The following is a 144179-nucleotide window of genomic DNA, read 5'->3' on the forward strand; positions in this document are numbered from 1 at the left end:
TTCATGATTTGGGAGGAGGGGGTCTTAATTCCTGGTGTTTTTTTTTTATAGTTTTCATGGATTTTTTTTAATCTTTGAAATAATGCTTATTCTATAAAATTTGCATGAAGTTGATTTTACTATTAAACTTTTTCTTTAAATAGATGCATTTTTATTCTGTACATCGATCATTTCTGTAATCAGTATTGCATTACCGAGTTATGATATTTTCCTTTTATCCTGTATATGGTTTTTTCTCATTTTTCTCTATTCATTATTTATTTGCATTCTACAAACCCAATCCTTACCTATCATGATATGTCAAAAACGTGTAATGTAAGTCTATGATATAAATCAAAAGCTGAGATGTTCGGACAATAAAACAGCTTTACCTGTTATCGTTCAATGTTAAGTTTAAAGATATTATATCCATAAATAAATTCTTATTATGTTTTATTTATAGTTGTGATGAAAACTAACCTAAATCTTATGCTGAGGAGTTAGTCCATATACAACTTTTTTTACATACGTGTTTAACGCATTCTGGGCATAATTCTTCTTTATAATAACCGTAGAAGTTTGAGTGAAACTCGGTCCCGTTCTTTTATGAATTACTTGTTATAATTTTATCAATCTGTTTTTAAAATTCGAAAAAAAGACAAGACACCGTTGTTTTCTTATAATCATTAATGTGAAAAGAGAGACAACTCCCTATAAATTTCAGGAGCTAGTTAAAAGAAAAATATAACCTAGAATAAAGGCAAAGCCATGAATATGCGCGAAATATTTGCCATTAAAAGTTAAGCACCCAACAATCAAATGAACCAAACTATAAACTACGCCATTTTTTAAAGATCATGTCTTCAAGAAACTCAGTATGAGATGGCCTACACTATTTACTCAGTCCTCGTTGCATTTTGTATATATGAGCTTAAATATAAACTTTCATATACACTTAAACCAAGGTAAATATAGTAGCTATGAAACTGAGTCAAATTTTCTGACTACACATTCAATCATCCATCGACAGATGTCTTTCAGTTATTTTTTATTTGGGTTGCTGTCTCATAGGCATATGGACGTATATATACCTCATGTTTCATATTTGATTTATGATATTATTCATCGTATTTGATGAAACTTTGATCTACACTTAATAAAATAACTGACACTTGTCAAATAAAAGTTATACGCATTTCAAAGCGTACAAGTTTAATTAAGACATATTATATTTGCAAAATACCATGAAAAGGATTACACACAAAGTAAGTCAAACCTAGATCTTCTTCTCTTTAAAAAAAATAAAAAATGGGAAAATGTATAAAAAAATATGCATGTTTGTGTGTGTGGATTATTACACACAGGTTATACACATCAAGGATACTTTTGGTCTTTTCAATAAAGTCCAAAGTGGTTTCATTTTCAAAATTTTTCAAAATATTTTTTTTTTTTCAAAGTTAAAAAAACACATTTTCATTTTCAAAGTTAAAAAAACACATTTACCAGGAAAATACTTCATCAGTTACGATGCAGCCAGCTTTGAAAACTCCATACCAGTCGGAAATGTCCCATTTGGCGGGAATAGACAAAGCGTACAGAAGATTGGTCTCCAGGTAACAGTAAAGGGCAACTTCGACCAACCAAGACCCCCAAAGTACCCATTATAGTTTTAACTCCGGTTTGTGTACCAGAGAAATGTGTAGGAGGGTGAATATCACAGGTGTGATGTACTGAAATGTTCAGCGCCCAGAGTCCAAATCGAACCCGGGACTTGAGTACCATAAACTTTGGTCTGAACAACCTGAACAACGAACCCACACTTTGAGTTTTTAATACCCAAGAAATTCTTACACTATGGCACTAGTGGAGCAAACACTGCTTAGTTTTCTTCAGATGGGTGTTACTATAGTGGAACAAAAACTGCTTATTCTTTCTCCAGATGGGTGGCACTGAATGGAGCAAAAACTGATTATAAGCTTATGTCTGTCTCAAGTCAGGGTTCATTAATTCAGTGGTTTCTGTTTATAAACTCTTTTTTTCATTTTTATGGTAAAATATTCATTCTACTTTGTTTCGGAAGTCATAGTTGCATGATCAATGACCTTTCTGTGAATTTCTAAAAATTGGAAAACGAAATTTCCAAATTATTTTATGACGTGTTGTATTATGATATAAAACTCTGACATAATAAATCAAAAGTTGAGATGTTCGGACAATAAAACAGTTTTACCTGTTATCCTTCAATGTTAAGTTTAAAGATATTATATCCGTAAATAAACTCTTATACTGTTTTATTTATAGTTTTGATGAAAGCTAACCCAATTCTAACTCATAGAAAATAGCGGTTTTCTTGACACGCATTGTCATCGATTTTAGGGCAAAAATAAGGAGTTTTAATAAAAAAAAAATTCAGACTGATATTATGTAAATATTCACTACAAAAAACTAAGTTAATCTATTAGAAAATGCCTGTACCCAAGTCAGGAATATGACAGTTGTTTTCCATTCGTTTGATGTGTTTGGACTTTTGATTTTGCCTTTTGATTTTGGTCTTTCCTTTTTGAATTTTCCTCGGAGTTCAGTATTTTTGTGTTTTTACTTTTTAGTAAAATACCGAAAAAGCAAATGATCCCGCTAACATGTTTGACTTTGTCATATTCTGTATGTATGCGCCTGTCCCAAGTCAGGAGCCTATAATTCAGTGGTTGTCATTTGTCTATGTATGCGCCTGTCCCAAGTCAGGAGCCTGTAATTCAGTGGTTATCATTTGTCTATGTATGCGCCTGTCCCAAGTCAGGAGCCTGTAATTCAGTAGTTTTCATTTGTCTATGTATGTGCCTGTCCCAAGTCAGGAGCCTGTAATTCAGTAGTTTTCATTGGTCTATGTATGTGCCTGTCCCATGTCAGGAGCCTGTAATTCAGGGGTTGTCATTTGTCTATGCATGCGAATGTCCCATGGCAGTAGCCTGTAATTCAGTGGTTGTCATTTGTCTATGTATGTGCCTGTCCCAAGTCAGGAGCCTGTAATTCAGTAGTTTTCATTGGTCTATGTATGCGCCTGTTCCATACCAGGAGCCTATAATTCAGTGGTTGTCATTTGTCTATGTATGCGCATGTCCCATGTCAGGAGCCTGTAATTCAGTGGTTGTCATTTGTCTATGTATGCGCCTGTCCCAAGTCAGGAGCCTGTAATTCAGTGGTTATCATTTGTCTATGTATGTGCCTGTCCCATGTCAGGAGCCTGTAATTCAGTGGTTGTCATTTGTCTATGTATGCGCCTGTCCCAAGCCAGCCTGAGGAGCCTGTAATTCAGTGGTTGTCATTTGTCTATGTATGCGCCTGTCCCATGTCAGGAGCCTGTAATTCAGTGGTTTTCATTTGTCTATGTATGCGCCTGTCCCATGTCAGGAGCCTGTAATTCAGTGGTTGTCATTTGTTTATGTATATATGCGCCTGTCACATGTCAGGAGCCTGTAATTCATTGGTTGACATTTGTCTATGTATGCGCTTCTCCCATGTCAGGAGCCTGTAATTCAGGGGTTGTCATTTGTCTATGTATGCGCCTGTCCCATGTCAGTAGCCTGTAATTCAGTGGTTGTCATTTGTCTATGTATGTGCCTGTCCCATGTCAGGAGCCTGTAATTCAGTGGTTTTCATTTGTCTTTGTATGCGCCTGTCCCATGCCAGGAGCCTGTAATTCAGTGGTTTTCATTTGTCTATGTATGCGCCTGTTCCATACCAGGAGCCTGTAATTCAGTGGTTGTCATTTGTCTATGTATGCGCCTGTCCCATGTCAGGAGCCTGTAATTCAGTGGTTGTCATTTGTCTATGGATATATGCGCCTGTCCCATGTCAGGAGCCTGTAATTCAGTGGTTATCATTTGTCTATGTATGTGCCTGTCCCATGTCAGGAGCCTGTAATTCAGTGGTTGTCATTTGTCTATGTATGTGCCTGTCCGATGTCAGGAGCCTATAATTCAGTGGTTGTCATTTGTCTATGTAACAGTATGTGCCTGTCCCATGTCAGGAGCCTGTAATTCAGTGGTTGTCATTTGTCTATGTATGCGCCTGTCCCAAGTCAGGAGCCAAATTCAGTGGTTGTCATTTGTTGATGTGTTACAAAGTTGAGGAGGGTATAATGTTTTCGACCCTACAGTCTGTCCGTTTGTCTTTCCGTCCTTACGTCAGTCCTGTTTTTTTCATCGCATCTCCTCTGAAACCGCTCAACGGAATTTCTTAAATTTTTGTTCCTTATAAGGACATAATATGTAGATGTGCATATCAATTAATTTTTTTCTAGGAGTTATGCCCCTTTGAACTTAGAATGTTGGCCTTATAATGCTACTCCAACAGTTGAAACTTTGTAGAATTATCAGTCTTTGAACTTAATAGGAATCTGGTGAGATTTTGTTTTTCAAGTGACAATGTGGGGGTGTGGGGTATGTGAGCATGCTCAAAAAGATTCTTTAATTGTTTATATCTCGTTTTGTATAGTAGAGGAGCCTTATCTGTTTTGGTCTGTACATCCCATATCAGTTTACAAATCTTGGTAATGGAAGATAACAGTTATACTATAATGTTGGTATATTTAACATTGTAAATGTGCAATTTAAATCACAGCAGTACCACAGAACTATGTTCAATGTGGGTTTTGCTCATTGTTGAAGGCAAGCCGGTGACCTATAATATTTAGTATCTGATAGATAGTTGTCTCATTGCAACCATTATATTCTTATATTCGTATTTTACATATTATAAACTTCATCAAACTCTTTCATAACCAAAAGTTTGAAAATTCTTCAATCATATTGAAAGAAGATATTCGTTGTTCTAATGAGGTTTTGCCGTGTATATTTCAATTGAACTGTAAGACTAGATTATCATTCTTTTAGAAACTAGCCAGTTTAAAAACCTTTTCAGAAATAATGCAAAAAATTACATAATTAGATGCCCCCGCCATAGTTTACTTTTACCCTTGTTCATCTATCGGTACACCCTTCTGTTCCATAGGTGGTTTGCCTTCTCTATCTTTAGTTTGCCTCGCTCAAATGTTATAAAACTTATACACAATGCTTATTACCACAAAATAAAAATCAAGTTTGAATTTTGTGAGGTGTCACTTTTATTGTTCTAAAGTTATGCCCCATTACAAATGGAAAAATTTACGATTTTTTGGTTTCTGTTTTTTTTTTAACTGAAGTTAGCCTCAACCAAATTTTATAAAACATATACACAATGACAATGCTTATTACCACAAAATACAGATCAAGTTTGAATTTTGTTGGGGTGTCACTTTTTTTGTTCTAGAGTTATGCCCCATTACAAATGGAAAAATTTATGAATTTTTTGTTTGTTATTTTCTAACTGAAGTTAGCCTCAATCAAATGTAATAAAACTTATACACAATGCTTAATACCACAAAATACAGATCAAATTTTAATTTTGGGGGTATCAATTTTATTGTTCTAGAGTTATGCCCCTTTACCCATAAACAAAATTTCGGTTCTCTAAATTTGTCTTAACCAAATTTTATGAAACTTATACACAAAATTCAGTACCACAAAACTCAGATCAAGTCCAAATTTGGGTAGCGTCACTTTTATCGCTCATAAATTATGTCTCTTAATAATATTATATGATATACAAGTGGGGCATCATCTGTGTCCCATGGACACATTCCACATTTATTTGGACTCTGAAAGGACAATGAGCTACCATCAACAAAAATTGTAAGTCTACTGAAAAAGTTTACCGGAACTTCAGACATTTTACAGAGCTACGACATTAAGAAATATAATTCATACAAATATATCAACATACTAGTTGTTTGTTATCTTTTGTAGAAATCAGAAGAATCATCAGATAAAAAGAATAACGTAGACAGTTCTAAAAATAAAATCAAAGGTAAATCAAAAAGTGAAAGTGAAAATAGTAAAAAGTCCACCAAAGTGAAAGATATTGATAATAACAGAACAGGAAGGAAAAAGACAGAGTTATGAATTTGTTTGTAAATTTAAAGTTGTCTTCCAAAGAGGAAAAAAAGGATGATTTTTTATTTTTATTTTTGATAGAATTATTAATTCAGCTGGTTTCTGAAAACAAAAGCTGGGTTTTCTTGGGAGAGATCCGTTTGCTGCTGCATGGGTACTTCCCAATTTAATGTATGTAGTAGATTTTAACTTCTTTTTATTGTCCAAAAACACAAACATTAAAGGATGAAATCCATAAAATAGTTAATATTAGTTCATAATAATAAAAAAGTCCATACGCATGGTGGGAACAAAGCTCTGTGTCATCAACATATGTGGCTAAAACATAAAGAACAAACACTTCTATTTTCTATATTGGCATATCTTTGTTAAGCAAAGCAATACGTTTTATTCTCTCTCTGTACATTGACTATCCAGTGCTGCTTAAGTCATTTAATTCTCTTCAGAAACTCGTCTTTATGGTGAAATATCTCCTAACATGTGATATCTTTTGAGGCAAAAATAAGAATAAAGATATAGTAATCATTAATATTTATGATAGATATATGTACAGGTAAATTTGCGCAAATGAGTTCCGAATATTGGCGCAATTGATACATTTTGAAAATAAAATTTGGCGCAAATGATACCCCTGAAAAACAGTAATTGGCGCAAAAGGACTGCTGCCGTTTTCTGCTTCATTTTTATTTCTTGAGCCACCACATTATACAATATATAAGAAGAAGGATGTTTTATAAGACAAGTATATTAAGTAATAATTCATATTACTTGTCAATTCTGTAGCCATTGATTTTTTTCTAAACGTAAAATCAATAATTTACACAAAAGGCGATTTTTATAGTGCTGAACATTTAAAACAGAATTGATTATCAATCTTTTAAACATTATTTACTTATTAAAATGCAGTAATTTGGGATTTTAAAAAAAAAAGGAAATATGTTCATGTCTGAATGTCCTATAGCATGTTATCCTTAAATGACCCCTGTCAAAATGAGAAGGTTTTTTTTTGTCTTTTAAAAAGAAGGAAATTAGAAACTCCTCTATTTAGCAAATTGAATTTGATCATTTGAAGTCTCTTTTAAAAATAGACATTATGAGTATATCTAAGAAAAAAAGGCAGCAACAAAAAAATAATTCAAATTAGCTGACAATTGCTTATTAATTACATCAAGGATTTGTATAGTTAGTCTAACTATACATAATTATCCTTGATTATATTTATTAAGCCAAAGCATTGGCGGGGTGTTCCGGGTGTTGGAACCTCCACTTTTTTTAGCCGATCAATGCATTTGAATGGCAACATATAGTTGGAACCTCCCCTTTGTCAGGCCTGGGTTTGGACCCCCTTTTAGCTGTTAATGAGGTTTATATTTTAAACATTCCCGGGGGCACACGATATAATCCCTAGTTTTTAGTATGATTCGTGTTGATCTTTAGTGATCTTTAGTGGTCTATGTCGAGTTTTGTAAAAATGTGTTGGTCATTTACGTCGTTCTTCGACTTTTACCATGCGGTTTTGATATTTTGGTCGACTAATATTTTTGAATATCAGTGGCGGATCCAGGGGGGGGGGTTCCGGGGGTGCGCACCCCCCTTTATTTTTGCCGATCAATGCACTTGTATCGGGACATATGTTTTGCACCCCCCTTTGCCCTGGGTGCCCTGGGTTAGCACCCCCCCCTTTCGAAAATTCCTGCATCCGCCCCTGAATATATACCTTTGAAATTTGCGGCCTGTTTTAATTAGTCAGGGGTACATCGCTGTTCATTAAGTCGATCTGCATTGACTTAACATGCACGAGCGGAAGGTATCATATGAGATACGTGCACATTATACGATAGTGCGGGTGAGTGTACTTACATTGAGACATGATGGGACAATTGACAATTGAGAAGTTAAAGTTGGCCTCTAAAGTACAGATTTTGTTTGTCGTCGTCAATCTGTCTCAATATCAACGAACAGGTCAAGATATGAAGCAAACATTCTAGTTTCTGTAGTATCCTTTATCACAAGTTGACTGGGGAAATGTAAGTACTGACTTACAGATATGTAAGCAAAGGACATCTGAATTTAAATTCAAAGAACTAAGCAAAATGGTTTTCTTTAGATCTTTGAAAACAGGTTCTGCATTTCAAATTGCAGTGCGATTTAACCATAATAGATATCCATCTTTGAATAAACTAAAGTCACAATCACCCACGCATTGTCGGGTAAACATCATTACACCCAAAATACCTCGATTTACTGTAAGCGGTATAATAAATTAATTATTCTACTTCTGCATTTAAGAAAATAACAATATGTGAGGGATTTAAAAACTGAATGTTTGCTTACTTTGAATATTCAAGCCAAGTTTCAACGGACTTAATAGTTTTGTTATCTTTTGGGGGATTTTGTCGGATCCCTATTTCTTAAATAAACAGCTGAAACACTTATTTTGCCTCTTATATAGATAAAATCATATCAACATAACATTAAAAAAGAATAATGGACACCAAAATCATTCACCAAAACAACTAAACATGAACAGAAATAAGTTATATCATGTCCAAATTTTTACAGGAAAACTATGTATTCAGCCCAATCATGGACGAGACACAACTAACACAACTATATATATCCGGAATGTTCTTAAGTAAATGATTGAATAGTAGAGGTTGTTGAAAGTTTAAAAAATATCGTTTTAAACAATTTTACCTCATAAAAACATGTTTTATTACTTTATAGTAAATACGATATAATCCATTCACCAGCGATATATTGTATGATGTTGGAATCAGGTAAAACACTAAATGTCTCCTTTAACAGTAGTTTCAACCTTCATAATTTGTCATCAAAAGGCTGTTAGGATTATCTTTTTCGCCCAATGCATAGAGCATTATGTCTGGTGTCTAAATAAAACAGAAAAGAAAAATATTCGAGGGCAGCTTCTGAATAAAAAGCAAAACCGCATGCCACTAATGATCTGCATTTGAGGTCAAATTTGCTGATTAAAAGCTTAAATAAAAAAAAGCTGCACCATACGACTTGTTGACGACCAATCTTAAATTCAAGTAAAATCATTTTTCTAGGACTGTGCCAATTCTTAGCGGCATACCATGAAGTGATATTAAACTCTTTTAATAATCGACTTTTTCCTATTCTGTCACCGCATTATTAGGCCGTAGCACATATTTACATTTAAAAATGCATACTGAAGCTATAGGAAATAAAAAATTGTGTCTTTTTTTATCATTTCTATACTCAGGTTACATGATACAATAGATATGAGCACAGAAGGACTCTTAGAACTCAACTTTTTTGGCAGACAGTATAGCCAGATAAAAACATTTTTAATTTTAGTGAAAAACTTGCATGCACTTTTAGGCGCAATAGGTTTATACTTGAGCCACTAGCTATCCTACAGAAGAAAAGGAAGATATTATACGAAATGAAACAGGTACAAAAGACATTATAAAGTGCTTTTTATACAAATTTAGTGAAATCTTTATCATGGACTTTAACTTTTATGTACCAAGCTCCTCACATTTAACTTAATCCAAAAAGGACTGTAGACGAGGGTCATTTATTCAACACATTTTACACAAATTACCTGAGTTAATCATCTTTTCTGTAGATTCAAAGTTCACAAATGAGTTATACAACTGGATTAAATTATAGAAATACACAAATATTGACTCATGAAAACCTGTCAGATAGGAAGTCAGAATGCCACTTGTGCATCAAAATTGAAAAAGTTTTGAAATGATCATTTTGACCATGTAATGCCAAAATTGGTAATTTTTGCATAATTTCTATCAAATAAAAGTTTAAATCCTTTAGTTTATGCTACATATATTTGGCATATTGAAACCATTCAATCATTCAGGGAAGTTGCCAAAGTACAGATTCTATTTTTCATGATTTCACCTCTCTAAGGTCCGAGTACACAGTTATATCGTAGTGCGATGATTTCTTTTAGACAATAAATGGAAATTAAAAAAAACCCACCTGCGCTTTCTCAATAATATTTTTAGTGTTATGTACTACTTTTGGGACAAATTATATCCAAATTACAGAAAACTTCATCAGCTCTAACTCAAAATATGGACAATTTTATGTTAAGGGGGTCTTAAAATCTTTTGACAGCTTCCGAAGTGCTAATTTTTAACCTTTTTCAACTGGACCAAATACTTCTTTACTCTAAAATTCATTACCCAATTTTTTTTACAGTTTCATTTCATCCCTTGACTTACTATATGAGGCATAACACATGGAGAAATACATTTGGAAGGGGTATAAACAAAATTGGCAAGTAACATATATTGGCCACACTTCATTCGTGGACAACGAAAATCAAGGGAAGATAACTCTGTACTCTGACCAGTTGATAGATATTATTGATTATATAATTGGTCTAGTCAATGTACAAGGGAGACATTTTAAATATCATTTCAATTAGAGTTATCTTATTGTATTTCTACATGAACACTGGCCAAGTGGATTTCATACAGAGCTCCAGTTAAATGTAATTGAGTGAAATATTTTGTCCTTATGCGTTTATTATTTTCAAGTTCAACCCCTCAGACAAATGATTTAAAGATTCATATTAGGACTCGGTTCTACCATTTGTTATTTCTTGACCCATATTGTTTCGGTTACATTAACGTTACTCACTTTTAATGACGAAAGTATCTTTCTTAAAATTACAAATATAACAATAAATTAATGAATTACGCAAAAAAAAAAGGCACTGGCTACGGTTACATGGAAATGTAACAATAATAAAAATATTATTGTTACATGGAGACTAATTGCCGGAATGCAAAGTTGGTTATGGAACTGATTAATTACGAATGTAACAATAATTATTGAGGCTACGGTTACATTGCGTTATTGTTACATGAAAAACAGCAATATTATATATATAATATGTATGCTAGATTTATTTAACTTAAATCTTCTATAGTTTTGTTGCTTATTTTTTTCATATGTACTAAATAATACTTGTAATAATGATAAATAATAAATATTACTATTCAACAAATGGTGTAAACTTGGGATGCGTTTGAAAAAGAAACTGAAACAATATCAAGGCACACATTTCATACAAACGCAGTTCTAAAAATAATTGATACACCAAAAGCAAAGTCTGCTAACTGTGAACTTCTGTATACATGTATCCATGGAGGACGTAATATAAAAAAATAAAGAAATTGTATGAAATACCTGTACGCATTGTAAATATAGAATAAATGTCTTCAACTTTTATTATTTAGTTAGTCCCATCGTACATTGCTGATTTTCATGTAACAATAACGCAATGTAACCGTAGCCTCAATAATTATTGTTACATTCGTAAGTAATCAGGTCCTAACCCAACCATGCATTCCGGCATTTAGTCTCCAATGTAACAATAATATTTTTATTATTGTTACATTTCCATGTAACCGTAGCCAGTGCCAAAAAAAAATCATAAGATAGGGTAAATAACTTTCTTGGCAGTGGCTTATAGGGTTGGAAAGGCATAGTTTTAATAAATAATTGGGTTCTCCTTCGAATGAATTAGATTTTAAACACAAAGGAAAATTGAATTGGGTTTTCTTAATAACTGCATGTTTTAATTGCATAATAATGCAACAAACAAAGCTGATTAGGAGCTCTATAGATAGGTTTATCTTACCGGTAATCACAATAATAATTTGTTTTCATTTATCAGTGGCATTTTCTTCTTAACATTATGATCATTTCAAACTTTTTTTTATAACATATGTCTTTTTTACTTATCAATACAGTATAACAGTGTACTCATCGTGTAACAGGTAGCAACTTGCACTATTTGCATCAGATTTCAAGCATACATGTACAACAGAGCTAAAAATATTCTAAGCATAGTTTTACTAACTATCTAATTTTATTTTATATTCTCAACCAAAACACATGTTTGGCAAACTTAAGGGTGTACTAAGGTGATCTAAGGTCAAATCAAATAAATCAAGAATTCAAAATCTGGAAGAGTATTACATGTAGTTAAGAATCAAAATAGGCTAAAAATATTGATAGGTCATGGAGCTCCTTTTCCAGATATTTGATTTGACTTTTACCTTATAGTTCAATTGGTATTATTTGGGTTTCAAATCAAAAGAAAGAAAATCAAGAATCTGCTTAAATTTTGTCAAATAACCTTTTTATGATCTATTTATTCTTATTTTGAAAAAAAAATAGGTGTTATGGGGCAAAATATTTTACCTAAATCATTGTATTGTATGGGAAAAAACCAACGAGTCTGAACATTTGACACTTATTACAAAACTTCACCTGAGGACATCCTCAAATTAAAGAAAGGAAATCAATGTGAGACTGGCAGGACTGTCAAATTAGGTAACATGCAACACCTGATCAGTGACACGGGCATGAAACATAGCAGATACACAATAAATTGTAAATCAGAAACAAAGAAACAACACTTCATCAGCATCTCATAAGGAACATTTTTGACATGTTTGGTTTCATTCCAAGTAGTGGTTCTCTAAACAAAGAAATTTATATGTATTTCTCGTAGGGTCCTAATTGTTAAACTAAGTCCCCCACTTGTGGCCATCTTGGATAATGGATCAGCTACAAGGTAACAACACTTGGTAAGCACCTCATAGGAATATGTATGCTATGTTTGGTTTCATTCCATTCAGTGCTTCTCTAAAAGTAGACATTTGTATGCATTTCCCATAAGGTTCTATGTTAAACAAAGTCCTCCGCTGGCAGCCATCTTGGATGTTGGATAGACTACAATGTAACAGTACTTGGTCATCACCTCATTGGGAACATTCATGCCATGTTTGGTTCTATTCTATTCAGTGGTTCTCTTAAAGAAGACATTTGTATGTATTTCCTAGTTGAGTCCTATCTTTAACTTAGTCAACCGCTAATGACCATCTTGGATGTTGGATAGACTACAAAGTAACAACACATGATTATCACCTCAAAAGGTACATTCATACCATGTTTGGTTCCATTCCATTCAGTGGTTCTCAAGAACGCTGATAATGACGGTCAACTACAATGCCGGATGCTAAGTGATGAGAATAGCTCACTTTGTCGTGTGGGCCAGGTGAGCTTAAAAAGGAATAACTTTTAATCTAAAAGTCACTTAGTCAAAGTAACTAATCATGTCTTTTGTGGAAAAAAATAATATTGATTATTTAGGAAATTCTAAACACATGACTAGAGTAGCCCCCTTGAAGTGCATTCTTTACTGTTCTTATTATTTGGCCACTGATACAACTAATCAGGGGTCCACGGTAAGATACTCACAAACCATGTTTAACATGGTCAAGTTTTTTTCAATTGAAAGAAGGCATTTTGTGAATGAATGAATTTTATTCTCATCAACTAATGACATAGTTACAGAGACAATAAGTATATATGAATATGATCTACAAAACATTCATTCTGTTAAAGGTTTTAATAATATAACTGAAAACTAATTTGTTCAAACATGCTTTTAAATTCATAATTCTTAAAATATTTCTTTCTAATGGTAATTTCTAATTTTTGAATTTATATTTAAACATTTTTAATTAGTACAGTTTATTGTTTAACCCCATTTTTTTAAAACGACCAATGCATTAGAATGGGAACATATGGTTGGAATCCCCCTCCCCTCCGCTTTTGAAAATGGCTGGATCTGCACATGAGTTCACTACAGGTCTAGTTCTTTGCTTAAATCTGTAAATTTTAGCTCATACTCTAGTAATAAATCATTTTCAATCAACATTAAAAAAAAAACAATCAACTATATCTGCTGAGAATATAAAAACTACTAAGAAATACAATCTATTTGTTAGTCTTGTATTATTTTAATTTTAGTTTCTTGTGTACAATTTGGAAATTAGTATAGCGTTCATTATCACTGAACTAGTATACATTTGTTTAGGGGCCAGCTGAAGGACGCCTCCGGGTGCAGGAATTTCTTGCTACATTGAAGACCTGTTGGTGACCTTCTGGCTTCTGCTGTTGTTTTTTTATTTGGTCGGGTTGTTGTCTCTTTGACACATTCCCCATTTCCATTCTCAATTTTATTGAATACCTTTCTTTTTTCTAAAAGTAAAAAATAAAGCTTACTGAATATCTTTCTTTTTCCAATATTTTTTAACACAAAACTTCCATTTTTCTCCATGGAACAAAACTGAAGTAAAATAAAAATTCCAAATGTGAATCATACTTTATGTATAATAAGATTTCATATGTTTCAATTTTAATGTACATGTATCTTCAATAGAAAAGACCTTTGCAACATTTATCTGGTGATACGTTTAATGCTGAATTGATTTTTCAGGTCCTAATCATTTTAATTTTAGCAAGAAGAAACATGCAATTTTTATAAAAGATTTTTCACTGAAAGTTATTCGTCTTTACCATTGTTTTTAAACAAATTAAACTTGATCCTGAAAAGACCATATTCAATGGCTTCTCAAAGCTTTTTCTAATAGGCATTGCCAGCTTTCACTTCCAAAATATCAAATCTATGTTTTATAAAACACCACTGCCAATTTTTTTTATGCCTATATCAATGATGTTTCTGCCACCTGCTGCTTTTTCAGATATATTGGTCCATTTTTCATAATCTTAATATTGTCAATGAAAGCTATTGTTCTTTATTTTTAATTCCAAGACAAGTTAGCATAATCACAATTGCTTCAACTTTAGCCTTGGCTTGACTTATCATTCCCATGGTGTGCATTACTGTTTGGATAGTGATTGTAGCATAACACATATGCTTCATGTTTGCCCTACACTAACTAGCATAGTATAAAGAGCATGTCTTGACATTTTCATTGCCTCATGTGGATCTATGACCACTGCCTTACGCTTGCAACCTTTCATCTGTCTTTCTATTTCCATAAATCCTTTATCACCAGAAAGTATTGTGAAATGGACAGTTGGTGGTAATACCATGTCCATTTGACCAATCTAGAAAAAAAATAATCTTATAGTGAATAACCTTCTTATTCTCAATCTTTATAAAGTAACATACTTTCAATATGTTATTTTTCTTTTCAATAAAGAGTCATCTTGGGTTTTTTCCCAGATGGTCTGAAAAGTTAATGAACAACAATCTGAACTTGACATAATGTATCATTTTCACTGCTCAAACACCAATTTAATATGTCCAGCAAATATTTCTTAGAGAATTTTCTGACAATTTATAAACTGTCAATAAATGTAGTAAGAAAGTCAAAATAAAATGAGAATGGAATGAGGAATATTTAAAAGAAACAACAACTTGATCAAAGAGCAGACAACAGATGAAGGCCGCCAATGGGTCTTCAACGCAGCGAGAAAATCCAGCACTTAGAGATGGCCCTCAGCTGGCCCCTAAATACAATTGTGTACTAGTTCAGTGAAAATGAACGTCACACTAAACGTCAAAACATATAAATGAACTAAAATTAAAAATCATACAAGACTAACAAAGGCCAGAGGCTTCTTACTTTGGACAGGTGCAACAATGTGGTGGGGTTAAACATGTTAAGTGAAATCTCAACCCTCCCCCTAATAGGGGGCCCCTATACCTCTAGACAATGTAGAATAAAGAAACACATAGCAATATGCACAGTAAAACTCAGTTTAAAAGAAGTCAGAGTCAGATTTAAGAAAAGGTAATATAAAAAGAAACTATAAGCAAAATAACAATGATACATAAATTAACAAGGGACTACTAGCAGTTACTGACATGTCAGCCCTGGACCTAAAGTAGAATCCCTCCCGTTTGAGGTTTATTATCATACACTACAAAATAAAATATATGAGAAGAACATAACAGGAATCATGCCAACAACTGGTTTTAGAATTAATGTGATTATTTCCAATGCCAATGACCTGACAACAAGACCTATTTTACTTTCATACTTTTTACTGGAAATATACCACTCAAAGAAAGGTTTGCAACACTTTCATAGAGATTAATGGGGTCAAACTTTGAGGGCGCATATCTTTGAAGAAAATGCTCAAAATCAAATTTTAAAATAGTTACTTTCTTGTGTTCATAAAAAATCTACAATCAGATTCAACATCTTGACAATTTTGTGTGTAGAAACTAGGTCATGAGAAAAGAATAGTTAAAATGTGACAGTGTAGCTGTCTTAAAATTTGATCAACACAACTGTTGTATTTTTGAATACACAAATGATTGAATAGACCGACCGTGCAAGGGCTGTATAGCCAGTCAAGGTCGTTAAAAACTTCCATTTGTTGATTGAAGAGGGGGGATAGGACCTTTATCGGGACTCCGGGATCGGGTGTTTTTAAGCTCGGGATTTCGGGATATACCCCTTCGGGATCCGTGAATTCTTTTTTTCGAATTTCGGGATCCGGGATTTTTATTTATTTAAATTTGGGACCTCGGGATTTCGTGTTTTTAAGCCCGGGATTTTGGGATCATGACCCCTCCTATCCCTCATTGAAGATAAAGAGAAAGAAAACACAAACTATGAAGACAAATTGAGATTTTGTTTTACTTTGGTTTCATTCAGAAATTGTGCTGCTAAACCTGTTGTTAGTATTATATATGAAATACTAGTATATCAATTACCGTTAAACATATGGCAAAGTCTGCAGCGTCTCTTCTTGTTCCACAACGATCATGAAGATAGAAAAGATTTTCACGTACTTGATATTGATAAGCTGCACACCTGATAAATAAATAATATTTTTATACCATACATCTATTATAAACAATTCTATTTGGTAACACCTTATCATGTGACATGGAACAATTCAGTTATTTTTCATTTGATTGCAAGGAAGACAAATAACCCTTGAAATTTACACCAGTGGTGAATGACCCTATTATTCACTGCCGAATAACCTTTTGAGTTTCTAGATTTGCACTTAGAGTTATCTCCCATGAAAATAACGTCACAGACGTAAATAAACAAAATAGCAGCGTTCACATTACACTTGCCAGTTATAAGGCAAAAACTCGTACCCTATACAGATGAAAAAAAAAAACAGGGGTCCAAAACATTTGACAAAAAATCCTAACCTTCACCCAAATTCATCCTGAAATTGTACTTAACACTTTCAGTACAGATTTTTTTTTAGCACTTTCCTATAGCCAGAGATTTATTAGCACGAGTGGTTTCTACCAGGATTAATTTAACATTTGCACTTAAAAAAATTGCCTCGGAACTTCAAACCACAATTACTGCTATTTGTGTTGATTTTCCTAAAAACATTTTGAGGCTGAGTCGTACCCTATATGTTATGAGTTGTGATGTGGTTAGAGCAAAATGGAAAGAAAGCAATCTTTCAAATCAATAACATACTATGGTAACATATGCTTGACAGATTTACGTAATTGATCTGATATTAAAACTGACAGTAGTCTTGTGCATTTTTCATTGTCCATGATGCATTCAGGCATCATCACACCATACAGCGATACCAAGCTGATTCCATGAATTGGTTTTAAACAACAGAAAGTTATTATTTAAACCAGATGCTCCGCAGGGCGTAGCTTTATACGACCGCAGAGGTTGAACCCTGAACGGTTGGGGCAAGTATGGACACAACATTCAAGCTGGATTCAGCTCTAAATTTGGATTGTGATTAAATAGTTGACACAGCATAGGTTTCTGACACAGAATGAATGTGTTCTAATGAACTTAAAATTTTTGTTTTCTCTTAGAGCAATTCACTATGCTGTTGAATATTAATCCTCTCAAAACAAGAATGTGTCCTCAGTACACGAATGCCCCACTCGCACTATCATTTTCCATGTTCAGTGGACCGTGAAATTGGGGTAAAATCTCTAATTTGGCATTAAAATTAGAAAGATCATATCATAGGGGACATGTGTACTAAGTTTGAAGTCGATTGGACTTAAACTTCATCAAAAACTACCTTGACCAAAAACTTTAACCTGAAGCGGGACGGACGGACGGACGAACGAACGGACAGACGGACGGACGGACGCACAGACCAGAAAACATAATGCCCCTCTACTATCGTAGGTGGGGCATAAAAATGTTTGAAGAAATTTTCTTTTTTATTTATGAAATTTCAAATGAGAAAAATTGAACCCAATTTTTTTAATCACATCCCCCTTTCCCTTATTCCAAAACTAATCTCAATTAAAATTTCTAATGGAGTTTGCAACAATAACTACTCATTTAAATACATCATAAAATATTAAGATGTAAAAAAAACTGCTTGTTATCACTGAATGTTATTTATTATAATTTATCAGTTGGTAGTTAAAAGTGAATATACATTGTATATTGTATATAACAAAGATTTAAGTTGATTCTGGACACAGAAAGATAACTCCAATTAAAAAAAATTCTTGCTATTGCACAATATTTTGCAATTACATATTTCTTGCTTACTATTCTGGACAAAGAAAGATAACTCTAATTAAAAAAAAATTTGCTATTTCACAATATTGTGCAATTAGATATTTCTTGCCATTGCGCAATACTGTGCAATTGAAAAGACTTGCTATTGCACAATACTTATATAATAATTTTAGATCCTGATTTGGACCAACTTGAAAACTGGGCCCATAATAAAAAATCTAAGTACATTTTTGGATTCAGCATATCAAAGAACCCCAAGATTTCAATTTTTGTTGAAATCAGACTAAGTTTAATTTTGGACCCTTTGGACTTTAGTGTAGACCAATTTGAAAACAGGACCAAAAATGAAGAATCTACATACACAGTTAGATTTGGTATATCAAAGAACCCCATTTATTCAATTTTTGATGAAATCAAACAAAATTTAATTTTGGACCCCGATTTGGACCAACTTGAAAACTGGGCCAATAATCAAGAATCTAAGTACATTTTTAGATTCAGCATATCAAAGAACCTAACTGATTCATTTTTTGTCAAAATCAAACTAAGTTTAATTTTGGACCCTTTGGACCTTAATGTAGACCAATTTGAAAACGGGACCAAAAGTTAAGAATCTACATACACAGTCATGACAGTTAGATTCGGCATATCAAAGAACCCCAATTATTCAATTTGGATGAAATCAAACAAAGTTTAATTTTGGACCCTTTGGGCCCCTTATTCTGTTGGGACCAAAACTCCCAAAATCAATACCAACCTTCCTTTTATGGTCATAAACCTTGTGTTTAAATTTCATAGATTTCTATTTACTTATACTAACGTTATGGTGCGAAAACCAAGAAAAATGCTTATTTGGGTCCCTTTTTGGCCCCTAATTCCTAAACTGTTAAGACCTAAACTCCCAAAATCTATACCAACCTTCCTTTTGTAGTCATTAACATTGTGTTTAAATTTCATTGATTTCTATTTACTTAAACTAAAGTTATTGTGCGAAAACCAAGAATAATGCTTATTTGGGCCCTTTTTTGGCCCCTAATTCCTAAACTGTTGAAACCTAAACTCCCAAAATCAATCCCAACCGTTCTTTTGTGGTCATAAACCTTGTGTCAAAATTTCATAGATTTCTATTAACTTAAACTAAAGTTATAGTGCGAAAACCAAGAAAATGCTTATTTGGGCCCTTTTTGGCCCCTAATTCCTAAAATGTTGGGACCAAAACTCCCAAAATCAATACCAACCTTCCTTTTGTGGTCATAAACCTTGTGTTAAAATTTCATAGATTTCCATTCACTTTTACTAAAGTTAGAGTGCGAAAACTAAAAGTATTCGGACGCCGGACGACGACGACGACGACGACGTCGACGCCAACGTGATAGCAATATACGACGAAAAATTTTTCAAATTTTGCGGTCGTATAAAAAGCTAGAAGTGACAAACAAAATAGGATAACCAGTACACATTTATCAGAAAATTTATCATTGGATTTAACACAATCTTTTCAAAATCCAAACTTTTAATGTATACAGTAAATTAAGAAAGAAGTAAAGCATTTTATCTTTATGAAGCTTTGTTTACCTTTTTGTTGAAAAAAATCCAATAATTTGAGATCAAAAACAATGTATTTGCACCTATATATCACTTACTGATATGGCTCATTCCACCGTGTGTTACCTCCATAAAAAGCCCACACAAAGAATCGTTCAGGTAATCTGTATGGTAACTTTGGGAAAAAACCTCCCCAATTGTCTAAATCTAAAAATATGATATTGGTCATTGTTTTTAGGTAGGCAGGATCAATTATACTGCTGTAATCACTAAGAGCCAAATCCATTCTAAATGATGTCTCTGTTTCACCAGAATATTCCTTTTTCTTTATTCTTTTGGAATGCTTATTTGATTTATATTCATCTTCAATTTCATTATTTTTGGACTGATTTGTAAACTTGTCATCAGATTTTCGTTTAAAAGACTTTGAATTATTGGAGAGTCCAGGTTTTTCACATGAATAAGAAAGATTGTTAGAAGGTCCAGGGTTTACACATGAATATGCCACTTTATTAGATGGCATAACTTTTTCACATTTCTGCAACTTAGTCATGTTAGTTCTAACATTTTGAAGGTCCAATTCCATTGCTCTGTTTGATGCCTCACTTATTCTAATTTCATCTTCGGTGATATTATCCTGTTCTAACCTAACACAATGACCCAGCACCAAGGCTTTGAATGAGTTACAACCATCAGTTACAATTTTCCCTGCTATTTCTTTATTACAACTATGAAATCCACCATTTGTTTTGGGATTTTCCACAGCTGCATGACATGTTGAACATTTGTGAGTATATAAATAACCAGTAAAAATATCCATCTAAAAAATATTAGTTCATTCAATATTATTTAAATAATGAGGGTAATATTACACATTCTGTGAGTGAACCTTATATAAAGCAGAACTGACATAAATTATAAGTAATTTTAATCAAACATTATGTATGAATATTGTTTACTATCAATGTCAACTCTCTAAACAAAGGGTGAAGCCTCCAAATATATATAACAGATATATAGATTCCAACACTGTAACAAGTGTATTACGATATTTCTCCACTGGAGACAGTTAAATTTTATTATTTAAAGCGCAAGGCTTGCCGAGCTTTTTAAATAATTAAAATTTAACTGTCGACATTGGAGAAATATCATAATACACAAGTTATGGTGTTGAAATCCGTTTCTCTGATGATTTTTATCAGATTTTTAGAAACTTGTGTTCTTTATATATGCGACGTCATCAAGCAAGGCAACCTTTTTTCATGACGTCACAATTTAGGAAAATTCAGAAGAAAACAAAACATTTTGACGTCATAATCAAATTTCGTTTGACGTCATAATCAAATTTCGACTAATCATTTTCCGAGGACAGATGTTTCACTAGTGTGGATTTTTCTCACACTGGTCAGGAAATGTGAAAATAGCACAAAAGTTAGAGAAATGGAAATCTCCTTTACAAGACGTTAAATCAACCACTCTTCCAAAAAGTCTCTAAAATTTCTCGAATTTTTGTAGAAGATTGTAGATCAAGAAATTAACTAATGCTTATCAAAACATTGTTTGGTGGCTCATTATAAGCTGTGTGAAGTGATGCTTTGGTCAATCATTTGTACCTCTATGTATTTGAATGTTGCATGACTTAAAGAATTTTAACCATTAGAAATGTTATAACAAATAGTAAAATAAGAAAGCAAAACAACATAGTAAGCTCAATGGAAAACCTCCCACTACTTTTTTAACTAAGTTTTGAGAATAACATTTGGATAATTTACCAGTGTCATTTCAGTTAGTGCCATAAAACTGTGCCCAAGTCTAGTTTCATCCAAGTGCTGCTGCAGTTCTCTGTGTCCATTAATAGGTATTTCACAATCTAAACAAACTATATGGAAATCAGCCGACATACATTTTTTATAATAATCTTCTACAAATTTCTTTGAAACTGGTATTCCTTCAAGTCTAGTAAACATACCTTTCATGTCATCTATGAAAGAAAAGAAAATTATTTAAATTTTATAATGTGAAATAACTTTGAATAAACAAATGGTGTCTTGAACCTATGTGAACATTTAATAATAATATATTCAACCTATGCCTACAAACAAAATATAATAGGTGTTGTTATAACAACTAGATATCATTGAGATGGGAGCCATCTCTGTGGGCCCCGCTGTCAATAACGTGGAGTAAATAAGTTTTATGGATAATCTGATATGAAGCATTATTTGAAGTTATAACATAGTCTCACTGTGATTTTAATCTAAGATTTTAAGTTAAAACTGATAAATATTCTCAACTTACTTTCATAGTATAATATATATATAGTGATATGACTGCATGATGTGAACTCATTGTTGACTACCCTAAGGTGACTTCTGGATATATGGATTGATGTTTGAACAATATGTTTAAAGGTGCTGCCCAATTGATATTTGTCAAATATTTTTAGAGTTATGCCTTCAATATATTATGACCCATCAAGTATAAAGTATGAAATATTAACGGTTCTCGAGAGGTAGAGCGGACACAATTTGTTAAGAACAACGAACAGATGGACAGACCGACGGACTGACCTTTGACTTAGGATGCATACATTATGACACATTCTCTGGTGTTGGTTAATATATATGTTAAGTTGAAAATGTTTGTCAGGTATAAAGTATGAAATAATAACAGCTGTCCTCTCAAAATATAGTGTGGATCAAATTTGTTAGCGATGGACAGACCAACAGACAGACAGACCTTTGACCTAGGAAGTGGTACATACATCATGACACACCCTCTGGTGTTGGTTAAAATGGATGTCAAGTATAATATTTGAAATCATAACGGTTCTCAAGATAAAGAGAGGACACAATCTTCACAACAGGACACGGGGTTGTCAACTGAAACCAAAGTTTTTTTGACGTTGACCTTTGACCTAGGAAGTTGTACATACATCATGACACGCCCTCTGGTGGTGGTTAAAATGGATGTCAAGTATAAACTTTGAAATCATAACGGTTTTCTAGATATGGAGCGGACACGATCTTCACCACAGGACACGGGGTTGTCAACTGAAACCAGTTTTTGACCTTGACCTTTGACCTAGGAAGTTGTACATACATCATGACACACCCTCTGGTGTTGGTTAATAATCATGTTAAGTATTAAGTATACAATCATAACGGTTATCTAGATATGGAGCGGACACGATCTTCACCAAAGAACACAGGGTTGTCAACTGAAACCAAAGTTTTTGACCTTGACCTTTGACCTAGGAAGTTGTACATACATCATGACACACCCTCTGGTGTTGGTTAAAATGGATGTCAAGTATAAACTTTGAAATCATAATGGTTCTCAAGATATAGAGCGGACACGATCTTCACCACAGGATACAGGGTTGTCAACTGTAACCAAAGTTTTTTTACCTTGACCTTTGACCTAGGAAGTTGTACGTACATCATGACACGCCCTCTGGTGGTGGTTAATATACATGTAAAGTATAAAGTATGAAATCATAATGGTTCTCTAGATATGGAGCGGACACGAAAGTGTTACGGACGGACGGACGGACGGACAGACTGATCACTATAGGGCGACGCGCCTATGGCGGGGCCCTAATTATTAATTGATAAAAGGTAAAATTATGTTGTAGTTAAATTTGGAATTGTAAATAAACAAATTCTAAAAAGACAAAAATTGTAAAATAGAATCCTTGATAATAGCAAAATATAGTTGAAATAAATATTAAATTATTATAAAAATAAGATAAGACCAAATTTCTAAAATTAATCACATAATAAAATTGAGAATGGAAATGGGGAATGTGTCAAAGAGACAACAACCCGACCAAATGAAAAAACACAACAGCAGAAGGTCACCAACAGGTCTTCAATGTAGCGAGAAATTCCTGCACCCGGAGGCGTCCTTCAGCTGGCCCCTAAACAAATATATACTAGTTCAATGATAATGAACACCATACTTATTTCCAAATTGTACACAAGAAACTAAAATTAAAATAATACAAGACTAACAAAGGCCAGAGGCTCCTGACTTGGGACAGGCGCAAAAATGCCGCGGGGTTAAACATGTTTGTGAGATCTCAACCCTCCTCCTATAACTCTAACCAATGTAGAAAAGTAAACGCATAACAATACGCACATTAAAATTCATTTCAAGAGAAGTCCGAGTCTGATGTCAACAATACTTGAGAAAAAGAGACAAAAACAAGAACGGACGCACAGACCAGAAAACATAATGCCCCTCTACTATCGTAGGTGGGGCATAAAAATGTTTCAATTAATTGAGAAAAAAGAGACAAAAAAATGTTTCAATTGTGCAATTTTTTAAAATTTTAATTTTTCATTATTTTGTTGTATTAAATATGAAACATACTTTAACAAGCAAGAAAATATATACAAATATAACATACTTCAATAGAAACTTTTTTTTAAATCAAATTAATTTTGCAATATAAAATTTAAAATAAATTAGATTTTTTGGTTCATTTATAGGCAGCAACTTTCGAGTTGGACACTGAACTATTTATTTTCCTTGTTTTACAGGTAGTTTTAGAAAATTCAAGTACTCTGTGTTTGTTTTTATTCATTATAAATGGAGTTGTGAGCTTCTGTCCAAGTTTGGTACAAATCCATGATAGTATAAGAAAGTTGTTAAAATTTAAAAAACTTTAACAATAGAGTGAATTTATTGCATCCTGGCAGAAAAACTAAGTCCTTTTATAAGTAAAATTCAGTAAAAAATGGATTTTTTGTTTTACAAAATTTACTTCTGGATACTATCTAACGATCATAAACAAGCTTCTGTTCAAGTTTGGTACAAATCCAAGATATTTGAAGAAAGTTATTCATTTTTAAATCTTTAACCATAGAGCGAATGTTATGTTTCCCGATAAAAATCGCTCATAGATTTACTTAATAATAGTTTTTTCGAAAAATATCGATTTTAGTTGAAATGATAGGATATTTTTTGAGTGGGAACTCACTTTTGTCCTATGACTGTATAATGATAATACATATTAATAAGTTCTTAATGAGCTCTTTTAATTGGAATACAACATCATCTTATAAATGCTTTGTCGATAACCACTGTGCCTGAAGTGAAATATTTATAAATAGATATCATAACGCGGACGTGATAGAAAGCCTAAATTAGAACATTGTCTAGTCTAAAAAAAAGCCAGGAAGGAAATTAAGATGAGTAAAAAGTATACGTAAGTTCGCCAGTTCTTATAGGAACAACATCCCCCCTTTACTTTTAAGTATACTTAGCGCGGTAGCGCGTCTCAGTGTATCTGACATAATCTGAAAATAATATCCATTTCGTTTCAAATTTATCAAATGAAGAAAGACTTAGTGTGGTTCCAATATTAAGATTTGTCTTCGTCTTTTCACATTTGCAGCATCTTTATACTACAGTAGAGAATAATGAACGCTGCGTCATCTTAGATATAGTTTAATTCATATTCACGGACAATTTCAAACTACGAGCGATATACGACTGTATATATAGCATTGGAGTATAAAGTTATGCCAGGATTTACGTAATATTCACGATTATTAATTACGACGGCTTTGTGAAACGGCTGTAAAACCTACGATTTATTTACGATGGTTGTAGTTATAGATCTAATGACACGTAGACTTAGGAATGCTTTGTAAAACGGTGGCCAGGTTTATGAAAAAAAGATGACACTGCTTCCTTTACTAATTAAAAACGTTTAGAATTGTGTGGATATCGGAATATTGTCGATTAAAATTATTAGCTTGATTTTTTCAATCGACTAACAAATTAAGTCGATTTGGCGTTTTCACAATCCGATTCCAGTCAAAACGTCGAATGGAAATAGCGCACGTTTCGATTTCAAAACGACGTTTCGACTTGACATTCGACTTCAGATTTTAGTGTTCATACGGTACGATTTTAGTCAAAAGCAGGTGCACAGGTAAAAATCGAATGGAAATCGAATGGAAAATCGTATCGTGTGAATGCACCTTAAAAGACAGGCGTATAAAAATCATAAAGTCCTTTCCCTAGCCATTATTTCATTATACTAATTTTAAACTTATTCCTTTGTGAAATAGAGATCCTCAACACAAACAATTACCTATATTTTCACTAGTACTTGTAAAAGAAATTGTATATTGAGTAAACATTAACACTAGGGTTAAACTGGTTGTAGATTGATTAGCCCCTAATTAATTTATGTTTTTCTAACACTTAATCTGTAACAAATTATTCAACCTATGCCAACATTTTTTCAAAATGTTGGCATAGGTTGAACGAACCAAACAAAAGTCATGTTATCTATCTAATAGACAGCCTGGAGGCCTGGAGGCTTGTCATATGTTTTAATTGTTTCGAAGGATTTCATTTGCCTTTCAAATCTAAAAAAAAAATTTCAATGACAGTTGTTATCCGATTCAGATGCTCTTACCTTTATGTTGCTTCTTTTATTTTTCAATAGACCACTTTCGAGTTCATCCGTCACCAGAAAAACTCGTCAATTATACACGCCTTTATGACGTCATTTACCAGATAGAGGGGGTCGCCTGTATCCCTGCACTATTTACGCTCATCAAGCGTCTTAGTGATCGTCATTGTGCAGGATAAACTAGAAATAATGGTTGTTCTGTAGGTACTTAATGACAATTTCCTAATGACAGCAATGCTGATTGTCAATTTTGAGAATTCAATTTGCCGAATAATTCGTACAATATAAAATTATAGTATTCCAACCACTCGCTCAACATTGGAATGGAAGTGACAACGCCCCTAAACGCACAAATGACGTTCACTAAAACCAGAGTTTTTGACGGAAATGCATCGAACTCGAAAGTTGTCTATTGTGCCTGCAAATGGCCACGGCAAACATTTATTCAGTCCTAAAAAGGAGACTGCATGCAAATCTTTATTTGAGTTTTGTTTTTTAATTTTATTCTATAAATAAATTGATTTTTGACTATAGTTGACCAATAAAAATGGGGATTCCTTTTCTTACATCGTAATATTATGTGAGATCATTACTGAGATGTCATGTGCTTGCAGTAAAAGTAATGTGCACGTCCATTTAGTGGGATTAATTTTCTGATCCTTAGGAGCTTATCCTCACAACAAAGTGGAAACTGACAGGTAAAGGGAAAAAGCATTCTTTAATCTGCAATTCAATTTTTTGGTTTGAAACTAGGTCTATTAATTTTGTAAACATACATATCAAGACTATAAACTGAAGAAAACATCCCATATTTACCAGAAAATGGAAAAGCTGTAGAGTTATGTTTGAGAGTAGTTATGTGAGATACACATTCTTCATCTGTAGGGAACAACATGAGGCATGACCGACAGAGGTATCCATGTACTGGTAGGGGAGTCAGTGGATAAACATGCTTCTTATCTTTTATATGGTGTAAACAGGCTTCTCTTTGCTGAAATGAAATGTACATTTTTTTCTATAGCCAGTCATAAACTGTACTCAGTATTAGGAGTACAAAATTGTGAACAACAAGAATGTGCCCATACTAAATTGATGCCCCACTTTCCCTATCATTTTCTATGTTCAGTGGACCATGAAATAGAGTCAAAACTCTAATTTGGCATTAAAATTAGACCAAATCATATGGAACATGTGTACTAAGTTTCAAGTTGATTGGACTACAACTTCATCCAAAACTAACTCGACTAAAAACTTTTACCTGAAATGAGATAGACTGACCAACGAATAGATGCACTCACATCCATTTTGTCCTTATATGGGTGTGTAAAAAAATTCAAATCCAGTATTTTGATAGGTTGATTCCTGAGTCTAAGTATGGTTATCAAAACTTTTATGTCTGTACTCCCTTATAATTTCTACAATGTTTTTTTCACATCCACAGTATGGTTTTTACCAAAATTTTATGTTTTGGGTCTGAATAAACTTTAAAAATGAAGGGTGGACATTTTTTATTATTGGTGTGACTGTAAAGCAAAATTCATTAATAAAAATAAGAAAAATTAATATGATTGTGAATGAGACAACTCTGTATCAGAGACCATATGACGTACAAGTATACAACTATAGGCCACTGCATTGCCATCAGATACTTCAGTGACTATGTTTTTTTCTTCTCAATTTAGTAACTCTATAGTGTTTTATACTGACAAATTTTAATGAAAAGGAAGAGGTATGAGAAAAGTCTTTATTTTACCTCTAAAAAGTGTTTCTACAAATGTTTAAAACTCTTGTTAATTCCATTGCCTTATGTTAATCATTTACCTTAAATACTTCTCCACATTCAGGACACATCACAATGTCACTTGAGATATCTTTATTTTCACTGTGTTCACCCCATGGATCCATTGGAGAATGTTCAAAGTTATTCATGTGTCTATCAAACAATTCTGTGGAATCAAATATACCATTACAATTCAGAACAGGACACCTGACATGATCTTTTGGCCTCACTGATTGGTCAATGGTATTTGATGCATCATTTGAATTATCAGTTGAAGACAAATCATGGTCACTAATATGTAGAACACTGTTTTCTTCATCTGAAATCTCAACTACAGAAACATTTGATCTATTTGGTTGAATGTTCCTCAAATTATTTTCTTTTTTTTCAGAATTTTTCCCAGAGTTAACATTTTGTTCTTCTCCTCCCAATGCAAAGTAATTGATATTGACTGGAATAAAATCTGCTGCACTAGATGTTGTATAAGATGGTTTTGAATTCTTTGACTGCTGGTAAATATTAATATAAGGTTCATGACATCTCCACGTTGTTTCCAACTTTGACACAAGTGTTTTCATTTTCATACCTAGTAATACAAAATATATATTTACTACAAAAATTAGTAATCAAAAGTAAAAAAAATCACATCATTTTGACAAATCTTCTTTTCAAAATCCTACACAATACAAATATATTTGAACAAAAAATATTATTCAAAGCATTACAAGCATTTTAATTGGTTAACAATATGTGAAATAATAGATATTTAACCAATGGCATATTATACCATAAATTTAATATTATGTTTAATGTGCAAAAAATGTAGTTATCAAAAAACAGTCTTCTTGCTAATGAATCAGGAATTTGCTCCTATTAACCAGATATAGTCATTATGAAAATTATATAAACTGCTGCATGCATATAAGAGTTGATGAACTTTTTCCAATGAATCATGAATCTTAACAGTCAAAATTCTATAATGGGCCATTGGAAAACCAGATGCTCTGCAAGGCACAGCTTTATACGACAGCAGAGGTTGAACCCTGAATGGTTGGGGCAAGTATGGACACAACATTCAAGCTGGATTCAGCTCTTAATTTTGATATTAATTAAATAGTTGACACAGCATAGGTTTCTGACACAGAATGAATGTGGTCTAATGAACTTAAAATTTTTGTTTTGCCTTTGAGCAATTCACTATGCTGTTGAATATTAATCCTCTCAAAAAAATGTTTGAAGAAATTTTCTCTTTATTTATGAAATTTCAAATGAGAAAAATTGAACAACCCCCCCCCCCCATTTTTTTCACATCCCCCTTTCCTTTATTCCAAAACCGATCTCAATTCAAATTTCTAATGGAGTTTGCAACAATAATTACTCATTTAAATACATCATAAAATATTAAAATGTAAAAAAGTGCCTGTTATCACTGAATGGTAAAGATTGTTTTAATTTATCAGTTGATAGTAAAAGTGAAAATACATTGTAGATTGTATAAAACAATGATTTAAGTTGATTCAACTACTATTCTGGATAAAGAAAGATAACTCTAATTGAAATTTCTTGCTATTGCACAATATTGTGCAATTAGATATTTTTGCTATTGCACAATACTGTGCAATTGAAAATACTTGCTATTGCACAATACTGTGCAATTGAAGATTTCTTGCTATTGCGCAATACTGTGCAATTGAAAACTTCTTGCTATTGCACAATACTTAATATAAGAGTTTTGGATGCTGATTTGGACCAACTTGAAAACTGGGCCCATAATCAAAAATCTAAGTACCGGTACATGTTTGGATTCAGCATATCAAAGAACCCCAAGAATTCAATTTTTGTTAAAATCAAACTAAGTTTAATTTTGGACCCTTTGGACTTAAATGTAGACCAATTTGAAAACAGGACCAAAAATTAAGAATCTACATACACAGTTAGATTTAGCAAATCAAAGAACCCCATTTATTCAATTTTTTATGAAATCAAACAAAGTTTAATTTTGGACCCTTTGGGCCCCTTATTCCTAAACTGTTGGGATCAAAACTCCCAAAATCAATACCAACCTTCCTTTTATGGTCATAAACCTGGTGTTTAAATTTCATAGATTTTTATTTACTTATACTAAGGTTATGGTGCAAAAACCAAGAAAAATGCTTATTTGGGCCCCTTTTTGGGACCCTTATTCCTAAACTGTTATGACCTCAACTCCCACGATCAATACAAACCTTCCTTTTGTGGTTATAAACCTTGTGTTTAAATTTCATTGATTTCTATTTACTTAAACTAAAGTTATTGTGCAAAAAACCAAAAAATGCTTATTTGGGCCCTTTTTTGGCCCCTAATATTCCTAAACTGTTGGAACCAAAACTCCCAAAATCAATCCCAACCTTCCTTTTATGGTCATAAACCTTGTTTCAAAATTTCATAGATTTCTATTTACTTAAACTAAAGTTATTGTGCGAAAACCAAGAAAAAACTTATTTGGGCCCTTTTTGGCCCCTTATTCCTAAAATGTTGGGATAAAAACTCCCAAAATCAATCCCAACCTACCTTTTATGGTCATAAACCTTGTGTTAAAATTTCATAGATTTTTATTCACTTTTACATAAGTTAGAGTGCGAAAACTAAAAGTATTTTCGGACGACGCAGACGACGACGACGCCAACGTGATAGCAATTTATCACTATTTTGTGCATTTTTCCTTTGATCTTTTTTTGTGATAATTTTCATATCATGCTACTCGCTTGAGATGGAAAATTATCGCTAGAAACTAAGCATGCACGTGGCGTTGCTAAGGAAATTGACATGAAATTGACAACGTCGTCATAGGTAAAATAGCGATAAAAAGATTATCATTGTTCATCTCAACTCGATTGCCTTTCTTGCTCTCGCCGTCCCGGCTCAAGCGAGAAAATCAATCTCGTTGAGATGATCACCGATAATCTATAAATACGACGAAATTTTTTTCAATTTTTGCGGTCGTAAAAAATTAGGCCAATGTGTGACATGGGGGGTCCAATTTCAAACTCATTATTTTTTTTTGTTTTTTTTTTGTCTTACCCTATTACCAATACTTAAAATTTTAGAATTCCAAAGGTTCAGGCCGAATGAAACAGACATTCTCAATTTTATGTTGAATAATTTTAAATCTCAACAACATTCATCTCAAAAATTTGAACAGAAACCATACTACTTATAAACAAGTTTGGTAATACAACAGTCGAGAAAACTTTGCTCTAACCTCTTTCAAATGAAACTCAATATAGAAAGAAAAATGTTTATACCAAAATTTCCATATTTTCTGCTTAATCATATAATAACAATAAAATTGAATAGCTTAATTTGAAAAAAAATAATAACTAGTGATTGAATATAAAAAAGAAGATGTGGTATGGATGCCAGTGAGACAACTGTCCACAAGAGACCAAAATGACACAGACATTAACAACTATAGGTTACCGTTGAAGTTTTTGCCAATAAAAAGAATCTTAATATATTTAAAATAGTTAAAATAGTAATCTTTGAAAGCCCTGAGTTTTTATGATCATTCACCAAAAAAAATGTCATTTCATTGTACCGTTTTTATGTAATTGTATGTAGAAAAAGCCTTCTATTTTTAGTATTTTGTAACACTCCTGACATGTTTTACAAAGATTGAAAAATGCTTTAAACTTACACAATAATTTACTTAACACATTGCTATATCATTGATTTCAATTACTGATATCTTTTATAATAAAACAGGACTTTCTTTTTACAATGTTTTAGGGCCTTTTAAAATCAAAGAGCTGAAAGCTCTGTGAAAAAATGACGCCACTGTCTCTAATATTAGGATATTTTTCATGCAAGTCTTGATTTTCACATACATGTACCGTTATTAGTTTAACATTGCAACATGTCTGGTTAGCATATAATTGATATTCGTATATATATGTGTGTGTGAAGTGAAGATGACAACTGACTGTTTTTTTAGTACAAATGAATAGGTCAAGACTACCTGAATGATCTTACAGTATCCAATGACTACTGACTGGTTTTTTTCGTACAAATAAACAGATCAAGACTACTGGAATGATCTACAATATCCAATGACTATTAGCTGTTCTTTTGTACTAATAAATAGGTCAAGACTATTTAAATGATCTACAATATCCAATGACAACTGGCTGTTCTTTTGTACATATAAATAAGGACTACCTGAATGATTTAAAGTATTCTAGGTTATGAGATTTTTTTCTTGCAATTACATTTTTCTAAATCAAGAATACAGACCTGTATCCTTTTCAAACCAAATGATTATGAATAGCCTGTTGTAACAAGCTCTTATACCCCACTAGTCCTATAACATATATGACTTCACTTCTTATTCAATTTTTATTAACATTTTAATACCGAAATTTTCATTTTTTTTTTAAATTTTAATGCGAAGTGTGGCACATTGATTGTAATTTTTTTTTATCAGAACAGTAAATAGAAATAGTAAATAATGCCCCTGAAGTCATATGTTATAGGACTATATCCCACATACTCATTAAATAAGTTACGAGTGACGTAGTTATTTCTGCTATAACTTGAAGCAAATTCTCTTTCTGTAGATTAACACAATAGCATAATATTGTTATACTAGTTTTATTTTACCTTGAAGATTAGACAAAAAGGAATACTCTTTTGATTTTTTATTTCATGTTAGTCAGGTAGCTTTATATGAAACTTGAAACCACTTCTTTGCCATATTGATATTTTATAACAACTCTGCCCTTGACCCATATAATTGATATTTATCCTGCAATTGGGTGTCCTACTATACATATACAGCCCTACCGATATCGCTATGCTGTATCTGTATACTATACAGATATCACTTTCAAGCTCCACCCACTGCCGGACTGAGTATTGTTTGAACCTGTGTGACCTCAGAATGTGTATTCCAGTTGCATTCCAATGACGATGACAATTGTCGATTTCAAAACTTGAATGAGTATATGCTTGTGTTTATACAAAATCAAGACAACCATGTCAATTTCAGAATGCCTGTTTAGTGAATGTCAAGTCTGAGGCGTAGGACAACTCGTACACTTCTGTTTCAAATTTGACAATGTTTTGTTATTTGTTTTTACTGTTGGAATTAGTTGTTATGTTGAAAGAGATAATTATTCACCTTGAGCAATGTATTATTGTTGACTATTCGAGAGTCTTTTTTTGCGAACCCGTCTTTAGCGTAATGTGTGATTTTGATATAACTATGCGGGCCTCAAGGTTTTACAAATCGAAGATAAATGCTAACTATGTTAGTTTTTGTGTCTTTCAAAACACAAACAATATATACAGAACTAATTGCAGGATAAAGACAATAACTGTTCAGTGTCTTTAAATATCAGCTGTATTTGTACTTGGCTGGAAACAGGTGTAGTAGCTCGCTAAAAGCTCGCATACACCTTGTTTCCTAGCCTCGTACAAATACAGCTGATATTTAAAGACACTAAACAGTTATCGTCTATTTATTCTTTAACCATATATCATCATAATCATATAGTGAGCTAGTTTTTGATTAAGCACTAACCCACCATCTTTCATGTCAAATTTCTGTCTCCATTTGAGTTGATGCCATTGAACCAACATGGTGTTCAAGTGGTAATGTTATTTGAAATTTGAAAATATTTGAAGTTCAGATTGACAAGTAATGCAGAAAAGATCGTCAAATTAATGTGTACCAAGCACAGGCACTTGTCTCAGAATTTATTCACCCTATATACCTTTATAACACAAGGTACTGAACTCGAGATTTAGAAAAATGTCAGGCGCTGACGAAATTCCGTCATATGCCGATTTCTCGGCTGTCAACCCCATTAAACTCTTCCGAAATAGTATAAATGAAGCTAAATTTGGCACAGAAAATGTTGCTCGTCACAGAGAATTTTCTCTAAATTTCTCGCGATTCCTACACATGCAATGGCCAACAATCATTTCTCGCTATTTCAATTTCGATTTCAAATTACAAGGGCAGCAGAAAATAAATTTACTTCTACCTATTATCTTGGATCAAGGATTTGTATAGTTAGTAACTATACAAATCCTATTTAAATAAAAAAAATGGCAGTTGTCAATTAACATAAATAAAACTAAAGTGATAGTATTTCAACAAAAAAACATACCATACACTAAAGCAGAGTTTACTTTGGATGGTTATAAATTAGAATAAATTGCTTCGCCGAGCGCAACTGGATACGACCGCAGAGGTCCAACCCTGAACAGTTGGGACAAAACTGGACACAATATTCGTGCTTGATACAGGTCTGAATTTGGATTGTAATTAAATATTTGACACATAATAGGTTTCTGACACAGAATAACTGTAGTCAAAGAACTTAGAATTGGTTATATGATTTGAATTTATATATTTTTTGCTTTTGTGCAATTCACTATGCTGTTGTGAATTGAACCCCTCCCCCCCAAAAAAAAGTTAACCTCCCCTTTTTTGCTTTTGTTCAATACACTATGATGTTGCGAATTGACCTCCCCCAAAAAACCAACTCCCTAAAGGAAAAATGTTTACCCCCCTTTTTTGCTTTTGTGCAATACACTATGCTGTTGCCTATTGACCCCCCCCCTTTTTTTTTGGCAAATAGTGCAAAACCTGACATTTCTTTATACATTATTTACAAGTAGTGTAAGGGAGGTAAATTCAAACATTCACAACATTGTATTTTAAATGTATTTCAATTTGAATTACCTCCCTTACACTGCTTTTAAATTGTCTTAATTGTCCATTAACCAGAAAAACCTAGTTTTTCCCCCTTTTTTGCCCCAAATTTCTATATGGTTTGAGCCATAACCCCCCAAAAGTTGATCATATGCATCCCTTTGTAGTAAGGAAACTTGTGGTATAATTTCAAGGAGATTCATACACTTAAACACAAGTTATTGTCTGGAAACTACAAAAAATGCTTATTTACCTGCCATATACCATTTACATAATTCATTGTCTTTAAAATGATCTTACATAAACTTTAACATGTCAACAAGCAAAAGTTTCAGAGTAAATACAAAATGGCTGAATTGACTAGGATTGTTAGTTGTCCTGCCAAAGGTCAGTGGTTTATGTCAGGCATTCTGTCTTCTTCACCAATAAAAACTGACTGCCACTGAATGGCGCTATAGTGTTGAAATTAGCATTAACCATCAATCAATCAATCAAGTTTGTTGTCCAAGTGATTCAGAGGAGAAGATTTATGTAAGCGTTAAGATCTGTCAACATGTTTTTTTTTAAGAAGATCTTTTATTATATAATTATATTAATTCTTTTATAAGGTTTCACCTAAACATATCCTTATACACTTAATTCAAAATTAATAGCACAAATATATCAGCTGCTTTTTAGATGTCATTGAAGAAATATGATCCCTTTCTTTCAGGGATTTATTCTTTTGAAATACGATACCTGTTACCAACATCAATTTGAAGTAAAATAAAAATAGTTTGTAATAATATGTATGCAGTTATGCACCTAAATTATGCCCTACACTGTATCATGACATTGTGTGATTATATATAATTAAGGAATGATCTAAGTCTTTTATGAAAATTATGTCATTCTGACATTGGACACATTTAACGTAAAATTTAACAGTAATAAAGTTTGGTTCAATTAAGACATCTTTCACTTTTTCATATTGAATACATGTTATAATTGAAGGTCATATAGAATTCAGTAAATCAGGAAAATACCAATTATAAGAAAAATAAACCCAAAAGAAATTTACTCTGTATGCATTACCTTTTGTCTTTTGTGCCCTGGCAATATTTCTCAGTCTTTGTAATTCATTCTTAGATGTCCTTTCATTTTTCTTTTTCTTCCTTTTCTCAAACTGGTCTTCAAATGGATCTGAAAAAAATGTAGTAATTCATTTTTAAAAACCTTAGATTTACTACAGAATTCAGAATAATTGTTATTAAGTAACGGTTTTATTTGAATATAGTCTGAGCAATGTATAAATATGATTGACAAGCTGATCTAAAGTGGTGGCTTGCTAATATGTTGCTGTGATCAAAATATCTTTCTGCTTTAGTTTTAGAGGTGAAGCTCATATGACATATGTCAGATGATCATGGATATTATTGCCTGAACCATATTTACAGCCAAAAGACCTCATACTGAAAAAACTTTACCTTATAGGAACAGCAAAAACATGGTCAAGGTTAGGTTACAATTATTGGAGACTCCAGACTACATATTAGTTATCCTACAGATGACGAGTTGATATGATATTGAGGTTGTAAGCGAATTAAAAAGACTCTTGTTACTTGCAAAGTCCTACATTAGAGTTACCTCTCTCACATTTCAGATTTCAGACAAAAATGCAATGTTTTTCTTCTTAACCAAAACTACTGTTATGCTGAAGTTGTTATATTGAAATATATGTATAAAATGGGAGAAAAAAACATACTATGATACCATGGTCATTAGGATAAGAAATGAATGAAACAAACAAATTTCAGCTTTGTTTTTTTTTAACTTGCCTGCATTTTGAGGAACCTCTATCAACCAATCTTTAGTATCATCATTGGCACGTTTATATCCCCATCTAGGTTTATATTCCTGTAAAAGATAAAAACAAATGTACATTAGATAGATTAAAATTCATAACTGTTATGGATTCAGTATAGGTCACATGCTATTCTGCATTGAATTTTTAACAAAACGGAGTCTGGTGTGAGACAGCTTTATCAAAAGTCTGAAAGGGTATCATCTTCAGATTATATCCGAAAATAAAGATAAATTTATATAATCTATTCATTCTTGACATTTTCATTTGATAGAAATATACAAATTTAATTTTAGTATACGACTGAGCAGATACTGCTTGGTACAAAATGTCCACTAAAGATCAACAAATTACTACATTTTTTATGGTTCAGATTATAATAAAAAAAAAAAAAAATCTGTATGTGCGTGTAGATCTACAGCTACATTAATGAAGATACAGTCAATTGTTATATACTAACCTCTAAATTATATAAATGTTCTTTGCAAACATAAAGCTCAAAAGCAAAGGGTACAAAATGTGCCATGTTGTAATGTAATATTTGAGAAAGAACGCAACTGAATTTTAAAGCGGAAATGAACACTCCAGCAGACATATAGCAGGGTACTCAAATCAAATCAATCCTTCATCAAGGCATTTAATGGTTTGTAAATATAGTAGATTGGAATTATTTCTATTAAAAGGTTATTATTTATATTAATTTAACTGCATACTTAATTCATTGACTTATTCAATTAATACAAACTTATATAGAAGAACATGTAAGAACACAGAAAGTGATAACATGTGAACACAACACTATTCAGTATTGAGTAGAGTAAAAACAAAATTTGTATATACTATTAGTCATTGAACAAAAAAATATAATACACTTACTTTCGACTGTTCATCAAACACCATTCTTCCTTTTTTCTTTTTATTTATTCCTTTCATTCTGGCATACTCTTCCCATTTTGTTGCTTTTCTTTTTTTTGGCACCTAAAATATGGAAATAATGATAACAGATTGTTTTTCTGTGATTTTCTAAATTTTATTTAATCTTTTTCTTCAACAAACCTTACAACATATCTATGCAAGCTTCTGTTATCATTTAGGTTTATCAACATGTTTGCAAGTGTTCTAAATTGCATATGTGATCCAACTCCTGTAAATGGTTAATTAAGGCAATATTGTTCATCCAACAATCTCGAGAAGTAATTTAACAAATTGTCTAGATGGACCCAGTAAGAGGTTTGTGTGCAAATACAACTGGTTTAACCTGACCATATTTTTGCCAGTACCAACTCAGGATATTGTTTGTTGGTGTTGTATATATTTATCAAGCTTTAATGTCAATGTAATGCAAATGACTTCATTCATACAACCAAACAACTATTACTATATTTTGTACTATTTCATATTCTCAACAACAACAAAATTCCAATATTGTTAAGACAAATGCCATTATTTTTATATACTGACTTCATCAGCCACCCTAGCAAAATATCTCGATAACCATGCTGATAAAGTTAGTATCAGTAACAAAAACACAATTATTCTTTTTAAGTATTACAAAATTAATTCAGGTAAACTAAAAATCATACTTACTGGTTTTTCTCTAGGGATAAGTGTTTTAACATCAGGTAACTGAAAAGAAAAACAATCTTTTCAAAACAAAGAAATTGTTTGGGATCTCTTTTCAAGCATTGATTACTATGTTTGTGCAAGTTGAAAATCACTAACTTGAAAAAAAAAAAATCTCATCTAAGCAGAATTTGTTATTTATAAAAAAAATTATCAACAGTAATGTAAACTTTCATTATGTTGGATAGCTGAGATGGAATTGTCTCCCTTAGTATATATGTATTCAATTACTTCAATAATTAAAGAACCTTAGTGAGCACGCTCACATACCCCACGTCCCCACATTGTCATTGGAGATATTAAATAAGTGTAAGAAAAACCAGATGCTCCGCAGGGTGCAGCTATATACGACCGCAGAGGTTGAACCCTGAACAGTTGGGGCACAACATTTAAGCTGGATTCAGTTCTAAATTTGGATTGTGATTAAATAGTTGACACAGCATAGGTTTCTGACACAGAATGAATGTGGTCTAATGAACTTAAAATATTTTTTTTGCCTTAACGCAATTCACTATGCTGTTGAATATTAATCCTCTCAAAAAAATGTTTGAAGAAATTTTCTTTTTATTTATGAAATCTGAAATGAGAAAAATTTAACCCCCCCCCCCCCCCCCCATTTTTTTTTCACATCCCCCTTTGCCTTTTCCAAAACTGATCTCAATTCAAATTCCTAATGGAGTTTGCAACAATAACTACTCATTTAAATACATCATAAAATATTAAAATGTAATATAAAGTGCTTGTTATCACTGAATGGTAAAGATTATTTCAATTTATCAGTTGGTAGTAAAAAGTGAATATACATTGTATATTGTATATAACAAAGATTTAAGTTGATTCTGAACAAAGAAAGATAACTCCAATTAAAAAAAATTCTTGCTATTGCACAATATTGTGCATTTAGATATTTCTTGCTTACTATTCTGGACAAAGAAAGATAACTCTAATTAAAAAAAAATTAGCTATTTCACAATATTGTGCAATTAGATATTTCTTGACATTGCGCAATACTGTGCAATTGAAAAGACTTGCTATTGCACAATACTTAATATAATAATTTTAGATCCTGATTTGGACCAACTTGAAAACTGGGCCCATAATCAAAAATCTAAGTGTTTGGATTCAGCAGATCAAAGAACCCCAAGATTTCAATTTTTGTTAAAATCAAACTATGTTTAATTTTGGACCCTTTGGACTTTAATGTAGACCAATTTGAAAACAGGACCAACCAGATGCTCCACAGGGCGCAGCTTTATACGACCGCAGAGGTTGAACCCTGAACGGTTGGGGCAAGTATGGACACAACATTCAAGCTGGATTCAGCTCTAAATTTGGATTGTGATTAAATAGTTGACACAGCATAGGTTTCTGACACAGAATGAATGTGGTCTAATGAACTTAAAAAATTTTTTTTGCCTTTGAGCAATGCACTATGCTGTTGAATATTAATCCTCTCAAAAAAATGTTTGAAGAAATTTTCTTTTTATTTATGAAATCTGAAATGAAAAAAATTGACCCCCCAATTTTTTTTTCACATCCCCCTTTCCCTTATTTCAAAACTGATCTCAATTCAAATTTCTAATGAAGTTTGCAACAATAACTACTCATTTAAATACATCATAAAATATTAAAATGTAAAAAAGTGCTTGTTATTACTGAATGGTAAAGATTGTTTTAATCTATCAGTTGGTAGTAAAAGTGAATATACATTGTATATTGTATAAAACAATGATTTAAGTTGATTCAACTACTATTCTGGACAAAGAAAGATAACTCCAATTGAAATCCAATTGGAATTTCTTGCTATTGCACAATATTGTGCAATTAGATATTTCTTGCTATTGTGCAATACTGTGCAATTGAAAATATTTGCTATTGCACAATACTGTTCAATTGAAGATTTCTTGCTATTGCACAATGCTGTGCAATTGAAGATTTCTTGCTATTGCTGAATACTGTGCAATTGAAAATTTCTTGCTATTGCACAATACTTAATATAATAATTTTGGATCCTGATTTGGACCAACTTGAAAACTGGGCCCATAATAAAAAATCTAAGTACATGTTTAGATTCAGCATATCAAAGAGGCCCAAGAATTCAATTTTTGTTAAAATCAAACTTAGTTTAATTTTGGACCCTTTGGACTTTAATGTAGACCAATTTTAAAACGGGACCAAAAATTAAGAATCTACATACATAGTTGGATTCGGCATATCAAAGAACCCCAATTATTCAATTTTTGATGAAATCACACAAAGTTCAATTTTGGACCCTTTGGGCCCCTTATTCCTAAACTGTTGGGACCAAAACTCCCAAAATCAAACCCAACCTTCCTTTTATGGTCATAAACCTTGTGTTTAAATTTCATAGATTTCTATTTACTTATACTAAAGTTATGGTGCAAAAACCAAGAAAATGCTTATTTGGGCCCTTTTTGGCCCCTAATTCCTAAAATGTTGGGACCAAAACTCCCAAAATCAATACCAACCTTCCTTTTGTGGTCATAAACCTTGTGTTAAAATTTCATAGATTTCCATTCACTTTTACTAAAGTTAGAGTGCGAAAACTAAAAGTATTCGGACGACGACGACGACGACGCCAACGTGATAGCAATATACGACGAAAAATTTTTCAAATTTTGCGGTCGTATAAAAAGTATTAAAATATAAATATTTAGGTAATATTATAGAGGCTTCTGGAAAATTCCATACATCACATATGGAACTGTCAAAACAAGGCACAAAAGTTCTATTCAGTTTGTTTAAATATATGAATAATATAGAAAATATACCTATAAATATACATAAAAAACTATTTGAATCTTTAATAAAACCAATTTTAATGTATAACTCAGAAATTTGGTCTTTGGACTACTATGAAAAGTACTGAGGTCTCAGAGTAGAGCAGTAAATAATGATAAAGATTTTGATTTACTAACATCAATTGATAATAGCTTTATTGAAAAGGTGAATTTAAAATTTTGCAAATTAATTCTAGGTTTAAGGGGGGGCAGGAGGATTTGTTTTTGATCGGTTATTTATTTTTGTAAACTAAGAGGACAGATTATTCATTTTCTGCACTATTGAAGCAAGATTTTTCATTTTCATTATAGCAAGGGACTGATTATTCATTTTCACAACTATATTTATGATAATTCGAAAACATACAACTTTTAAATGATTTGTTTATTATAAATAATACATGTATAGTCAAGTCATTAATATGTACCATTTTAATCAGAATTAATAATCATCCTCTGCATAAATGAATCTTTTAAATTCCCAACTGCATAAATGAATCTTTTAAATTCCCAACTGCATATACGTATTGCATACATACATTGTATTAAAGTTTGGTTGTAATGCCTCTTTTAAAAGTATTGGCAAACATATTTCGCCGAGCGGAGCGAGGAAATTTTTTTTTTAAAGGGTTTTGGAACCACTGAAGGCCCAAGAAGCTATAGAACAAATGATGCAAAATCATGCTTTCTGAGTGTTCCGAAGACCCTTTCATAATCTGAAAATGCAAGTTTTGTATTAATAATTTTTTAACAATATTTTGGTCTAAAAGCAAAATGTATAAATTTAGTGTAAGACTTAAGTTTCTAGGGACAACATCATAAGACCAATGTGCATGATAAAGTAAAAATGGAATTCACATAGTTAAGTCTGTGGCTGTCGTTTTTTTTTAAACTCATGATCAAGTTCATAACAAAATTACTAGATTACAAAAAGAATGCAACACTAACAAAATATAGAAGGGCAATCAATGAACAAAAGACAAATAAATAAGAAATATTGATCCCGAAAAAATCAGGGCTTGACGTCTGAGGGAAAACAGAATTTGCTTCTTGCAAGGCACTCGCTGTGAACACAATTTGATATGGAAACAAGCGTTTAGTTTGAAATTTCCTACATGAAGCATTTAAAATATGTTAAAATAAAAGTGAGGTAAGGTTTCCTGAGACAAGATACCTCTTGAAAGTTAAATAAAACCAATTTTCAGACATATCAAGTATATTTCAATAATATTATATAAATACTTTTATTATTAAAAAATTTGGGAAGTGTTTTCCCGATTTTTTTTGGGGGAAAAGATGAATTTACGAAGAATCTGGTGCCATCTCATACTTTCGATTAGACCTGCTGAGTTATTTATTTTCAATACATTGCCAGTCAGGTAATTTATTTTCAAACTACCACAGAACAAACCATTCATTTTTGTGATTATCATGGCTGAGTTATCTATTTTCAAAATCCTCCAGCCCCCCCCCCCCCCCCCCCCAGAATATCAAATGGTCGTCCCCTAAGTAAAAAGGCAGTTAACATTGCATCAAGGGCAGTTAGGACAATATCCAATAGATGTATATGTAAAGGTTCAAGCACTAAAATATATGGCAAGAGTATCCAACAATTTTTGCAGAAAGTTAGAAATATCTATTCTGATATAGATAATATGGATAATGTGGATAAATTGGTTTTATGTCTTTCGTGTCCGTCAATTATGCAGTATACGGCTCCATTTGTTAAAAAGTCATGGTCACTGAGGAGGGTGGACTCAAAAACTGCATGATAGATACTTATATGTATATAATGTTTTGTTCTTTTGTTGTTATTTTTGTATGATGAATTGTGTTGATTTATATATGCCTTCAACCCCATTGGGGTATAAATGTGCATTTATTCAATAAACTATGTAAATAAATGAATCCAGGGGAATATAAGTAAGGAGAGGGAAACCAATGCTAATATGTTAGGAAGTTAGTTCAGTTTCTTGTATATTCCTCCATTAATTTTGGAGCACTACCCAAAGGGTATAGTTTTAGCAATTATGTACACCTTTAATCATAAGGAAACAATTAATTATATACAGATGACTGAATTTGGTTATAATAATTGTAAATATGATTAAATTTTCTTTGGACTTTCATGCGCAACACACAGTGACAGAATAATCAGACAGTTGATTGCGGCTGCTTAACTGAAAGAAGAAGAGAAGAACAAAACTAATACGGATAAAAGGTGAAAAACTTGTATTTACACTGTACAGATCATACTGCCATAAGATTAAAACACTGATAAGATTTAAAATTCAAAAAAATGGATAAAACTTGTAATTTGTAAATAGCCAAGAGAAATCTTTCTGTGTTGCCCGACACTGCGTAAAGTTTTCGCGCAACACATTAACATTCAGTAATGAATCCGGTTCCTTACCTGGAAGAAGAAGAAGAAGAAAACTTAAAATTAATAAGTTTAAAAAAGTCCACTTGTTAAAAGATTTATTTATGTCAGTGATAAAGAGTTAACATCAAACGAGGTTCCTCATTAGATGTTTCAATAAAATCTAAAAAAAAAAAAAAGCTCATTAATTCATTTTGTTAATTTATTTTAACATGTATTATTACTTGTGTTAAAAAAAGAACATTGAGGGTCATTTTAGAAATATTAAACTTATCATATAGCAACAGGTTTAATTTTCAATCATCAAGTGTTTGAGTCTGATATGGTGATTTTTTCTGACTGGGTCAAGGCTTTTGCAGTTCACAAGAAAATGTTTATAGTCTTCTGTTTCTTCCATACATAGTTTGCACTCTGCAGATTTTGTTGAATCAAAGCGGCCGTTTATACTTTGAGTTTTATACGTTCCAGTAAGTATTCTGGATTTAATTATGCCTTTAGCAACATCTCTCTTGTTGTCTCTGACACTGCTCCAATAGTTATTAGGACTTCTGAAATTCAATTTGCTTATTACTGTATGATTTAATGTTGATTTTGTTTCAGCTAGCCTATCTCAGACCAATTTGTTTTCCATGATGAATCTATCGTATCATGAGTCAATCTTTTCCAGTTTTTCTTTGGATTTAAGACTATCTCATGTGGAGAGGGCAATCCATATGACTTGAGAATATGATCCACTTTGATATACCAGCTGTTGGAGTTCTCATCTTTTGTCCCTAATTGTCTGATTCCTATTTTGTACTCAATTGAATTTGTAACTTTTGAAATTCTAAGGAGTATAGAAATCCGTGTCGTTCAGTTGTTCACTGGATTCTACTCCAAGCAAGATACATATTGCAGCGTCTGCAGTTCTTTGGGGGTAGAGATCGCAGATGTTTAAATGTCTTTTTCTGGAAATTCTCCAATTTCAAAATATCAGTCTTAGTAAAATTCAGAATTTCAAAGCCGTATAGCATTTTTGGTATGACAAATGTTCTCCACAGTTTTAATAAATATAAAATCAACGGATTTACTCCATTTATTCCATGCAAGCCTGGTCCCATGAGAGAATACATGGTAGCTCTAGCAGTGGATATTCTGTTGACTACATTTGGGGTATTTCGGTCTTGTCTTTCAATACCCAGATGCTTTATGGTCTGTTCTTCACTAATCTACTCCTTGAAAAGTTCAAAGTTTGATTCTTTGTTCTTTTTGTTGACCATACTATTTCCTTTTTTTTATAGTAATGATTTTAACTCTATCATTTTTTGTACAGCTTTCAATGATACGGAGTTGAGTTGATGCATCCTGTTCAGAAGTTGCACTTAGCATAATATCGTCTGCACACGTTGGACAACCTAAGTAATTGGTTCCGATCTTAAATCCAATATGTGTTGCTTCAAGTGTATCTAGGATATTCTTATTGTATGCTTAATAGAAGTTGCCAGATAATATACTTCCCTGCTTTACTCCTTGCTCGTTTGTGAAAGCTTGCGAGATACATCCTTGAGATTTTACTTGGGTTGATGTATTTTTATAAATAATAATAATAATAATAATTTATTTTATTAAAGTGTCACATACTTGTCTACAGATTTTTTATACAGATAATATACATTGCACAATAATAAAATAAGACAAATACCCAGCCTAGAAAGGCTTATGAGACACTATATATACAAATATATATCTATTTAACAAATACAAATTAAAAAACATAATAAAATGTTAAAAATGTTTAAAATTGTCCGGATATTTCACATCATAAAAAAAAATAAAAAAATAAGTAATTAAAAAAAAGACAAAAAAACAACATGTCTTTTAAAAATAGAAATGACAAAATTAAGGTATGACGTAAAAAAAATAAATGGTATGTGATAAAAAGAATATATTTTAAAGAGGTTATATAAACAGATTGCAGAAAATAAAATGAAGTTATCTTGTTGTTTAATTAAAAACCTCTCAGTAAAATAGTAAATAAATAGAACATGATTGAAATGAATTAAAAAAGCAATTAAAAAATTAAATGTAACTTTGACTTTTACGTAAATACACAATTATATGTGATAAAAATTAATTTTGTATTATTATCCTTTGCTTCATTTATTACTGAAGTGATTAAAAGAGCAATGTTTATTGAGGAAGCACCTTTTGTGAAACCTTTCTGTAGTCCATTTTGATGCTTATTCATGGTACCTTCTAGCTCCTAAGCAAAGTTCTAAAACTTTGCATATGATAGAGATGACAGTTATTCCCCTTTAATTCGATGGAATTGTTGGATCCTTGTCTTTTTTATGAACAGGAGTTAAAAGTCCCTTTTTTTTTTTTATAGCAGCAGGTACATGATTTGTGTAGAATATGTTATTGCTCAGAGTTGTCAGGTAGTCAACTAGAGCTATACCTCCGTATATAAGATGTTAAAAATTCTGATGTTAGACCGTCTACATCTACAGATTTCCGCTTTTTTATTTGTTTTCGCTAAGGCCACACCAATTTGATTCCTTGTTCGACGGACCCGCCCGCACCTATTTTTTTCAAAACAGAATATTTCTATTTTTTTTAATATTCCCGCTTCCCGCATCCGGAAATGTAATCATGTCCATTTCCCGCACCGTTTTTTTTGGGTAAATATTATAAAAAGATATCAACATTTGTTTTTAAAATCAGTCTATATATAACCTGTATATAACGATTTAAACATAAAAGCACCCCACCACACTGTGTATCTGTGAGAATATTTGTTTTAGCATGAAACCTATAATAATTCATCAAAAGTGAGAGTGCTCCGATGTAAATTTATAACAGCGGGAACTGTAAAGAACCAAAAATTGGTTTCTTTCCCCCTTAGGGAGCTACCATTTGATTTTTATGGGGGGGGCTAGGATGAAATTTGAAAAAAATAGGCAGGACAGGAGTTTTTAGTAAAAAAAAAAAGGCAGGATGAGTAACTTGGTAAAAAAAAAAAGCAGGATGACAATTTGTGTAAAAAAAGTCAGGATAAACTAGTAAAAAAAAGGCAGGACCGAATAGAGTAAAAAATAAAAAGGCAGGACAAAGATTACAACTAAAAAAAAAAGCAGGACAAAATTTTTCATCCTAGCCCCCCCCCCCCCCCCCCCATAAAAATCAAATGGTAGCTCCCTTACTTATATTCCCTATTAAAAAATGTTCGTTGTTAGAATAAAGTACAAAGAACTTCTGAAGGATTTGCCTTCAACTGCAATTATATTGTATACTGGCGAAACCAACTATCCATAGCCGCTGCATGTTTATGCACCTGTCCTGATTGATTCAGGGGCCTGTCGTTCAGCAGTTATCATTTGTTGATGTGGTTCATTGGAAGTCCAAATAATTATGACGTCTGGCAAGGCTATTTTTTTCTGGGACGCTAGGAAGGCGTCCCAGAAAAAAATTAAAATAGCCTTGCCAGACGTCATAATTATTTGGACTAGTTCATTGGTATTTTCCGGTTCGGATATATAAATTAGATCGTTGGTTTTCCTATTCGAATTGTGTACGCTAATAATTTTGGGGTCCTTTTTAGCTTGCTGTTTGGTCTGTATCAAAGCCCTGTGTAAAAGGCCGTACTTTGACCTGTGTTTGTTATTATCAGGTTGAGAACAACCCTCCCTCAGACAAGGTCAAGGGGTCATTTTACTGATGTAGAAAAGAAAATAGAAATACCAAGGATTTTTATAGTTCTTCTATACAAAACCTTTGAAAACTTAGAATTTTGTACTCAAAAAGAGGAAAGTTACATCATATGTTAAACAACTTTTTCTAAAAGAGGGGTCCACTTATTTTGAATAATATTAAACTGTTAAAGTAAATGTGTTAACATGGTTAAAGTCCAGGAATATTACACAAATTCTTGGACATGTTTTGACCATTTAATACCAGATAGATATATAGTTCTTTGAGAAAATATGAGCCCTTTTGTACAAACAAATATATTATATTTTATATTGATCCCTCATAAAACATGTAAAAGGGATATTTATAAATTAAGGGGTTGGCCCAAAACTGATTATGACTTGGATTGAGAATTGTCTCATTGTCAGTTACACATACAATGTACATAGACCAGATTTAATTATTTCTTGGTGAACAGGGAAAAAATACTTCAGAAATTAAGGAAATGTCAAAGTACAAGTGATAAATCAAGTTTTAATATTGTCAAAACCTACTATTTTATGTTTACAAAAAAAAATTATAATCGCTCGCCTTTACTTTTCAAGCTTCGCCTCAAAATTTTTCAAATTAAATATTTTTTTATTAAAATTTTCAAATCGCTCGCTCGCCCCATATTTTGGAGTCCAAAAATCCGTAGAACAAGAAATTAAATTGGTGTGGCCTAAGTTTGCAAAATGTTCTTTAAAGAGTTCATTTATATCATCCGGTGTAGAAGCTTCTTTATCTGGAGTTTGCAGCGTATGAGTGAATTGGGATGAGGAGGATCTTTGGGTTTTTATTAACCTAAAGAATAGTTCATTGTCTCATTTAGCTAATTTCTTTTGTCAGCACTTTGTTGTCTTTGTATTGATCTTACTATCCGTTTAGAATAAAGCCTGTGTATGTTATAGATGTTATCTTTAGAAGGAGGAGATCCTGCTTTTTTTCCAGAGGAATAATGCCTTTTTGGATTTCCTGACGACATTGGCAAGTTTTGGTGTCCAACTTATCTTTTTCCTTCTATTAAATTTTGATTTTCTCCGAGGAGAGCATGTATCCAAAGCGTTATTTAAACCAGTAAGTAATTGGTTTTCTAATGTTAAGGTATTTTCTACTCTCTTAGTTCTTCCTGAACTTTAAGAGCATAGTTATCCTTATTCACTTTTTCCTAGTTAATTTTGGTACGGATAACTTGACTGGCACTTAGTTCTATACAGAGATCGGCAGACACAGGATAATGGTCAGAGGTGTTGTGACCTTCACGTAGGATTTTAACCTGAATAAGTTCTTTAAATCGTATATTGTTCTCAATAAATTTTACAAATATGCAGTCAATCTGTGATCTAGATGTTTCTTGAAAATATGTGTGATCAGTTGGGTATTTTACTGGAAGTTCCAATCCATTCTCTTTATAAAATTGGTTGAAGAGTTCATCTTGGGAGTCCTTGTAATGTCTAATAAATGAGGCGTTAAAGTCCCCTGCTATATTAATTGAGTGTGTTTCTTGGTACTTGAGGATAAGTTCTTTAAGAGTATCTGAGGCTGCTCTATAAGCATCGTGTCCACTATCAGTACCTCTAGAAGAAAGATATACATTAATAAGGCATGTAGGATTTCCAGTTGTAGATATTTCATTCAATAGCTTGAACTCTGTTGTTTCCGTCTGGAAGTTGAGAAAACATTGAAGACATGTATTTTCTGTAGAAATTGCGATACCATCATGTCCTCTCGGTCGACCAATTGGGGATATTGGTTCATCATCATCAATATGTCTTGAGAAGGTGAGAAAGTCTGAATGATATTGTTTCATTTGTTCTTTTTCATACTTAACAAGCCTAAGTGTTCTTGCAAAAGTATGATGTCATGTATATCTAGAAGTTCATTAAAGTAATTTTTGTTAGAGTTGAAGCCTTTAATGTTGAATGAGACGATACGTAGTGGACTTGCTTTTTCCAGGGTTACTTCATTCGATTCACAGGGGGCGCTTTATCTGGATCTGGATGAAGGCCATACAGTGACCTATAGTTGTTAATGTCTGTGTCATTTTGGTCTTTTGTGGATAGTTGTCTTATTGGTAATCATACCATATCTTCTTTTTTATACTAGGAGAATGATTTGTCCTTTGTCTAAAAAAGAAGTTTCATTTTTTAGCGCACTGTGAACAGAATGATTTCGATGTGATTGAACAGCTTTGGGATAATTGTCTGAATTCTTTGTTTCCTTCATATTTTTAACAGCAAATCAGTGTTTACTATTAGAAGTAGCAGATGAGTCGTTTGAAGGGATGAACTTTATGTTTTGATGAGAATCGTGCGGCAAGTTTGAAACTGTAGAGTGACGATCCTGTATAGGACTATTTGGTGCTTTCTCCATAACATTTTCTATGCAGACAGCAAAACTGTTTTTACTATCTTTGTCCAATGTGTAATATTTATCTTCATGAACATTAATTTTCAAGTCTTCTCTGACAGCAAAACTGTTTTTACTATCATTGCTAAGTGTGCTACTTTCATCTTCAGTAACTTTAAATTTCATGTTTGATTCAACATTGCCTTTTCCTTGATTCATGTGTGATTGGTTAAACAAAATTTGTTGAGACGATGTTTGGTCGACAGCAAAACAGTTATTACTATCAGAGGTCTGTATATTAGTAGCAATTTCACTTGGTAGAGGATTGAACATGTTGAACTTGCTGATTAATATTAGGTCTCTGAGCTAATTTTATGTTTGATTCAACATTGCCTTTTCCTTGATTCATGTGTGATTGGTTAAACAAAATGTGTTGAGACGGTGATTGGTCGACAGCAATACAGTTATTATTATCAGAGGTTGGTAACTGAATTACAAATTCACTTGGTAAAGGACTGAACAATTGAGCCTGACGAACTTGCTGATTAATATTAGGTCTCTGAACTTGTCTAAAGGCTTCTGGTATTCTATCTGATTGTCTACACATATACGGTGGAGGAGCAGGTACACCAAGATGGAAAAATGGGTGAGGTTGCACTTGTTGCATCCATTGATTTGGTGTTGCTGTCTGAGTAGTATGTAACTTTTCGTGTATTATAAAAAAAAAACTAAAAAGAAACATAATGGGACAATGATAAATGGACAACAACCGATCAGGAAACCCGGAAATTAGAATATAATCTTTATTTTTATGTAGAAAATAATTAAATTGACAAAATCACTCACTATACAAACCGTTATCACCCGATTACAATATTGAAGTACGCTGTTTGGTATTAACGTTGGAAAAGCAAATATGCATCTCCTAAAATTTAAAACTAATAAATACGCATTCATGATTGATGTGACACAAGCGGCGGAAAATAAGAAGTCTACATGGATATACGATTTGCACAATTTTCTTACCAAGATATTCATAATCATGTCCTGGGCCTTTCAAATTCAAAATGTCTACGCTCAGTCTGTAAGGTACTGATTATTTATTTTCAAACTATAAGAATAAGAATAAAAATATTTTATTTCCAATTAAAGGGCCCTATAAAGAGCTTTCATGACATTACAAAAAAGTACGTAAAATTAGACATAAATTAGAGACATATAATATAAGAAAACAACCTTGTTTAATACTATTAAAAATGCTATTAAAGGCCAGGACAAAACCAGATAATACATTTTACATCTTTAAAATGTACCATTTAAAATCATATACCACTCAAAATATGTATATTTGTGGTTAATTTGCATTTATTATTTTTGAACTTCTCCTTATCTCTAGATTTATAGACAAATACTTTCCTAAACTATATTTATGATATTCAAAAACATAAAATTTGTAAATGATTTGTTTATTGAAAATATTACATGTATAGTCAAGTCTTTATGTACCATTCAATCAGAATTAATCACCATCCTCTGCAGAAATTAAGCTTTTATTTTTCCCACTGCACATACATGTATTGCATACATACTTAGTACTAAAGTTTGGTTGTAACTAGCCTCTTTTAAAAGTATTGGCAAACATATTTTTTTGGAGCCACTGAAGGCCCAAGAAGCTATAGAACAAATGATGCATAATCCTGCTCTTTTAATAGGTGTTTCCTAGACCCTTTCTTAATCTGAAAATACAAGTTTTGTTTTAATATTTTTTTTTCAATGTTTTGATCTCAAAGCAAAATGTATAAATTCAGTGTAAGACTTAGTTTCTAGGGACAACATCAAAAGACCAATGTGCATGATAACACATATAAAGGGCTGCGATTTAGCGCATGATACGTCCGTTGCTCTTTTAACTGTTACATTAATATATTCACGAAAGTTTCATAAAATCCCCCTTTTTTAAGTATAAAAATTCATAACTTAAGAAAACGTAAAATCTAAAATTTATAAAAATGGAAAGGGAGCTTATGTCAATAGATATAAACAATTTATCAAAGTTGCATAACATTTTGTGAAAGTGTTAGTTATTGTCCCAAAATTGGAAAATCCCCCTTTTTTTAAGCATAAAAATTCATAACACCGAAATGTACAATCTGAAATTTATAAAAATTGAAAGGGAGCTTACATCAATAGATATAAACAATTCACCAAAGTTTCATGGACATTTGTGAAAGCCTTTTTGAGTTATTGTCCTAAGTGTTAAAAATCCCCTTTTTTTTTATGAATAAAGCCCCATAAATCCAAAACTTAAAATCTGAAATTAAAAAAAAAACGAAAGGGATCTTACGTCAATAGATATAAACAATTCACTTAAGTTTCATGGAAATTGGTGAAAGTGTTTTTGAGTTATTGTCCGAAGTGTGGACGACGGACCCCCTTTTTTTTTATGAATAAAGCCCCATAAATCCAAAACTTAAAATCTGAAATTAAAAAAAACCGAAAGGGAGCTTACGTCAATAGATATAAACAATTCACTTAAGTTTCATGGAAATTGGTGAAAGTGTTTTTGAGTTATTGTCCGAAGTGTGGACGACGGACGGACAGACGGACGGACGAACGGACGGACAGATGGACGGACAACGGTATACCATAATACGTCCCGTCTAAAGGACGACGGGCGTATAAAAATGGAAGTCACATAGTTAAGTCTGTGGCTGCTGTCTTTTTTTTTTAAACTCATGATCAAGTTCATAACAAAATTACTAGATTACAAAAGGAATGCAACACTAACAGAATACAGAAGGGCAATCAATGAACAAAAGATAAATAAATAAGAAAAATTAATCCCGAAAAATCAGGCCTACGTCTGAGGGAAAACAGAACTTGCAAGGCACTCGCCTTGAACACAATTTGATATGGAGACAAGAGTTTGGTCTGAAATTAACTACATTTTACATGAGGTTATTACTAGAAAAAAATGGGAAGTGTTTCCTGATTTTATTTTTTTTTTGGGGGGGGGGGGGGGGGGAGATGAATTTATGCAGAATCTGGTGCCATTTCAGACTTTCGATTATATACTAATCAATGGATTAGAATAATTTTGACAATGACTTTAAATGTTCTATCGAGAGAAGTCACACAATGAAATTAATATAACATGTGGCGTTGAAGGTTAATACTTACCTGGTGGTTTGATAACTTCGCCTTGGGCTTAAATCTTCATAAAACATGACCAAGTATTGTCTAACCTATAATTTTGATACTGTATGGAGAATTGGACTAATGTATAAATTGTATAATATAGGGATATCAGGTAAAATGTGGTCAGTTATAAATGACTGTCATATTAGTACCATGAGTTGTGTAGTTGTAAATCAATGTCGTTCTGATTTCCCCCTGTATTACAAGGTGTAAGGCAGGGAGTATTGTCTGGGTTATTATATTTAATATTCATAAACGCATTGTTGGTTGAACTTGAAAAATATAACCAGAAAACAGGTGTATATATCATATAGCCAGTTGCTCTCCTGCTCTCGCTGACGACATTGCATGTATTCACAGCCCCGTCAGGTTTACAGCGACTGTTAGATACATGTGCTGACAATTCACATAGATGGCGATTTTGCTTCAATGCAAAGAAATCTTGCGTAATGCAATTCTCCATAAAACCACGAGAATTTCGGTTACAATATCATTGGCATCAAGAGAAATCATAAACGCATACTTTTAAATCAAAATTACTAACTGACATCCCTAATAACACGGAAAGCACTTACAAGCTATGCGACAGACCTTTTCTAGTCGTAATATATACGTAAATGCGTACATGCGTGTAGTATAAAGAATCAAATGAAAAAGACAAGATCCTATGAAAATACGGCACTCGACAGCCAGTCACTCCACAACATTAAAACATTCTGCTTTGCTACTATAACTTGTGACTTGAAGTTAGCTATTTTATAGAAATAATCACTCCGTTAAAAAGGGAATTTGATTTTTAGTTTCATTTACACCCAGTGACAAATGGTTCATACATGTTCAGAACGAAAATAGATTACAAACATTAGCATGTGTCCATAGTACACGGATGCCCCACTCCCATTATCATTTTCTATGTTCATTGGACCGTGAAATTGGATAAAAATATAATTTGGCATTTAAATTAGAAAGATAATAACCTAAGGAACATGTGTACAAAGGTTCAAGTTGATTTGACTTCAACTAAATCAAAAACTACCTTGACCAAAATTTTAACCTGAAACTTGCACTAACATTCTATGTTCATTATCAATGCCCCTCTACTATCGTAGGTGGGGCATAAAAAATACGGTAAGTAGTTCCTGTATGTAGGTCATCAACCAGATTAAAGGGGCGAAATTTTTTACTGTTTTTTTTTCAAGGAAAATGTGATAAAAATAGGGGGCAAGGGGTTTAACAGTTATGCTGTTATGGGGCAACAATTTAATTCTTTGTTATCTGTTATTTTGAAAATATACTTGCTGTTATATAGCTGTTATTGTCTTATTCTTTGTTAGCTGTTATAGGGCTTTTAGTTTTTTTGTTATCTGTTATTGTGATAATGTATTTCCTGTTAACTGTTATTGAAAATTGGAATGTTAGCATTTGTTGACTGTTAATATTCGGTATAAATTGAAGATTATTGGACATTGGGGTCTGACACTACTAATATGTTTGTCCCGTATTCAGAGAAGGATTCCATTAACATATACCCATCACAGAAGTGAGGTCCAGGACAATTCAAGTATATCTTATGATTTTCCTTTGTAATAAATTCCAATTTTTTATGAATGTGTATTTAGAATTATCTTTGTATGATAATTGTTCCTTGTTTTCCGTACGAACATATTAAATTAAAAAGATTCTTAATATGACAAAAAGGAAAACATATGGCCAGGAATATCTGACAAGGATCTCAATTAAGGACTAGGTCCTAACAACCACTTAACCTTTTATATAATATGGTGCATAGACTCAGCTCTGTGATTCTTTTCGAGCAGAACCAAATGCATTGTACAATGAAAGTTCCAACCATGTACTTGGGTCCGAAGCTGCACATAACTCATTACAAACAAAGATTTTTTTCGTTTCAAGCCATTGTTTCCCTACTAAACGATGTATTCAACTTACAGTACACTTGGTACAATCAAAAACCTCAGCTGATAAAAAATTGTTCAAATAAGGCCTTTGAAAATAGTGGAATAAATTGCTTTTGGAGTGTCAAAATACATTCAAAGTACTTGATAAATTACATGCTTATAATTGGTGCTTTTGATTTTTCTACCCTATATACCACTTTGCCTCATAGTCTTATTAAGAAAAATTCACACACCCCATTAAATGGTCATTCAGAAAAAAATATTCAAACTCTTTTAGGTCATTTTTTTATTAGCAACAAAGGGAGCTTCAGTCAATATATATAAACCATACACCAACGTTTCATGAGAACTGCTGAGAGCATTTTTGAGTCATTTTGGAAAACTAGAAAATACCATCCTTCTCTAATGAATAAAATCCCTTAACTCAATAACAGATTAAATCTAAAATTATTAAAAATCGAAAGGGAGTTTACAACAATAGATATAAACATTTCAGCAAAGTTTCATGAGAACTGCTGAAAAAAAATTTGTGTTCATGTTTGAAAACTGGAAAATCCCCCCTTTTTAATTAAAACCCGTTTAATCGGAAATGTAAAATCTAAAAGTTATAAAAACTGAAATTGACCTCATGTAAATAGATATAAATAATTCACCAAAATTTCTTGCTTTGTGAAAGCTTTTTTGAGATAATATCAGAAAACTGAAAAAACACCAATTTTATTGAATGAAAACCCATTACCCAGAAACTTAAAATCTACAATTTATATATATAAAAAAAAAAAGGAGGGGTGGGGGGCTCACGTCAATAGATATAAACAATTTCCAAAATTTTAATGCAAATTGGTTTCAGAGCTTTTGAGTTAATGTCCGACATGTTGACAACAGACGGACACCAGTATACCATAATACGTTCCGTAAACAAACGTATCAATTTTTTATAATATATTGAGTAGTAAATTAAACACATTCTAGATACATAAATTAATACTAAAAGCATAGTTATAGAAAATGGAATGCATTACAAAGGATTATATCCGTAATAAGAAATACTGATTTTTCAAAGACCGAATTATTTTAATATTTCATTTACTGTTATCTGTTTTTGTCCATTTTAATTCCTTGTTATCTGTTATGAGCCAAATCAATTTGCTGTTTTGCTGTTATTGGGACACCCCTTGCCCCCCCTCCCCCCCCCCCCCCCCCCCCCCATCAAGATACTCTTTGGCCTAAAAACTGACCTTTTTCTAGTTTGTAACAATAATTTAGCGAAGGACAATGTCATATTTTCTTCAAAAGTCACAAAAACAGGTTATAAGTACTTTGTTCATCAGATTCAGCAATTTTTCAATTTAAATAATAAATAAATGATAATTTTCTGTTTGGAAAAACGCTCCACCACAGTCCTGCAGATATCATAAGAAATCAATGGGTGTTATCTAAAAAACAAGAACTATCTTTAAAAAAGATATCCGACGTATTTAAATTTGAGTATATGTTTAAAACTATCTTTTCGATAACCTTCAGAAGCACAATGCCTTAAGGTCCTCGTATCTTTCTGTTTACATTCACCAAAACCCCGCGGAAATCTCACATGCGTAGGTGCGTTCTAAAAGTCATGAACGTTCGTACAGCAAAGTTTACATTAAAAATTATATAATTGTCCCGAATAATCAGCTGTCATGGATGCAAAGAGGTATCGGAGAAACAATTATTTTCATAAAAATATAAATCTTTGTAAGATCTAGCTCAAATATTTATAGTTTTTCACTTGCTTTCCATCACGATATAATTAACGAGACGTTTTTTCAAACACAACCAAATCACCCACCATGACAGCATTTTGTCCAATCACAGAAAGGATTTTCGAGCATGCGTATTCTGTTGCCATAGTTAAGCGTCCTTGAGTTCAAAGTGCACAAACTGAAACTATACCGACTACGTCGGAAAAACGGTCTCAACAACAGAGTCAGGAGTCATAATCTTTTAAATTGTATTGCATGCTACCTTTTTTTAACAATCATTAGTATTACGTACAGTGACTGACTAAAGCATATAAGATTAAGAAATCTTACAGAATTAACAATCAGAAAAATTCAATATAAACCCACATATTGTAAGCCTTTCATATTTTTATGACTGTTCTTCAGTTTTCACTGAAATAATTTCGTATTCAATTTCGTAATGCATATAAGATATATATTGTAAAAATTCCATGGAATTCAGTATAAATAACATGATTACTATCTATAAAAGTGCCCGTTTAACGGGTACATCAACGTACCCGTTAGTTATCAGGTTTAACGGAACACTTAACGGAGATGTTAACGTGTGCGTTAATTAACGGAGGCTTTGTGAATACGAATTATATAATAGTTCTTGAAAAACTGGTCATTATCGTGATATATGGACTGCCCACAGGACAGTGGTATTGACTAAGATAGTGATAATGACTGAGCCGAAGGCGAGGTCATTATTGCTGTCGCAGTCAATACCACTGTCCTACGGGCAGTACATGTATCACGATAATGACCAGTTTTTCAAGAACTATTATGTTTATTTCATTGAGAAACCATGTTTTGGAAAATTCTCATAAATTTAAAAAGCCTAAAGCGAACTCGAGTAGTTTTTATATAGCAAAGAGTGAAGACCAGTCGTAGTATTACTGCCATTCAATTTAGTGCAACTTTTCAGTATATATATTCTTAATTAAGTTCACTTTAATTATACAATTAACGAAAAATATAACCAGATGCTCCGCAGGGCGTAGCTTTATACGACCGCAGAGGTTGAACCCTGAACGGTTGGGGCAAGTATGGACACAACATTCAAGCTGGATTCAGCTCTAAATTTGGATTGTGATTAAATAGTTGACACAGCATAGGTTTCTGACACAGAATGAATGTCTTCTAATGAACTCAAAATTTTTGTTTTCTCTTAGAGCAATTCACTATGCTGTTGAATATTAATCCTCTCAAAAAAATGTTTGAAGAAATTTTCTTTTTTATTTATGAAATTTCAAATGAGAAAAATTGAACCCAATTTTTTTAATCACATCCCCCTTTCCCTTATTCCAAAACTAATCTCAATTAAAATTTCTAATGGAGTTTGCAACAATAACTACTCATTTAAATACATCATAAAATATTAAGATGTAAAAAAACTGCTTGTTATCACTGAATGGTAAAGATTATTTTAATTTATCAGTTGGTAGTAAAAAGTGAATATACATTGTATATTGTATATAACAAAGATTTAAGTTGATTCTGGACAAAGAAAGATAACTCCAATTAAAAAAAATCTTGCTATTGCACAATATTTTGCAATTAGATATTTCTTGCTTACTATTCTGGACAAAGAAAGATAACTCTAATTAAAAAAAAAATTGCTATTTCACAATATTGTGCAATTAGATATTTCTTTGCCATTGCGCAATACTGTGAAAAATTGAAAAGACTTGCTATTGCACAATACTTAATATAATAATTTTAGATCCTGATTTGGACCAACTTGAAAACTGGGCCCATAATAAAAAATCTAAGTACATTTTTGGATTCAGCATATCAAAGAACCCCAAGATTTCAATTTTTGTTAAAATCACACTAAGTTTAATTTTGGACCCTTTGGACTTTAGTGTAGACCAACTTGAAAACAGGACCAAAAATGAAGAATCTACATACACAGTTAGATTTGGTATATCAAAGAACCCCATTTATTCAATTTTTGATGAAATCAAACAAAGTTTAATTTTGGACCCCGATTTGGACCAACTTGAAAACTGGGCCAATAATCAAGAATCTAAGTACATTTTTAGATTCAGCATATCAAAGAACCTAACTGATTCATTTTTTGTCAAAATCAAACTAAGTTTCATTTTGGACCCTTTGGACCTTAATGTAGACCAATTTGAAAACGGGACCAAAAGTTAAGAATCTACATACACAGTCATGACAGTTAGATTCGGCATATCAAAGAACCCCAATTATTCAATTTTGATGAAATCAAACAAAGTTTAATTTTGGACCCTTTGGGCCCCTTATTATGTTGGGACCAAAACTCCCAAAATCAATACCAACCTTCCTTTTATGGTCATAAACCTTGTGTTTAAATTTCATAGATTTCTATTTACTTATACTAACGTTATGGTGCGAAAACCAAGAAAAATGCTTATTTGGGTCCCTTTTTGGCCCCTAATTCCTAAACTGTTGGGACCTTCCTTAACTCCCAAAATCAATACCAACCTTCCATTTGTAGTCATTAACATTGTGTTTAAATTTCATTGATTTCTATTTACTTAAACTAAAGTTATTGTGCGAAAACCAAGAATAATGCTTATTTGGGCCCTTTTTGGCCCCTAATTCCTAAACTGTTGAAACCAAAACTCCCAAAATCAATCCCAACCGTTCTTTTGTGGTCATAAACCTTGTGTCAAAATTTCATAGATTTCTATTAACTTAAACTAAAGTTATAGTGCGAAAACCCAGAAAATGCTTATTTTGGCCCTTTTTGGCCCCTAATTCCTAAAATCTTGGGACCAAAACTCCCAAAATCAATACCAACCTTCCTTTTGTGGTCATAAACCTTGTGTTAAAATTTCATAGATTTCCATTCACTTTTACTAAAGTTAGAGTGCGAAAACTAAAAGTATTCGGACGACGACGACGACGCCAACGTGATAGCAATATACGACGAAAATTTTTTCAAATTTTGCGGCCGTATATAAATACACTTTTGATCCCAATTTTCTTAGTGGATAAATAACATAAGCAAGGGATATTATAGCGGAAACATATGTTTATATCATTACAGTGAAAATACATTGATATAGTTTATGTAAGTTTTTCTGTACTACACAAGTACAACAAATGTACAAATAAACATCCAAAAAAACTGTTTGATTTAGCTGCACTTAGAAAGTGTCAAAACACAAAAGTCAGGACACAAAGCGGGTACAGCACAAATGTTTCATTGACGTTGTTATAGTCCAAACTATTTGAACTTCAATAATATTTAAATCATCAACCCTTAAAAACTACTGGTGCATTAGCCCAGGCTGTTTATATGGTTATTTGTAAGGCTATTACACCATGCTCATATATTTGGACACATTCAAAATTGACCATGTTGTTAGGGAAATGGGAAAAATTTACTCAAATACATTGGGAATTATTAATTGAGCATTATCCACCGCTTTCACAATGTTTCTGCATATTTTTAATCTTGAAAGTGAAAAAGTAGAGAAAGAAATATGTCTTTTTGACATTTAGTTCTGCAAAAGATGCCATATTTGACTCCATTAGGTGAATTAACAATATCAGACACGTCAACCAGTTGATCATGTTATCAAAATAATGTACAGATTAACACTCTTAATTTGAAAATTAAAGTGCAATTGCGAATATATTTGACTGGATACCGCTGCTGTCTGCCAAATAGCACAGGACTGAATGGCCTTGGCAGAACAACTGTTCATATTTATGTATATATTTAGACACTATACGTTAATTGTTTTTATACTGAAATCGATAAAAATTAAAAAAAAATATGTAACAAATATTGTTTAAAAAAAGTGTTTGGAATTTCCCTCTTGGGGTACAATTTTGGGGGTATTTCCCTTTGAGCGTAGTCCAGGCGGTAAGACATTGACATTTTAAGGAATTAGAAAGGGAAAATGAACTTAATAACATTGATAAACATGGTATATAAATTACCAATTTGAATAAATTTATAAAAGTTTGACCATTGTTATACACGTTGTCATGGTTGTGACGCGACATTGTTGATGAAACACAGTAGTTCCGGTAAGTAGGCGGAGCTTATAGGTTAACTGAGGTCATTGACGTATAAAGCTAACGTTTATACCTATAGCTTTATCTGTATAGTAAAATAGCTGATTGCAGTATAAATATAATGTATGTGTCAGTTTTTCTGAACTACATCAGTACAACAGATATACAAAAGTACATGTCAGAAAAACTGTTTATTTAGCTGCCCATTCAAAGTGACAAAGCACAAAAGCCAGGACACAAAGCGGGAACAGCATTAATTTACATTATTAAGTTTATTCAGGTTGTTTCTTTTTTTTATATAATATAAAATTCATGAATTATATAAAGAAAATTTTAAAAAAAGACTACTACTTAAGAACTGCTGGTGCATCACTCTTATAACAAAATGGTTATTTTTAGAGATATAGCAACATGCTCATTTTTGAAAGTATGGAAATTTGCTTCAATGGAGAAGGAATTATGTATCCAAGTTTTCCTCAAATTCAGTTTCTAATTATAGGAAGCTGTAACTTATGTCCCCTTCTGAAATATTACATATATATTTTTCTACAAAAAAAGGTAAAGATCTGGTAAATGGTTGAAAAGACAATATCAGACAATAATAACACCACATAGCACATGAATGGTGATTTATATTTGCAACCTTCCTAAAACTTCTATTGGTACATACTATCATTACTTTACTAAACATTGCTACAGTCCATGTCAGTTTTCTGTACTGCGTTAGTACAACAGGCATACAAAACATGTCAGAAAAACTATTTATTTAGCTGCCCATTCAAAGTGTCAAAGCAAAAAAGCCAGGACACAAAGCGGGAACAGCATACATGTATAATATAATGTTTTACCACCTAATGAGAATTGGTTAATAAAACACTCTTATGCAACTGTCTTTAGTTGCAAGCAAAACAACAACAAAATTTTTTAAACAACTGCAAACCAAATACTGTTTACTTCGTCATTTCAATTAAACAAAAAGCAGTTTAGTGTTAAAGAATCACAGCTTAATGTACTCATGGATGATATACCTTATTTTTATCTGTTTTTCTGTATTCTTTAGGCTCTGAAATGTATATATGTACCAAACTAAACATTAACCATGCACTTACAATGAAAATTCTTCCCTCAGCTTTCTCCTGTACTGCTTCTTTGGTTTAAAGGTGTGGAACAAAGGTAATTTGATAACATCAGCCCACACTCCAGGACAAGGTGATCCACAAGTTTTACTTATTAATTCTAACTGTGGAAATTCTTGATTAGCCTGGAATATTGGCTTTCTTGTGAATAATTCTCCTAATATACATCTGAAAAGGAAAATAACACCATACAATACAATCTTTTAAGAACAATCTGTAAACTATGCATTGTTTTTAATTAAAATGAAATCAATTTCTTTCATTAAACATAATCAAGAGAACACCTTAAAAACAATATGGGAATGTGTCCATGATAACAGATGATGATGCCCCTGTTTGCATATAACATAATAAAGGGACATAACTCAAGAAAGGTAAAAGTGACACAATCATATGTCATACTTGATCTGAGTTTTGTGTTAATATAACTTTCATAACATTTGAGGCAAACTTAAGTTTGAGAATGCAACCAAAAAAATGATTAATTCAGCAATTTATTAATTAATAAAGGGGCATAACTTTAGAACAGAGAAAGGGTTACCACTTAAATTCAAACTTGATATGTGTTTTCTGTGTTTTGTGATAATAAGCATTGTGTAAAAGTTTCAGAACATTTGGTTTAGGCAAACTAAAGCTATCTAGAGTGGAAACCATTTTCAGGATGAACAGACAAGGGTAAATCTTAATTGAACGGAGGGGGCATAAAAACTACAGGGGCGGATCCAGCCATTTTAAAAAGGGGGGGGGGGTTCCTAACCCAGGACAAAGGGGGGGTTCCAATTACATGTCCCCATTCAAATGCATTGATCGTCCAAAAAAAGGGGGGTTCCAACCCTCGTTACCCCCCCTCTGGATCCGCGCCTGAACTAACCAGATGCTCCGCAGGGCGTAGCTTTATACGACCGCAGAGGTTGAACCCTGAACGGTTGGGGCAAGTATGGACACAACATTTAAGCTGGATTCAGCTCTAAATTTGGATTGTGATTAAATAGTTGACACAGCATAGGTTTCTGACACAGAATGAATGTGTTCTAATGAACTTAAAATTTTTGTTTTCTCTTAGAGCAATTCACTATGCTGTTGAATATTAATCCTCTCAAAAAAAATTTCTTTTTTATTTATGAAATTTCAAATGAGAAAAATTGAACCCAATTTTTTTAATCACATCCCCCTTTCCCTTATTCCAAAACTAATCTCAATCCAAATTTCTATTGGAGTTTGCAACAATAACTACTCATTTAAATACATCATAAAATATTAAGATGTAAAAAAACTGCTTGTTATCACTGAATGGTAAAGATTATTTTAATTTATCAGTTGGTAGTAAAAAGTGAATATACATTGTATATTGTATATAACAAAGATTTAAGTTGATTCTGGACAAAGAAAGATAACTCTAATTAAAAAAAAATATTGCTGTTGCACAATATTTTGCAATTAGATATTTCTTGCTTACTATTCTGGACAAAGAAAGATAACTCTAATTAAAAAAAAAATTGCTATTTCACAATATTGTGCAATTAGATATTTCTTGCCATTGCGCAATACTGTGCAATTGAAAAGACTTGCTATTGCACAATACTTAATATAATAATTTTAGATCCTGATTTGGACCAACTTGAAAACTGGGCCCATAATAAAAAATCTAAGTACATTTTTGGATTCAGCATATCAAAGAACCCCAAGATTTCAATTTTTGTTAAAATCAGACTAAGTTTAATTTTGGACCCTTTGGACTTTAGTGTAGACCAATTTGAAAACAGGACCAAAAATGAAGAATCTACATACACAGTTAGATTTGGTATATCAAAGAACCCCATTTATTCAATTTTTGATGAAATCAAACAAAGTTTAATTTTGGACCCCGATTTGGACCAACTTGAAAACTGGGCCAATAATCAAGAATCTAAGTACATTTTTAGATTCAGCATATCAAAAAACCTAACTGATTCATTTTTTGTCAAAATCAAACTAAGTTTAATTTTGGACCCTTTGGACCTTAATGTAGACCAATTTGAAAACGGGACCAAAAGTTAAGAATCTACATACACAGTCATGACAGTTAGATTCGGCATGTCAAAGAACCCCAATTATTCAATTTTGATGAAATCAAACAAAGTTTAATTTTGGACCCTTTGGGCCCCTTATTCTGTTGGGACCAAAACTCCCAAAATCAATACCAACCTTCCTTTTATGGTCATAAACCTTGTGTTTAAATTTCATAGATTTCTATTTACTTATACTAACGTTATGGTGCGAAAACCAAGAAAAATGCTTATTTGGGTCCCTTTTTGGCCCCTAATTCCTAAACTGTTGGGACCTTAACTCCCAAAATCAATACCAACCTTCCTATTATAGTCATTAACATTGTGTATAAATTTCATTGATTTCTATTTACTTAAACTAAAGTTACTGTACGAAAACCAAGAATAATGCTTATTTGGGCCCTTTTTTGGCCCCCAATTCCTAAACTGTTGAAACCAAAACTCCCAAAATCAATCCCAACCGTTCTTTTGTGGTCATAAACCTTGTGTCAAAATTTCATAGATTTCTATTAACTTAAACTAAATTTATAGTGCGAAAACCAAGAAAATGCTTATTTGGGCCCTTTTTGGCCCCTTATTCCTAAAATGTTGGGACCAAAACTCCCAAAATCAATACCAACCTTCCTTTTGTGGTCATAAACCTTGTGTTAAAATTTCATAGATTTCCATTCACTTTTACTAAAGTTAGAGTGCGAAAACTAAAAGTATTCGGACGACGACGACGACGCCAACGTGATAGCAATATACGACGAAAAATTTTTCAAATTTTGCGGTCGTATAAAAAAATTCAACAACTTAAATGTAATATTTAAAACAGGAACATGTTTTATAAAAGGTACATCTTTCTAAACAGAAAAACCACGCCCCACCGGTCATTAACAGAGCAACCATGCCCCAACAGTCATTTTCAAACGGAAACCCCGCCCCAACGGTCATTATCAGATGTAAACCACGCCCCACCGGTCCATATCATGTAAAAGTTCATTAACGACCGGTTTTCTGGTCCGTTTTGTTCTGTTAATGACCGATGGAATTTATTACTGAAGATAAATGAATGTCATGTGATCCCTTTTTATCTAATAAGAGAATCTTATTCTCAACCGATATGAAATAATTAAATTTAGCGGAAACTTAACGGAGAAACTAACGGGTCCGTTAGCTAACGGATGCTTTGTGAATAAGCTCCCAGATTGGCAATTTATGGGTTCAACTAGCTGTTTATCTGAATATCGTAAAACAAGTGATTTATTCTGATTTATGAAAAAAACAAATAAATGAGTTCGTTCAAATTCAAATTGTCAACTTAGTAATTGAAGGATAGACAACTCAAAAGATATAGTTTTTATTAAAAAGAAATGATAGAGAAATTGTCATATTTTTTTGTAACAAGAAAACAAGGTCTGTCAGTTATTCATCATTTTAAAAACTTTCAACCCATTTATCATTTTTAGTTTTCAAGGTTAAAACAAGTATGAGCTAGAGTGTGCTGGTGTTTCATGAACATACATTTTATAATTTTTTTTTGTAAAAAGTTACTGGTCAAAGTTCATAAAGTAAACTAGTTTAAGGTGGCTCGGGCCTATTCGAAGTTTCTATCAGAAGTGCCGTATTTTTGGTTATTTTATTCTTTAAACAAAATGAATCAAATTGGTCGAAAAAAAATAGGGGGTCACGGACCATTTAAGCTCAAAATTTTACTTTTAAACAGGTATGTAAAAGGGGCCATTTTTCAATGAAATGATAGGGAGAACCGAGGAGTTGACATATTTTTATCGGAATTACAAAAAAACGTTCTATGACAATTGGTCCAAAACTGTAATATGCAAAGTTTGAATATAGCTTCAAAGAATGAGCCAATAAAAAACATAGGTCACCGATAAGGAAAAAAAAATATTTTGCGTTAAAACCCAAATTTTGGCGGGAAAATGGTGAAAATGGTTGAAATGTCATTTTGACCCTTTAACAAATACGGATAATAACGAAAATATTCTATAAGTCACATAACAACAATGATTTAACGTTTCTAATCAATCAAAATATTTAGAAAAATTATGTCAAATTTACGACAAATACTTTTGTAATTCATGCGTGAAATTATGTGCAGTCGAATAGTCCCGAGCCACCTTAATTGATTTTGCCATGTTTATTATTTGTAGCCATGGCAACCATGTTGGTAACTAGGCAGGGTGTTAAGACACATTTTTAAACTTTACATTCAAAACAAGTGTTGTCACATTTGGCACAATTGTTTAAAAAGAAAAAAGATTTTTGTAAAAGGACAACTGGTGACAAGTGAAAAGAAAGGCTCACTTGACCTTTCAAGATAGGAGAGCTAAAAAAAAGATGTGTTAGATTGCCAATGAGACAAATCTTTGCAAGAAACCAAATAGTTTAAACATATTTATTTATAGTGGATTGGGAAACAAGTTTTACAACTTATATTAATCCCTTTCCACTTTGCGGGTGCGAGTGCTGCCTTGTAGCGGCATTAGCCTACTCTTTTTCGAAATCTACAAGGGTGTCTTTAACGTGCAAGAGATATGGCTCTCTCTTAACACGGGTCAGCCATTTATCGTCCCCGTCCGACGGACTATCATCGTTTCCTCAAGACCATACTCGCAAATGGTGTCAAGGGAGAGCCGAAAATTGAGTTCCTGAAATTTTCATCCCAAATGGGAATCGAACCAGGAACCTTTGTGTTAGTAGTCCGATGCGCTAACCACTACACCACGGCTCTCTATCAAGAAACCAAATGACAAACTATAGGACTGAACAGCATTCATCATTGATTTGATTTTTTTGATTTTTTTTGTGTTTTAACACCCATTTTAAACTCCACATTTAGGCTATGTCGTGGCAGTCAGTTTTTATTGGTGGCATATATAATGGAAATTTACCAAATTGACATTTACTTAAACTTAGCCTTATGATAAAAGAATCACATGAAACACATGTCAATATCAAACAATAAAATACAATACATAAATTAAAAAAACCTGACGTGTCCATATCAGATTTAACTGATGGAGAGTTGTCTCATTGGCACTCACACCACATCTTCCTATATCTATTAACAAGTAATACCATTGCCTCTTTATTCATAATAATGTTCTGAACATACACAAAATATTTGCCACTGGACTTCAAAGGGGTTAGACCTACCAGTGGCTGATCCATGAATTTTCTTAAAGGGGGGGGGGGGGTACTTAAGAGGGTTTGGCAGGGCTGGGACCCCCAAGCTTTACCCATAATCCACTTCTGCCTAGGAGTTGACTCTTGAAATATCAGCTGAAAGTTTTTATTGCATACTTATAGTAGAGAACTAATTGTGTGGATCAATGAATATTCTTGAATAATATATTTGTCAACAAGTCAAAATTTTATGGAAATTAAATGAGCCAAATCCATTGTAGTCAAAATTGTTGGGTACCCTGCATAAAGAAAAAGCCTCAAGCACACCCAAATCATCTTTCATGGTAGTTAATTATTTGACTGATCTTCACATACATTGAAATTAGCTGTGAATCAAGACCTATGACACCTTTGGCAACTTAAGCACGTTTAATTCGTATCAATAATAATTAATTAGATACAAGATCTTTGTAATAGAGTCGGCCATTTTATATTTTCTGACATTAGGATGTTTACGTTTATTGGATCATTTATCACTCATCAAGTATGTATTCGTGTCTAGGGTGATTTCTTAAAGCATAAACAAAGATTGACATCGACAGCAGTATAAAATTCACAGGAAAAGTTGAAATACATAATTATACTCTATAATCTCAGGGATTTGTACTCTAGATTATGATATTTTTACCCACTCATAATTGTACTAAATTTAAATGATGGGTCTTTTTATAAACTGTGTAACTATTTCATTGTCAATTCAATATTTGTATTTGCCATCATTTAAATTCTATTTTTTTTTCTTCAAACTCAAAAAACCCGTCTGACTTACTCAATATTTCTCGAATTAAGGGAAAGAGTTATAGTTGACATGCGTGACAAAATCATTTCATTAACCAATCAAATTAGCGAATCTAAGCAACGTAAATATGCCCCTGGTGTATTTCTTTACGGTTGAGTACCATTACCCGAGTAATCCAGTATTACGATCACTTCGATCACTCCATTAACCTCTGGAGGACAATGACCGAAAGGAGGCGCTGTTATTATTCGAGTTAGAGTATCCCCGAAACTTAAGGAGTTTAAAAAGCAATGATCTACATTTTAAAGTGTGATTTTTTTTTTTATAAAATTCCAGATTTTCAGTGAAAAATTGTACATTGATTGGTGATGACACCACTGTGCACGAGAACAAGAAAAGAAGGAGCGGAAACAAGAGTCAATTTACAAACACGAAACAAAAATAGCGAAAACATCAAAAAAAATATTATATAGATAATTTTTTACCTGATTAATTCCAATATGTAATAAAAAAAATGTACCTTCATGTGCTACTTTTTTAGTAAAATGAGGTCGAAATTAAGTATGTTAACTACAAAAATTTCCGGAGAATTTAAGAAAAAAGTCATATATAGGTACATGGAGACAGGACCATATTTGTAAGCCCTCTCTTTTTATTTCAAGGTCCGTTATTATTTTGTTTTCTGTTACATTCCATTATTTTCGCGTATGTATAAATATTAAAGTGTATTTAATTTTCTATTAACTAGTAATTTTATAAAGTTTCTTCTCCATGGCGATCACTGCTATATCATAATAAGAGTCTCTCTATATTGTAGTAGTATCAGGGGCTGTGTATCCATTTTAGGATATGGGGGCTCATACTTAGATTTTCGCCGAGCGGAGCGAGGCGAAAAATGTTTTGAGGTATGATTATCGAAATTATTGAAATATTCTTCCATAGACTCAGAGGGTGCAATGTAGATATCGGTATCCGGTGGGTCGTTCGTCCGATCCGGCCCCAAAGCAAAGCGTAGCAGAAATATTTAGTGGTAAAATGACTCAACAATAGCTCACCTGACCAATGATGAAAAATTCTACTTTTGCCAGCGATATTTAATTGTCTTTTCATAAACAAAAATATTTATTATTTTTTTGTGTTTTCGGAAGTCGTGCATAAACCTTTTATATATGTTGTGTACATTTTATTATTTTGTATAGGTTATAACTTGTATAAAAACTTTGTACGAGTAATTAATTGTATGATGCTATCATACAAGTCATTACTATTACAAATATAATTGTACTAGTAATTACTTGTACAGTTTATGTTGAGAAAAAGATAATAAATTGTACAACACATTATCTTTGAGTTATTAGATATAGGAAGCTGTGGTATGAGTGCCAATGAGACAATGAGACAATGAGAGTTATGTTTGTTTCTACTTTTGCTTTATATGTTTTATCAGAAACTTCCTTTCTTTGGGTTTGTGCGTTTAAGACTTCTCCCTCGAGTGTCAGGTATTTTTTTTTCTTTTACCATTTTCTCTTATCTTTTTATTTGTTTGTTTATATTGCATAGTAGATATTATTCAGTACTTTGAATTGTATATTGTGTTTATTCCCTTCCCCTTTTTAAGTGTGTATTTTTTTTTATGATATTAGAAGATTATAGACAAACGACGGACGACATAAGATTACATGTCACCTTGTGCAAACTCAGCTAAGCAGCTTGTTGCCACTCAATTTCGGACTACTGGTTACAAAGTCATTAAAAGCAAATGATAAATAAAACCCTTCTACCATTCCTTTCAAAACATAAATCATGATAAAAAGTTGCATATGTTATATAATATATTGGAAACAAAAGTAAAGCCTAATAGATCAAATTTACTATTTATTTACACAAGACAAGTAAGCATGACAGCTGGAATTACACAATAAGCTTTTGCATGTTACTGGTTCTCTGTTAAAGCGCCCAACGTCAGAGTAAAAAATGATAAAATATCAATTGCAGCATAACTTGCAAATAGCGAACATTGAGCATCCTCAAAGCAGTGGCGGATCCAGAAAATTTCATTAGTGGGGGCCCACTGGCTGCCTTAGAGGGGCCCCGATTTCGTGACACTTCAGTGATTCCCTATATAAGCAACCAAATCTTTTTTCTCAAAAGGGGGGGGGGGGAAGCCCTCCTGTCCCCTAAATCTGCCTCATTTAACGTCATTTTTTTTCCTTTGACGTCGTGATTTTCCATCCCAAAATTTTTGAAATAATGTTATTTACGATATAAAAAAGATGTGGTATGATTGCCAATGAGACAACTATCCACAAAAGACCAAAATGACACAGACCGTTAACAACTATAGGCCACCGTACGGTCTTCAACAATGAGCAAAGCCCATACCGCATAGTCAGCTATAAAAGGCCCCGATAATATGTTTATTTTTCCATTTTAATTCACGTTAACTTTAATTTACGTATAATTCACAAAAGTTAAAATTTTTCGAAAAACTAAGGATTTTCTTATTCCAGGCATAGATTTCCTTAGCCGTATTTGGCACAACTTTTTGGAATTTTGGATCCTCAATGCTCTTCAACTTTGTAATTGTTTGGCTTCATAAATATTTTGATATGAGCGTCACTGATGAGTCTTATGTAGACGAAACGCGCGTCTGGCGTACTAAATTATAATCCTCGTACATTTGATAACTATTTACACCACTGGGTCGATGCCACTGCTGGTGGACGTTTCGTCCCCGAGGGTATCACCAGCCCAGTAGTCAACACTTCGGTGTTGACATGAATATCAATAATGTGGTCATCTTTTTTTAATAATTTCCTGTTAACAAAAGTTTAAATTTTTCGAAAAACTAAGGATTTTCTTATTCCAGGCATAGATTTCCTTAGCCGTATTTGGCACAACTTTTTGGAATTTTGGATCCATTGAGGATCTTCAACTTTGTAATTGTTTGGCTTCATAAATATTTTGATATGAGCGTCACTGATGAGTCTTATGTAGACGAAACGCGCGTCTGGCGTACTAAATTATAATCCTGGTACATTTGATAACTATTGAACACATTGGACAGGTCCCGGTTGAGTCCAATCGTATCGAGGCGATGCTGCATGTTACTGGCTTGAATCTTCATCTTGATGTCTTGCACCTCCCTGGCGAGCGCATCACACTATTTATGGTCTGTTATCTTGATTAACGTCATTTACTTATAGCGTTGGCGTGCACGCCCATAAACAATGAATGTTTGAACGCCCCTAAGCGTTGGTTTAAACGCACCTAAGCGTTGGTTTGAACACTCCTAAGCGTGGTTTGAAAGCTCATAAGCGATGAATTGCACATGAGTTTTAAATAGTCGATACGGATCCCTTTTCTTCGAAAGATTCAAGTGTCTGATGCATAGTTTGGCATCGGTGTGTATACTGGTAGCCTAGAATTGTCTTGGCAGGGCATTGGGGTTAAGAAAATGGCTCTACCTTATCATACTGCGACCAGAATTTCATGCTTTGTGATCCTTCACCTTGCTCATCATTACACAGCCAGCACTATGTGACCTCTCGGTGATTTTTCTTGTCCTCTTCCGTCAAGACCATCGGCTTCTCAAGGTTGTTTTCGGATTTAATGGCCTTTATTTCTTTCTCAATGCTTTCAAGAAAGACCTGCGCCACATCTTCTCCGGGCTTCTGCATGGTACACATTACCGATGTCTTGGCATACACAGTATCGTCAAAGCACTTGCTGTAATACAAAATCCCGACGGCGAGTGCTTCTGGTAGGCTTTGGTATGTGGTTTAGGAAGCAATACACAGTTAGGGAAAAAACTTAAATTGACACTCATAATTTTTAAACACCCTCTTTATCTTCTTTTCTAACAAATAAGGCTTAATGATTGTGTTATGCATGTGAATATTTATAGAAAGAGAATATTCTAAAGATTTAATTTAAAATGTATATAATGAAGAAATATAATCTCTTTTTGGTGTAACTATGGCAACAATCTGCCTTTATTTGATACAAAAATATTGCAAAAAAGGAGGATGAACACGTCACAAAAGTCTCCAAAATATGGTCCAAAGAAAAATTTTAATCAATTACAGTGATACCTTTCCTGAAACTATAGACATATATCTATCAAAAGGTTTAAAAAAAATCATCTGCATTTCTGCTCGTTTGTCCGTAAAATTAAATTGAAAAGATCCAGCGTCAAATCTTTGTTGATAAACACTACAATAATTTATGGGCCTATGGGCGGTATGGATAGGAAAATACGAAATGTCAAACAGATAAATGCCCTATAAATAAAGGCAACAGTATTATACCGCTGTTCAAAACTCATAAATCCATGGACAAAAAACAAAATCGGGGTAACAAACTAAAACTAAGTGAAACGCATTAAATATGAAAGGAGAACAACGACACAACATTAAAATGTAACAAAATATAAAACATGCTAAAACAATCTAAATGTTCATATCAAACCACTAAGAAGAATTATTCTTCAATGTAAAAATCAATTTTATTGTTCACACATTTCCCATTTAAAAAAATCACCATGGCCATAATGCGAAACTTCTAACTGTGTATTGCTACCTTATCGTTGTTAGTTTCAACTCTCTTGGTTTCAAAATCCTCGATAAAGCATTCAAAGTCCGGGTTCGCCACGAAAGGGACTCTCATCGAGTGGGTGTTGTCGTGAAAGGTCAGCTGGTAGGTCCCTTCCTTGTGCAGCTTAATCTTGACCGCCTTGTGGTTGAAGCAACACTCTTGATGGGTCTCCATAACTTCCTTGCTATAAAAGTGGTTCAAGCACCTGTAACACAGATAGATCTCCCCATCGTGTTCCGAAATATGGCACGACACCAGCCGGGACATATTTTGGATCCAGCAGTAGTGCTTTCGCCCGTCGTCCGCGATCAGCAGCAAGTTGATGTCTCTCTTTCGCTGTTCGCAAACGTCTGAAATACGCAGCGGGTATACTTCACTGTCCTTTATTCCAAAAACATTAGCCGCTTGGGTGGAATTGGCTTTCTAAAAGTTTTTAATATCCTGAAGGCTAACCAGATTGAGCTCTTTCTGCATGTCCTGCCATCGGTGGTACTGTGTAACCCTGTCCGTTTGTTTGTTTATGTTTCTCATTGATTACAGCCTTCTTTGCTTTGATCCACGTCGGCAAATCAATATACTGGGACCCACCCAGCGGTCGTTGTTTGTTAATGTTGACTTGAAGTTTTACAATTGCCTTCAATATCCAGACACTTTTTCATACGTCCAGTGGGCGATCTTTTCATCCATATCCAAAAGAGTTTCAAGTCCGTGGTTGAGGTGAAAATCTGGTTTCCCGAGTGAAAGTATCCCACGTTCTCATCATCTATTTTACCTGTTGGGTTAATCTTCACAAAGGTACAAAGCAGCACCACATTGATTTTTTTCTCCTTTCAATGCCCAATCGTCTATAAGTTCCACTCGTGACACCGGAGAGACATCAAGAAAGGTCTACACATCCATGTCAATAATTGGGGGTCATCTTCCAGGCAGTAAATACATGTTTCAAGGCTTTATTCGGTGGATATACCTCAATTTTATCCTCAATGGCTTTCCTATCTTCTCGTATTTTTTCCTGTACTTTCTCCAGCAGTCGATCTTTCGACAGCTTGCTAACCCCTTTATATATACAGAGTCTATGATTTAGTTGAATTTTATGCACATTAAAAGTCCAGAGGGCTCGAATCCTCATTAAAGCGGTCTCAGGTAGGTTTTCACTATAATCATGTTTGTATCTACCTATTGAATAATTGTCTGTATAATATAAGAAAGATTGAGAAATCAGGGAGCTCTCATCATTGCCATGTGCCCTCTGTCCTAAAATTTTGACAATATGTAGCTAAAAAATGACAACCTAAACACGCCATAGATATCGAAGAGACATTATTCTGGGAAATCCTTCTAATACAACCTTTATATATATACAGTCTATGATTTAGTTGAATTTTATGCACATTAAAAGTCCTGGGGGCTCTAATCCTCATTTAAGCGGTCTCAGGTAGGTTTTCACTATATATTTTAAATATCCAACTAGCACTTTTGGCGCTCCGTAAACATGGAAAACAGGAAGTGTACCCAAATTCCTTTTAGTCACGTTTGTATCTACCTATTAACTAAATGTTTGCATATTATTAGAAAGATTGAGAGATCAGGGGACTTTCACCATTGCCCTGTGCAGTTTGTCCTAAAATTTTGACAATTTGTAGCTGAAAAGAGACAATTTTAGCCCTCCGTAGATATTGAAGATGACATTTTTTCTGCAAAATCCATCTAATACAACCTTTATATATACAGAGTCAATGATGTGCTTGAATTTAAAGGACATTAAAAGACCAGGGGGTCTCAATCTCATTAAAGCGGTCTCGGGTAGGTTTTCGCTATATATTTTGAATATTGGCACTTTGGGCGCTCCGTAAACATAAAAGACAAGAAGTGTACCCAAATTCCTTTTAGTCACGTTTTCATCCATATCCACAAGAGTTTCAAGTCCGTGGTTGAGGTGAAAATCTGGTTTCCCGAGTGAAAGTATCCCACGTTCTCATCATCTATTTTACCTGTTGGGTTAATCTTCACAAAGGTACAAAGCAGCACCACATTGATTTTTTTCTCCTTTCAATGCCCAATCGTCTATAAGTTCCACTCGTGACACCGGAGAGACATCAAGAAAGGTCTACACATCCATGTCAATAATTGGGGGTCATCTTCCAGGCAGTAAATACATGTTTCAAGGCTTTATTCGGTGGATATACCTCAATTTTATCCTCAATGGCTTTCCTATCTTCTCGTATTTTTTCCTGTACTTTCTCCAGCAGTCGATCTTTCGACAGCTTGCTAACCCCTTTATATATACAGAGTCTATGATTTAGTTGAATTTTATGCACATTAAAAGTCCAGAGGGCTCGAATCCTCATTAAAGCGGTCTCAGGTAGGTTTTCACTATAATCATGTTTGTATCTACCTATTGAATAATTGTCTGTATAATATAAGAAAGATTGAGAAATCAGGGAGCTCTCATCATTGCCATGTGCCCTTTGTCCTAAAATTTTGACAATATGTAGCTAAAAAATGACAACCTAAACACGCCATAGATATCGAAGAGACATTATTCTGGGAAATCCTTCTAATACAACCTTTATATATATACAGTCTATGATTTAGTTGAATTTTATGCACATTAAAAGTCCTGGGGGCTCTAATCCTCATTTAAGCGGTCTCAGGTAGGTTTTCACTATATATTTTAAATATCCAACTAGCACTTTTGGCGCTCCGTAAACATGGAAAACAGGAAGTGTACCCAAATTCCTTTTAGTCACGTTTGTATCTACCTATTAACTAAATGTTTGCATATTATTAGAAAGATTGAGAGATCAGGGGACTTTCACCATTGCCCTGTGCAGTTTGTCCTAAAATTTTGACAATTTGTAGCTGAAAAGAGACAATTTTAGCCCTCCGTAGATATTGAAGATGACATTTTTTCTGCAAAATCCATCTAATACAACCTTTATATATACAGAGTCAATGATGTGCTTGAATTTAAAGGACATTAAAAGACCAGGGGGTCTCAATCTCATTAAAGCGGTCTCGGGTAGGTTTTCGCTATATATTTTGAATATTGGCACTTTGGGCGCTCCGTAAACATAAAAGACAAGAAGTGTACCCAAATTCCTTTTAGTCACGTTTTCATCCATATCCACAAGAGTTTCAAGTCCGTGGTTGAGGTGAAAATCTGGTTTCCCGAGTGAAAGTATCCCACGTTCTCATCATCTATTTTACCTGTTGGGTTAATCTTCACAAAGGTACAAAGCAGCACCACATTGATTTTTTTCTCCTTCAATGCCCAATCGTCTATAAGTTCCACTCGTGACACCGGAGAGACATCAAGAAAGGTCTGCACATCCATGTCAATAATTGGGGGTCATCTTCCAGGCAGTAAATACATGTTTCAAGGCTTTATTCGGTGGATATACCTCAATTTTATCCTCAATGGCTTTCCTATCTTCTCGTATTTTTTCCTGTACTTTCTCCAGCAGTCGATCTTTCGACAGCTTGCTAACCCCTATCAACCTATGTTATTTTGCCTGGGTGATAATCTTCTTCCTCGTCTAGGGTTGGGACGGCGCTAAAACTTAAAGTAAGTCTTCGTTTCGATCAACTCCCTTAACTGATCCTTCCTCATCCGGGAGTACCATCTGAGGTGGTTCATTTTGGCAATGAGTCTCAGGGCTTTGACATTTCAACAACTAATTCCATTTTAGCTATTAGATCCATGTCTTTATCCTAAGAATTAAAAAAATCAATTTAGATCAACCAAAACCACTATTAACTTTTTTTTTATATAAATATGGCCGATAGTTTTCTCGTTTGAATTGTACGTATATTGTCTTATCGGGGTCTTTTAAAGCGGACTATGCGATATGGGCGTTACTCATTGTTGAAGGCCGTACGGTTACCTATGGTTGTTAATGTCTGTGTCATTTTGGTTTCTTATGGACAGTTGTTTCATTGACAATCATACCACATTTTCTCTTTTATATATCCCCAATTGAATAGTTTTTAGACACGGTTTTCAATTTTTCGAACCTTCCGTCCTTATCAAAAAATATAAAAGTCGTGGTAATCATACCCGGTGTGCCTGGATTTATAATTCCATAGCTCACAATTTGCACAGTTTAATCGGTCTTTCTTTTTGTCCAGATGGTGGTCCACTGCTGGTTTAATCTCTCGCATCCCCAAGTGCGGATAGTTTTCCCCTTCCAGCACAAGGTTATAATGTTTGCCTACCTATCATGTACATGTCTGCATAATATTATAAAGATTGAGAGACTAAGGGCTCTCACCATTGCTCTGAGCCCCTTGTCCTAAAATTTTGACAATTTCTAGCTGAAAAGTGAACATCTAAGCCCTCTGTAGATATCGAAGACGACATTATTCTGGGAAATCCTTTTAACACAACCTTTATATATACAGAGTCTATGATTTAGTTGAATTTTATGCACATTAAAAGTCCAGAGGGCTCGAATCCTCATTTAAGCGGTCTCAGGTAGGTTTTCACTATAATCATGTTTGTATCTACCTATTGACTAATTGTCTGTATAATATAAGAAAGATTGAGAAATCAGGGAGCTCTCATCATTGCCATGTGCCCTTTGTCCTAAAATTTTGACAATATGTAGCTAAAAAATGACAACCTAAACACACCATAGATATCGAAGAGACATTATTCTGGGAAATCCTTCTAATACAACCTTTATATATATACAGTCTATGATTTAGTTGAATTTTATGCACATTAAAAGTCCTGGGGGCTCTAATCCTCATTTAAGCGGTCTCAGGAAGGTTTTCACTATATATTTTAAATATCCAACTGGCACTTTTGGCGCTCCGTAAACATGGAAAACAGGAAGTGTACCCAAATTCCTTTTAGTCACGTTTGTATCTACCTATTAACTAAATGTTTGCATATTATTGGAAAGATTGAGAGATCAGGGGACTTTCACCATTGCCCTGTGCAGTTTGTCCTTAAATTTTGACAATTTGTAGCTGAAAAGAGACAATTTTAGCCCTCCGTAGATATTGAAGATGACATTTTTTCTGCAAAATCCATCTAATACAACCTTTATATATACAGAGTCAATGATGTGCTTGAATTTAAAGGACATTAAAAGACCAGGGGGTCTCAATCTCATTAAAGCGGTCACGGGTAGGTTTTCGGTATATATTTTGAATATTGGCATTTTGGGCGCTCCGTAAACATAAAAGACAAGAAGTGTACCCAAATTCCTTTTAGTCACGTTTGTATCTACCTATTAATTAAATGTCTACATAATAATTGAAATATTGAGAGATCGGTGAGCTCTCACTATTCCCTGTGCCCTTTGTCCTAAATTTTGACACTTTTTGGCTAAAAAGTGACAATCTAAGCCCTCCGTAGATATTGAAGATGACGTTGTTCTGGAAAATCCATCTAATACAACCTTTTTATATATAGAGTCAATGATGTGGTTGAATTTGATGGACATGGTAAGACCAGGGGGTCTCAACCTACTTAAAGCGGTCCCGGGTAGGTTTTCACTATATATTTTGAATATACAATTGGCACATTGGGCGCTCCGTAAACATAAAAGATAAGAAGTGTACCCAAATTCCTTTTAGTCACTTTTGTATCTACCTATTGGCTAAATGTCTGCATAATAATAGAAAGACTGAGAGATCAGGGGGCTCTCACCATTACCCTGTGTCCTTTGTCCTAAAATTTTGACACTTTTTGGCTGAAAAGTGACAATCTAAGCCCTCCGTAGATATTGAAGATGACGTTATTCTGGAAAATCCATCTAATACAATCTTTATATATACAGAGTCAATGATGTGGTTGAATTTGATGGACATTGAAAGATCAGGGGGGTCTCAACCTCATTAAAGTGGTCTCGGGTAGGTTTTCGCTATATATTTTGAATATCCAACTGGCATTTTGGACGCCCCGTAAACATAAAAGACAGGACATGTACCAAAATTCCTTTTAGTCACGTTTGTATCTACCTATTAACTAAATGTCTGCATAATAATAGAAAGATTGAGAGATCATGGAGCTCTCATCATTACCTTGTGGTCTTTGTCCTAAATTTTGACACTTTTTGGCTAAAAAGAGACAATCTAAGCCCTCCGTAAATATTGTAGATGAAGTTATTCTGGAAAATCCATCTAATAAAACCTTTATATATACAGAGTCAATGATGTGGTTGAATTTGATGGACATTGAAAGACCAGGAGTTCTAAACCTAATTAAAGCGGTCTCGGGTAGGTTTTCGCTATATATTTTGAATATCCAACTGGCACTTTGGGCGCTCCGTAAACATAAAAGACAGAACGTGTACCCACATTCCTTTTAGTCACGTTTGTATCTACCTATTAACTAAATGTCTACATAATAATTGAAATATTGAGAGATCATGGGGCTCTCGCCATTACCCTGTGTCCTTTGTCCTAAATTTTGACACTTTTTGGCTAAAAAGTGACAATCTAAGCCCTCCGTAGATATTGAAGATGACGTTATTCTGGAAAATCCCTCTAATACAACCTTTATATATACAGAGTCAATGATGTGGTTGAATTTGATGGACATTGATAGACCAGGGGTTCTCAACCCAATTAAAGCGGTCTCGGGTAGGTTTTCGATATATATTTTGAATATCCAATTGGCACTTTGGGCGCTCCGTAAACATAAAAGACAGGAGGTGTATCCAAATTCCTTTTAGTCACGTTTGTATCTACCTATTGTCTGAATGTCTGCACAATAATAGAAAGATTGAGAGATCGTGGGGCTCTCACCATTACCCTGTGCCCTTTGTCCTAACATTTTGACACTTTTTGGCTAAAAAGTGACAATCTAAGCCCTCCGTAGATATTGAAGATGACGTTGTTCTGGAAAATCCATCTAATACAACCTTTTTATATATAGAGTCAATGATGTGGTTGAATTTGATGGACATGGTAAGACCAGGGGGTCTCAACCTACTTAAAGCGGTCCCGGGTAGGTTTTCACTATATATTTTGAATATACAATTGGCACATTGGGCGCTCCGTAAACATAAAAGATAAGAAGTGTACCCAAATTCCTTTTAGTCACTTTTGTATCTACCTATTGGCTAAATGTCTGCATAATAATAGAAAGACTGAGAGATCAGGGGCTCTCACCATTACCCTGTGTCCTTTGTCCTAAAATTTTGACACTTTTTGGCTGAAAAGTGACAATCTAAGCCCTCCGTAGATATTGTAGATGAAGTTATTCTGGAAAATCCATCTAATACAACCTTTATATATACAGAGTCAATGATGTGGTTGAATTTGATGGACATTGAAAGATCAGGGGGGTCTCAACCTCATTAAAGTGGTCTCGGGTAGGTTTTCGCTATATATTTTGAATATCCAACTGGCATTTTGGACGCTCCGTAAACATAAAAGACAGGACATGTACCAAAATTCCTTTTAATCACGTTTGTATCTACCTATTAACTAAATGTCTGCATAATAATAGAAAGATTGAGAGATCATGGAGCTCTCACCACTACCCTGTGGCCTTTGTCCTAAATTTTGACACTTTTTGGCTGAAAAGAGACAATCTAAGCCCTCCGTAGATATTGAAGATGACGTTATTCTGGAAAATCCCTCTAATACAACCTTACTTTATACAGAGTCAATGATGTGGTTGAATTTGATGGACATTGATAGACCAGGGGTTCTCAACCTAATTAAAGCGGCCTCGGGTAGGTTTTCGATATATATTTTGAATATCCAACTGGCACTTTGGGCGCTCCGTAAACATAAAAGACAGGAAGTGTATCCAAATTCCTTTTAGTCACGTTTGTATCTACCTATTGACTAAATGTCTGCACAATAATAGAAAGATTGATAGATCGCGGGGCTCTCACCATTACCCTGTGCCCTATGTCCTAAAATTTTGACACTTTTTGGCTGAAAAGTGACAATCTAAGCCCTCCGTAGATATTGTAGATGAAGTTATTCTGGAAAATCCATCTAATACAACCTTTATATATATAGAGTCAATGATGTGGTTGAATTTGATGGACATTGAAAGACCAGGGGGTCTAAACCTAATTAAAGCGGTCACGGGTAGGTTTTCGCTATATATTTTGAATATCCAACTGGCACTTTGGGCGCTTCGTAAACATAAAGAGAGGACGTGTACCCAAATTCCTTTAATACAACCTTACTTTTTTTTGCCGACCGTGCAAGGGCTGTATAGCCACTCAAGGTCGTTAAAAAGTTCCATTTGTTGTAATTCCTTTTAGTCACGTTTGTATCTACCTATTAAATAAATGTCTACATAATAATTGAAATATTGAGAGATCGTGGGGCTCTCACCATTACCCTGTGCCCTTTGTCCTAAATTTTGACACTTTTTGGCTAAAAAGTTACAATCTAAGCCCTCCGTAGATATTGAAGATGACGTTATTCTTGAAAATCCATCTAATACAACCTTTATATATACAGTCAATGATGTGGTTGAATTTTATGGACATGGTAAGACCAGGGGGTCTCAACCTAATTAAAGCAGTCAGGGTTGGTTTTCGATATATATTTTGAATATCCAATTGGCACTTTGGGCGCTCCGTAAACATAACAGACAGGAAGTGTACCCAAATTCCTTTTGTCAACGTGTGTATCTAGCTATTGACTAAATGTCTGCATAATAATAGAAAGATTGAGAGATCAGGGAGCTCTCACCATTACCCTACGCTCTTTGTCCTAAAATTTTGACACATTTTGGCTGAAAAGAGACACTCTAAGCCCTCCGTAGATATTGTAGATGAATTATTCTGGAAAATCCATCTAATGCAACCTTTATATATACAGTCAATGATGTGGTTGAATTTGATGGACAGTGAAAGATCAGGAGGTCTAAACCTAATTAAAGCGGTCTCGGGTAGGTTTTCGCTATATATTTTGAATATCCAACTGGCACTTTGGGCGCTCCGTAAACATAAAAGACAGAACGTGTACCCAAATTCCTTTTAGTCACGTTTGTATCTACCTATTTACTAAATGTCTGCATAATAATTGAAAGATTTAGATATTATGGAGCTCTCACCATTACCCTGTGCCCTTTTCATAAATTTTGACACTTTTTGGCTGAAAAGAGACAATCTAAGCCCTCCGTAGATATTGTAGATGACGTTATTCTGGAAAATCCATCTAATACAACCTTTATATATACAGAGTCAATGATGTGGTTGAATTTGATGGACATTGAAAGACCAGGAGGTCTAAACCTAATTAAAGCGGTCTCGGGTAGGTTTTCGCTATATATTTTGAATATCCAACTGGCACTTTGGGCGCTCCGTCAACATAAAAGACAGAACGTGTACCCAAATTTCTTTTAGCCACGTTTGTATCTACCTATTAACTAAATGTCTACATAATAATTGAAATGTTGAGAAATCGTAGGGCTCTCGCCATTACCCTGTATCCTTTGTCCTAAATTTTGACACCTTTTGGCTAAAAAGTGACAATCTAAGCCCTCCGTAGATATTGAAGATGACGTTATTCTGGAAAATCCATCTAATACAACCTTTATATATACAGTCAATGATGTGGTTGAATTTGATGGACAGTGAAAGACCAGGAGGTCTAAACCTAATTAAAGAGGTCTCGGGTAGGTTTTCGCTATATATTTTGAATATCCAACTGGCACTTTGGGCGCTCCGTAAACATAAAAGATAACAAGTGTACCCAAGTTCCTTTTAGTCACTTTTGTATCTACCTATTGGCTAAATGTCTGCATAATAATAGAAAGATTGAGAGATCAGGGGGCTCTCATCATTACCCTGTGTCCTTTGTCCTAAAATTTTGACACTTTTTGGCTGAAAAGTGACAATCTAAGCCGTCCGTAGATATTGTAGATGACGTTATTCTCAAAAATCCATCTAATACAACCTTTATATATACAGAGTCAATGATGTGGTTGAATTTGATGGACATTGAAAGACCAGGGGGTCTCAACCTAATTAAAAAGGTCTCGGGTAGGTTTTCGCTATATATTTTGAATATCCAACTGGCACTTTGGGCGCCCCGTAAACATAAAAGACAAAAGATATACCCAAATTCCTTTTAGTCACGTTTGTATCTACCTATTGACTAAATGTCTGCATAATAATAGAAAGATTGAGAGATCAGGGGGCTCTCACCATTACCCTGTGTCCTTTGTCCTAAATTTTGACACTTTTTGGCTAAAAAGTGACAATCTAAGCCCTCCGTAAATATTGAAGATGACGTTATTCTGGAAAATCCATCTAATACAACCTTTATATATACATGATATAGAGTCAATGATGTGGTTGAATTTGATGGACATTGAAAGACCAGTGGGTCTCAACCTCAATAAAGGAGTCTCGGTTGGGTTTTCGCTATATATTTGTAATATCCAATTGGCATTTTGGGCGCTCCGTAAACATAAAAGACAGGAAGTGTACCGAAATTCATTTTAGTCACGTTTGTATCTACCTATTGACTAAATGTCTGCATAATAATAGAAAGATTGAGAGATCAGGGGGCTCTCACCACTACCCTGTGCCCTTTGTCCTAAAATTTTGACACTTTTTGGCTGAAAAGTGACAGTCTAAGCCGTCCGTAGATATTGTAGATGACGTTATTCTGGAAAATTCATCTAATACAACCTTTATATATACAGAGTCAATAATGTGCTTGAATTTGATGGACATTGAAAGACCAGGGGGTCTCAACCTAATTAAAGCGGTCTCGGATAGGTTTTCACTACATATTTTGAATATACAACTGGCACTTTGGGCGCTCCGTACACATAAAAGACAGGAAATGTACCCAAATTCCTTTTAGACACGTTGTATCTACCTATTGACTAAATGTCTGCATAATAATAGAAAGACTGAGAGATCAGGGGCTCTCACCATTACCTTGTGCCCTTTGTTCAAAAATTTTGACAATATGTAGCTGAAAAGTGACAATCTAAGCCCTCCGTAGATATTGAAGATGACGTTATTATGGAAAATCCATCTAATACAATCTTTATATATACAGAGTCAATGATGTGATTGAATTTGATGGACAGTTGAAGACCAGGGGGGTCTCAACCTCATTAAAGCGGTCTCGGGTAGGTTTTCGCTATATATTTTGAATTTCCAACTGGCACTTTGGGCGCTCCGTAAACATAAAAGACAGGAAGTGTACCCAAATTCCTTAAAGTCACGTTTGTATCTACCTATTGACTAAATGTCTGCATAATAGAAAGATTGAGAGATCAGGGGGCTCTCACCATTACCCTGTGTCCTTTGTCCTAAAATTTTAACATATTGGCTGAAAAGTAGTTTTTTAGCTCACCTGGCCCGAAGGGCCAAGTGAGCTTTCTCATTACTTTACGTCCAGCGTCCAGTGTCCAGCGTCTGTCGACCTCGTCGTTAACCTTGAGAAAAATCTCCTCCTCTGAAAACACTGGGCCAAATTAAACCAAACTTGGCCACAATCATCATTAGGGTATCTAGTTTAAAAATGTGATTGGTGACCCGGCCATTCAACCAAGATGGCCGCCATGGCTAAAAACAGAACATAGGGGTAAAATGCAGTTTATGACTTATAACTAAAAAACCAAAGCTTTTAAAGCAAATCTGACATGGGGTAAAATTGTTAATTCGGTCAAGATCTATCTGCCTTTTAATTTTCAGATGAATTGGAATACTTGTTGTTGGGTTGCTGCCCCTGAATTGGTAATTTTAAGGAAATTTAGCCGTTTTTGGTTATTATCTTGAATATTATTATAGATAGAGATAAACTGTAAACAGCAATAATGTTCAGCAAAGTAAGATTTACAAATAAGTCAACATGACCAAACATGGTAAATCAACTAAGAAATATTAAAAATCTCCGAAAAAAATCTTAGACCAGATTTGATAACCTATTCGACAAAACATTTGTTTTGACAGATTTATTTTCTTCAAAATTCATAGAAAAACAATTTTGAGAAGAAAAATCAACATGATCACAGAAACGATATGATATATGTTACACAGAATTCAACATTGTCAAACAAAAACATTATCACTTTTATACTACAACTAGAAATGTACTGTTTACTATAATAATTACATGGTATATATATTCTGATCCAATAAAAACAAACACTACTAATGTTATCTTCTCTAGATCCTCAAGCAATATGAAATGATATCAGTGTCTTATATTTATTGAGAACACTCTGACATGAAAAGAATAGCTTTCTATATTTAATAGTGTGTGACGAACTTTTACAGCATATTATTTTGTTTTTTGTAAAACATGTACAATATTACAATGATTTTCTCTCCTCGCAATATCTAGGGGTGTTAGTCCTTCCCATTTAAGGTTAACGTCTGCATCATTCTTTAATAACAATTCAACAGTTTTTGTATGTCCATAAAAACAAGCTATAAATAAAGGAGACTCTCCTGTAATCTTACACTTATTAATGTCAGCCTTATTGGTTATTAACATCTGTACTACTTCAGTATGTCCATTCTGACAAGCCATGAACAGAGGTGATGTTCCATCAAAACACCTATTAATGTCAGCATAATTGGTTATTAACATCTGTACTACATCAGTATGTTCATTCTGACTAGCCATGAACAGAGGTGATGCTCCATCATTATCTCTACACTTATTAATGTCAGCATTATTGGTTATCAACATCTGTACTACTTCAGTATGTCCATTCGTACAAGCCATAAACAGAGGTGATGCTCCATCATTATCTCTACAATTATTAATGTCAGCATTATTGGTTATTAACATCTTTACTACTTCAGTATGTCCATTCTGACAAGCAATGTGCAGAGATGATACTCCAGTATCACTACACTTATTAATATCAGCATTATTGGTTATTAACATCTTTACTACTTCAGTATGTCCATTCTGACAAGCAATGTGCAGAGATGATGCTCCAGTATCACTACACTTATTAATGTCAGCATTATTGGTTATTAACATCTAAAATTAAAATTGAGAAAGGAAATGGTGAATATGTCAAAGCGACAACCACCCGACCATAGAGCAAACAACAGCCGAAGGCAACCAATGGGTCTTCAATGTAGCGAGAATTCCCGCACCCGTAGGTGTCCTTCAGCTGGCCCCTAAAATATGCATAATAGTACAGTGATAATGGACGTCATACTAAACTCCGAATTATACACAAGAAACTAAAATTTAAAATCATACAAGACTAACAAAGGCCAGAGGCTCCTGACTTGGGACAGGCGCAAAATTGCGGCGGGGTTAAACATGTTTATGAGATCTCAACCCTCCCCCTATACCTCTAGCCAATGTAGAAAAGTAAAAGAATAACAATACGCACATTAAAATTCAGTTCAAGAGAAGTCCGAGTCTGATGTCAAAAGATGTAACAAAAGAAAATAAATAAAATGACAATAATACATAAATAACAACAGACTACTAGCAGTTAACTGACATGCCAGCTCCAGACCTCAATTAAACTGATTGAAAGATTATGTCTTCATCATATGAATATCAGGTACAATCCCTCCCGTTAGGGGTTTAGTATCATACTATCATAAAATATATGAGAAGAACATACTACTTCAGTATGTCCTTCCTGACAAGCAATGTACAGAGGTGATGCTCCATCACCACAACACTTATTAATGTCAGCATTATTGGTTATTAACATCTGTACTACTTCAGTATGTCCATTCTGACAAGCAATGAACAGAGGTGATGCCCCAGTATCTTTACACTTATTAATGTCAGCATTATTGGTTATTAACATCTGTACTACTTCAGTATGTCCATTCTCACAAGCTATGAGCAGAGGTGATGCTCCAGTATCTTTACACTTATTAATGTCAGCATTATTGGTTATTAACATCTGTACTACTTCAGTATGTCCATTCTGACAAGCAATGAACAGAGGTGATGCCCCAGTATCTTTACACTTATTAATGTCAGCATTATTGGTTATTAACTTCTGTACTACTTCAGTATGTCCATTCTCACAAGCTATGAGCAGAGGTGATGCTCCAGTATCTTTACACTCATTAATGTCAGCATTATTGGTTATTAACATCTGTACTACTTCAGTATGTCCATTCTGACAAGCAATGAACAGAGGTGATGCCCCAGTATCTTTACACTTATTAATGTCAGCATTATTGGTTATTAACATCTGTACTACTTCAGTATGTCTATTCTGACAAGCCATGAACAGAGGTGATGCTCCATCATTATCTCTACACTTATTAATGTCAGCATTATTGGTTATTAACATCTTTACTACTTCAGTATGTCCTTCCTGACAAGCCATTAACAGAGGTGATACTCCATCATCACTACAATGGTTTACATTACCGATATAATGATGTAAACACCATGTAACCAGATCAATATCTCCTATATAAGAGCACTGTATTAATGAAGTTCTATTGCTTTTTGTGTCACATATACTAGCCAATTGTTCTTGTTGTGATATTTGTAATCCTTTTACATGTACAAGAAACCTATGTGTGAAGATAGGATCGTCCATATTGATATTACAGAAGACATCTGCTACCCTTCCTTTCAACCAGTCATCTACCAGTCTATTTATATATATTTGCTGATATCTTTCCGGTACAGTTATTATGAATTCATCTCTACTGCTTTCCTTTTCAAATAAAAACCTTTCGCGAATAAAAATATAAGAAGCATTTTTAATTAAACAATATATCATAGCACTGCCAAAGTAATAAGCAAGAAAGTCAAACAACTTGTCATGAATAGTTCTGTACACGTCATCATCCTTTCTGATAAACGTATGAGTTAGTGAATCTAGCTCATCACGAAGAACCAATCTAGATGTTCCTTTCACAACTTTACAAGCTTCATATGTGTTCTTTATAACTGTTTTGATATCTTTATCGACATCTTCTGTGAGCCATTCTTCTTTAATATGATTGTTAAACATGACGCACAGAGCAAGTGCACAGTATTTGACATGTGCTCCTTCTAGCTGTAATTTATCGATCTCTTCTTTGTAAACTGAAAATGGATTTTTAAAGAACTCTAACATTTTCAGTTTTGTGTTTTTGCTGTATAATTTGCATAAAAGAGGAAAACAGTCAAACATGTGATTAAATTCCGTGATTTTGGAAGCGTTTGTCTTCAAGTAAAGTTTAGCAATTAATTGTTTTTCTGTTTTTGATAAACGTAGATCCTCAGACAAAAGATTACATTCACAGGATTGATAAAATGACAAAGATTTCATTTTTTCATCTTTGTAAACCTGTAGTCTACAAGACATAATTAATTTAAACAGTTTCTTTTCAACTAATGATTTGATTTTTTCCATCTGTTTTTTCCAGCTTTCAAATTTCATAGGATTTATGGTATATGTCCCGCAAAAGTCATCAACAACAAACATGATTTGTTTACTTGGATTGTACCAATGGATAACATCTTCAGGATTTGTTACCGGTATGATCTCATAACTTTCTTGCATTTGAAGAGCAACATGACGCACCAACGAAGATTTTCCTGTTCCCGAACTTCCAGTGACAACAACGCAACCATTTTCTTTGATACGTTTTAATACACTCTTTGCTCCATTTGTTACTATAAACATTTTATCATCTTCTGCCCAAATTTCCAATTCCTCTTTAATTTGACCTTAAAATTAAAAAAAATAATATTTCTGTTAAATATTTACAGTTACTTTCAGACTGACTACTGTGACCTTGCCATAATTACCTATACTTTATAAAATTTACAAAATGTTTGTCTTGAGCTTACCTGATGAACGTTATTCCTACGTAAAAGAACTATGTTTCCGATCCAAACAATGTCTTGTCATAGAATTAACTTCAACAGAAATTTCAAGAACTAAAATTTTGGAAAACTTAAAAGTAAAACAGGTGGGTTTTTTTCATTCGTTGTTGTGTACAACTTGTTCTTGTGTTGTTCTATTGCATCACTGATTCAGGAAAGGGAAAGAATGCCCGCTCACCAAAATGTTTAATTATGCTACATTCTGTATATTCCTGTCCAAAGTCAGGAGCGTAGGTCAGTAGTTGTTCTTATACTTTATATCATACCTGTTTTTCGTTGTTGTATGTGCAAAAGTCATGCAGTTGTTTTTGTGTTTTTTTTTCTAATTTGAGCTTTTTTCTTTCAGTATTTGGTTTTGGCATTGTTACAGACTAAATAGGACCTAGTATTGTTAATGACTAATTCATTATGGTCTCTGGTGGATAGTTGTATCATTGGCAATCATACCACATCCATAACCTTATTTTATTTTAGATACAAGCCTTGGTCAACTTGGCCAGAGGGAGTTGGCACTTAAGTTTTAGCAAATGACTACAATTCACCAACCTAAAATTAAGGTGGTACTTAACACTTGTACTAAAATTAATTTGGCTAGTTTAATTTTCATAAAATTTTGTCAAAGTACTTACTTTGACCCTTTAACAAAAATATAAAAATTTCAAAAATTTTGAACCAACCGTTTTGTCAGAAAAATTACACTGGTTATATAGCAGTTTGACAAACACAAATTTTGATCATTGAGAAGCTTACTAATCCTTTTACAACACAACTTAATTAAAATGTTTAGGTGACTTTACAGAGTTATCTCCCGGTAGTGATAGGTACCACATTAATAATCAATCCTGAAAGTGACATTATTTGTCACTATGGTACAAGAGAAAAAAAAAGTTCCATAACTCCTTAAAAAATATCCAATTCAAATTGACAGTACAAAGTGATCAACAAAACATGATGGCAGCAAATGCTACCAAATATGAGATTTTTAATCAAGACGGACTCGAATAATTTATGTGCACAAGGCTTTATTGTCACAATACTAAAATATTCCCGCTGCTTGATACAAGCGTAAAGGCCGAACCCTGAACAGTTTAGGCAAGTATGGACACAATATTCAAACTTGATACAGCTCTGAATTTGGATTAAGATTATATATTCAACATAAAATATGTTTCTAACACCAAATGAATGTGGTCTAAGTACTTAAAAATGAAATTGGACAATTACTTGTTTTAGTTCAAAATCCTAAATCTAAATTCATTGTACGATTCGGCATATAAAAACCAGGTGCTCCGCAGGGCGCAGCTTTATACGACCGCAGAGGTCGAACCCTGAACAGTTGGGGCAAGTATGGACAAAACATTCAAGCGTGATACAGCTCTGAATTTGGATTGTGATCAAATTTTTGACATTACATGGTTTTTTTTTACACAAAACAAATGTCAAGATTTTACAAATCAATTAAAGATTTCTTCTTCAAACTTTTTTTAATCTAAAATTAAATAGTTGACCACAGCATAGGTTTCTGACACAGAATGAATGTGGTCTAATGAACTTAAAAGGTTTTTTTTTGCCTTTGAGCAATTCACTATGCTGTTGAATATTAATCCTCTCAAAAAAATGTTTGAAGAAATTTTCTTTTTATTTATGAAATCTGAAATGAGAAAAATTTAAACCCCCCCCCATCCCTTTTTTTTCACATCCCCGTTTCCCTTTTTCCAAAACTGATATCAATTCAAATTTCTAATGGAGTTTGCAACAATAACTACTCTTTTAAATACATCATAAAATATTAAAATGTAAAATAAAGTGCTTGTTATCACTGAATGGTAAAGATTGGTTGGTAGTAAAAGTGAGTATACATTGTTTATTGTATAAAACAATAAAAAAACCTTCATCAGCAACATTGGCAAATTTCCAATGAAGTTATTTACATAAAGTTATTGGCAAATAAAAATAGAAAATGACATCATAGTCATGTCTGGCAAATGTCCAACATACATTATCTAAAATCATTTTAGATAAGATAAGAAAAAAAAAGATTCATCAGCAACATTTTATATTGGCAAATTTCCAATGAAGTTATTTACATAAAGTTATTGGCAAATAAAAATAGAAAATGACATCATAGTCATGTCTGGCAAATTTCCAACATATATTATCAACTACTATTCTATACAAAGAAAGATAACTCCAATTGAAAATTAATTGCTATTGCACAATATTGTGCAATTATATATTTCTTGCTATTGTGCAATACTGTGCAATTGAAAATTTCTTGCTATTGCACAATACTTGATATGGAATCCTGATTTGGACCAACTTGAAAACTGGGCCCATAATCAAAAATCAAAGTACATATTTAGATAAAGCATCTCAAATAAGCCCAAGAATTTAATTTTTGTTAAAATCAAACTTAGTTTAATTTTGGACCCTTTGGACCTTAATGTAGACCAATTTGAAAACTGGACCAAAAATTAAGAATCTACATACGCAGTTAGATTTGGCATATCAAAGAACCCATTTATTCAATTTTTGATGAAATCAAACAAAGTTTAATTTTGGACCCCCATTTGGACCAACTTGAAAACTTGGCCAATAATTAAAAATCTAAGTACATTTTTAAATTCAGCATATCAAAGAACCCCATGGATTGAATTTTTGTTAAAATCAAACTAAGTTTAATTTTGGACCCTTTGGACCTTAATGTAGACCAATTTGAAAACGGGACCAAAAATTAAGAATCTACATACATAGTTAGATTCGGCATATCAAAGAACCCCAATTATTCAATTTTTGATGAAATCACACAAAGTTCAATTTTGGACCCTTTGGGCCCCTTATTCCTAAAATGTTAGGACCAAAACTCCCAAAATCAAACCCAACCTTCCTTTTATGGTCATAAACCTTGTGTTTAAATTTCATAGATTTCTATTAACTTATACTAAAGTTATGGTGCAAAAACCAAAAATAATGCTTATTTGGGCCCCTTTTTGGCCCCTAATTCATAAACTGTTGTGACCAACTCCAAAAATCAATCCCAACCTTCCTTTAGTGGTCATAAACCTTGGGTTAAAATTTCATTGATTTCTATTTACTTATACTAAAGTTATTGTGCGAAAACCATGAATAATGCTTATTTGGGCCCTTTTTTGGCCCTTAATTCCTAAACTGTTGGAACCAAAACTCCCAAAATCAATCCCAACTTTCCTTTTGTGGTCATAAACCTTGTGTCAAAATTTCATAGATTTCTATTCACTTTTACTAAAGTTAGAGTGCGAAAACTAAAAGTATTCGGACGACGACGACGACGACGCCAACGTGATAGCAATATACGACGAAAATTTTTTCAAATTTTGCGGACGAAAAATTTTTCAAATTTTGCGGGCGTATAAAAAGTGGTTGTTGATGGTTGTTGCCAGTCTGTTTTGTTTTGTTTGTTTCTATTGTTTTGTTATTATTTAGTTTGTTTTACATTTTGTCATGTCCAGGTCTGTTATAGCTGCTTTTACAGGTTGACAATAAAACACATACCTCTGATGTTCAATGGAATTGGACGTCTATATTCTTCCATCTCTTTCTGTAATTGTTTGATTTCCAGCATAATTTCCTGATTTGACTGATCTAAGATTTTAACCTTTAACTCTTGGCACTCTTGATTCATTGGCTGACCACCTAATCTACTTACAGCCTACAAATAGATTTGATTTAAAACATTATACTAGTAAACAATCAAAATGCCATTAGCTAAAGTCAACAGTACCTGACATACTGGTAATTCTATCATGTGGTTTGAGTTATCCAGTGAAAATGGCACTTAATGTTCTCATGTTTCAATCACAGTGTCAAAACTACCCATGAAGAATATTGAACTCATTGGTGCTATTTACAGTATGGTCAAAGTCCATCAAAACACAGGTAAATGTAAGCTTTATTTTAACTTGCATGCAATTGTAGAATATAAGAACACAAACATGTACATGTATAACTATTATCTATTGAGAGATATAAAACATGTTCTACAACTGTTCTATAGATTAATGGTTAAATTTTGTAGATTTGTATTTGTCCAAAAGAGGGACAAAAGATACCAAAGGGACAGTCAAACTCATAAATCTAAAACAAACTGACAACGCCATGGCTAAAAATGAAAAAGACACAGAAAAACAATAGTAAACATGACACAACATAGATGGACTGATCATCAGGATAAAGCTATTGCCGAATGTGACATAAATTGTCACTAAAAGTATGGAAATCCAAAGACAAAAGGAAAAACATGTACATGGTAATTACAAAATGTGTCATGTGTCATTTTTCAACCAAACAAACTCATTATAGATAACAGAGTTGTATTGTGTTTGTCAGATGAGTGTAACTTTCGTCTTCAAAATACTCATGCAAAGAGACGCATCAATCAAAAAATTAAAATACGAAGTCGAAGTGCATTGTTGAGAAACCCCAAAATCTGACAATTTTTGTCAAATACAGCTGAGGTCATCTATTTATGGGATGGAACATTCATAGTATTTTGAAATATTCATAGGTTTTGAAACTGTATAACTAGTACATGTATAACTCTATCACTAATATTTTTTTATAACAGAGACATACTTGTAATTTTATACATTGCTCGATTTGGGATATTTTTCATATGCCAAAATCTTAATTTTCCCTTGATACGGACCATGATCATTGAAATTATGTATTATGTATTTTGAAATATGATAGTCCCTTAAGTCGAAGTGTATGTAATAAAACTACACAACAGATTTTTTTTAAATTTCACATATGAATTCTGCTTGTAAAGTTACACCAGAGAATAAAATAAAAAGAGGGGGTAGCCGTTGAAATTAACAGCATGACACTCAAAAAATACAAAGGATATATAGGGGAAATCATCAAAATTAGCAGATATCTTTACATTTATCAAGATTTTCTATTTTGTTGGTCAACAGAATTTAAAAAAACAAGAGTGCACACGCTGAAATGTCTCGCCTTCTATATATTATGTTGATAGTCCTAAGTATAAAGCTAAGCTTTATTACAACTGTCACATAAACTTAACATTAATCAAGATAACTTAACAGAGACCAATGAACCTTGAAAATGAGGTCAAGGTCAGATGAACCATGCCAGGCAGACATGTACAGCTAACAATGCTTCTATACAACATATATAGTTGACACATGACTTATAGTTTAAGAAAAATAGACCAAAACACAAAAACTTAACACTGTACAATGAACCGTGAAAATGAGGTCAAGGTCAAATAAAACCTGCGCGACTGACATAAAGATCATAAAATATTTCCATACAACAAATATAGTAGACCTATTGCATATAGTATGAGAAAAACAGACCAAAACACAAAAATTTAACTATAACCACTGAACCATAAAAATGAGGTCAAGGTCAGATGACACCTGCCAGTTGGACATGTACACCTTACAGTCCTTCCATACACCGAATATACTAGCCCTTTTGCTTATAGTATCTGAGATATGGACTTGACCACCAAAACTTAACCTTGTTCACTGATCCATGAAATGAGGTCGAGGTCAAGTGAAAACTGTCTGACAGGCACGAGGACCTTGCAAGGTACGCACATATCAAATATAGTTATCCTATTACTTATAATAAGAGAGAATTCAACATTACAAAAAATTTGAACTTTTTTTTCAAGTGGTCACTGAACCATGAAAATGAGGTCAAGGACATTGGACATGTGACTGACGGAAACTTCGTAACATGAAGCATCTATATACAAAGTATGAAGCATCCAGGTCTTCCACCTTCTAAAATATCAAGCTTTTAAGAAGTGAGCTAACACCGCCGCCGCCGCCGCCGCCGCCGGATCACTATCCCTATGTCGAGCTTTCTGCAACAAAAGTTGCAGGCTCGACAAAAATGATATACAATTCAAACATGAAAGACTAATCCATCAGTGCAAAGAAAGTCCTTAGCAACTGTGCTAGTTTTTACGCTAGTCCTTGTTGAAGTTTATTTTTTTGGCCTGAACATTAAAATTATCCAACGACGTCATTGTCTACAGTAGCGTCGCCACAACTTCTACATCGCAACTCTATTATACTGTACAATGTTGGAGTAATTTCGTGCGTGTGTATTACCCATCTTCGTATGTATTACAAATCATCTAGCCTTATAAATTGATAAGGAAATAAACTAACTAATTTTAAAGAATATTTCTGTCGCAAAAACATGTAAGTTTGTAATTAAATTTACCGCAAATGAAAGACAGTTACTGTAGACTTAAACAATTTAACTTCATCTTTAAACAATTTAACTTAATCTTTTCTAAATAAGAGTGGTTTCCGCACCTTTTTTAATGCTTGCATGCATTGTTAAATTTTTTATGAATCAAATATCGAGTTTGAATTTGTCCCGGTTAACACAGTGTTGTAAGAATCAATTGATTGGTTTTAATATTAGGATCCGGTATACACCTAGTTTTCAATCTTACTTCTGCATGTTTGTATTTAAAAAATTAGACCTAATTTCTATAAAATTGAGAGTGGAAATGGGGAATGTGCCAAAGAAACAACAACCCGACCATAGAAAAAAACAGCAGCAGAAGGTCACCAACAGGTCTTCAATGTAGCGAGAAATTCCCGCACCCGGAGCTCAAACTGGCCTCTAAACAAAAATATACTAGTTCAGTGATAATGAACGCCATACTAATTTCCAAATTGTACACAAGAAACTAAAATTAAAATAATACAAGACTAACAAAGGCCAGAGGCTCCTGACTTGGGACAGGCGCAAAAATGCGGCGGGGTTAAACATGTTTGTGAGATCTCAACCCTCCCCCTATACCTCTAGCCAATGTAGAAAAGTAAACGCATAACAATATGCACATTAAAATTCAGTCCAAGAGAAGTCCGAGTCTGATGTCAGAAGATGTAACCAAAGAAAATAAACAAAATGACAATAATACATAAATAACAACAGACTACTAGCAGTTAACTGACATGCCAGCTCCAGACTTCAATTAAACTGACTGAAAGATTATGATTTCATCATATGAACATCAGGCACAATCCTTCCCGTTAGGGGTTTAGTATCATACCATCATAACATATATGAGAAGAACATAACCCGTGTCATGCCAACAACTGGTTTCTGCATATTTTCTGCATATTTTCATATTCGTCATTTCTGCATGGTGATAATCTGAGGAATTGCACACACAATTTAGCCTACATTATAAACTTATTTCATTACTCTTGTTGACACACATGCTCGTGACGCAATTCTGCAAAAAATATTTTATTTTTATCAAATTTCCCGTCTTGATCAATTTCCCTTTTATCTAACTAAATGACAAAGAATGATGTAATGTTTGCTGAATGGAATAGCTTCAGTAACATAAGAAAATATTTGTTTGTTCCAGGCATTACATGTATTTGTTAAAAATCCACATACACAGATTTAATTTGATTGATTGATTGTTGGTTGCTTAACGGACAGTGGCAAATGTTTCATGCATGTTCAGGACGAGAACAAGTTAACAATAAACATGATAAATACAATAGGAAGTTTTGCACATAACAGAAGCCATCCAGGATAATGGTCTAGGAAATTTGGAGTGCCACTGGAAAATGGGGGTATATTGGATAGGGACAGAAATTTTGCCGTGCAACAGGCCACCTACGGACCCCTCAAAGAGTTGTTGCAAGGGTTCTTAATGTGTAAAGAGCGTGGCCCTCTCTTTACACGAGACATCCAAACAGATGCCCCACTTCAGCAAGCGTTTTACTGGTGGTCGGGAGAAGACCAAATGACCATATTTCGTTTCCCCAGTCACCCTTGGGGTAACAAGGATTTAAACAATAAGCATAATGCATACTATGGCTCTTTAACTATCTTGGTTCTTATACATTCGTGGCTTTCAAATGTTGGACCTTTAGTGTTCTTTATCAAGGTTAATTCAGAAAAGAGCTTCGGACGCTTGAAATTTAAAACGTGTTTATTTCATTTAATCTTCAGAATTTTTTAGACCGCAATGAGGTTAAAAAGATGTACTTGTTTATACATTTTAACAAAATAGAAAAGATCAGAGTATTTGGTATAACTTCCCGTCACAGATATTTCATATCTGTACATCTAAAATGAAAACATACACCTAATATGATACTTTTGAGATCTACGTACCTAGTGCAATTACGACAGGAACATACATAATATTGTGCATAGGGTATTGCTTTAGCAATGTATATACGGGTATAGTGTAATGCTTTAAATTTAACTGGTGTAAAATTAATGATATAAAAATGAACCAAAGGCGACCCTACAAGAATGAATCATGTTCGATGCTTTAAAATTTTACCTAATGAAATTATATAAGAATGTACTCGTGTAATGCACAGAGATTATTCATAATGTATTGCTACACGGGTTTACCTAGCGTAGAGCAATACCAATATAGCCTCTGCATAATGCAAATGCATAGCTTTGTCCTGCGTCGTCGTCGTGCGAATACTTTGTTTTCGCACTCTAACTTTAGTAAAAGTGAATAGAAATCAATGAAATTTTAACACAAGGTTTATGACCACAAAAGGAAGGTTGGGATTGATTTTGGGAGTTTTGGTCCCAACATTTTAGGAATTAGGGGCCAAAAAGGGCCCAAATAAGCATTTTCTTGGTTTTCGCACTATAACTTGAGTTTAAGTGAATAGAAATCTATGAAATTTTGACACAAGGTTTATGACCACAAAAGGAAGGTTGGGATTGATTTTGGGAGTTTTGGTTCCTACAGTTTAGAAATTAGGGGCCAAAAAAGGGCCCAAATAAGCATTATTCTTGGTTTTCGCACAATAACTTTAGTATAAGTAAATAGAAATCTATGAAATTTAAACACAAGGTTTATGACCATAAAGGGAAGGTTGGGTTTGATTTTGGGAGTTTTGGTCCCAACAGTTTAGGAATAAGGGGCCCAAAGGGTCCAAAATTGAACTTTGTTTGATTTCATCAAAAATTGAATAATTGGGGTTCTTTGATATGCCGAATCTAACTGTGTATGTAGATTCTTAATTTTTGGTCCCGTTATCAAATTGGTCTACATTAAAGTCCAAAGGGTCCAAAATTAAACTAAGTTTGATTTTAACAAAAATTGAATTCTTGGGCTTTTTTGATATGCTGAATTTAAACATGTACTTAGATTTTTGATTGTTGGCCTAGTTTTCAAGTTGGTTCAAATCAGGATCCAAAATTATTATATTAAGTTTTGTGCAATAGCAAGAAATTTTCAATTGCACAGTATTCACCAATAGCAAGAAATCTTCAATTGCACAGTATTGTGCAATAGCAAGAAATTTTCAATTGCACAGTATTGTGCAATAGCAAATATTTTCAATTACTCAGTATTGCGCAATAGCAAGAAATATCTAATTTCAATTTCAATTGGAGTTATCTTTCTTTGTCCAGAATAGTAGTTGAATCAACTTAAATCTTTGTTTTATACAATACAGATATATAAATAATATTTCAATTGGAGTTATCTTTCTTTGTCCAGAATAGTAGTTGAATCAACTTAAATCATTGTTTTATACAATATACATATATTCACTTTTTCTACCAACTGATAAATTAAAACAATCTTTACCATTCAGTGATAACAAGCACTTTATTTTACATTTTAATATTTTATGATGTATTTAAATGAGTAGTTATTGTTTCAAACTCCATTAGAAATTTGAATTGAGATCAGTTTTGAAAAAAGGGAAAGGGGGATGTGAAAACAAATGGGGGTGGGGGGTTAAATTTTTCTCATTTCAGATTTCATAAATAAAAAGAAAATTTCTTCAAACATTTTTTTGAGAGGATTAATATTCAACATCATAGTGAATTGCTCAAAGGCAAAAAAAATATTTTAAGTTCATTAGACCACATTCATTCTGTGTCCGAAACCTATGCTGTGTCAACTATTTAATCACAATCCAAATTTAGAGCTGAATCCAGCTTGAATGTTGTGTCCATACTTGCCCCAACCGTTCAGGGTTCAACCTCTGCGGTCGTATAAAGCTGCGCCCTGCGGAGCATCTGGTTTTTAAAGGTCAAAATATAGGGCTGTGCAGCATATTTTCAACGTTTATATGCACTGAACTTCTTCAGAGTTTAAACTAACACTAATTTTCTTAAGTACCCCTACCTTGAATGAAAAGTTACCACAGATTTCAAAGTAAACAATATGCACATGTTTATTTACTGGTAACATTCCAAAGTTATGTGTCTGTGAGATGGAACATAGAGAGCATAACTGGAAACTAGTATGTAAACAAAATTAATTTTCTATGAATAATCAAGATCTCCCCAAAAGAGGCGTGTTTTGAGAAACAGCTGTATTTAACAAAGTGCAACCTTGAGTAATTCAGATAATTTCTATGAGGTTTTAGACAGCATATAGGCGTGATTGTTGGATTCATGATAGACCGCAAAATGTGGTTTCTCTTTCGTGTGTCCTTTCTTGGCGTAAGGGAAATAACTTGCGTAACTAATGACGAACGTTCATTGATGAGTCTTTTGTAGACGAAACGAGCGTCTGGCGTATATACAAAATTTAGTCCTGGTATCTATGATGAGTTTATTTAATCCCTATTCCGCTAGAGGCGTGTAATTACGTACACGTTGCCTTAAGTGATTATCACGAGTTGGTTGATCGTTATGGAATATTCGTTTCAAATATATATGATAGAAAATATGTTCCAAACGTCGTAACTACAATCCAGTCCCTTTTTCAGGAATGTTACCCACTGAATTAGACTTGTTACCAGGTTTTTACTAGCATAAGCAACACGACAGGTGCTACATGTGAAGCAGGATCTGCTCAACCTTCCGGAGCATCTGCGATCTCCCAGTTTTTGTCGGGGTTCATGTGCTTATAGTCTTTAGTTTTCTATGAAGTGATTTGTGTACTATTGTTTGTCTTTTTATTCTTTAGCCATTCGCACAATGATTACTTTAAGGAGATAATATAAATATTTAATATAACATCACGTAAACACATGAAATCCTCTTTACTGAAGAAAAAAAACAATGTTGGACTGTGTGAAAATAAAATAAACAGGAATGAAGACTTTCCTATGGAAATTCTTGTTATTCTTTAAATTTCTGGTCATTTTTGCAATTTGTACTTCAAAGTCAATTGAACATGAATGAGGGAGCATGGCCAACCAATATCCATTGACATGAGATGTGTCAATGCTTATACAATTGCTTACCAAATATCATACATAGACTTAGGCCAAATAAAAATATATGTGTGGTTCCAGTGACCCTACCTTCCCTACTTTTTCAGCTTAAAAATAGCCTACCCTAAAGATTTTATTGTCATTTTTCATTAAGCACTGTTAAAGTCAGAATGTTGCTCCCATAGACTCAATGTAAAAAAAAACATAAAATTAAAAAAAATCCCTACCTACCTACCCTAACTTTTTCTCAGATTTAACTGGAACCACACATACTTTTTTTATTTGGCCTTATCATAAGACGTTCCACTTGAACTAACCATACTAACCTAATCACAAACCTTAACATGTAAACTATGTTAAGTGAATAGACCAAGACAAAGGATCAAATTATCTCCATGGAAATTAGATGTGTCAATGATTATACAACTGCATACCAAATATTATTGATTTACCTTTAGTAGTTCCCTATAAACTGATTTAATCACAAACTATGCAAAACTGTTGACGCTGCCATAATCATAAATACACAGATAAATTCAGCATATTGAAGAACCCTAAGAATTTAATAATTTGAGTTAAACCACATTCTAATTGGCCAAGAAATAAGCAAATGATACAAAGTATTAGAAAAGTAAAAACCGATAAAAAATATATACAAAAAAGAAGCAGGAAGTCAAATGAATCCTGCAAACGATATTGACGAAATCTCAGAGGGATTGGAATACTTCAAGCTTTGCATTGTCAAGGACAGACAAATAATTGATTTCAAGACATGCAATGAACAATAAATACGGAAAAATAAAATGCTACAGTTTTGTGAAATTAGAAATATATATTTTTTTTTAGTTTGCTACACTTTATTTACTTTTTTGTGCATTTATCTGATGATTTTATGTCAAACAAATGCAGTTTAATACAAGAGCACAATTTGTAGAAGTGGTTTTCACAAACTTGTATGAAATCATGGATATGGTAAGTTAAAAAAATATGATGTCCAATCCTGGATTGGCTATTTTAATAGATTTACTGTCAATTTTAATGATTGTATTGTTCTTGTATTCAATGTTCTTAATTTTCTGTACACAATCATTTAAATACATGCAATATTCTATAATCATTGATACATATGTAACACTTACATCAGATATATTACTCCATGCTGTATTGAAATCAGCAGTGGCTATTTTGTTACTATCATGATGAGCTAATTGATTTCTGTACCATTTAATCCTTGCAAGATCAGCTCCTGGAGTTGTCTCCACTGGTAGTGGAAGTTTGTCAAATCCATTGATTGGCTTAATAATAGATGTCAAGTTTCTAATCAAGCAAATCATCAATGTTACGTCAAAAATTGTTGAATCAGGTACACCTGTAACATCAAAGTATTAGAATAATGCACACAAAAAGTATCAAAATCAAATTAATTAGAAACAGGTACGCCTATAACATCAAACGTGTTACAAACAATTAGCCATTGAACATCTTCAGTTAGTATCGTCCTAAAATTGAGAATTGGGCATTTTGTTAAATAACACCAAAAACAGTCAGATGTACATTGGCTTACAGATATGTACACTTTTCAATGATTCTATACCATGTATAGACCAAATACAATATTTGAACAAATACACAATATACATGTAGTGTCTATTACCAGCTAAAATTTAATGATTACATTAGATGTATGTTTCATTATTATATAGTATTTTGATTGACTAACAGCAATCTCGCGTCAATCCTTTTAACACGAGCGAAATAAAGAACTGCGCCTTGGGTGTATGATACTCCGGCACTTTTTCAACGAATAAAATTACATTACTCCTCAATGTCATATCAAAACGGTATAAAAATAAACAACTTAAGGAAGGTTATTTTGATAGACATAAACCAATCACAAAGATTTAAGTAAATTGCTCAAAGCAATTTTTGAGTTATTGTCCCAAAAATTAGCAAATTCCCCTTTTTAATGAATAACATCCTATTCCTTATAAATGTTTGAAGTTTTTATAAAAATCAAGAGACCTCATGTCAATAGATATAAACAATTCACCAAAATTGTATATGAATTGGTTAAATCATTTTATGAGTTATTGTCCGACATGTTGATGACGGACGGACAGACTAACACAACAGATGGACATACAGACAAACAAAGGTGTAGCATAATACGTCCGGAAAACGGTCGTATATTAAAAATCTCACAGTTGTAAGTTCAAGATGGCTTTAGCCAGGGTTTAGCAGAATTGATGGCAAGAAATTGATCACACATGCTTTTTCTGTATGCCTTTTTGTGTGTTTTGGTTACATATGACGTGGCTCTGTATATTTTTTTTTGTGTTTTTGGTCTATGATAGTTTCTGTATTTTTGTCTTTCGTTTTTTTCTAATGGGCTTTGTCTGTGTTCCTTTTCGTGTCTTTTTTTATGTGACGTGGCTTTGTACTTATTCATCCGGCCATTGTGTTATGGTAATTTTTTGTTTTTATATCTGTTTGTTTTATAGTGATTAAGATATCAACACAACGTTGACAGCTGTACCCCTGTTATTGACATTTTTACCTATTATGTATGTTAGTTTTGTTCACACATGGTTGTCAATGTAATTGACTTTTATACAACTGTAATACAAGTTAGAGGTTTATCTATCTGTAAACCAATGTAAAATCCACCATTTTGTACACAAGAAAATGTCTTTACCGCGTCCAGAATGACTGATAGTTGTTGTTCATTGGTTTAGTGTGTTCTGATGTTGCCATTTTATTAGAAACTTTCCGTTTTTGAAAATTCCTTGGAGCTCAGTATTTTTGTGTTTTACTATGAACTTTATATTCAACATAGGATTGTTGTTGGGATTTTTGCATTCATATATATATTAACAGTTTTTAATACAAACTATATATATGTGTTCCTTATAAGTCAATTTAAACATACCATTTGTTGGAAACAAACAATTCCACTGTGCCTGGTTTAAAACTCTTCTGAATTTCAAGTTATCAAGAGTATTGTAGTTAGTATTGAGCGTTGAAGGTAGGTAGGTAGGTGGAAATGTTCTGTCAAAATAAGTACGAATTGCTCTGGGTGCCACTCCTTTCAATAACAAAGCTAATCGAACATAATTCTCTTCTTCTTCCGAAAGTGGTGCCATCATTTAAAAATCTTCGTTTGTACAATTGCAATGTATTACATTCTCCAGTTATGGTCAATCCCTTCCTGTAAAAAAACTAGAGGCTCTCAAGAGCCTGTGTCGCTCACCTGTTAATGTGTTTACTGATGTCGGCCATCTTCGTTGGTAGGCGGGGTCATTAGACACTTTTTTTTTAAATAGATACCCTAGTACAATGTATTATGATTGTAGCGAAGTTTGGTTAAATTTGGACAAGTCGTTTTAGAAAAGATTTTTATACAAGTTACAAAAATGACGAAAAGTTGTTCAATATGGACTATAAAGGGCAATAACTCCTTAAGGGGTCCTCTTACAATTTTGATCATGCTGACTTATTTGTAGATCTTACTTTGCTGAACATTATTGCTGTTTACAGTTTATCTCTATCTATAATAGTATTCAAGATAATAACCAAAAACTGCAAAATATCCTTAAAATCACAAATTTTAGGGCAGCAACCCAACAACCGGTTGTCCGATTCAACTCAAAATTTGTAAGGGGATATATCTTATTCTGATGGACATTTAAATGTTGAAAGATTTGCCCTAAATGTCTTAGTTTCAAAGATATAAAGCAAAAACTGCATTTTACCACTATGTTCTAATTTTAGCCATGTCGGCCATTTTGTTTAGTAGGCTGGGTCATCGGACACATTTTTTAAACTATAAACCACAATGATAATTGTGGCCAAGTTTGGTTAAATTTGGCACAACAGTTTTGGAGAAGAAGATTTTTAGAAAAGTTACAAAAAATGACGAAAAGTTGTTAAAAATTTACTATAAAGGGCAATAACTCCTTAAGGGGTCAACTGACAATTTTGGTCATGTTGACTTATTTGTAGGTCTTACCTTGCTGAACATTATTGCTGTTTACAGTTTATCTCTATCTATAATAATATTCAAGATAATAACCAAAAACAGCAAAATTTTCCTAAAATTACCAATTCAGGGGCAGCAACCCAACAATGGGTTGTCCAATTCATCTGAAAATTTCAGGGCAGATAGATCTTGACCTAATAAACAATTTTACCCACGTCAGATTTGCTCTAAATGCTTTTGTTTTTGAGTTATAAGCCAAAAACTGAATTTTACCCCTATGTTCTATTTTTAGCCATGGCGGCCATCTTGGTTGGTTGGCCGGGTCACGCCACACATTTTTTAACTAGATATCCCAATGATGATTGTGGCCAAGTTTGGTTTAGTTTGGCATGGTAGTTTCAGAGGAGAAGATTTTTGTAAAAGATTACTAAGATTTACGAAAAATGGTTAAAAATTGACTATAAAGGCCAATAACTCCTAAAGGGGTCAACTGACCATTTTAAATATGTTGACTTATTTGTAGATCTTACTTTGCTGAACATTATTGCTGTTTACAGTTTATCTCTATCTATAATAATATTCAAGATAATAACCAAAAACAGCAAAATTGCCCTAAAATTACCAATTCAGGGGCAGCAACCCAACAACCGGTTGTCAGATTCATCTGAAAATTTCAGGGCAGATAGATCTTGACCTGATAAACAATTTTACCCATGTCAGATTTGCTCTAAATGCTTTGGTTTTTGAGTTATAAGCCAAAAACTGCATTTTACCCCTATGTTCTATTTTTAGCCATGGCGGCCATCTTGGTTGGTTTGACGGGTCACGCCACACATTTTTTAAACTAGATACCCCAAGGATGATTGTGGCCAAGTTTGGTAGAATTTGGCCCAGTAGTTTCAGAGGAGAAGATTTTTGTAAAAGTTTACGGACGACGGACGACGGACGACAGACGACGGACGCAGGACGACGGACGCCAAGTGATGAGAAAAGCTCACTTGACCTTTCAGGTCAGGTGAGCTAATAATATAACTACACAAAATAGCCTTGAGAGTGCTTAAGGTTCATGTGGACCCTTTGTCTAAAATGACTGCATTTTTAACTAAAAATTTACTCTGAGTACAAACTTACCTGTACATAAAGGATGCCCTAGATATATAAAATTCAAATGCATTTTATGGTTTATAATATCTAAAAGTAAGCTGAATTGTGCTTTGTACTTTTATTCGTCCCTACAGAAGATAGTGAAATAAACAAACAGTTGTGTCTCACTTGATATAATCCATTCAGGTACAAAGTTCAGATTATTGTCCCTCTATTGTCCCTCTCAATCAATAGAGTTCACTTAAAGTATTACTAATGGAGAAGTTCTGAAACCTCTTTCCACAATTTTGTTCATTTTGGCACCTTCTGGAGGAATGAAAATAATGCCACTGAATGCACTGCAAATTACAGTTTAATTCTAAATTTTAAAAAAGAGAAACACATATTTTAATTTTCTTTATACATTGTATAGAGCATGCTACGCTTTAACATTTTCCACTTAGGTTTGTCTGTACTCAGAGTAAATTCTGAGATGAAAATGCATTCACTTTAGTCGAAGAGTCCAAATAAACCTTAAAGCTATATATTACCTTATTTTCATATCGGTTATTTTTTTTACTCGTAAAGTCAAAATGTAGAAAAACATTGTTTATGTGCTTGTGTGCATACCATGCATCCATATATCTTACGGCAATGTATTGCCTGCTTGTGAGAAAGTTGCTCCCCTTTATGTATGTTATAAACCGTAGTTATACTTTTGTTAATTAGGTTGATAATATTGTCCCAAACCAAATCTCCTTGTTTTGATCCTGAGAACATAAGGCGCGTGATGTTATTGATCAAATAATAATATAAAACTTTATTGGATGGAGAGTTGTCTCATTGGCACTCATATCACATCGTCTTGTATCTATATATGAAATCTGATATCAAATAGAAAACAAACGTTCTAGCCAAATAAACAGAAGCCAAAAAAGACATGTTCCAATATCATCGGCGTATACATATACAAAATTTAGTCCTGGTATCTATGATGAGTTTATTTACTGGGAGTTAAAATCACCGTTTTCTTTCAAGATCAAAGCTTTAGAATAGAGACATATTACTGGTATCAAAATTTTTACCTTCAAACAAAGGGAATATTTAAAGGATTATTTTTAATTGAAATAAATGCTCAATTTTATTTTTCGCTACACGAATTTCATAAAATGTGTTTTTTTAATATATATATATGTCGTGTACAAGTTGCGATTTTGTACAGGTTATAACATGTACAAAAATATTGTACATGTTATAACTTGTATAATGCAAAAATACAAGTTATAACATGTACAAAAGTACCTCATACATGTTATAACCTGTACAAAATATTGCTTAAAATTGGTTTTAACTTGTACAAAATTTAAAATAAATCTTAATGAAGTAAAATATACATTTAAATTCACCAATGCATAAAGAACAACAATAAATAGGCCAGAACGTGTCTTTTTTTTTGTAGAGGACAATGATCACAAAGTTTCAGAAATATATGTTTCATGACTTATGTTGGCAAAATGTGTTTTCATGTAATTGTATGTTTTATGCATTCCATCATGGCTTAAATAAGTGTGAAACTATTTACTAAAAGCTTGCATTCCTCAATGACAATTATACATTAGATACTAGTAACTAAATTCTTCCAAAAAGTTTAAGAACGATTCCTAATAATTTTGGGAAATACTCCTCCCTCTCGTTTTTATAGCATGCAAAGACTAAAACAATGTCTTATATGCTTACTCTGTAAAAGCAAGAGAGCTGAAATAGTTTTCATTGGACCACGCTTCATTATCAATATCTTTGGATCTACTCTTCAACATTTTTGGCCTTCAGCATGACTTATGTAAATTTATAACTCAATTTTTGTTTATAAACTATAAGATCATTGCATGAGGCGAATGTCATTTTGATGTTTTAAATATATATCCTCTACTTTGAAAGCATGTATTTGTGGCCTTTAGATGTTGTCTGCTCCATGGGCGGGTTGTTGTCTTTGAGACACATACCCCATTTCAATTCCCAATTTTATTTGTAGACACATCTATCCTGGCTATCCTCTTATGTCTTTTAGTGTCAACTAGAAAGAAAGTATTTTACCATGTTTACTATTGCCTTCAAAGTGGACACTCACAATTATAATTCATCAAATAAAGATATGTCCATAGATAGTCATAAGAGGATCATAAGACATGTCCTAAGATATATCTTATGACAGGTCTTAGGAATGCTTCGTAATACCCCTAGACATTAACTGTATCAAAAAAGGACAAAACGCACTAACATGAAGGAATAATACAAAAGTTATGAAAATGTTATTGAGGTCAATATCATCTGTTGCGATAATAGAAAAATATCCTTATTTTTCGATTTTGTACAAGTTAAAACCATTTTTAAGCAATATTTTGTACAGGTTATAACATGTATGAGGTACTTTTGTACATGTTATAACTTGTATTTTTGCATTATACAAGTTATAACATGTACAATATTTTTGTACATGTTATAACCTGTACAAAATCGCAACTTGTACACGACATATATATAGAAACATCTTGTAGTGAACATTATAAGTAATTTCTTATGTTCATGCTATGAAAAAAATAGTCAATTTCTATTGTTATGAACTCGTCATATCCTGTGGTCACAATCCATTGTTACTGTTTGTAACCATAGATTCATGTAATTAACCCTTGTTTCAGAAATAGAAACTATGGCTTTGCTCATTGTTGAAGGCAGTACGGTGACCTATAGTCGTTTAATGTCTGTGTCATTTTGGTCTCTTGTGGACAGTTGTCTCATTGGCAATCATACCCCATCTTCTTTTTTATATGAGTATAACAAGTATAACTGTGTCCACTTGTATATTTGTCCATCTGATGAGTTAAGCCATTTTCAATTGATTTTTATAGTTCGTTCTTATGTTGTACTGTTTTACCACTGTCCCAGGTTAGGGGGAGGGTTGGGATCCCGCTAACATGTTTAACCCCGCCACATTATTTATGTATGTGCCTGCCCCAAGTCAGGAGCCTGTAATTCAGTGGTTGTCGTTTGTTTATGTGTTACATATTTGTTTTTCGTTCTTTTTTTACATAAATAAGGCCATTAGTTTTCTCGTTTGAATTGTTTTACATTGTCTTATCGGGGCCTTTTATAGCTGACTATGCGGTATGGGCTTTGCTCATTGTTGAAGGCCGTACAGTGACCTATAGTTGTTAATGTCTGTGTCATTTTGGTCTTTTGTGGATAGTTGTCTCATTGGCAAAAATACCACATCTTCTTTTTTATAACTGTGGTGTATGGCTCAGAGCATCCCTGGTAGAACAAAGGAGCGGAGATGAAATAAATGTTCTCAGAAGGATTGGTGATTAATATTTCAATATTTATTACGTTTATTTGAATTTAAATTTTTTGTTTTAATACAACCATTAACATGATTAATGGTACATGTAATCTAATTTGATACCAAAATTCAAATAATGTTTACTATAGTATTCATTTTTAGTCTTATTAACATTTTTAGGGTTCATCTGGACCTTTTGGCTAAAATGGATTTGTCTACGTCTCAAGATTTTAATATTACTGTGAGTGTAGACAAACATGTGCATATGGAAATATGTGGATGCATTGGTTGCACTTGACAATGCTTGATATATAAAACTCAAAAGAATTTGATGCTTACGATAATTAAAACTTAAACAAGATTTAACTGAGGAATTCGCTGATTCAATATGACACGCTTGTGTATTTACCTCCAAAACAGGGTGCTCATGGTGCTGGTTGTATATATTGTGTCCTGTTTGGGTTTCAAAGGAGTAGGTCCAGTAAGACCCCTTTTTGGCCCCAAAATATAGAAGTTTTACAAAATTGTTAAAATGTAAACTTTTAGTTATTTATTGGACAGAAGAATACTTCTGCTACATAAATATGGGCTGTTGTTGACATTACAATGCACATATATCGGGTAGTAGCACCATTAAGAATAAGTCATGCTAAATAACTAAAATCTCCACAATTCTAGCATTTAGTTAAATTTTAGACGGTTTCTATGTAAAACGAAGGTGGCCGCATTTGTGTTCATCCTTGATATTGAAATGTAAAAGAGGGACGAAAGATACCAAAGGGACAGTCAAACTCATAAATCTAAAGCAAACTGACAACGCCATGGCTAAAAATGAAAAAGACAAACAAACAACAGCACACATGACACAACATAGAAAACTAAAGAATAAACAACACGAACCCCACCAAAAACTAGGGGTGATCTTAGATGCTCCGGAAAGCTAAGTTGTACTTGATGATAGTACATACAAAGGTTGTCGATGAACTTGGATGCGGCCACTTTAATTTTTGACTAAAACCATCTGAAAAGTGTTATTTTTCGGCATATTTGGTAGATTTTTCATATTTGAGCTTGAATTGGATAAAGATTAAGAATAAGAAAGAAGACATCTTGCCTGTGAAGTATATGAAATCGAAAGTAAACTTTCTTTGTAAATAATCCTTGTCATTGGGTGGGTAAATCTGATAGTTGTTGATCATATTATACTATATAAAGACAGAAAATTTAATCTTACCCCTGCCTACCCTCTTTCCCAATAAACAGGTTGGGGATAACCCACCATTTCAAGGACTGTTACTCATATGATCAGTTGTTACTCATCTGGGAAACCGGAAGGTTACTCATATGGGGAACACTTAACTTTGGCGGGTTATTAAAGAAAATCCATGCAATATGGCATTTGCACAGATGGCGGTTAAAATTGTACCAACTCAGGATATATAAGAGGTATGTTAATGTAGCCTGGGGCATTCGTCCTGAAAATGCATGAAATATTTGCCACTGGACGTTAAACAACCAACAACCAATCAATATATAGGATATAGTACAGGTACTAAACTTTACTGTTTTTGTCTAAGGGCCAGCTGGGCCCCTAAGATATTTTTTTTCCGGAGACCTAGTTGAAATTTTAGGAGCCCAACCAATCTTTATACAAAAAGACTAAATAAAAATAAAACTGAAAATAACTTTTTATATACTTACTAACAGTGTTCCAGCTGGAATCTCAGGACAGAAGGGTGCTAGTGCTCCTAAGTAAGGAGTTTTATAAGTAAAACAGGTGAGACGGGAGAGGATTATATTATTTTGATGCAACAATACATAAATTTCATATATTGCACTGTTGCAGAAGCTTAGAACTGTTGCTTTTTTTCTCCATAATTGTTAAAATTAAAAGCATTTTATAAGTGCCCCCAATGTAAGGAGGATCTTAAATACAAGAAGTAAAACAGGAAGTACAGTCTTGTTTAAATACAAATTTCTCTGATTCTTCTTTAAATGTATGTTCATGGTATGAAACAAAACAGTTTTTTTAATAAAGCTTATAATATTTAAATTATTGCCACCAGAAATGTATTATAAGATTTGACAATAGTTATTTCCTGCCAAAATTGCCTCCCATCAATGTTTTTCAACTTCCTGTTGACCTGGGGATATGGCTGGGTTTCTTTTTCAATAAATACTATTTCAATCCAAGCCATCCTCTAATAGTGTTGATCAAAACATATTTTGCAATAAGTTTAAATTGAAGATTGGATATCAAACTTGATATTGGGATATTTATTTATGAGACTAAAAGGTTGCGTTTCGTTTTTACATTATTAAGTATTTTTTTGTAAATAACGATTCAGGGACAAGTTACCATTCTTCATCTTTTATATAAGCTTTCAAATATTTTTGCCACGATCATCACTGAAGAGACATGTATTGTCGAAATGCGCATCTGGTGCAAGAAAATTGGTACCGTTAATTTTATTACCGTCTAACACAGGCTTGTGATAACTCAGAGGACAATTATAAAACATCCCTTTCGCGATGCCTATTGAAGTTTAGAAGAAAACACTATTCAATAATGAAATAATCGTAGAAAATTTAGCAGAGTTAAGAAAAACATACTGATTGAAGAAGGTATATGACATATCGTCACTTCAGATAGAAGACATCTATCTGTTCGAATGGGTTTACTGGTTATTAGAAAGAACCTACTGGTTTTCGGAAATATTTTATATTACTATATCGCTTTGAAAAGACAAAACAGGTTTCCTTTTGGGAACAGTCTTCTTTAATATCGCGGGGAGGGGGGGGGTACAAAATGGGATTTACTTCAAATTTTTTACAGTCGCCAGCTGGGCGATCAGGATGTCTAAATATATTCGCCCAGCCGAAAATCTGGTCGCCATGGGCGACTGGGCGAATGTTAAGTTTAGTCCCTGTAGTATAGTCTTAGTATAAAGCTGGCATTAAAAGTAGCGCCTTCCTCATATTATCCTTGATATGTCAAGTCAATGCACTATTATTGTCTTTATAGGAATACACATGTACTCTTGCCAAAACTTGATTACAAAGTTATTAACACAAAACCAAGGATTTGTATAGTAAGACAGTAAGGCAGCAACCATTTGATTTTCTGGGGGGGGGGGGGGAGGGGCTATGTTTTTTTTTGGAAAAAAAAGTTTGTTTCCAGTTCTTGGAGAAAAAAAAAATAATTTGTTTTTGATTCTGAGAAAAAAAAATTGTTTGTTTCACCCTCAACTGCCACTATATGTAATGCTAAAATTGAAAGAAAAAAATTGTTTTCGACTTGTCGCGAAAAAAATAGATTGTTTTTCGCCACAGGCGAAAAAAAAAGTTTGTACAGAAAAAAAAACCATAGCCCCCCCCCCCCCCCCCCCCAGAAAATCAAATGGTTGCTGCCTAAGTAACTATACAAATCCTTGACAAAACCAATCAAAAGTGGGCGCAAACGTGTAGGGTGCGAAAGTGAAAGGGGGCAAATGTACATGTGATGGGGTGCGAACGTGAATGGGCGCGAACGGACCCGGATTCACTTTATTAAACCGGGTGGTTGCTTGATCATTTTGATAGCCTACTTGGACGACAACCTGTGTGTATGAAATACCGGAAGTAAGTACTGTTGATTTACTATGTTTAAAATTGTCAAAAATAACTTTTTTTTACCACAATTTTGACTTTTCAATGCGACATTCTACTTTCGTTTGTTACCTCCACCATTTTGCATTAGTACGCCGATCACTTGATCAACTGATTAACCAATAAATGTGCAGTTTGTGTACAATAGGCCATTCCAGTTAATTTCTAACAGGTGGGGATGGATTGGGAGATTTTTTTATATATCTACAAGGGGGACTTCCGGTCAACTTTTTACCCTTTTTACGTAATGTATTTATATTTCTCTTTATATCATATTACTTGTCATTAAATTGTCTTTCAGAATCATATTCTTGATTTTGACCAGACTTTTTATTTTTTTGTGAATTTTAGTTCAAAGTGGAAAATTTAACTTCATCATTTCTATACAAGGGTGACTTCTGGTCAACTTTTTACCCTTTTCACGTAATGTATTCATATTTTTCTTTAATATCATATTATTTTTCACTAAATTTTCTTTAAGAATCAATTTCCAGATTTTGACTGGGTTATATGCTTTTCCAGGAAATTAAGTTTTAATGTTCAATAATGTGTTGCCAGAGTCACGCTAAGAAAGACTTCCGGTCAACTTTTCGGTAAAAAGGCATATTTTAATATATTTTGTTTTAATTTTATCTGATAGTGTATTATATTAGCTTTCAAAATCAGTTTTATTTATCAATCTAGCTTTAGAGGTTCCAGAGATATTAGTTATAATACACCAAATTTTTACTTCCGCGTTTTCCACTTCCGCGTTTTAGACCCTCCCGATGTTCATCAACCTGTCGCTGCGTTCAAAATGTAAAAAATATTTTTAAATGAGCTAAAATGAGTATGTCATTTCTTCACATGAGTCATATATAACAGAAATGTGTAAAATTTACCCTTTACATGACGTCTTCTTGGTTAAAAAGAATTGTTTGTAGTTTGTCGATAGCAGTCTAAATTTAGAACAGGAAGTTTGTCAAAACGAGACGCTGAATAGCGGGATTGGGACAAGTCGGACCAGGAAAACTCGGACCAGTTTTAAAGAAACTCGGAAAGACAAATTGGACCAGTTTGAAAAACTGATTGGGCCCATTTAAGGGCGAATCTAAACATTTACAAAGACAACTCTAAGAGCTTCGATCACACTCGACAATTTTCATGTATTTTCTTTTCACTATATAATCCACCCTCGCGTTCACCCAACCTTATATAATAGACAGTATATAAGAGGGTGTGGATGGGGTATACAGAATAGCCGGTCAAGGTCGTTTAAAACTTCCATTTGTTGTTGAATACAGAATAGAGAATAGTGGGGTGATAAAGAAAAGCGTAAAATGGACAAAGAAATAAAAATAGAGAATAATGGGGTGCTAAAATATGATGAATAATGTTCAGCGAAATTCAAAGAATTGGGGGAAAATATACTGATTACAGAAAAGAACAATGTCCAGGAGAAAGTTATCAAGTATAGAGTGCGCATGCTCGAACAGACAGGACGCTTTTCCTTGACAGCGAATTTTTTTTCTCTGAAACCACTATTTAGCATTACTTTTGGAGCTACAAACAACTTCAAAACTTATTTTATATTGATAATCATCCCAAATCCGCACTGTACAAATGATCTACAGGAGCCGATCAAAATTAATAACTTTTGACTTGTCAGATTTGAATACAACAGCTGATTCAAAGGGAGATAATCCGAAATTTGTTTATTTCCGGTTAAAGAAATGTAAACAACATGGCACTGAGTAGCAATCCTATATTAGTACTACAGATAATACTGTTCATTCAGGTGGTAAGATACAACGCTCAAATAGCAGAACACCATGCCCCTGATCAAACAAACAATCTTTCACTACTACATAAAGATAACTGCCACCCATACACGGGCATATTTCACTGGTGCAGAGTAAACAAAATACACCGGTATCCAATTAAATTTAGTGAGAGCTATCATACCAGCCTATATCGAACACTTCTACTTGTAATTGCTGGAATTGAATTAAATCCAGGCCCCCGCCAACTAAAATATCCATGTGGGACATGCACCAAGGCATGTAAATGGGGTGAGAAAGCCCTTGCATGTGATGAATGTGACACATGGTACCATGCTACATGTGCAGGAATCAACACCCAGGAATACTCAAAATTAGCAAATACCTCCGTCTCTTGGTATTGTATGGTATGTAATGCACCTAACCATACAACTGTTTTGTATGACCTAATTGACTCAGCAGATAGTAATACTTTTTCAATGCTGTCCATCTCAAATGAGAGCAAGTCATCATCAATCAACCAAGATGACAGTAACATAAGTATTGGAGATCCCATAGCTTCATCATCGCCAAAAAGAGTCAAACAAACTAAAACTGGAAACAAGAACAAAAAAGCTCTAAGAACTCTCATTATAAACTTTCAAAGTATAAAGAACAAACGCACTGAACTACCAATTCTTATAGAAACCGCCAATCCTGATATAATTATTGGAACAGAGACTTGGCTATCAAACAAAATTGGTAATCGAGAAATTTTTCCACCTGAACTTGGATACGACATCATTAGACGTGACCGTGAAAAAGACCCTCATGGTGGCGTACTAATAGCCGCAAAGAATGAATTGGAAATGAGCCAAGTGTCTATTAGCAAAGAAGCTGAAATGATAACAGGCAAAATAAAGATGGGAACCAAACAGTACATAATTACTAGCTTTTACAGACCACCAAATAAAACAGACAGTAAATATGTGGAGAAAACAATCAGAGATACAAAATCTGAGAAACAACAACAAAAGGAGCACATTCCTCCTTGGAGGTGACTTCAACCTACCTGATATCAGCTGGGAAAGAAATGAGATTAAAGGTAACCAACTGCCACAATCAATCAATCGAGCATTTTTACAGATGTCAGCTGACTTGTCAATCCAGCAAATAAACAACAACAACACAAGAGGAAACAACATACTCGACCTGATGTTTACAAGCCATCCAGGACACATAGAGAGATGTAAAACACTGCCACCTATAGGAAATAGCGACCACGACATAGTATTAGTGGACATATCAGCAAATATCAACAAACCGAAACCATCAAAGAGAAAAATATACCTATGGAAGAAAGCAGACTTGGAGAGTATAGGGAAACACCTTGACAGCCAATTTGATACTTTCAAAAAGACAAACTTTGATGACATTAACAACATGTGGACATCAATTAAACAAATTATAAAGGATTCCATGGAAAAACACGTACCAACAAAAACATCACTTGCTAGACAGAGCCATCCCTGGATGAATACCCAACTAAGACGTCTAAGCAAACAGAAGCAAAGAGCTTACTCTAAAGCTAAACTCACCAACTCAACAAAGGACTGGAAGCGGTATAAAAACATTAAAGCTGAACTTCAAAGAGAGTCTAGACGAGCGCATACAAAATTCATGCAAAACATAGTCAGTGATGATTTATACAAGAACCCTAAAAGATTTTGGTCATACATAAAGAGTAGGAAACAGGAATCGTCAGGAATAACAACCCTAAAAAATAAAGATGGATACCTACATAGCGACACACCAACAAAAGCTGCTATACTATCATCTTAACAACGTGTTTTATAGTTCTTTCATTTGTCTTTGTTCTATTATTAATATTACTTTTACTGTTAAATGGTTTCATGTGATATCCGTTTCACGTGGCTCGGTACTTATACATCTCGTCAATGTGTTTGTATTGGCTTTCATTTTTTTGTGGTTTGTTTTGTATTTGCGACTTTTTGTATTTCTTTTGTTCTTATAACGTGACTCTGTACTTTAAAAGATCCCGTCAGTATGATATTGTTCTATTATATGTCATTATGATATATTTCTATTATGAATTACAATATACGTTGAACCACAAACGTCAAAATCATTCAATAGCGTAGTGGTATTAACTATTTTTGGATTATTATAAATTCTATATATAACTTTTGGACTAGTTTAAATCTCGGTCTATTTCTTAAATTTATTCTTACATACTTTTGATTTTTTAACCCTGTATGCTAACATTCCCATGAAAATTTTAAAATTGTTTGTACGCACATTGAACGACAAATTTATGTGACGTATAAAATTTTCTGACGTCAGACACTCAATAAATGTGTTCGTAGATAGTAGATGTTTTTGTGTTCTGTTAAATTGTTCCTTTTAAAATTGTTAAACGATGATGACTGATGTACCCATATTTTGACTATTATATTTATTGTGTCTGTTTATTTAACGCATCAATGTAAAAATATCGGAAATTGATGAGACTGTCATTACAAAAGTGAGAGGGTTAGCGCTATAGAACCAGGTTTAATCCACCATTTTCTACATTTGAAAATGCCTGTACCAAGTCAGGAATATGACAGTTCTTGTCCTTTCGTTTTTGATGCGTTTTGTTATTTGATTTTGCCATGTGATTATGGACTTTCCCAATTGATCTTCCTCTAAGTTCAGTATTTTTGTGATTTTACTTTTTCCACTCAGTATACATCCAAGAAGACCTAAACAACATGCCAGATAAAGGGCCGAGTCCATGTCCAACCATGAGACCAATAAACATCAGCCAGAATGGTGTCACTAAGCTACTTAGAGGACTAAGACCGTTCAAGGCAACTGGCCCGGATGACATACCAGCCTTCATCCTAGAGAATATGGCTGATCAACTTTCACCTTACCTGACCAGACTGTACCAACTGTCAGTGGACCAGGGATCAGTACCAGAAGATTGGAGGACAGCCAACATAGTCCCAGTCTTTAAGAAAGGGGAAAAGCATACAGCTGCAAACTACCGTCCAGTTTCTTTGACATCCATCTCATGTAAGCTACTGGAACACATAGTACACAGCTCTATAATGGACCACTTTGACCAAAACAACATACTCTGCGATGAACAACATGGGTTTAGAACCAAACGGTCATGCGAGTCTCAGCTGGTAATAACTTTACATGAAATAGCTAAAAACATGGAGGACGGCGATCAGACAGACATCATCCTGTTAGACTTCGCCAAGGCCTTTGATAAGGTACCACACGCCAGACTTCTTCGTAAAATGGATTATTACGGGGTAAGAGGTCCCCAGCTGGAATGGATTAAACAGTTTCTGCCTAACAGAACTCAGTCTGTGATCCTTGAAAACCATAAGTCGGACCCTCTTGACGTGGTATCAGGAGTACCCCAGGGCACTGTGATGGCCCCTTACTCTTTCTGGCCTACATCAATGACCTCCCTGAAGCAACAACATCAAGCGCTAGACTGTTTGCTGATGACTGTCTACTCTTCCGCCGCATTAGGAATACAGCAGATGCAGACTTGCTGCAAAAAGACCTAACCTCGCTGGAAAAATGGGAAAAGGAGTGGCAAATGTGTTTCCACCCGGAGAAATGCACAGTCATCCGTGTCTCAGGACGACGTCATCAACACCAGACGTCCTACACACTCCATGGACACACATTAGAGACAATAGACAGCGGGAAATACCTGGGGCTCACTATCAACAAAGACCTCACCTGGACAAACCATATCAACCAGACCATAGGGAAAGCCTCAAAGACACTTGGCTTCTTACGGAGAAATCTTGGTAGGTGTACTCCAGCAACAAAAGCCACAGCCTACTCTACGCTCGTAAGACCAACCCTGGAATATGCCTCCCCAGTATGGGATCCTCACCAAATCACCACCATACGCGACATAGAGCAGATACAAAGACGAGCAGCTCGCTTTGTTTATAGTTGCTACCAGGACAACTCTCCTGGATGTGTAACTAAGCTACTGGACCAACTTCAATGGGAATCACTGCAACACAGACGATGGAAACAGAGTCTTGTGCTGTGTTACAAGACTCAACATCAGATGATTGCCATTGATCCAGCCAAATACTACACGACAGGAGACAGTAGGACCAGGGGCAACCACAAACTTAGACAAACTAGAGTGAAGAGGGACGTATACTACCACTCATTCTTCCCACGAACAACTAGAGAATGGAATAAACTCCCCGAATCTGTAGTGGAGTCCGGATCCCTAGAGGACTTCAGGGCCAGAGTGAATACCATCCCCTGGACCCAGCCACATCTGAAATAGACAGCAGGATAACCAGTGTACATAGATGTAATTAATATCATATTTTTATTGTAAATACTGTCCAGATTATTTCCTGGACTTTTACTTTTGGCCAGAGGAGTGGCCTCCTGTCTGTTTGAGATGCGCCCGAGTCAATTACACTTTACTTCAGAGTTCGACTCGTAACGGGAAGAAGAAGAAGGTAATTGCAGAAAAGCCAGTATTTTGAAAGAGAAAGATTAACGAGCGAAAACATTAAAGCATACAGAAACTATCCAGAACTTACACCCTGTCACAGCCTGAAATATGTAACTTAACGCTGTCACAGAAATATGTAACTCAAGTCGGAATGTGTAATTTTACGCTGTCACAGAAATATGTAACTTTACGATGTCACAGAAATGTGTAACTATACCATGTATACGCTGTCACAGAAATGTGTAATTTTACGCTGTCACAGAAATATGTAAATTTACGCTGTCACAGTCGGAATGTGTAACTTTACGCTGTCACAGAAATATGTAACTTTACGATGTCACTATGCATGGTCACAGAAATGTGTAACTTTACGCTGCCGCAGAAATATGTTACTTTATGCTGTCACAGAACTCAAAAACCTTGTCACAGAAATATATAAGTGCACCATGTCACGAACATATGTAGCTACTCTGTAAAAAAAATATGTCACAAAAATAAATATGTAACTAGTAGCCTGTTCTTTATCATTTTATGGCTAGGGATTATAACTTTATATAAAATATGGAATGGGGGTACCAACTTTCCAACTCATTGTCTCGGCCGTTCTTTATGGCTATGGATTATAACTTTATATAAAATACGCAATGGGGTACCAACTTTCCAACTCATTGTCTCGGCCGTTATTTATGGCTAGGGATTATAACTTTATATAAAATACGGAATGGGGGTACCAACTTTCCAACTCATTGTCTCGGCCGTTCTTTATGGCTATGGATTATAACTTTATATAAAATACGCAATGGGGTACCAACTTTCCAACTCATTGTCTCGGCCGTTCTTTATGCATGCTAGGGATTATAACTTTATATAAAATACGCAATGGGGGTACCAACTATCCAACTCATTGTCTTTGCCGTTCTTTATGGCTAGGGATTATACCTTTATATAAAATACGCATTGGGGGTACCAAATTTCCAACTTAATGTCTCTGTTGTTCTTTATGGCTAGGTATTATATAACTTTTTTAAAAATACACTATTGGGTACGAACTTTCCAACTCATTGTCTCGGCCATTATTTAATTTATGGCTAGGGATTATAACTTTATATAAACTTTCCAACTCATTGTATCTGCTGTTCTTTATGGCTAGGGATTGTAACTTTATATCAAATACGGAAATGGGGTACCAACTTTCCAACTCATTTTCTCGGCCGTTCTATATGGCTAGGGATTATAACTTTATATAAAATACGGAATGGGGGTACCAACTTTCCAACTCATTTTCTCGGCCGTTCTTTATGGCTATGGATTATAACTTTATATAAAATACGCAATGGGGTACCAACTTTCCAACTCATTGTCGCAGCCGTTCTTAATGGTTAGGGATTATAACTTTATAGAAAATACGCAATATTTTGGCCTCGAGCATCACTGAAGAGACATTGATTGTCGAAATACGCATCTGGTGCAGAAATATTGGTACCGTTTATGTTATTACTACCACTGAGTCGTTGCCTCTGCTGGTGGACTGATAGTCCCTGAAGGTATCACCAGCCCAGTAAAGTACTGGCATGAAAATACGGATTTTTTGTTGTTAAAATTTGCTGTTACAAAATTTTGGAAATTATTTTATATTAAGGAATGTATCTCCCTCATGAAAAGCTCTGATTCTTTGCCTAGCTTTGTTCATACTTTTTTTGTTCTTTTTCGTTTTATAGCTCTTCATGTTTTTAATACGCTTTGGATTTTAAAATATGTTGGTCTCGAGCATCAATGAAGAGACATTGATTGTCGAAATGCGCATCTGGTGCAGAAATATTGGTACCGTTAATGTTATTACTACCTCATTAAAGTTTGCTGTTACAAAATTTAGGAAATTATTTAAACTTAAGGAATGTATCTCCCGCATGCAAAGCTCTGATTCCTTGCCCAGCTTTGGTCAACATTTTTTGTTCTTTATGGTTTATAGCTCTTCATTTTATTAATAAGCTTAGGATTTTCAAATAGTTTGGCCTCGAGCATCACTGAAGAGACATTGATTGTCGAAATGCGCATCTGGTGCAGAAAAATTGGTACCGTTTATGTTATTACTACCATTGGGTCGATGTCTCTGCTGGTGGACTGATAGTCCGCGAGGGTATCACCAGCCCAGTAGCCAGTACCAAAGAAAATACGGATTTTGTGTTATTAAAATTTGCTGTTACAAAATTTTGGAAATTATTTAAAAATTGGGAATGTATCTACCCAAATGCAAAGCTCTGATCCCTTGTCCAGCTTTGGTCATACTTTTTTTGTTCTTTTTGGTTTATGTTTTTAATCAGCTTTGGATTTTCAAATAATTTGGCCTCGAACATCACTGAAGAGACATTGATTGTCGAAATGCGCATCTGGTACAGAAAACTTGATACCGTATATGTTATTCATCGCACAATATAAAAGAACCGAATTTTTATATATGTCATGATCTGTTTGTAAATCCACCTTCCTACATAATCTGATAAGTTTGCCTTGCTGATTTCGACACCAGTCCATTTCATTCTTATGTATCACTTCTCAGCCTGGTGTTTCCACATGCAAAGCAACAAACGTAATTTCACCCAATTCACCCTAGTTGCTTGTTTTTCCGGTTAAGAAAAGGTTATAATCCTACTTGTATGACAAACAAACACGTACTGTGTCTTTCTAGATTAGCAATCTATCCTACTGTTGTCTGCATTGGGTCGGTCGTACTTACTTGGGTTCGATTCCACCTGACGTGAAATAAATATTACAAAAGTGAAAGATACGTTTAAGATAATTTCAGATGTGAACACTAATCAATCAATTTGCCATTTCAAACTTAATTATATAAAGAAAACAACGAGAATACTTGCAAATAAATAAATTTATTTCAGCGACCATTGCATGCTTTTTGAGAATTTTTGATGCAATAAAATAAACGCCACGAATAGTTATATACACATGGAAAAAAGTATTGCAACACCAAATTGAAATTGAAATTAAAAAAACACTCTTTATTTTTTTGTGATATAATTTGGTAAAATAGAACTAGTTAAACATTATTTAAGTATCACCTGAGTTTAATCAATAAATATCGACTCGATAAGTTTTTATCTGCACATGCAGCTACTGTACCCGTAAACAGCAAAACAGATGTTTTTACCCTCATTGTTTTCAACACTTTAAATAACCAAGTTTTTAAAGTTATGTGATTGACACCTTGTAATGGGTCCCTGACAACTCTTAACTGCAGCAAGATGGCAGATTATCAGCATAAGAGAAGCAGGGATGTCGCTGTAATAACTGCACATATTGTTGGTCATCACCATTCCACTATAAGTCGTTTTGAGAATAAAAATCGGGCAATAAACGCTGTTAAAGACCTTCCGAGATAATGAAGACCCCCTATACCATTTGCTAGAGAAATCAAGCATAATGAAGGTTGGTCAGAAGGAAACCCATTGCATACAAGACAATCCTAAAAGAGAGTGGTGGCCATACAGGAGCCTTTTAACAAGAGCTGTTCGAGATCAACTCATCGCTACTGGTTATCTTGCGATAAGACCATTTCGGAGACCTTTGCTAACGAACAGACACACAGTTTTCCGTATCTAATGTAGTGCAGAGCTCGCCAAAGTTGGAAATTAGCATCGTGGAGGAAGATCCAATGTTCAAATGGAATTTGGTTCATCTTTTTTGGCCCGATCGTAGCCCGACTTTGAACCATATCGAGCATATATGGGACACTATTGGGCGGAAAGTGTGCGAAAGGACACCCCAGTTCAAACACATCATGAAATAAACAATGCCCTTCATCAGAAATGGATGCTGCTACCTTAGCAACAAATTAGTCGATTTATGGCAGGAATCAGAAGACGTTAAGATGCGGTTATCCGTTTGAATGGAGGCTGCGCACAAAGTACTAATTCTTTGGCATATAACGATCAACCATGATGTGAACAGTCATCTGAAGATTAATTTTGAAATGTCTGACATTGTAAAGTTCGACTACAGTAAAAGTTGTAAAATGCATTTTTTTGTACAAAAACACTTCATTTTGTTATTAAAATTGTGGTTATATAAATCATTTTTTTTTCAAACATTTTTTGTTCGTTTCAATGCCAATGTTATCATAAACTATGTTTTGAAAACAATAATATTATACACATATTTTATGACATTTCATCCAAAAAAAGAGGCTGATTTTTGAAGTTTTATCAAATCAAGGTGTTGCAATACTTTTTTCCATGTGTATATATACACTGTTGTTACAAAAATGACTTAAAAAAATATGAGATGTCGAATTATTTTCGAACAAAAAAAACAACCCCAAAAAACACACACCAAGACAAAAACATCATTCATGAATATATATATGTATATATAAACAAGTGTGGACACAGATCAATGTGGATAATATGTTTGAATGTTTGTCGGTGTTTTCTGATAACAAAAAAATGTGAAGTGTTGGTTTTTTTTTCAATATTTGGGTTTTATGTTCAAGATTATCTTGGAGGAGACACTTTTTGTACACAATATATGGATTACCAAATGATTTTGTTAAAATGAGATCTACTAATTGCTTTTGGATAAAAAAAAAAATACTAAAAATTAGTAGAGGAACACATAAGCTGCATTTCTACATTATATGTAATTTTGATATGCAAGATGGTTTATAAGAACCTGTATGTACACCCCGTATAACCCGATACAAATGAAACCGGACGTTGACGCGTTCGAAGCGATAATCAGGACAATATTTAGGATGACAACAATTTGGATTACTTCTCTAGAACTTATTTGAGTATATATAAATATGTCAATGTGCATGATAGTTTATTTATTCAATTTTGCAATTGTTGTTAGTTTTAGATATTGCATAGAACGATTGATAAAACTGCTAGATGCAAAACGCACAGACATGGTGCAATTTCATACGTTTTATGAGATAAACAATGCTGAATATCTTTTTGTGCATACACCTTTGTGTATTAATACCTTAAGCAATAACAAATAACTATACTTTGAATTACTAAGTGCCTTCAAATGTTCCATAGAACTAAGAATAAACGCAATATCACAGTAAATAAGTTTTCTCTTACTATATTGTTCGTTCCACTAAATGTGTCGCGTTCGTTGTGCGTTTTAAAAAAATCACTGTACAGTTCGTTGACAAAAACCGTCACAAATCACTTTCTTGTCAAGGTATTCGAGATGATGTCGGCGACCCTTTTTCTATATTTTATTGTAAATGTTTATCTGTTAAATTAGTCAAAATAGTTGAACTTAAATCACCAGTCACCCAAAGCCAAAACTGCAGTGTTTAACCAGCGTACATCTGATAGGAATGTTTCTATTGAAAATTGGGACTTTCAACGTTATTCAAGATGAAATGAACAGTTAATAAATATATTCCAGAGGAAATAAAGTTTCAAAAAGTATAGAACAGTCATTAAAACATTAATGACTTCCTTTTCACAATTTGAGGCTCTTCAAAATGCTGATGTTGGTCCAAATTCGCATAGACGAAAGCTTTTCACAATTTGAGGCTCTTCAAAATGCTGATGTTGGTCCAAATTCGCATAGACGAAAGCAGAAATAGGAGCTCGTTGAACTTAGTTTGCCGAATGCCTTAGATGGCATTCCAACTGCTTTATCTATGGGTGTTTTTTTTTTTACTTTTTTTTTTTTTTTTACATATAAAGCTTTTTAGATGTGGTGTGATGACCAGTGATACAACTTTCCACCAAAGTTTAAATTAAGTGGGTGAATAAAGCAATTATTATAGTCCAATGTACAACATTTAACAGTGAGGAAAACCTATACCATATAGTCGGCTATAAAAGACACCAATATAAAAAAATGTGAAAAAATAAAAACGAGAAAACTAACGGTTATTTATTTATAACTTATGGATTAATTATCAAAGAAAAAAAAATATGACAGATCTATATAACCTATGTTATACAGGCCCATGACGTAGGACCGACACGAAAAAAATGCGGCGGGATTAAACATGTGAGCCCCCAACCCTCTCCTTAACCTGGGACACTGGTGTAACAGCACAACTTATAAAACAAACATAAAAAAAAACCTGTACAGTTGCAATTGGCTCAACTCAAAATGTCGGTACAAGGTACAAAAATCATATACGTAAAATATCGACAAAGAAGTAATTGAAGTAACTGATAGTTATTTCAAAGCGAATTAAAACTAAGAGTTAAATCATGTGTATCTAAAGTATTAGTCAGTGATTATGTTCTAGACCGTATGAGTATTTGGACCGTACGTGTATGGTCTGGGCCGTATGCGTACTTTTTCAAAATACTCATACGGTCGGACCGTACGCGTACGGTCTGACTTATATTAAGAAGTATACATAAAATATCGACAAAGGACGAATGGGAACATACGATCCAATGTCTCGTGTACTTTACGAACCCTTGAAAAACTTTTTGAGAGGTCCACAAATGGCCTGTTGAAAGGCAACATTTGTGTCCTTATTCAATATACCTCATTTTATCAAGTGGCAGTGATTCCGGAGGGCCTCCTTCCAGGACCTACATGTAGTATGTGTTGCTACTTTGTGCTTATCTTGAACGTTAAGCAGCCAACAATCAGCTATTACGTACGCGTGTCATTAACAAATAAAGGGGGCCAGAAATGGTTAAGTATCAACTGTGAAACGTTTCAATTTTTTATTGATAACTATTAAGACATGATAAAAGAAATAAAGCAAATGTCTATGGTTATGTTGATGATTGATGCTTTGCTCAATTTCATAATTTACCGATGACGCCAAAGGTAACTGGGGAATATAAATATGGTCCCTTTGGTCTTCTCCGAAATAAGTCAAAATTTGAATGAAATGCATATGGGTGGGTATAGACTTCAAGGTGCTTAAAGTACCAGAATTACCAATCATGTAGATTTTGGCATCACAGTAGAAAGACTGTAATGTTCGAGGAAACTAAACATAATCTTTATACCTTAAAAATTAAACAAACAAAAAAAAGCATAATCGAAGAAAGCAATTCAGTTAATATTAAGAAGTATCTCTTCGTCTTTATATCTTTACATTAAAGAAACTGTATTACTATTGACGGTTATAAGTTACATGTTCATTGTATACACATATTCTCTAGCCTTAATGTAACTCTATTGTACTCTATGGATTAGGACCCTTGGACCCGCCTCTGAGATTCAGGCCAAAAGCCTATAATCCATTAATTGTTTTTGATTGCCGTCTACATCAAAAAGAAGATGTGGTATTGAAACAACTCTTCGCAAGAGACCAGACGACACAAAAATGAACAACTATAGGTCCCCGTACGGCTTTCAACAATGAACAAAGCCCATACCGCATAGTCAGCTAAAAAATCACACAGAAATGACAAATGTAAAACAATTCATAAGAGAAAACTAACAGCCTATTTTTTGCAAAAATAGTGAACACAAAAATATATATAACCACTGATTACAAGCTCCTGGCTTTAGACAGGCACATACAGAATATGGCGGGATTAAACATGTTAGCGGGCACCTAACCCACCCCAAACCGTACAATGACTGTCGTATGGTAAACATTTTCTAAAATGCTATCAAATTAGATATTCGGACGTGTGTATCTGTATGCTTAGTCATATTTGCATCTGTCGAGTTAATGTATTTCTACCAATTCAACTTTCATAAGGATTTTTTTTACATGTACAAAATACCTCCAAGAGTGTTTCGACAATACAACGGATATTATGGGTTGCTGTCTCCATGTTATGGTGGTAAATTATTTATTTTTTTAAACATGCATATTGGTTATAATCATATCAAAGCATTATTTCATACACGCAAAATTCATTGAAAAACGCAATATTGTGTCAACGAAGCGTACAGTATAGAAAGGTGTAATGACAACGAAGCGTACACAACATGAAAATAAAGACACTTTAAAACGTGTATTTTTTTGTTTCTAGACACAACACAAACATACGCCCTTTATAAGTTTGATAATTTTAACTATGAAATTTTCAAAAATGTATGTTATAAAAACTATGAGGTACAAGAAACATTAAGTTTTGAATATTTAAAAATACCAAGCACGTTTTATCATTGATATCGTCGTGCGTTATTTGATGTTTGTATATAAAAATTCAACATATTTGAAAAGCCTTTTAGTAACTAATGAGTATTATGGCAAGGAATATATTGGAGCAAAATATCCGAAGAATAGATATTGGATTTTCTTTAAAAGTATTAATTTCTTACTGTCTGAACTCAGTGTTACACGATGTGTTCGATTCGAACGCGTCAACGTCCGGTTTCATCTGTATCGGGGTTATACAGGGTGATGTATGTTCTCGGATGGTTCTAATTATGTCCATTGTGGTGGGCATTTCTTACTTGGAACACTGTAGTCTAGGATCATCCCAGTATCATTGGTGAAAGATTCCCTTTACATGTTCGACATTGTTTCTTAGATGTCTAATAGTTCAAAGTGATGATAATACCTGGCATGCACATGGGGCTAGATGAGCAAGACAGTACACTTCTGTTGTATCACACATACATTTTAATTCTTTCTTTGAAATTGTCTTTATCTTAGATTCTCCATGGCCTGATTGAAGTTATATAAACATGATAAAAGACAAATTTACCAGAATGAAATAATTTTAATAACATGGTATATCCAATTTATTTGTTTATGATTCTTAATTTCTCTAAATAGATTATTACAAATAGTGTAGACTAAAATGTATAAAAAATATGAATAAGGTTTTGCAGAATTATTCTTGTTTCAAGGTTTTTGTTATATGGATAGAAATATAAAGGAAACCTATAGGATGCAGTTTTGTTGTGGCCATAGTATACAAATAAACGGTGCTGTAATCCGTCAATTAACATCAACACAAATTTAAGAACCTTAGTGAGCGCGCTCACATACCCCACGCCCCCACATTGTCACTGGATAAATAAAATAACTCTACGAAAAAAAATTGAATCATAATTTCCTGGCGATAAGCACATCAACATAGTATGTCCTTATTATCTACAAAGTTTCATGAAATTCTGTTGTGTGATTTCAGAGGAGTTGAGATGACAAACTGTTGCAGTAGTATATTGGTGCAAATAAGTTCAAAGGGGCGTAACTCCTAGAAAAATAATGGAATCATAATTTCCTGTCGATATGCTCATCTACATAGTAATTATACAGGGAATAACTGTGCACCTTATAATCAGCGTGACTTTACCAAATGACAATACAAATTCTAAAAATTCAGGCTAAAACTAAGGGGTAGGTTATTTAATTCAGTCAAGGACCTGGGATGTCGTGGGTATGGTCTAGTTAGCCTTATGCATTTCGTCCATATGTATGAATGAATAACCAGTTGCACTCCGGACTCTTCAGTCGATAGTGCAAATGGTTAAAAAGATGACAAAACCACCTAGCATCATATTCCAGGTAGCAATGTTTGGTATATTTCAATGTCCTTTTTTTATTTGGCTATCTGGATGCAAAGTATTTGTTTCAAATGCATCTAAAATAATTTAATCTATCTTAAAACTATTCATGCTCAGTGGATGCTGCTTCAATATTCCTGGTGATGACAATTTCAACGATCTTACTGTAATTGTTTATATCAGAAAGAATGCATTGGCATAACAATGAACTGAGCTTAATGCAAAGCACTTTAATAATACACTTAGACAGAGAGCTCAATCCAGTGATATACTTCTTGAACACCAAAAACAAACATGCCTAACTGCACGGACTTGGAGTTCCTGAAAATAGACATGTAAATTAATTATATAATATAGTAAATAAAATATCTATGTACATGTATATAAAACTCAAATACAAATATATAAAAATACAAATTTCTGATAAAAATAGTTAGTAAAAAGCAAGTAGATGTCACTACATGCACAAATATATACATCCTGAGTGCCTTTCTCTTGAAATAAGTACAAACTTCCACCTTATCTTGGTAAACAGGTGAAAAAAACCATTCAAAACTAACAAGTTTTCAGTATCTACCATCACCTCTGAATCAATACATTTGTATTAGTACATGTACATGTATTTGCATCAGTGTAAAAAATGTGCTAAAAAGTAGTAAATTTTTTACTAAAATAAATGTATAATTTACGCTCGTGTATGGCTGTATGTAATTGTTTCGTGGCTACATCAATATTCATAGCAGTGAAACAGTTTTTCTGTGGATAAATATATATATGGGTCATTTTCAAAAAATGTCGAATTTTGAAATTGAAAAAATTATTAAAAGTTACTTATTCAAACAACCCTCTACATAAGCAAATCATAACAAACAGTACTTTAAGAACAACATATTAAAAGATGCAATCTTAATGATGTCATACAAGAATATGTTGAAACATTTTTTGATCGGTGGTACATTATTTTGTCTATCCTGTTACCATTTTCAAAAGAAATTTTGGGTTATTAAGAAAAGGTTTAGATAAAATGTTAAGCTTGTTTTACGTAGACAATTAGATGGTTTTCAAGAGAATAAACTTCTATATATATTCATTCTGTAATATAATAGATTATTTGCCAATTTTCCAGGTTGTACTGAAAAATGCCTCTAAAAATTGGTTTTCAAAGGTTGTAAAAATTACCACCAGTAATGCAAGTCTAAGATAGCAATTTATATTGTTTGGCATTTTTTCACCCTTTCAAATAAACCCAACATCAAGTAAATCCCTCATAAGTTAGTTTACTTTTCTCTATATTTCATTGGTAACAGGAACGTACGTTTCTGATATATTACTATATAAAAGTCTATCCTGTTACCTTTTTGTCTATCCTGTTACCGATATCAGTATTGCACCTGCGAATGCTTGAATTGGGAAGATTAAGACGTTATAACCTTAAGATGACTTCAAACAACGAAATATTTCATTCGTTTTGCACCTATATGTTAAGATAAAAAAATTAACGACGTTTTTGTCTACAATTGTCTATGCTGTTACTGTAACCATAGCAACCATAGTAACAGGATAGACATAACAGGATAGACAAATTTCTTCGTTTTTGATTGCTGTTGTGAAATAACTACTCCCTTTGGTGAAGTGATTATGTTTTTCTATTGTGAATTTGGTTTCCAACACGTTATTGCACTTTTTACAAATATACTGTTGGTGTATTTAATCAAAATTGATGGTAACAGCATAGACATAAAAAAAAGTACGCTCTATTTTTTTCACTAAATGTCTTGAAATTTCTTTTCTCTACACTGTCGTTCAAGAAACGAGGCGTTTTAAATGTAAAGATTACTTTGCACTTTTGAAATCAACACTGACTGATTCAATATTCATAGGGAGAATAATTTCACGGCTGATTTAAGTAGCGGTAACAGGAAAGACATGAACCTCCTGTACGCAGATTCAATTTAGTTTGTAGATAATATGTTACATACAATGATATAGAAGCTACGAATTTTCGTTAGAGTAATATTTAACGTTCTTAAAAAGTCCCTTTTGTAGATATCAAGGCGATCAGAAAATCGCAAAAAAATCATTTGAAATGTGTTTTTCTGACACTGTACGCAGACAAATACCCCCAAAATGGGTCTTAAATGCAGTTTAATCTTATCAAAATAGATGCAAGGTGTGTTTATTATTAATGTTCTGAATCACAAATCCGACAAGCTTTCATTTAAACCATTACAACTGAAATTTCCATTAGAAATAAAAAAGTTAGCATGGGTGTACTGAAAATTCGACATTTTTTGAAAACGACCCATATATATAATATAATAACTAAATAATTATAACTAATTTTATAACACTCATTTGTTTGTTAAAGTTACATTCTTAGACACTTATATAATTTAATTTAGTAACTGCATCAGTTTATTTACAAACTGATCCACACCTAGCTTATTATAGATAGATTGAATGTTGATTGTTGCTATTTTTAGACACTATATGTACAACCATTGACAACTAAATATATATATAATATTTATATACTTGATATATACACAAGGCTGGTGTGGACAAATGGACTACATCTTGACATAAGGTCTATGCAATTTTGATAAATATATACATGTATATATACACGAGGCTGGTGTGGACACACTTGCATGGATGCACAAAAAATCTAGATACATGAAGATAGAGAGAGTGAGGTATTGATGATTTTATACAGAGTTTTATGTATCTTACTTTCGAAAAAAAGACATTCCAATGAAATGGATGTATGAGACATGTCAGATGCAGAAGCTTATCTATTTAACTCTCCCAGTCATCCATTATGGAGTCAAAGTCTCGTGACATGCAGTACTCATGTACAATTAAAACTATGTCTAGTAATTCATCTGATCAACAAATGCAAGTACTGTGAAATGTTTCAAAACAGATGAATTACTAGATATTTTATTTTTTTCCTGTGACACCTTCCTTTGGACTAACGGTTATCTAATTATTTGTCAAATTGTTAGCTATTTTATTTTTTTTCTGTAACACCTCGCTTTGGACTAATGGTCATCTAATTATTTGTCAATTTGTTATATCTTATATAAACATGATAAATGGGAAGACCTGCAATCACTTCACAATATATAGCCTTTAAACATGGTCTAGATGTCATAATTATTTGGCTTAGATGACCATTTGATAATTTGGGGGGCCAGAAGTAATATAATTTTCCAAATTGAATACTCATTTTCATCTGTTATGCTTATTTTATTCAGTGGACATGTGGATATGATATATATTCATTTTCAAAATCATCCTCCTCAAAAAATCAAATAATAATCCCCTTTCCTTTCAACTTTATACCTATATTTACTACCTCTGTACCTTTGTCTTCAGATCTAATCCTCTTGCACACTGTTTTTGTTGCTCTCAAAAACGTATATATAACTATTATATATCAAGTTTAGCTTCTACAGACCCCTTATCTGGGATCTGGGAAAGATCTGGGAAATGTCCTACTATAGTGAGAATTTCTTCTTACAATAGATAGGGTAGGGGGATTTTTGTTTGGGGGTCAAAGTTTTGAAGCTATGTGTTAAGGGGAGGGGGTCTTTATGTGGTGAAAAATTTGAACATACCCTTCAGCTGATAATCAATGACCGTTCCCCTTTTCTTTGATACAAAATATCCAAAAGAAATGATAAATGTCCAGCTGGCGATATACGATGACCTAATTTTGGGAGAAAATATAAAAAAGAGAACTCTACCAAAATTTCATGGAGCTGAATTTCCGGATTATATAAATCGAACGTTTTGGAAAATCTCTCAGGTTTCCCACACAAAACGAAGGTGTCAAGTTCAGAATTTTGAAACAAAAAGATCATTTCAGCGATACAGGCCTAATTTGTATGTATGTTTATGTGTTTCGTGTCAACCCCATAACAAATTAAAAGTTTTCAAATAATACACTTCCGCCCGCCATGATCCAGTAAATATATATTTTGTTATAAGTGTAGTTAAGTTCCCCTTTTCTTTGATACAAAATATCCAAAAGAAATGATAAATGTCCAGCTGGCGATATACGATGACCTAATTTTGGGAGAAAATATAAAAAAGAGAACTCTACCAAAATTTCACGGAGCTGAATTTCCGGATTATATAAATCGAACGTTTTGGAAAATCTCTCAGGTTTCCCACACAAAACGAAGGTGTCAAGTTCAGAATTTTGAAACAAAAAGATCATTTCAGCGATACAGGCCTAATTTGTATGTAATTATGTTTATGTGTTTCGTGTCAACCCCATAACAAATTAAAAGTTTTCAAATAATACACTTCCGCCCGCCATGATCCAGTAAATATATATTTTGTTATAAGTGTAGTTAATTAGAAAAAAACATAATGAAGAACTACCTATCAAATCTAAAAATTAAGACCTATAAGATGTAGGAGTTTCTGTTGAAAGAGTACAATGGGAGGCAACTCTCATTGTACCTAATTGATAACGCCGTGTACTAGATTTGCCTCCCCTTGTTGCGTCATCCGATGCTTAGTTAGCATGTGGTTTTAGCAAAGAGCATGTTCCAGCCACATTTTATTATGTATTTGATTAATTTTTTGTATTTGATGACAATGCGATGGAAAATAAGAGAACTAGGAAACCTCCAGCTTATCTAAAGGATTTCACTTTACCTTCTTTTGATATGCAGAACGAGTTTGCATCAGTTTACGAAGTTGGAGATTTAACCTCTGAACACGTGGTTCAACATGAGACTTTTGCACCAAAATCAGATAAAGCAAATGTTAGCGTTCATCCAAAAATTCTTACGTCTACAAACACGGTGAATGAACTGGATAAAACAATTGAAGAATTAACAATTCAGAACAAAATATTGGAACGGGATCTGTTGTTGGCTGAACAAAACGCGCACCTTGTGGCTAAGAAAACTTTCGGTGTCGATAAAAAGACTTCATGTGATAAATCAGATAATGATAGGAATAATTGCCAAGCGAAAATTAAAGGTAAAGATTTTCCATATCTATTGTTCAAAGACAAACAAAAACGTAAAGCAGTTTCGGGTGAAGCAAGGGCCGCTAAGGATCGGGTAAAATACGATGTGCCATGGCCACATGAACATGCCCAAACCAAATCATTGAGTTATTCTGATGAAGTTCAAGACTTCGGATTCGTACAGTTAGTTAGAGGTGAACTATTTATTATGCACAACATAGAAGAACAAGCCATTTCAATGCTAAGACAAAAGCATTTAATTAATCTGTTATATCTTACCGAAAAATATCCTTTTACCGAGATTAAGGATTTTCATGCCGAAGTTTTGCGTTCGGTGGAAAGGGGTCACAAACATTGGTCTCATACGTTTTCAGAAGAACAAGGCCGCACTCTCGTCTCCGCCCTTAAAATGGACCTTAGAGGAAGAACTGAACGATAATAATCGCAATTCAATTTGCTGCTTCTTCCAAGCAGCAACTATAGCCATTCTGTGGATCAATTTGGAGACTATTGAGATGACAAATTATTGCATATATCGCTAATATTATAATTTAAAAATTTTTTTTTTCAGGTGTACTATATTTATGAGACTGAGTAACAACTCAAATATTTTGATATTATTTTTAAACCCCCTGCAGTGTCAGGTGTGATTGCTTCCCCTGTTTTTTTCAGGTGTGTACTATACTTGAGGGGGGATAGGACCTTTATCGGGACTCCGGGATCGGGTGTTTTTAAGATCGGGATTTCGGGATTGACCCTTTCGGGATCCGGGAATCCTTTTTTTCGGATTTCGGGACGTCGGGATTTACTTTATTTAAATTCGGGACCTCAGGATTTCGTTTTTTTAAGTCCGGGATTTCGGGATCAGGACCCCTCCTATCCCCCCTCATACTTATTAGTAACAACTCAAATATTATGATATTATTTTTAAACCCCCTGCTATGCCAGGTGGGATTGCTTCCCCTGTTTTTTTTCAGGTGTGTACTATATTTATGAGTAACAACTCGAAATATTATGATTTTATTTTTAACCCCCTGCAGTGTCAGGTGTGATTACTTCCCCTGAATATTCAGGTGTGTTCTATATTTTAAGAGAGAGATCATATTCCCCTGCTAATGCGGTCGTGTTTTTGTGTGATAACTCCGAATATCATAATTTTGCAAAACTCTTGCAGTGACAGGTGTGATTGCTTCCCCTGTTTTTCAGGTGTGTACAATATGATATAAAAGAGATAATATTCCCCTGCAGATGCGGGCGTGTTACTGTGTATGATTATCCCCAAGTTCGTTTAGAATATCTTTGAGGCAGATATGTTTAGTAATATTTTTTTTTTTTGTTCCTTGCATTATAAGCGAGTTATAAGTTCACCTAGACTAAGTAGTGTTTAATAGTGTGATCACTAGTGCCATGATTGTGTAGTGTAGAAGTCCCCCCTTTCGCTCCGCTGTATTTACAAGGGTGTCTATTTATGACTGAAATTATCCATATTTTTTATAATGCCTTTATTATGCATGATGTAGCACTGATTTTGACACTGTTGTCAAAGATAATAATTACATGAATTACACATGAATTACAATGTTGTTGATGAAATTTTAGTTTTACATATTTGTCATTTGCTTCATTAACGAAATTATTATCATGTAAAATGTCAAGCTGTATGAAGGGTATCCTTCTTCTATTGAATTGTCAGACTAAACAGGATCATGATTACACACAAAAAGTCATGTTTTTTTTTGTTTTTTTTTTGTTTTTTTTTCTTTTTCTTTCCTGTTTGGCGACTTCGTTTGGGTTAAGGTGCTTCATATTCACACTTGTTCATTGTTGCTTATTGATACCATGTTTGGTATAATTGTATATTATTGCATTATTATAATAAAGCACCTTTCGCCAAACACTATTAGTTGTCAATTGCGTACAATGGGAGGCAACTCTCATTGTACCTAATTGATAACGCCGTGTACTAGATTTGCCTCCCCTTGTTGCGTCATCCGATGCTTAGTTAGCATGTGGTTTTAGCAAAGAGCATGTTCCAGCCACATTTATTATGTATTTGATTATTATTTTTTTTTCCTTCCTTATAATTTATATTTAATCTTACCCAGATTGGGTTAAGGTGCTTCATATTCACACTTGTTCATTGTTGCTTATTGATACCATGTTTGGTATAATTGTATATTATTGCATTATTATAATAAAGCACCTTTCGCCAAACACTATTAGTTGTCAATTTTGGGTGGATTGGCTCTCGTGGGAAAAAGTTACCTATCAGAATTTTTTATTGCAAGGATTGTACCCATCAGAATTTTAATACCAGATAATGCATAATATGAAACTGTCTACATTCCAAAGTACCCCTAAGATCTGACATTGGCATTTTTGTAACCCCTAATTAAGATGTAATTATTTTTAATTATTTACTGTGCAAGATCCTCAGAAGTGTTTTTGTATATAAGTGTACGTGTCAGATGAAAAAAAAACAAAATTTTACCCCTAAGTTGTATAAACTTTACACCCCTCAGAAAGGACCATCCATCCCCTTTTAGCAGATATTAACTGGAATGGCCCAATGGGAGGCAACTCTCATTGTACCTAATTGTCAGCTAGATTTGCCTCCCCTTGTTACGTCATCCGCGAGTTTATAAAACCAGATTTTCTACATAGAAATTATGAAAATGTCTGTACCAAGTCAGGAATATGACAGTTCTTGTCCATTAGTTTTTGATGCGTTTTGTTATTTGATTTTGCCATGTGATTGTGGACTTTCCGAATTGATTTTCCTCTAAGTTCAGTATTTTTGTGATCTTACTTTTTTTTTGGAGAGCATGTTCCAGCCACTTTTCATTTATATGTAGTGAATGTATTTTTTTCCTCTTTTAAATGGAAAACAATGGTTGAACAAGAAAATATCCATGGAGCGTATTTAAGGGACTTTATTCTTTCGTCTTTTGAAATGCAGACCGATTTTGATTCAGTTACAGATGCAGGGGATACATGATTAATTCTGAAAACGTGGTTCATCGTCAGACATCAACACTGAAATCAGATGAAGCAAGTGCTAACGTTAGCGTTCGTCCAATATTACCTTCATCTACGAACATTGTGAGTGAACTTGACAATACAAAACAAAGTTTTGGAACGTGATTTATTGGCGAAACAACACGAGCTCCTTGTAGAGAAGAAAAGATCCGATGGTGAATCTTCAAGAGCCAAAACGATGGACAATAGTAAAAAAGTTAAAACATTAAAGCTCCAAACGCTGAATAAGTCACGGGATAAAGACAAAGTTGGAAAACCAGGGCCGAAACTAGGTTCTAATTCAGGGGAGGCAGGGATTTGGGGCCGCCGACTGAGTGAGGCCCCCAAGAGAGGGGGTGGTGGGTGGTAAAATGGCTAAAAATGACCCGTTTTCCTTCGATTTCCTTACTCTAAGAGACATCAGTATTGCTTGAAGTTGGAAACAATTTTTATGCAAAAACAAGCTGAGATAGCTGTTTGGGTGAGCCAAGGCTCCTTCTTAAATGCTGTTATTTGGCCTATAATTATTAACATTAAATACATTGTGACCATGGATTTTTTTCTCAATATGGCTATAAATGACCCGTTTTTCTTAGATTTCCTTACTTTAAGAAATATCAGTAATGCTGGATCCTGGAAGCAATTTTTATGCAAACAATTATTACCTGTATTCAAGGACGTATATATAACTAACATACGTCCTTGCTATAGTTAAAGATATTTTTATTAGAAATCAAACTGGTAAGTTAAAAAAACATATAAAGCAACTAAGATCATGGAACGCAAGATAATTTTTTTTATCGAGGACATTGAATTTCAATATTGTTGAAAGCTTGACAGACATGTATATAACTAAAAACAGGGACTTTAAATACAGTCAAGTATATACTTAGTATAATAAGTCCCTGCTACAACAAATGGGGGTGAACTACTAAGCCATTAACCATAATGTTCTCGTACGATCGGGAGAAGCGGTTAAAACAGCTGATTCAGCCGGTAACGAATTCCCGATATCATAAAAGATTCACAATTCAAAGGGAACTTCCTCTGCTTAATTGAGCCCCTAAATAAATTTGAAATTAGAACAGTCAAGTTTTAATCAAAATTGTCGAAAGCAAAGTTTCATATGTGTTTTCGTACGAATACTGAATAACAGACGGACGACCACACAAAAAAAAAAAAAATACGAATACTGTAACGGTTCACTTTCGATCAAAAATCCGGAAAATGACGCATATATCACGTACCTAACACTGTTAAAACTGTAAACTTGTGTTGTTTATTATATAAATTCAAGTTATTGGTGTACATAATGTCAAAACTTCATTTTATTACTTCCAAAAAAAAATTTGGTTTAGAACTGCCTCCCCTGCCTCATAGGTAGTTACGTCCGCGAAAACGGACAAAAGAGCTTACTCGGCAGCTGATTAATCAATCTTCGTCCTCTTCCGATGATTCTGATTCTACTTCTTCAAATGATAACAACGAGGATAAGGACAAAACCCAAATCAAAGGTAATGATTTAATATTTAATGTTCAAAGACAGACAAAAACGCACAGCAGTTTCCGGTGAAGCAAGGGCTGCTAGGGATAGAGTTAAATATATGATGTGCCATGAACAAGGCCGTTCTCTCGTCACCCCCCTCACATCGTCTTCATCTACACCGACCAAGACAATTTTCGAGGATAAGCCGGTTATTAATCGCAATCCAATTTGCGGCGCATATCAAGTGGGAAATTGAAGTCGTTCCGGGCACAGTAGTGCCTGTGGATGAACTAATTTCTTCTAATACTGTACATGCATTATTTCTGTATTATTTTGTAACCAGAGCACAAATTTCATTACAAAATTGCTTGTTTCCACCGGGACTCGAACCCAGGACCTCTGTGTTACGAGGCAGCGCGCTAACCGACTGAGCTAAAGAAGTACTTCCTTAGCTCAACCGCTTACGGCTGACTACTAAGTTTTTCTAAGAGAAACAATCCCGTCACTCTTCCCCCACCTCAAGAGTCATTACACTCTATAATGATGATATTTTTTTATTTTAACCTGGCTAGGTAATTCTTCTAACTGTGGGTTATTATTGTTGGGCGCCAATTCGGAGAGCACGAATTTCATTACAAAATTGCTTGTCTCCATCGGGACTCGAACACGGGACCTATGTGTTACGAGGCAGCGCGCTAACCGACTGAGCTAAAGAAGTACTTCCTTAGCTCAATCGCTTACGGCTGACTAAGTATCTACTAAGTTTTTCTAAGGGAAGCAATCCCGTCACACTTTGATAACCAATCACATTCACGATGCATGTTTGCATGATAATTGGTTCTGTATGATTGATGATGGTGTATCGATGCAAATTGTGACGTCAGTGCGTGAGCACGTGACATTATTATTTGTAAACAAACCGGCTCATGTAACACGTGTCTGAAGTATATATTCAAAGTGCAATCAATCTTTCAATCACTATTCAAAGTTATGATATTTTTGGGTCTGTTTTTAGGTTTGCATACCAGTAGTCGAAGTATATTAGATATAGTGTCATATTGTTCCTGTTCTGAGTTGTGATTTTTTTTTATATACTAGAACACACCCGTGATTGAATTAAAGTATATAACTATGCGCAAGTCTAATTTTAGTATTAGTATTGTCATCTGTCAATCATGCCGATTTAATATAAGATACACAGTTTTTCTCTGCTTTCAAGTCTTTCTGTTTGAACCTGTCGAACTGGAACTTATCAATTTTTGGTAATATTAATAATTTGGAAAACAAAAGGTCCTGGAATGGAGTATTTTTTAATCAACAGCATTGTCCTATATAAGTCATAAGTAAAGTTGAATTCTTTGCCTCACTGTTTTACGTCATGCCCACTAACAAATTGAAAACTGTACCTATATATACGCCTTATTTTTAGTCCAGATTTTTAGCATTCGTATTGTTATCTTAGAAAGTCTAACTGATAAAAATACTACAATAGGTAACAATTTGACAATTTAGTAGTGTCAACCCTGTGTTTATGACCCGTGTATATAGCATATTAATCCTGAATACAACGTTTAGTGGTGCGCCTGTCAGATGCGGAACGTACAGATAAGGTAATAGGTAACAGGTGAATATACTATTGGTATCGGAAGCGGACTCGACCCGGAACTTCTTCATTATTGGCAATATTAATCACGTGGAAAACAAAAGGGCCTGGAGTGGTGTAATTTTTAATCTACACCTTTGTACTATATTAGTTATATATAAAGTTGAATTCTGTGATTCGCCGTTTTTACGTGATGACGGCTGACAAATTGGACCTCGTAATTTTAGTATTATAGATAGATAATTAGAAGGTAAGTCTAAATAAGTGATTATTTAAGAGGATGGGTTGGAGGGGTCTTGATCCCGAAATCCCCGGCTTAAAAACATGAAATCTTGAGGTCCCGAATTTAAAAAATATCAAAACCTGACATCCCGAAATTTGAAGAAAGTAATCCTTGACCCTGAAAGTGTCAATCCCGAAATCCCGAACTTAAAAACACCCGATCCAGATGTCCCAAAAAGGTCCTGCCCCCTCTCTTTTAACTTGCGTCTAAAAAGATGACTCAACTTTAAAATTTCTCTCTTATTAGCTCCCCTTGAACTCTATTTGGCCAAACCCTGTCATTTTTTTCCTTTACATTTGTTTAAAAGTCATATATACTCTTTAGTCCATTTACAGTAACAGCTGTTTTATGATTTTGATTAGGTTTCCATGTATTTGTGTCATATGGATGAGGTCTTAGATCATGTTTTCCTAAACATCGTATTGCTATTTGTCTGCCATGACGGGACATCACCCAGGTTCCTGTAAAATTTTAACTTCACAATACAAATGTTGTATGACATCATTAGTTAAAGAAGGACAGATTACCTGGTCAGCCGACAATAGTAAGTGATATTAGATGACTTGAATCTAAGGGTCATTTGCTTAAATCAATTCCATTAATGCATTGGACATACACAAAATGCAAGCTTTTTCTGTTGGTCAAGTGACAATTTTTATACAACAGCAAAACAATTTTTGGAGTTTTGGTCCGAACAGTTAAGGAATAAAGGGCCTTAAAACTAAAAGGGCCCAAATAAGCATTTTTCTTGGTTTTCGCACAATGTGAATAGAATCAATGACAATTAAACACAACATTAATAACCTCAAAAGTAAGGTTTGGATTGATTTTGGGAGTTTTGGTCCCAACAGTTTAGGAAGGTTCAAAATTAAGTTCCTTGAAATGCTGAATCTAACCGTGTAGTTAGAATCTTGACATTTATTTTTTTGTAAATTTGTCAACGCCATTTAGGTCTAAAGGGCTTAAAACTGAACTTTATTAGATTTCTTCAAAAAATGAATTCTTGGGGTTCCCCAACTTTCCGGGTTCGATCTCTGCAGTCATATAAAGCTGCACCCTGCTGAGCTTCTGGTTGTAATATGTACAACAATCAAACATCAACCCACACCAAACTGAATATAATTAAAAGACATCTAGAGGTCAATATACAGTCTCGAACAGAAGACAAACAAAAACAAGAAAAATATAGCAAATTTTGGAAAAATTATATTATTACATGTAAATGCATTTGAAATATTTAATATATATTGTTTCAATTTTTTTAGTTTTAGGTTCCACCTAGCTAACATTTTAGAAAACTGGGATTTCAATGCTACTCTAATAGAGGGATATTTGATTTTCACTGGTTGTACATGTAGATATGGAATCTTATTTTATCGTGAAGTCAGATTTGAAAATGACTTGGGGAATAAAGTTTTCAGTAAAGACTGAATGTCAAATTTAGTCTTATATAAGTACTTTAAAATTTTAGTCTTACATGTATATAATTATATGTACATATATAAAAAAGAAGATGTGGTATGATTGCCACTGAGACAACTATCCACAAAAGACCAAAATGACACACACATTAACAACTATAGAACACTGTACGGCCTTCAACAATGAGCAAAGCCCACACCGCATAGTCAGATATAAAAGGCCCTGATAAGACAATGTAAAACAATTTAAACGAGAGAAAAAAAATAACGAAAAACAAATATGTAACACATAAACAAACGACAACCACTGAATTACAGGCTCCTGACTTGGGACAGGCACATACATAAATAATGTGGCGAGGTTAAATATCACTGATTCAGTGGCAATGGTAAATAGACACTGACAAGTCTTGGATAACATTTGATAGTCTTGAATGTTCGTTTATCAGTTTACTAAAATAAGGTGGAGGTGTGTTCTTATTTCCAACAGAGGGACACTCAACCTATATCAATTTGTGCATTAAGCAAATTGATAGTTGCTAGATACTGAATGATTATACCACAAAAAGTTTTTACCTGTGCATATATACTTACAATACGATAAAAAAAAAAAGCATGTCTTTTTTCAGGACTTTTTATCCAACAATGTAGTGTGTCATGTTATTGAGATATGGTTTTGGTCGATGGATGTTCATGAAGGACCTGTAGTACTGAGTATATCACTGGATTTAGCTCTTTGTCTAAGTGTATTATTAAAGTACTTTGCTTTGAGCTCAGTTCATTGTTATGCAATTCATTCTTTGTGAAATAAAGATTTGACAGACAACTCTCATGCATGTACATGGATTTGTCAAAGAATTATTACCTCTATGTACAATGTATGTGATAGGGAGATAAAAGCATTCTATTTCGATTTGAACCAAACATTATACAAATGTATGTCCATTGACCAAATTTACCTGATAATGCTACTCCCGCTACTAGCAATATGATGCTTAGCTAGGTTGTTTTAATACATCTGTTCTCCCTACTGATGACTCGGTCCTGAGTGTAAATGGTCCTTCAATTTAATGTATAAAAATAATTATAAGGACTATCACGCCTAATCGATTTCTAAAACTATATTTCATTGTACATGTTCAACATTTTTCATTCATTTGTTTATTTCTTAATTTGTGTGAATTAGCGTTGTTACAGTAAATGTTAATTACTACACTTTCATACCACAACAAATACTGTATTGGTACATGTATCACTTATATGTGTATCCATATAAACAAAGAAAATGAAAGGAGGATAATTTAGCATAGCCTTTTGAATACTATTACTTTGTAGATATTTAGACATATTAAGACTAATTAAGTAGCTGTTGATAATATCCACTTGACATGCTTGAAATTCTGTCAGATTACTTTTGGAGCAGTTATGAGTCTGTGAAGCATGCTCACAAAGGTTCTTTTGGTGAAATCATTGTCATATTGGTCCAAAATTTTCTTTGCTTCGACCGGATTTGGAGGAGACATTATCAAAGAATTGATAAAATCAGCACAAAGGTTTACTTCCTAGATCATCTAGCCCCAAGCATCGTGTCAGGCATTGTCATTACTAAAAACCAATAAATGTATTATAATCTGAGGAACATTTTAACAAATTTTTTTACTAATGATACTGATGATCCACCACAAAATAATATAAATAGAACCATACAAATAGTAAGCAAATACATATAAAAAAGATGTTGTATGATTGCCAATGAGACAATTCTCCACAAGAGACCAAAATGACACAGAAATTAACAACTACATGTCACCATATGGCCATCAACAATGAGCAAAGCCTATACCCCATAATAAAAGGCCCCGAAATGACAATGTAAAACAATTCAAACGAGAAACTAACGGCCTTATTTGTGTACAAAAAATAAACGAAAAGTGAATAATCACACAAACAAACGACAACCATAGAATTACAGGCTTCTTATATCATGTTATCAAATCTATGTATCATCTCCCATTTAGAAAAAAAAAACACACGAATAAATGAACCTATAATGTGTTGCTCTTCTATCTACAAAATGTATCAAAAATCAAAGATGTGGAACATATTTTATCATAATCATTTGGCAACTAATGTTATTACTGTCTCTTCCATGCCCGTCTTGAACATAAAAAATAAATATTAAATAAACGATACTCCTAATGCTCAGGTTGGTTGTCATCGTGCAACACAGTATAATTACACCATATAGGAAAACATAGAACTCCCTTTTGTCATAAGACACTGCCAAACATCCAGACATACTATCCACACTCATCTGTGTCCACGCTTGTTCTCTATTTATAAAAAAATATAAATATTTCTAGAGTTATTGATTTTTCTTTTTGTCTTAAGAAATTTATATACAAAAGTACATCTTTGAAGTTGTTTTATTGACAAAAATCTATATTACAGAGAAAGACAAATATGTAACTTAGAAAAGGGTTAGGGTTTATATTCGAGGACAACGAGAAATTACGACAGCTTGAAGAAGTCATTTAACGATTTCATACGTATCTTATTAGTCCTTGTAACTATGAAAATCATGCTTTTAATGTTATCAAGTATTTAATTTTCCTATAAATTTTGAATATCGAACCGACTGCTAGCCGGCAGCCGGTTGGATATTGAATATCGAATAACGAACCGGCTGCTAACTTCACATGCTTACTATACACTACTCCAGTTATTTTAAGAGTGTGTCTTCAAGAAACTCAGAACGAGTCGGAGATCGCTACACTTTTTACTCGTCTTTGTATTCTTTATATAAGGTTATATAAGCTTTGATATACACTGCAAACCAAAGTTAAAGCAGCTATGAAAGTGAGTCGCACATTCACAAAATTTGGATAATCATCCATCGAAGATGGATTTTGGTTATTTGCCATTTGGGTTGCTGTCTCATAGGCAAATTGACGTATACCACGTGATTAATATTTGATTTATTATTCATCTCATTGGATGAAACTTTGATCTACACTTCATAACTGACACGTCTTGTCAAATAAAAGTAATACGCATTTCAAAGTGAAGCAATCTAATTAAAATTAAATCTCTCACTCGCTCATTTTTTAATGATTGGTCGCTGCGTGGCAGCGACCAAGTATTAAAAAATGAGCGAGTCAGAGATTTAATTTTTATTAGATTGAAAGTGAAGAAGTTTATAAATTATCAATTTTATTTGCAAAATATCACAAAAAGGATTAGAAACAAGTTAGTTCTACGTAGATCTTCTTCTCCAAAGATACAATATTAATCGTTAGAATTTCATAGCATGCAATATGCCGAAATATCAAATGTTTATTATTGTATCGAACTTTCAATACTAAAAAAATTCTAACAAGATGATACAAGTTGAGAAAAAAATGCTAACATTTTTGGTCGGCACTAATGGAGCAACAACTGCTTATTCTTCTCATCTCTGAGGCCCCTCATGGGGGGGGGGGGTGTCCTAGTTATCACATAATCACCATTTTTTTGCCAATATAATCACATAATCATTAAATATTTGCTTATCTTTAGTAATCAAATAATCACAAACTAAAATTACAGTCCTAGGTAATCAAATAATCATGAAATATTTGGCTTAATAATCAAATAATCATTAAAAAAACGGCCAAGTAATCACATAATCAAAAACCCCATGAGGGCCCTCATCTCTAGAGTGCTTAAACTTGGAGATTGGTGATGTGTCAGTATTGTTACTAAATGCGTATGTCTGTCTCAAGCCAGAGTCCATTAATTCGGAAGTTTCTGTCTTTTTTTTATGAATCAAATGTTCGTTATTTTCTCATTTGAATTGTATCACATTTTTTTTTCATGTTAGGCCTTTCATTGTTAATCTCCATCAATGTTTTCAACAATGAACTTCAACAACTTTGATTAATTATATGTTCATATTCTTATGTTTCTATGTCTACTTGAGAATAAGAATTTAATATTTTAAAGATTACAAGATCTGGAATTTTTTTACACCGACGAGACAAGCAGTCAATATCCTGACAACTGTTTTAACCTTGCCTGTCCCAAATAAAGCCACTAGTAATATACCGGTGTTCAAAAGTCATTATACATCGATTGGGAGAAAACAAATCGGGGTTACAAACTAAAACTGAGGGAATTCAAACACAACAAACATATTAATGTTTGTTTGTTTTTGTTGGTTCATGGGTGCATAACGTTTTTGTGGAAGCTGCTAATATATGTGACACCCTTTCAGTTTACTCAATTATCCGCTGGTGGAAAAGTTAACATGCAATAGAAGACATACTATCGAAAATCACTTCTGCACGGAAAATAAAGAAAAAAATAGCTTTCTCATTTAATTGCTTATTTTCTTATGGTCTTTACCAAATATCTTTTTTCGGTAGTCACAGGGCCTTTCTGTGAAGGTATGAAATTGGAAAACGAAATTTTCAAACGTATTTTAAGACCTGTTGTATTGATATAACATGATCTGACATAATAAATCAGAAGCTGAGATTTAGGACAATAAAACAGTTTTACCT

The 144179-nt window shown here is 33.6% G+C and overlaps 2 protein-coding genes across 3 annotated transcripts; both read right to left on the minus strand.

The window, feature by feature from the left end:
- Positions 1 to 13305: 13305 nt before the first annotated feature.
- Positions 13306 to 67536, minus strand: LOC143083882 (uncharacterized). Of its 2 annotated transcripts, XM_076260258.1 has the most exons (12): positions 67515 to 67536; positions 61482 to 61676; positions 38199 to 38237; positions 37488 to 37589; positions 36586 to 36664; positions 35843 to 35950; positions 28110 to 28654; positions 27105 to 27279; positions 21625 to 21833; positions 19951 to 20672; positions 16540 to 16639; positions 13306 to 14918 (listed from the first exon to the last, which is right to left on the minus strand). In XM_076260258.1, exons 4-12 carry the CDS (start codon positions 37542 to 37544, stop codon positions 14727 to 14729), a joined length of 2187 nt encoding a protein of 728 aa, XP_076116373.1. In that variant the 5' UTR covers positions 37545 to 37589; positions 38199 to 38237; positions 61482 to 61676; positions 67515 to 67536; the 3' UTR covers positions 13306 to 14726. The 2 variants fall into 2 exon arrangements, with proteins under 2 accessions (XP_076116373.1, XP_076116374.1); XM_076260259.1 differs by lacking the exons at positions 61482 to 61676; positions 67515 to 67536 and adding an exon at positions 42815 to 42926.
- Positions 61478 to 104074, minus strand: LOC143084295 (uncharacterized). Its single transcript, XM_076260706.1, has 6 exons — positions 101997 to 104074; positions 100207 to 100436; positions 91392 to 91548; positions 85636 to 87701; positions 84598 to 85031; positions 61478 to 61676 (listed from the first exon to the last, which is right to left on the minus strand). The coding sequence occupies exons 1-6, from the start codon at positions 102211 to 102213 to the stop codon at positions 61478 to 61480; spliced, it is 3303 nt and encodes a 1100-aa protein (XP_076116821.1). The 5' UTR covers positions 102214 to 104074.
- Between the last annotated feature and the right edge of the window lie 40105 nt (positions 104075 to 144179).

The sequence above is a fragment of the Mytilus galloprovincialis genome, chromosome 7, assembly GCF_965363235.1.
Source record: "Mytilus galloprovincialis chromosome 7, xbMytGall1.hap1.1, whole genome shotgun sequence".
NCBI lineage: Eukaryota > Metazoa > Mollusca > Bivalvia > Mytilida > Mytilidae > Mytilus > Mytilus galloprovincialis.

Bases quoted from the DNA above. Each gene is read 5' to 3' on its own strand.
- LOC143083882 (XM_076260258.1), bottom strand. From the start codon at position 37,544: ATGAAAGGAATAAATAAAAAGAAAAAAGGAAGAATGGTGTTTGATGAA. The intron at 21,834-27,104 runs GTAAATATGGGA...TTTCTTTCATAG, and splicing joins TACAGCTTTTCCATTTTCTG to ATGACATGAAAGGTATGTTT. The intron at 14,919-16,539 runs GTAATTGATATA...TTTTTTTTCTAG, and splicing joins ACTTTGCCATATGTTTAACG to ATTGGTCAAATGGACATGGT.
- LOC143084295 (XM_076260706.1), bottom strand. From the start codon at position 102,213: ATGATGGCACCACTTTCGGAAGAAGAAGAGAATTATGTTCGATTAGCT. The intron at 87,702-91,391 runs GTATGTGTTTTA...TTTAATTTTAAG, and splicing joins AATTCCATTGAACATCAGAG to GTCAAATTAAAGAGGAATTG. The intron at 85,032-85,635 runs GTATGTTCTTCT...TTTTAATTTTAG, and splicing joins AGGAAGGACATACTGAAGTA to ATGTTAATAACCAATAATGC.